General features: G+C 40.9%; 2 protein-coding genes across 5 annotated transcripts; one reads left to right on the top strand and one right to left on the bottom strand.

Moving 5' to 3' along the window:
* Nucleotides 1-6,504: 6,504 nt before the first annotated feature.
* Nucleotides 6,505-30,839, top strand: TRARG1 (trafficking regulator of GLUT4 (SLC2A4) 1). Its single transcript, XM_075196897.1, has 3 exons — nt 6,505-7,351; nt 23,546-23,675; nt 26,474-30,839. Exons 1-3 carry the CDS (start codon nt 6,950-6,952, stop codon nt 26,482-26,484), a joined length of 543 nt encoding a protein of 180 aa, XP_075052998.1. The 5' UTR covers nt 6,505-6,949; the 3' UTR covers nt 26,485-30,839.
* Nucleotides 30,840-69,398: 38,559 nt separating this feature from the next.
* LOC142139358 (Golgi SNAP receptor complex member 1) lies at nt 69,399-140,738 on the bottom strand. Of its 4 annotated transcripts, none has more exons than XM_075196893.1 (9): nt 140,611-140,738; nt 123,600-123,720; nt 120,592-120,679; nt 118,259-118,366; nt 115,952-116,043; nt 109,433-109,507; nt 82,068-82,097; nt 72,762-72,844; nt 69,399-71,403 (listed from the first exon to the last, which is right to left on the bottom strand). In XM_075196893.1, exons 1-9 carry the CDS (start codon nt 140,633-140,635, stop codon nt 71,279-71,281), a joined length of 747 nt encoding a protein of 248 aa, XP_075052994.1. In that variant the 5' UTR covers nt 140,636-140,738; the 3' UTR covers nt 69,399-71,278. The 4 variants fall into 4 exon arrangements, with proteins under 4 accessions (XP_075052994.1, XP_075052995.1, XP_075052993.1 ...); XM_075196894.1 differs by lacking the exon at nt 140,611-140,738 and adding an exon at nt 126,524-126,651 and having other exon boundaries at nt 123,606-123,720; XM_075196892.1 differs by lacking the exon at nt 140,611-140,738 and adding an exon at nt 126,524-126,649.
* Between the last annotated feature and the right edge of the window lie 3,441 nt (nt 140,739-144,179).

The following is a 144,179-nucleotide window of genomic DNA, read 5'->3' as shown; positions in this document are numbered from 1 at the left end:
ATTTAAAATTAAAATGCACATATTTGTCCCTGGAGCCTAGAACTATGTCCAACCTTGTATAAAGTACACATAATTGACATCCCTATAATTGGGGAGAATTGTAATTGTATAACATTTTGGCAATATTGTGGGTAAGACTATCTGTTTATAAGTAAGAAATAAGCGTATTGTGAAAAAAAATATTTATTACTTTATGATAATGAATGGAAGCTCCATCTGTAACATTACAAAAGGGATGAAAATTGGAAAGCAATAAAAAAAAGTTAGTCCCTATGGAAGAGGCACATTCCTAAAAGGTGAAAATTCCATAAAGTGCTTAATATATCTTTTTCTAATTTTTTCTTAAGCAGCACGAATGTTTTGGTAGAAAATACCAGCAAACAAGGAACGGAAGTAAAACGGGACTGCGGACCATTTGTGGCATCCTTTAACTAAAGGTTAATAATAATAATAATAATAATAATAATAATAATAATAATAATAATAAAACATATAATTGAATTCATACATCTATTAATGCCTTCTTACCAAAGCACTGAATGGTGTTTGTTGTGATCGTTAAATGATCATTACATATAGTTCTAAAATAGGTTTAATCTTTGTTTTGTGAAAATGTTCAAAGGCAAGTTATACTAAATATTGGTTATTTTAAATATTTGTGTTTTTATGGCCTTTTTTGCTGAGCACACCAATACTTGTAAAGCTTAGCAATTATTCCTCCTTTTATTTAATAATTTAGCCATTGGGGAAATTGTTCCTTTAGACTGAAGTCTATAGATAACACAGGTCTGCGATGAAAAAGCTTTTTTGACAAATTTATGTGATACTTATAGATTTTCCCAATTTTGCATATTACATCAAGTTTTTCTGCAAAACGTGTATTTATGAAGAAGTAATTTTTTTCATATTCTTTAAAATAATAAATGTATTCTGCCTACATTTATTATAAAACATTGTCTTAAATGAACTCAGTCGGTAGTATAGAACGTTGCAATTCAGTTCTCGTCCTAAACCTCCCACCCCCCCCCCCCCCCTGCCCTGTGCCAGATCAAGTTCCACATGGGTCCGGAGCTGAAATTTACAAAGGGCCTAAACCCCATACTGTCTAAAGAAACATTGCACACACACAAAAACTACAACTACAAGGTAAGCTGGCAAAGGTGGAACCAAATACAACAGATGCAACACAGTTTTGCCCTGTGCCGGTTCATTTTAACCCCTGCCTACCACCACATACACAGTACACACACACACAGTACATATACTTTCATAGATTCTTCAAAAGTTTAAAAGCTGTTTTATTGGCAATGGCAACACATACGCGTCAATACCATTAGCACATTCAGTCTATCTTAAAGAAACATATGAAAATTTGAAACAAAAATTGGAACTGATTGGATATGCAATACACAACTGGTTAATATGTGGAGATCTTAAACTTTTATGCATGGTACTTGGCCAGCAACAAGGTTACACCAAATTCCCATGTTTTCTCTGTGAATGGGATAGCAGAGCTAAAAATTTACATTGGCAAAAAAACAATTGGCCAGCTCAAAAAAGTTTAGAAATTGGAAAAAATAATGTCATCAAATCCAGTTTAGTAGATCCAAATAAAGTTTTACTTCCACCTCTACATATAAAATTAGGACTGATGAAACCATTTGTAAAAGCACTGCCTAAACATGGAGAAACCTTTCAAATATTTTTGCACCAAATCCCCTAACATATCCGATGCTAAACTGAAGGAAGGCATTCTTACAGGTCCTGACATTAGAAAGTTAATAAAAGATGAACATTTCGGGCGTGTAATAAACATTGTGGAGCTTTCAGCGTGGACTTTTTTCAAGCAAGTGATTTCAACATTTTTAGGCAATGTCAAGGATCCAAACTACAAAGAAATTGTCAGGGAAAGTCTTAATAGTTACAGAAACCTTGGCTGCAATATGAGTTTAAATGTAAATTTTTTGAATTCTCATATTGAGCATTTCCTGAATAATCTCGGAGACTACAGTGAAGAACAGGGTGAACGGTTCCACCAAGACAATAAAGATGTAGAAAGAAGATACCAGGGTCGTTGGGACGTCAGCATGATGGCTGACTACTGCTGGATGATACACAGAGGCGACACAGGAAAAACTTATAAGTAAAAAGCGTAAAAACAAAGTTTGAAGACAAAAAAACAAGATATTAACGATTTTTTCAATAATTATGGTTTTGTTTCTATTATTGTTTGGTTTTATTATTTTATTATGTAATTAAGACAAAACACAGTGATATCATCTACACTTCTTTGCATTTCATAATAAATATGTCAAGAACAATTAAACTTCTTGTTTTTTCATAAAAATGTATGTAACCCCCTTATAGGTAAATGTGATGTGGTCATTTTTTTTATATACTATTTCTTGATGTACACAGGCGTATAATTAAAAATAGAAAAGTATTATTAAAAAAGCTTTCAATGCCTTGAATTTTGCAGACCTGTGTAATCTATCTTTATAACTATTGCCTTGAAAAGCCGCAGATCAGCTCTCGCTTACATTAATAAATGAAATTAAGCAGGAAATTAGTATTAGATTGGATGATTGTGTAATACACTATTTCATTTTAGCGCATCTTGAGCTTCACCTTTTCTCAATAACTAAATTCACCCTATCTTAAAGGAATTCTGAAACCTACAAACTGCTTGTCATTATATTCTCCGTCTGAGATTTGCTGCATCTTATAGCAAACTAGCGGTGATCTGATAATACTTATGTTGCCAAAATTGTTAGTGACCAAAAGTTTGACCAGGGCTAAATCTCACAGGTGAAGTAAAATTTGCTCTTTCATACCTACAAATCTGAGGTACTAAATTGTCCATCTATGAATGGCAGACAATGTTGCTGTGAAAGCTTTTTGTGCCAAACAATGAGGGGTTTATTTATTATTGGTGGTGGGTACTACAACGATACAAAATGTACACTGTGCCACTCGTATTTACCATTCCAGGTCTCGTTGGTGAGCTCTGGTGAAACCCCCCCCCCCCCAAACTAACTAATAACTCCTTCGGCAGCCAAACTCTGCTGGTGAATGGAGGATCTAATCCCTGTATGGATATTTCGCATGCGCGGCTAAGGTCATGCAAATAGCGATGGGACGCGGCGATGGATCCACGGCATCTTCTCCTGCAAAGGATTCCCTTGGACTCTATTGAAAAACTAAGCTAATGCCATCTGTAGTGACCAATGTTAAACAGGTTAAGGCATGAGAAGACTCTGATTTCTCCTGCTTTGACCCTTATAAATTAAAAGAAGAGCCGAGATGGCCATTTTCTAGAGAAAAGCAGTTTTCTCCAGATTGTTGGCGCTCTCCCTGATTGTGCTCATTACTCCATATAACTATACTGGAGACGCATTGTTGTTATAGTAAGAGAGCAAAGGCCTCATTCAAATAGCGCAAAATGGCCAGATGAAGATCACTAAATTCACTTCACTCTGCAACAACACTTCAATCTTTGCACTATGCTCTGTGCCTGATGTCCCCTTACACTCAGGATTACTTTGGGCCACAAGTAAGGCAAAACTGAGCAATACTCTAGCATTTAATGGATGGGGCTGCTGTAAAGTAGTAGGATGTTGTACTGTTATGTGACGTTTACACGGTGCGCATTATAAGATGTTTCCCCCTCCCTACAAACACTTATGTGCACTAGATGTGGACAGACCTGCTGGGAGCAGGCGCGCACCTTAATGTGCACTGGGGGGAGCACCGACACCCGCGGTGGGCAGCAGGCGGCCCCCAGCTCCTTACTGCTTTATCATCAGACTGTGTTGCAGCTTGTAACACTTGTTTAAGATGCCTGCTGTTGTGTTGTTACAGATAGATGTCTCTTTGATGAAATGTATTGTTTTTTTACTTATTACGTAGTTTAAGGGTAATGCGCGGCCCATGTGAAGTTCTGAGGTTTATCAGGATGCCAATCAATGACCTAGATGCACCAGTGCAAAACCTAAGCACTGTGCAGTGTGCATCTAATGTGCTTTGTAAAAAAGGTCCTGAGAACATACTTTCCAGGCAGTGTATCACTGTGTATTACAATGCTACGGTTAGAGATGGACCAGCGGTACTTGGGACTCAATAATGAAACATATAAAGCTTTAAACTTTAACAAAATCACCCATTTCCAGAGCCAGCTTTTTCTCCAGCATTCTGCCCAGCAACAGTACTTTGCCGTGTGCTCTGGTAAACTTTAATTTCCTGTCGTAATTAGTTTGTGGAGGCCAGTGCTTGAGTCCTACAAAATAGTGCTGTAACTCTATTTTCTCTGTATGACGTTGTGGGTGGGGCATGATGATATGCTCCACCCCCAACACTGCCCCTAACTGCAACCTATTGAATAACAGTATTAAAAAGAGCAAACTGCATGATGGGAAATATTTATTTTGTTATTATCAAAAATAAATTACAATAATAAACCAGCAACAGTTATAAACCTTTAAAAACGAAAACAAAATAACCAAACCTGATGCAATAAAAATGAGGGCCTGATTCAAGACCAAAAGCAAGTGGCATGCAAGTTGCATTTAAGAAATAGCACGGAACTTGTGCGCAGCTCTGACCATATTAAAATCCAAGCAGGGGTATATTTACTAGACTGCGGGTTTGAAAAAGAGGATATGTTGCCTATAGCAACCAATCTGTCATTTTGCAGAATTACTAAATAAATGATAGCTAAAATCTGATTGGTTGCTATAGGCAACATCTCCACATTTTCAAACCTGCAATTTAGAAAATATACCGCCAGATCTCAAGATATGTGTCGATATTATCCTGGGTGTAAGTACGCTATGCCCAAACAGTACTTGCCATATGTAGAAACACAGAACAGACAGCAGTATAGGCACAAATGCATGTACAATAACAGATAACATCAGAGCACATAAAAAAAGTTTTAACATAAAATAAAAGAAGAACTCTTAACAGTATAATCATTTGTAGAAATACCTATTTCAAATAAATATTTTTTAAAAAAATGTTTTAAACATTACTTACATAAATAAAGATGATTTCAATTCATACTGTATATTCAATTATTACCACTGTAGAAGTCCCAAACTTATTAATTGTTAATTACCCTGGCCCCCACAACACAGGGCCCCAGTGCTTTTCAGTGCGGAGCTGGTACTCTCTACTACTACTAGTTCTCGGGGACCAATACAGTTTTTTTTTGCATCTCCCTATAGAGGCGCTGACCAGCCTGTCTCGTTTTCAATATGGCCGGGGGAATTCTAACTCATGGATCCCCCTGTTTTAGTAGAAACCAGCCGAGGCTCTCTGATGCTGGTCCTGGTTGAGAATTGAGGGGGGCACGCTGTCCGATTTGTTTTTTTCAATTTATTATCTGAACTTTAATTTATTTCAATGAGTCCATTCATTTCACTTAGGTTTCTACCTGTACTGCACTCTCTGGAAATCCCATGGAAAAGAATGGGCCATTTAAACAAAAAGGAAAAGCTCTGCTCATATGTAAAAGAAATGTTGTTTTCTTTTTCATCATTCTCATCACACTGTAGTATTGAGAACCTCAGAACAGTGAAACATTTTTAGTTGTTCCCACGGCGATTTAATAAATTGATCCTTCGTAGATTCCACATGTCCTGGAGAAATTGTTACTTGCAGTGACTTTGTGAAATTGGCGATTTATAGCTTAATTTGTCTTTAATAGATATAATGATTAGCAAATCAACCTGTAAATCAGTGAAAAAGTATTTACAGCATTACTATATAACTCATATATTGCTATCTATAGTCCTATATGTCCCCACCTCACCAGCCTGTGCCCCACATGCCTTCCTCATTACCATTCAGTACCAGACATGCCTTCTCCTCATCTGTCTCTGACATACCCCCTTCCTCACCTGCATGTTATTTGTGTGTGCCCCACATACCCCCTTTTAACCTGCTTGTGCTCCACATATCTTCCCCTAACCTGCAGTCACAGTCTCATGTGTCTGGAGTAGTCATGTGACACAGTGATGTCATGGCAACATCAGAACCTCTTTAACAACATGGAACTGATTCAGTGATTGACAGCAGTGGAGGAAGCAGTTCCTGCACCTGAAATAAGTGGCAGAATAGTGTTCATTCATGTTCCCAAACCAGTCTAGCCCTATAGTCCTGCTGTGTACATTAGTAGATTGTTATAAATGGTGTGGGATCCATAATATTGTTACTATGTCTAAGGAGTTGGAGTGACAGGAAATTTCTAAGGGAATATAAATTGTATATTTCTGTCTGGAAATAGTCTAAGCTGCCTGAAAATACTTAATGACTTGATCAAGTAAGCATCATAACCCTTTAAAAAATTACCATTTAAAATAACATCCGTGGCTGATTTTACTATGACAGCCTCTTCATGAAACATTGCATCTTTTAGGGGAGGAAGCTCAGCAAAAGAATTTCAGGAATAGGACAGAGTGATCAACATTTGCATATAGTTAGTGAGAAGCAAAACAAAGAGCTTCTGTAAATACATGTCTGTAGAGAAGATGTGAGGAGCTGAGGAATTCCACTGCTAACACCCAGGAGAATCCTGTGATGCTGCTTAGCGTGAAAACTGCAATAATCTGATTGTGTCATCAGCCCAGCATCTGAGTTGGTTCGTCCTGAGAGGACGATTCCACTTGAGAAGCCTTTAGCAGAGGCTGGGGCAGGGCAGCAGCAGTCTGCAGCAAATCTACCAAAGAGATAGAGCTTCGCATAGGATCTTACACCACCCAACTCTACTCAGCTCTTGTGTCACTCGCTCACATCTCGTCTTTTTATAAGGAAGAGAAAAGGTTTGCTACTTTGTAAGAGATTCTTTCCTCATTGTCTCCATGGGATTTTAGCAGCTCTGAAAGACAAGTTTACCACTTTTTTTTTTAATACTGCAATAGGCAGTCTTGTGGAGAAGACTATCACTGTCATGGCCATTAACACAGATGCCCAGTATGAGAAGGCACTGGGGGGATCAGGTAACCCTTTACCTGCAGACGCTCATGAGACTGAGAAACTCCTCACTTCTGCTTCCGAGGTAAAAGAAGAGAATGGGATGAAGAAATCTTTCTCAGTGACCATGTCCAGCGACAAGTCCATAGGGGACTTAGACCAGAATGGCCACAGCCTGCCTTACAAGTCAGTGTCTGCAGGACATCTGGAATCAGCCCCTCTCTCCCCTTCCAGAGCCAGCCTTGCCAGGGCTTCCTCTACAGCTACCACCACCGCCCAGGAGCAGGGCAGGCCCACCGACTACCTGGTCCTGGCCATCTTCTCCTGCTTCTGCCCAGTCTGGCCAGTCAACATAGTCGCATTGGTCTTCTCCATCATGGTGAGTAGCGTCCGAGCTGGGAATTGCTGGTATCTTCACTTTGTGGCAGAGTGCAGTGGATTAACTCTTATACAGTTATGCTGGTCTCTTTAAAAGAATTATTTGTATGATACAAATTAGATAAAAAAAAAATATTGCATCTTGCTGCACAGTACAGCCCCACCTTGCAGTTAAAGGGTTAATTAAACATATGATTTTAACGCTCACAGGGCACATATTTTAATTACGAGTGCCAACACTTATGCATACATGACATATGTATATTGTGATTTAATAGATGCAGCTAAACTGCTGACATTCTCATACAATTTATAGTCGTGCTTTGCTGGTAAAGGTTGGGTTTAGCAGTATACCCCCTGTGCTTTGCCTGGGATCATGTGCGCTTACTGTACCACATTACAAACGCTATCTCTTAATGGGGTATGGCAAGATGTAGGCTCCTCCCTGCCGCTTCCCGCATCCAATATCATTTTGACCATCTCAGCAGTTGAATATTGAGCTTGTCCTATTAATCAGACTGAGGAACAGGGAGGGAGAGTCCTTGACAAGCATGGAGAGATTTATGTGTCATTGTTAGCAGCTTTCCACAATGTAACCCTCATGTCACATGGGCAAGAAGTTCGTTATAATGTCAGCATTGTACAACCACTGTTAATATTATACAGCTCTTTCAACTGCTTTCATCTCTAAGGAATAGAGTGATGACTGTGTTAGCCGGTGGGGATACACCCTCGGGGATACAGGGTACTGAAGACAAAGATGTGTCTACCACACTAATGAATATCACACGTAGCCTACGTACAGCAATGTCTATAGACAAATGCTGACATCACTAATAATGAAAGCACCTTAATACTGTATAATGGAATTGCACGTGTTATCCTTCAGTTAATGAGTAAGTTAGGACCCTGTGTGTGATGTGTAAATTGTTAATGATGATTATAAAATAAATATTATTCAGGTGATATTCAGAAATCACACATACATAAATGATTTGAGAGGTAATGCTGAGGTATTGTATTTTATTTGTTTCATTTGCAGATTTATTGTTAGTTTATTGACCTGTCTTTTGTCTAGAAATTGGAAGATGTAGATGGAAATAACCCCACTTAGAAAAAAATTGTATTTAACAGAATTCTGGGTTGTAGAATACATTGAGAGGTCACATACAATTGACTGTTTAACCAGTATAGAGTACAGCCCAGCGCCTGCAGGGCCTATAATGCCCTCATAAAACACTGCTATTGATTCTCAGATAGAGGTGGATCAATAGACAGCTCTGGGATTTACATCAGCCCTGCAGACTTGGTTGAGTTGCATTTTCACATCCATTCATTTGTATTCTAGCGGTGTAGAAAAAAAAAAAAAATTTTTGCATATGTCTCAAAACTTGATCTGATGCAGTGAAAGGAAAGTGTCATGTAGTGTACACACTGACAGCTGCTGCAGTATCTCACACACACACTCTCACTCTTATGTGTCTCCTGTCTGACCCTTTCTCTCTAGCCCTCCCTCATTCTCTCTAGAGAGAGACAAAAGCTACGATGGACAGATGACTAAAGTTAGGAGCTCTCCATGGTTCTACTTGATATAAGTCGTTTTCCTACTGAAACCTTGGCATTATTCCTTATTCTTGCCAGACTAGGCTGGTTTCAGTACTTTGCACACATTTGTCACACTTGTGTCGTATTTTTTGCACATAAATCACTTTGAATTAAATAGAATAACGCAGCACTAGTCGGCGCACCGTCACCCTAGTCTCACACAGGCTATGCATTCTGCACAAAACTGTGGAAGCATGCCAAGGAGCTGCTATTGTCTATGCTGCTGCCTGGCATTCGCCCATGATGCCCGCGGTAAAAGTGGCATACTTGGGTATTTTAAATATTCTACATACTTTTACTACAGAACTGCAAAGAACATAACTGATTGTATATATTTCAGCAGGAAAGTGGTTAGATCAGGGGCACCATCACTGATTATATTGTATCCAGTGTTGTTTTTACATTGGTATAGTTAGCCACATGAGCTGCATGTCCCTAATAGTGTATAACTAAGCACATATAAACTCAGTAAAAGGAGAATGCACTTCTGGAATAAGATGATGATCAAACCATCAGATTCAGCTGTTCATACAGGATAAGATCCTTCATATCACAGTAGAGATTGGCAGCCTTTAGTGAATGCAGTATATGCATGTTCATTACTAACTCCTACATTAAATAAGTACTAAGCCTCAATGCATTTTCTATATATAAAATGCTACTAACATTCTCATTTATTTTTTACAAACTATTTAAGAGCCTATTATAAGTGAAGTTATTTGAGATATGATTTTCATAGGGCAGACATTTTTCTATGCTAACCAGATTCAGTAACAGCATAGAATGGCATGGGGGCCAGCCTATCTAATCCTACACTTACCATTAGGACAAAATCTTACAGGGATATAGATAACAATATCAAATATCATGTTTCTTGTCAATGTGTGGTGCCTTTCATTCATTAATTCATTCATTCATATATATATACAAAACAAAAAGACAGTTGTCAGCGCTTATCCTTTACACTGCATATCATATCACCACATATGTGTGTGTCTAGCAAACTGAAAACATGAGGTATTAGTTCATATTTTGATCAAAACATATAAGCCTGCATCCCAACGTCAAGGGCACCTCATTATATGCAGGGCCTGACAACTGTCTTTTTGTTTTGTATACATATATGGGCATTTATATTGCCACGCAGCTGGTACCATATACAATATGGGATATACCAAGCGCAGGCTTATTGCCAAGCAGCTGGTACCATACATATATAATGTGGGATATACCTAGCGCGGGCTTGTTTTTTCTCTTTTTTTTCCCCTCTGGTTTTATTCATTCATATATATATCTGTCTCTGTGTGTGTGTGTGTGTGTGTGTGTCACATAAACACCTAAAGTGTCTTCTAATTTAATCCTCCTCCCTATTTCACACCATGGAATACTAGTGTGTAGCTACGTACACAAATAGATTCATATGAATTTGTGTTCCTCCCCATCAGAATAGCGTTCACCGATGATCCCTGTGGATACATTTGCATGAAGGGTCATTTATTAATCAGACAGCATTCTTGCATAGTGCATAAGTGCTGTACATATGTGTGCATACAATCATCCATTCCACCTTCCACTTTCTGAAACTCCGTGGAGACATTCTGCATGATCATTTGTGGGATTTCAGTCTCCTCTTTGCAGCATAAAATTCTGAGTTGTGCATTTGTGCTTAGTCTCAGGTGCACTACTGTGGCTGACTCCTTCCGTCAAAAGGAATCACACTTTGTTCCCCCCGCAGTGACCCAACATCTTGACACAGGTGGTGTCACACAATGGCTTTTTCTGCTGAGTTATTTACTGTAGTTCTATTTTTAAAATTTGCTATACTATTGAAATGAATGGGTTTTGCCGAGAGGCTGTCATACAAAGCAGATTTTCTGCTGTACCAGCTGCGGGGCTATGTGCTTTCTAGAAGTCTGTAATTTCTCCTACAACGGTCACAGGAAAGACTAAACTACTGGTGGAAATCTGCTTGGATGCTATGTCCAACTTTTCATGCAATATTTTTCAGCAATAGAAATGCTCTGAAATATTTAAGAGCTGCTTCCCTTAGCTGTTTTTCTGCTGAGTGATTAGGTCTTGCAGGACACCAGTCTGAGTCGTGCACTTATGTAAGGCTGGTGTCTCCTGAGCCCTTGGATTCCAGCTACAAAAGTGTTAGCAGTCAGTGCATTCAATCACTCTCCTGATGACAGGATAAAGTAAAAGGGAAACACTTCTCTCCTGAAAGATGAGAGTCATTAGGCTCGGAAAATGCTGCAAGCAGTGTCTTCTGGTGTCCCTGTAAATAATTGTAAGATAATTACCTAATCTAGGTGTGTTGGAAAATCTCATAATCTGGATAATCTGGATAGAATTTAAAATTATAGATCATCATCATCACCATTTATTTATATGGCGCCACTAATTCCGCAGCGCTGTACAGAGAACTCACTCACATCAGTCCCTGCCCCATTGGGGCTTACAGTCTAAATTCCCTAACATATACACACACAGACTAGGGTCAATTTGTTAGCAGCCAATTAACCTACCAGCATGTTTTTGGAGTGTGGTAGGAAACCGAAGCACCCAGAGGAAACCCACGCAAACACAGGGAGAACATACAAACTCCTACAGATAACGCCATGGTCGGGAATTGAACTCATGAAGAAATATTTTCTTAATACTAATGGTTAAAAACTAATATGATTATGACTATGTGTGCTCTTAAAAAGTACCATGAGAATGCTCACTGGAAGGGCTGCAGAGATGTCATACAATACACCGGTCTTACAGGACTTACCATAGTGTGGGTAGCAGAGGAGTCTTCTAAATATTAATTACAGCAAGAGTTGGTAAAACACAGATATAGTCACTCTGGGCTGTAGTGGACATTAAGGGGGGTATTCAATTGACGGCGTGATCGCCGAAAATCGAGCGCTCGAAAAATATTACCGTTAATACGGTAATTACTCGCTGAATTTCAGCTCGCAGCTCAAGGAGCTGCGAGCTGAAATCCAGCGAGTAAATTACCGTATTAACAGTTTTAGCGCACAGATTACCGTATTAACATTAATATTTTTAGAGCGCTCGATTTTCGGCGATCACGCCGTCAATTGAATACCCCCCTAAAGGTAATATGTATATTTATACAGTGTACCTAGACTACATTAAGCTGTGTTTTCATATAACATGCAGCATAAATTGTTTAATATGGAAATGGTTGTGTTTGTCAAACCGATTTTCCAACCTCCAGAATAGACTAGGATTCAGCAGTATCTATAGCTGTCCCTAATCATTGCCCATCTGATGATAAATGGACCCTTGTACCTCCAAAGAAAGAATAATTTCCCGGAATGATGTAAAGAGTCTCCCTCCCTGCCCTCACTTTCTATAGCGTACAGTTGTCATGTGTCATTTACATGTCTACGTGCATATTGACTCATATTGAGAGATGTAATGAACCATTTCAGCAAAACTCAGGGCTAGATTTACTAAGCTGCGGGTTTGAAAAAGTGGGGATGTTGCCTATAGCAACCAATCAGATTCTAGCTGTCATTTTGTAGAAGGTACTAAATAAATGAAAGCTAGAATCTGATTGGTTGCTATAGGCAACATCCCCACTTTTTCAATCCCGCAGTTTAGTAAATCTAGCCCTTACTCTTTATAGCAGAGAACAGGAGTTTTCAATACCCACCTATTACCGCTGTTTCAGTATCATGAGCAAGAGTGACTGAGAAGGCAACTGACTCAACTGTGTTAAAGTAGGAATATCCCTAATATCATCATCATTTATTTATATAGCGCCACTGATTCCGCAGTGCTGTACAGAGAACTAATTCACATCAGTCCCTGCCCCATTGAAGCTTACAGTCTAAATTCTCTAACATACACACACAGAGACAGAGAGAGAGACTAGGGTCAATTTTGATAGCAGCCAATTAACCTACTAGTATGTTTTTGGAGTGTGGGAGGAAACCGGAGCACCCAGAGGAAACCCACACGGGGAGAACATACAAACTCCACACAGATAAGACCATGGTCGGTAATTGAACTGATGACCCCAGTGCTGTGAGGCAGAACTGCTAGCCACTAAGCCACCGTGCTGCCAATATCCTCAGAGGACCCATTTGTCATAACCACTGATCTATGGTAGAGATATATACTTGCAATCTGCTTTCATTGTATTCCTATTATACATTAGTGCAGTTCACAGTCAATTTACCTGAGATTTCTACACTCTTTCTGTACTGAATATAATCTAACCTAAAAAAACTGAGACCGGTGTATGTGCCTTTGATGATAAAGGACATAATGCACAGGCTAGCTAGTAGGACATAACATAGTTGCAGGATATGGAGAAGAATGCAGGCAGTGAAGGGGTTGATATTACTTGCAAAGACAGCTTGTGTTCTTTGCAAATTAATGCAGTAGAAAAGTGCTGCTGTGTGCTGGCAGCCTTTCCTGTGTCTACAAGTAACTGGCAACAAACAATACATTCAGATTTAGAAGTCAGCTTATTTCAGTGTTCCACAACTAATTGTTATATTATTTGTGGCCAGGAACCTGCCAATACCGTCTCAATGAATTTGCTTATGCTGATGAATCCGAGATTAAATGTTTATTGGTGAACTGGATGGATGTGGGAACACTTAATCTGATTGGTTGCCATCGGTCACAGTACAATGCACCAGTTTAGGATAATGTCCCCCAATGCTTAACTTTGGATTTCTGTAAAGAAACTTTCTTATTTATTTACTAGAACAATGTTAAATTAAAAGAGGAAATTGTTTAATTTCTCACTTATTGCAATTAGTAACATTATATATAGTTAAAAGCATGTGATAATAAATGACAGGATTACTCTCGAGCCCACTGAAAGTAACATTTGGCCCTGGTGAGTCCACTTCTTGGGCTCCACAGGCTGAACACCCTCGGGCGGTATGACTGCAGAGACCACCCTATGAGGGGCGTGACCATTCACCCTTATAGGAAACCATTGGTCCCCAAAGCTTTAATGTGGCTCAGATGTTTAATAATAAGGAAGGTCCTGTCCCATGTACATTGTACCGCCCCATGCTCTCCCGCCAAGTGGTGTGAAACAAGTGGCATTATTACTGATCCAGAAAAATAGATTAACTTATCTGTGCATGATTAAAGAAATCCTGAAAACATGAACTGTTGCTAGCTCTTGAGGACTGTGTTTGAGCACCTCTGATAGGCCCATTTGAATACATGCGTCTAGTTCAGTGTTGGCTAATCTGTGACACTCCAGATGTTGTGAAACTACAAGCCCCAGCATGCTTTGCCAATATATAGCAACTTATTGCTGGAAGGGTATGCTGGGACTTGTAGTTTCACAACACCTGGAGTGTCACAGGTTAGCCAACACTGGTTTAGTTGATATCACATTCCGCCAAATATATCTGCACTATTGGATACACTGCTGCTGAACAGCTGAAGTTGGCCACACGTGGTGAGAGTGAGGCTAGTTGGCCTGTTATGCGGGCGCCAGGAGATTTCAATGTATGGCACAAGTTGCAATCTATTGTTCATCTAAATGATCACATTGTTGATGGAAACCGGGCACTGCTACTAGTATAAACAGGACAGGTACACGTGATTTTAATAGGGTAATAATACTATCCACTATCAGAAATAAAAAAACAAGGGCATTGTGATGGGAAAAAAATTTCAAGAAAATGTCCCAGAGACTATGATTGTCTGTAGAGAATAGGGACAGATGGCAAATAAGCATGTGTGATATACAGAAATCTCCGTGTACGTATTTACATGATGTCAGTAGACATAGGACATTTGCTAACAGCATGACAGCTGCTACATTTTTAATGTTATATATATTTGATGAAAATTGCTGGTTGGTTCATACATGTGGAATAAAAAAAGAGTACATTGTGGTCCTAAATACATTGGAATGAATCAATCGGTCTGATTCAGGTCCACTAAATGCATTTCCTAATTGGGCCTTATTCAGATAAAACTCTACAGACACAAAACATCTTTTGTAGAATCAGACCAATCACTGTGAAGCAAACAAAAATGAGCCAATCACAATGCAGCAGTAACCACCATGTGACTATAATCTTATACAAGCAGCAGGTAGCTAGTGTTACTCTCAGGGCTAGATTTACTAAGCTGCAGGTTTGAAAAAGTTGGGATGTTGCCTATAGCAACCAATCAGGTTCTAGCTTTAATTTATTTAGTACTTTCTACAAAATGACAGCTAGAATCTGATTGGTTGCTATAGGCAACATCCCCACTTTTTCAAGCCCGCAGCTTAGTAAATCTAGCCCTCAGTCTTTATGAACGGAGAAACATTTGTCAATGTCTTAAGTGAATATTAAGTCCTGCACATCTGTGCCTATTAAACATTTTCACTGATATACTAACATGCATTGCTGTCTATAATGCCTAGTCTGTATGCTGTCAGTTTAGACATCTTGCAAGATTTGTCCATAACAGATAACTTTGTAGGTGTAATTTATATTACACAGAGTTTAACAGTTCTTTAATAGCCTAGATTTGCCTTTATACTGAAATAATTACTGCAGTAGGTGTGGTAACAGATTATCAGGATACAGCTTCTTTATAAAGCCATGTAATTACTGGTCTCATAAATGAATGTTTTTCACAGACATAAATATTATAGAATACTATTTATCCTTATAGAGTAGGAAAATTGCTTATCTTATAAATGATAAAAGAAAATCACAGCAATAGGTGCGGTTCCAACTTTCTGTAAAATATGTTATAGAGCAAGAAAATTACCTGTCTTCTAAATATCCCTTTTTTACTAAAATGAATACTGCATCCAATGCGGTTATAGATAATCCATCATCTATCTTTTGGCAGCAGAAATTTTCTGTCCTTTTAACAAGTTTTAAAATTGTCTTTTCTCATGGTAAAATTATCAGATAAGTTTGACTTATTGTGACAGCAACATACTTTAAAAAAAAAAAAAAAGAGGTGAACTACAACCCTCTCTAATGCAGCATTCGTATGATGAACAGGAGAGGGATGATGATGATGATGGACAGATAGGTATTAATGGCAGATAAGAACAAACAATGCTAGTGATATGTCTTTCCTTTACACAGACGTTCAAAAGTTTATGTTCACTCCACAAATATAGCAGTGAGTGTAATTCACTTTTTCAGAATATAGTTTGTGATAACTGCCCCCACCCCATTGCCACTCTTATCTACATCTAGGGGTATATTTACTAAACTGCGGATTTGAAAAAGTAGAGATGTTGCCTATAGCAACGAATCAGATTCTAGCTGTCATTTATTTAGTACATTCTACAAAATGATTGCTAGAATCTAATTGGTTGCTATAGGCAACATCTCCACTTTTTCAAACCCGCAGTTTAGTAAATATACCTAATGTTTCAAACATAGTGGTCGAGTAGTGAAGTATTGGTTGACATGGTCGGAGATTTAGGAGGAGGCGGCATTAAAGAGTAAGTGAGGGTAAACAACTTGAACTGTATTATGGAGGGATTGGGGAGCCAATGGAGGGTTTTGCAGAAAGGCGTAGTGGAAGAGGAAATTTGGAAGAGGAAGATTAGTCAAGGTGCCGCTCTCAGCATTGGGTTCAGGGGGAACAGACATTTGTCAGATAAGCCAGAGAGGAGAAGATTGCAATAATCAAGGAAGGAGATGACAAGAGCATGGATGATGGTCTAGGTGGCAACCAGGGAGAGGAACGGGCAAATAATACATAGAAAAATGTATTTCTCTATTTCAGTGATAAGAGACGTGCAAATCACACTTGCTGCAAAATTTATTTGAGTTAAAATTTTCCATTCATATAAACACTGCAGCAAGTGTGATTTGCATTTATTTTAGTATAAACATTCTATTCAATATAATCAAATTTGACTTACAAACTAGATATTTAGTTAATAAAATGAATTGCTGAAGGGTAAATACATACAAATTGCACATTTAAACAGCAAAAGAATGTTGCCAAACACTTTCCTTAGCTCCCACTCACGTTAGTCACACCGGAGAAAGAAAGATGGCTCTGGTTATTACGGCACCTGACTGGACAGAACATAGAAAATAGTATTTTAACCAACAGATCAATTAATCAATTTCTAAATTTTGTGATCAAAAGGTCACAAATCTAATTTAGAAAGAGGTGATCAAATCTTTATAATATAGCAGACTGTCTGGCAGTGGGAACGACTACCAGTTGGCCTTGTCTCCAAGTGCAATATAAGCTATATCCAGATTTTTTTTCAGCCTATTAGTGGGCAAAAAATGTGCAAATGATGCAAATGATGGCTGTTATACTGGTTTCTAATTCCTCACATGGAGGATATATATGAAGCATCCAGTGTGCAGTGTAAAAGCAGCTCTGACAAATGCACACCTAGATATCCACGAGGCGCATGTGTATATGGATCAAGATGGCGATGTTTGGAGAGGGGGAGGAGTTTGTACAGTCAGATGGCATTACTGGTTCAGTACAGAGTGGGTACATTTTTAGGGCTGTTCCTTGCCATGCATTGGGGCGTATGACTATTAGTACTCTGCAAAAGGATTAGAGTTTTGCTCGAGCACAGAACTGGTGGTCTTCAGCCTCGCCCTGTAGCCCCATGGCGATCTCCAGCAGAGAAGCACTTTCTTCCGAGCAATATAATTACCAGTTTAACACGCACAGTAGCCACATGTAAAGACAGTCCACATGTCCTCTCACTGTATTGATTGCTTTACCCATAAGTGGTCTATTTATTTAACCTACTTTTCATGTCAATTCCCAGAAAACAGTTGTTTTCGGGGAATAGAAGCCAATTGAAGTATCATCATCATCTTCATCAACAGTTATTTTTATAGCACCACTAATTCTGCAGCGCTGTATAGAAAACTCATTCACATCAGTCCCTGCCCCAATGGAACTTACAGTCTAAATTCCCTAACATACACACACACAGACAGACAGAGAGAGAGAGACTATGGTCAATTTTTGATAGCAGCCAAGTGAGGCAGAAGTGCTAACCACTAGGCCACTGTGCTGCCCTATAAGTATGTGCCTAACCTATCAATAGTGCATTGCAGAAGATATCATAGATAATATAGATATCATAGATATCTGCTACTTTGCACTTTATTTCGTAATACATAACAGGCCCTATAGATTTCTATGAGGACTGCGATGTACTGCAATTTAACAATAAATGAAAATGCATTTACACATACGGTACTGTACGCCAGCTCAGGCTGCCATATATTACCGTTTTTGCTATTTTTCAGCACTGTCCAGCTCTGCTCCAAAGAGCAGAGCTTTACAGCGCATGTCCACTGTCACACACCGCACTCTACAACAGTGAAGTACAGGGATGTTTGTGCGCATGCTCCGTCTGAAAACTTTGGGCATGCGCACAAACATCCCTGTACTTCACTGTTGTAGAGTGCAGTGTGTGACAGTGGATGACTGTGGATCACACAGCAGCTTTGGGAACAAAGAGGCAGTGAAAAGGTACGTTTCTAACTTCACAGGAACAGCAGTTTATCGCGACTGCTGTTCCTGGTGAAGTTTTTAATAAATACACACAAACTTTCAATCCTTATCTTTGCAATAAGGATTGAAAGGGATTGTGTTAAAAATGTGGTGGTACATAAATACGCCCCATTATGAGGCTAAAAAATCCTTCAGGTGAAAAACAGAAAAGATTATTTAATTATAGTTTGCTCAAATGTTGCATAATGCGCTTCTGGAGATTTTTCCGTCTCTTTGCCCAGCTAGGGGCACCTATATGTTGCAGAGGGGTCTCCTGAGAATGGAGGGTAAGTGATCAATCTGATCTCCGCTGGGCATCATCCAGATGAACCGCTGCAACATCAAGGAATTTTCAGCTGCGCTTCTTAAAGTCAGTGACTTCCGATAATTTCTCAGATGAGAAAGTGACATCATGGAGAGGCACAAGTCATAGCTGGGGAAGAAACAGAATCTGTGGATGTGAGGATACCACCCTTAGCTGGGATGGCAGTTACCCTCTGTGGAATTCAACTCACTCGGGTAGACCAAAGTATATCCAAAAAGAAGGCTTAATTACTACAGCACAACTCCACAATACATTCACAAGATACAGGGTAATGGTAGCATGTATCCTCCAGCAGCCTCTGGCAGTCAGCACTCCAAAATAATAATCTTAGTCTCTGTCAGGATCTTATCCTCCCGCAGTATCACAACTACCATATAGTTAGACAGTTACCATGTCACCCAGCCTGGGTTACTGGCTCACACAGACCCTGTCCTGGTAGGGTTTCCACCAGCGGCACTATAATGACTGCCCAGAGTCCTTTTTGCTGACTTGGATCCTCCAAGCTAGATTAGCTCCCTTGGGATTCTGCTCTCCTTATATTCTTGGCTGTATACACAGGGAGTAGGGTCAAATGTCTCAATTCTCCCCCTTACAGCAGGGGTCTATCAGTGAACACTTTCACTGTTAAACATACAATCTCTGTTACCTTGATTATACAATGGAATGGCTTGACTCAATTAGCTATTTGGCTGGATGCACTAAACAAAGGGTTACAATATAACATCAAGGAATGACACTTCTCACTTGCGTGAAACAACAAGACATTTGACACATTGTATCGGCAACATTACACACTCTGAGTCTATGATACATTTCGATACAAAAACATGTATATTAATACATATTAATAAATTTCCCAATGCTATTTCAGACAGTATATTACTGTGGAGACACATTGCATATCATCTAGAAGTTCTAACCTAATTACCTCTCAGATTACCTGTTGACCTAGCTAATTAACATGGGCTGCCAGATAGCTATGTCAAGTTATTCAGACATTGTTCTGATTGCAAAGCAGGTCTATGCCACACCTCATAACAATAGGCATTTGAGACAAATGGTAATTACTTTATCTAACACAAGCAAAATGACTTCTTCTGTCCTATTATTTTCACACAATATGGCAATATTCTTTCTATTTCTAACACATACAATATTGCAGGTAATAGCAAGGGCAAAATGTATCTAATAGCATGAAATAATAATACACATAATACACCGATGCCCTCGTGTATATACTTAGACTGGGCCAAGGATTAAAAAGTACATTAAACTGCGAGAAACGGGTGATGAATAAAAAGTTCTCAGTCCAGTAGCACCCTGTTTCCTGACCGTGGATAATCTGGAATTTTAGATTAGTATGCTCATTGGTCATTTCATTGAGCGCAATATGGGTCTAAATAACACAGAATATAATCAATTTCTTAACAGTTATTTTTAATGGTCTAAAAAAAACATTTTACTGAACACATAGAGCGAAAAGAACGTCATAAGGGAATTCCTCTACATTGTCTAATAGCTATGTTCTTTTGAGGAAGAGACTAATTTAAAGACCATTCTATCTTCCCACATAAGTAGTTTGGATAGTAGTGTAAAGGAAGCCTTCAACCAAACATGACATGTTCCTTGGACTGGAATGAGGATTTGTTGGGTTGTATGTAAATTTGTAATTTGCAAAACTTTAGGACACACAATTCATAGTTCATATGACCACTACAACTCTTCATGGAAGTACTAAACAATCTCACCCATATGCATTTAGTATTTAATTACTGACATTAATAATTAAAGATAAAAAAGAAAGCACAAAGTGCAAGTAAAGTCATGTCTTAAAATCTACCAAGTCATAAGATTATGTTGTATATACGTAAACAGTTGCTTAGAGGTGAGGCTCGCTAGCAAATACAAAGATTATGACTTATGTCGTCCTAAACTAACATTCCTAAACTAATATTCATTAAATGAATGAAGGACACTTTCATACACATTCCACAATTGTCTAAATAACCAAAAATTAAACTGATTTAAAAAGAACCCAAAACATTAGAAAGATTAAAATTGGTGATAAAAGTGGGAAAAGCAACAGAAGATACTGATAATACATGGTATTGCATGGCCACATCCAACAATGAAAATAGAACATTATACATGTGTTAATTTTGCCCCTTAATAAATAATGATTGCCCCCATAATGTATATGTCAATGGTGCTTCCTCTTGTGTTCTGAATGGCCAGATAGCTCCCCCAGCAGCAGTTTGAGCAATCTCGCCTCTCACAAACACCTCTTTTGTTTTCGCTGTTTGGATCGCGGTTTTGCTGCAGTTTTGCAAACCCCAGCTTATTAAAGCCGGCTGTTGACTCATCAAACCGCCCTTTAGTAAATCTAGTCCCGAATGATGAAAGTTCCATAAATAGAACTGTGACTTTTGCTTCAGTCTGTTTGCATAGTCAGCTGCAGACAAATCATAATGCTGTTGTATGTAAAGTATATGAACACTGGGCACTATCTAGCACTTACAGAAGGGCACTGACCACTTGAGAATTTTGGAATGAGCAAGAGCAGTTATCATATTGATCAATGATCCCTCATATAAATGTGTTCTTACAAGATGAATTAAGGAGCGCTGACCACAGTTAATCCTCAAGCTGTCACATTATGATATAAGCATAGACTCAAGATGTCAATATTTTTTTCCTACTTTCCTACACTAGGACTGAATGATTTACATTTATGTTTAAATTCACCTGTAAATTGTACCTTCAACAAACTGTGCACCCTATACATTTTGTAAATGCTGATTACTAGTTTACTACCCACCTTATATTACTCTAATCCTACTGAACTAAGGATTTAGTTGTGCAAGTGCTGACCACCATAAGAACGAAACTACCGTCCCTCACACACCAAACACCCACTTACCAGACCCTCACACACTTGACTGTTACAAAAATAAAATAAAAAAAAGATGCACTGATGTTTAATGCAGAACGCTGTCCAGATTCTACTGCTGCCCAGGGGCAAACGCAGGATTTCTACAGGGGAGGTATGCAAGTGTTAGATTTCGGAACAAAAAACTTGACACAATAAGACTACAACAGACAATGTTTTGTGATGATTTGAGTCCTTGTCTATGTATTATGCATTATGCAAATGTTAGAAGTAATGGGCATCCTCTTTCCTTTATTGGTCCAAATGTCAAGGACAAATAATCCGAATAGACAGCCCTAACATGTCCCTTCATCAGACTGCTTCCCTTCATCAGACTGCTCCCCTTTATCACATTGCTCCCCCTTCATCACACTGCTTCCCCTTCATCAAACTGCTCCCCCTGCAGCACACTGCTGCCCCTTAAGTCTGATTCAAATCAGAACGCAACTTGCATGTAAATTGTAGATTAGAAAAGAGCAGGAAACTTGAGCGTAAATTCGACAGTATTGGAATCCAAGAGGATTTTAAGATGCATTTTGATGTGAATCTGGTATGCTCTGCTAAACAATACTTGCTGTCAAAAGGTCACAGCAGAACGCATACAAAAAAACAATTATGTTATAAAATAAGTGAACAACTCTAAAACAGTATAATCTTTAATTAAAATATGGTTGGTTTTTATTTATTTTTTAAAAATGGATTTTGGATTTTTTTTTTTACATTAAATACATAAATCAAGATGTCATATTGTGTACTGTACATACGATGCTTTTTATGGTCTACCTTACTTGCATACACATGTTCTGTACTTGTGAGTGGCATGCATGCGTGTACTCTCAAAGACTATGCCGTGCCAGTCATCACGATCAGTCGGCACTTACACCTGCCCTGCAGCTGGTGTACATGATATGACTGAAGACCAGCAACAAGCATACTGATGAGAAACCCAGGACTTGAATCAGCCGCATCTGTGCCAGTATCTCTTTACTGTACATTGCCTATGTCCGCTCTTTACCACCCCAGTTCCAAGTCGTAGGCAGTAGCAAGTGCCATTTGCGTACGGACATGAATTGCATGCTATTACGTTCATTGGCAGAGCTATTTCACACAAGATACAACACACAAAAGGACTTAAGTTACAACATGAATCACACCCCATGTCTTTTTATAGCCTTGTTGCTATATTTTATTAAATTATTTTCAATACCATTTGTCCAGTCTAAATATTTTAAATTGGATTAACTGTGTCATGTAAGAACATAAAAAGTGATATTTTATTAACCCTTTGACTTTGATAATGAAGCAGTGGTACTTCCATGCCTGAAGGCACCTTCATTACTACTTGCTACGAATGCTTCTTCTGCCATTATCATTCTGACAACTGGGTGGCGCTATGTTATCTATGGTTTTATCTATAGTGATATTTAAATGTTTCGAATTACTTTAATATGTTGGTTTGTATAATCCACCATGCAAGTTTTATCACATATACTGCTTCACGTTCTTGGATTCCATCCTTACTTACTGCTAATGCCCTTGGGTAAAACACAGCTCAGCTCTGCTATGTGCAGTGGGTACAAGTTTGTGTTCGGCCAACAATCTCAGAAACGTCTGTGTAGAAGATATAAAGGCCGAAACAAAGGGAAGCAAGTAAGATAAACATTGCAGTTAGTAAAAGTTGCAACATGGCGCTTACAAAACAATAAACTAAAGACAGCTGAGGCTGAAAAGTGAAAATATAACTCAAATTATAAATAGGATTTAGCTTGTCTTTATGTAATTTCAGATGTAATAATAGAAGTTTCTCTTACGTTTTGTTTCCACATAATTAGTCCCGGAACAGCTTGCAGCAGGGAGACATGGATGGAGCCCGGAGATTAGGACGCTTGGCCAGGCTATTGAGTGTCGTTTCCATATTGCTGGGGATTGTCATCATCGTTCTCTGTGTCCTCAGTCTCACAGGTAAGTCAATTTAGAAATCTGTCAGGGAAAACAAACCGGTCACAAGTTTATTATGTTAATGCAGAGAGTGAATTCTGGTGTTTCATATAAGTAGGCACAAGGGGCAGCATCAGTTAGTGGTACTTGTGTGCCAGGGTCATCGTCAGAATGTCAGTCACTTCTGGGTTGGTAATCTTGTTAAATTACATACTAAAATAAGGATTCAAAATATTGCAAGAAAACGCCCTTTTCTGCTACCAAAACGTATTCACTTTCCCGCCTTGACTACTGCAACCTCCTTCTAGATAGCACTCCCCTCACTCATCTATACCCGCTTCAGTACGACTGATCTTCCTCTCTCACCGCTCCACAGCTGCTGCACCACTCTGCAAATCCTTACACTGGCTCCCTGTGTCCTCAAGGACCCAATTTCATTTATTCACTCATACCTACAATGCTCCCAACAACTCCATCTCTTAATACATCTCAAATCTCATATCAAAATACTCTCCTGCTCCCCCTCCTAAATCTGACTCTGACTTCATCATGTCTCTGGTAACCACCTCTCACTTACAAGACTTTTCATGTGCCACCAGGGCCGGATTAAGGAAATGGAGGCCCCTGGGCTATGGGGGCCTCCATTCCCCCGTGAGGGCCCCCCCCATGATCCGAGCTGCCCGCCCCGCCCCCCTGGCACTTACCTCCTTCTCTGGCGCGAGATCTCCTCAGTAAGGAGACTACAGCGCGCTGGAGAAGGACCGCAGTGAAAGTGCTCAGCAGCACTGATCGCGCCGGGGGCCCCCTCGCCCCTGACCGTTCAATACTGCTGCTGAGCACTTTCAAGGGCCCCCTGCATGTCATAGGCCCCTGGGCTGTAGCCGAGTTAGCCCTGTGTGCCACTACCCACTGATGGAATTCCTCACCACGCTCAATCAGACGATCCCACAGCCGTCAAATATGTAAAAGCTCTCTGAAAATCCTTCTCTTTATTACAGCTTATCCTACTCCCACCTGTATTACTCACCACACTAAATATAATAATAATAATGATAATAATGATAATAATAATAATAATAATAATAATAATAATAATAATAATAAAGAAGAAGAAGAAGATGAATACTCAAATGTCAGTTATCATTATCAACTTGATAATGAGGACCGGCGTTTTAACGCATACATTAAAAATAAATAATTAACCAAAAGAAGAGAGCGCTCAAACAGTGATCTAAGCACCAGCTCTTATAGCTTGGCATGGTTGTCACTAATGCAGGGAGACAAACAACGTGGGCTTCCCCCCGACAAGAAGCACCAGACTATGACAGGCTGGGCTGGTCACACTATAACGGGGAATCCGCAACGTAGGGTATCCTGTCCTAGTGAGACACAGTCCATGCTGTTCAGCACAGGCTGAATTACCTAGTGGTTTCAGGCCTGCAAACATGCTGGAGCCCCCCCTTAGCAAAATATAAATAAAGTGTTAAAGTAAGAAAATAGCACTTTTATATGTATCCCTACTGGTCTCATCGAGCCCTGGCAGCCATAAACTGCTTAGGTATGCTGACGCTTTTAGAGCTACCGGTGCCCATGGCTGCGTGGGCATACTGGTGCTTGCAGATCAGTGTGGTTCACATATTATCCTTCTTATGTACTTTCAACTGCAGCTTATGTGGACATATAGAGTATTTCGTTTTGCACCATTATGCCTGTTTTACCACCTTGCACAAAAGTAAATATGTTAGATCCTGCCCACTGCTACTGTAGGACACCCCATTAAATTAATCTCTTCTCCTGAAATACTGCTCATTCCAGCCTCATTCATGTCTTGAGAAGCAATAAAAGTAACCGGACTTCATTCCATGTGTCACATTTCTACTTTTTAATATTTTTACTACATCTGTAGAATTGCATCTATAGATGAGCTGTGCATTCCACTGAGAGAATGGACCCACACCCATTAACCCACAAGACATGTACCAATCAAATACTTTTGTAGGCAGACAGAGGCTCTGTGGCCACTCACTAAACCAGTAATGCAAATTCTCCACCCCTTGAAACGCATTTATATAGTGTGCCACGGAAAAACGGTATCTCACTTTTGCAAGTGGGTGCAAATAGGTGACGTTCCTGTGCCTAGCCCACATTCACCGAGGAATGCCCTGATCTGTTCCCTGCTTCTCCTACCAGAAGGAGGAATATTCTGCCATCTTGATGTGCTATGCCAAGCACTCATATAAAGAAGCACAAAATAAATATAATAAATATAGTAAATGTAACAACACCAGTGTAAAATTGTTGTGAGCATGCATTTGTTTCTTAAATGTTTCTTTATGTGGGGTGTAGAACAGTTGGAATGTAGGACCTTGACCTGTTCTGATTATATATATCCTTAAAATTTTTATAGAGTTCTTCTTTATAATAATAGAAATTTCTGTGGGTACGAATTAAGAAACTATGGGTTATGGGTTGAAAAATTGGAGATGTTGCCTATAGCAACCAATCAGATTCCAGCTATCATTTATTTAGTACATTCTACAAAATGACAGCTGGAATCTGATAGGTTGCTATAGGCAACATCTCCACTTTTTCCAACCTGCAGTTTAGTAAATATATCCCTATGTTTTGAAAACAAAGGTCAAGGATAAGGTGATCAGACCCACTTCCACTAAAGCTGTTTATTGAATCAAATGTTGTTGAGATGTACTGAATCCAATATAAACTATTCCAATTGCTCTGGAGTGAAAGTAAATTATGAACTAGCTTTATGATTAGTATGGTCATTGCTATGCTCTGATTACTGTTGCTTTTATCCTTTGTAGTTTTCCACTAAGGTACGCAGATGATCTGGAGGGCAGTGGGAGATCTGGAAGCGGCCTGCCTTTCCTTCACACTTTTTATCCTCCTCACTGCAAGAGAACCTTCCACTTTGGAGGCTGGCTGGAGGAAGGAGCAGGCCCCGTTGTTCCCAAGGTCCAAGGGATTGCATGCAGCACTTAAAACGCCCTTGGGAATTGAGAGAGATGCAGGAGTACAGCACACAAGGAGAGGGACTTGCAAAACGGGATACAGAGAGATGCCTTAAGAAACAGAAAAACCTATAGATGGACAATGTGTGGAGGGCATCTGGGGACTGGCATTCAGGTGATGGCACAAATCCTTTTTTTATTTCCAGCTTTTGTATCAAAGGAATGAAAGCTATTGTCTGTATTAAATAATAAAGCTATAAACTGCCATATATAGGGTAGAAATTAGGAAAAATCTTCACGCCGCACCGTGCGGTGTGACCTCCCCCTGTTTTGGATGATGCTGCTTCCTCGCTGACAAAATGGAACAAGACTTTTAATCTCTTTTTTAGTATTTTTGATGGGTTATTTAAAAAATACAACAAACACTGAAACAGAAAAAAAAAACTGTTGAACCATATGCATGGTAGCTTGTCCTTGCCGCTAAAAGCACCTCATCTCCTATCTGCTTCAGGCTGGTGCTGAAATATACGTATGAATCAGGAGGTTACTGACAGAGGTTTGCGTCTCCAAAGAGAACACTGAGTTCTCACTAAGATACAGCCCAGGTATATATAGGACATATATAGTTTTGACATATGTTCGGGCTTTAAAAGTCCAAGCAGACACATAGGTCAATCACATAAGACACATTTCACGAGAACAGAACATATAAGGATATTATTTTTGAAAGGGTCATAATTTATTTTGTTTTTCCATCGTGAGGTGTTCAAGATTTTTTTTGTGCAGCTCATTAGAACACACACCAAGGGGTAAATGTATCAAACTGAGAGTTTTCCTGCGGGTTTGAAAAATCAATCAGATTCTAGCTACCATTTATTTAGTACATTCTACAAAATGACAGCTAGAATCTGATTGGTTGCTATAGGCAACATCTCCACTTTTCAAACCCGCTGGAAAACTCTCAGCTTGATACATTTACTCCCAGGGGTGGAAGTGGGTTGGTATAGGGTGGTAATGCACATATATTCAACAAAAATAAAACAGTTTGTCTGGTTTGAGGGAGAGTGTTGGAGAACAAAAAGACATTTAAGCCCTACCTTATAATTCACTGGGTACGTGGATATGTTGTGCTTTTTTATATGTGTCTTAACTAAGTGTGTATTTCATTACTGCACTAGAAGGCGACTTTTCTTCTTTATCACTTTTTTCTCACTTTAAATTTGCCGGTTATATATGAGAGTTTAATAATGAAATTCAACTTTCAGCTCTGGTATTCAGATGCATGTTTTACCAAAAATGTCTATTATATTCATCTGCTCTGTCTCACTCTGGATGTACAGTATGTTAAATAAGCCACATCTAGCTGTGTCCATCTACATATGTCCACTCTAATATGACACACTTGCACTGTGCTCTATGAGAAAGGTAAGGCAGATGCCCGATCACTAGTTGCTGCAGATATTTGCTGAGAACAAACTTACAAACCATGTATCCCCTTACATACATGCGATTACACAAACTATACTCAAGCACTTGGCCATGTTCACAATTCCAAGGTGTCAGTGGTTATAATATCCTGACATATAGAGGAGCGCAGTGGCGGATTTGTTTCTTCTTTCTAGCGGTGATGTTTATGTGTACGGTTACCATTACCCAATTATATTGGTAAATCAACTTTTCCTGTGTAATTCTTTTTTTAATGGCTCATTGGGGGCAGATTCAGTTCAGTGTAATATGCCGCCCTGGACATCGCCTATTGCTGCCTATTACGATAAGATATGTCCGCCCATTTCGCTGCGCACCTCTATGGGGAGCGAGGAAACATGAGCCGTGATATCAGCCTGAACATCACCTAGATGTGTCTCTGTGACACATGGGAGTATATTTACTAATCTGCGGTTCCGACAAACTGACGGCTGTTGGCACTTTCCTGTCATTTTTTTTAAAACGCCGATCTCATTACAGAGAAAACCTATAGGAAAGTACTGAGAGACGGTGGTTCGTCAGACCCGCAGTTTAGTAAATGTACCCCATACCCCATAGAGTTGAATTAAATCTCTCCCATAAAGTGACACTAAATAATGACAAACAAGAAAATATTCCAAAAAATTGTTTAATTACCTATATTAATAATGCAGCTTTTACAAATATTCAGTTATGAAGCTGCCATTGTAGATATTGTGAGGTGGAACCATTTTCAATGAAATAGCCTTCCCCTAATTTGCAGATTCAGTTTTTAAAAAAAATACATTTAACCAGAAAATAAATAAAATAGGCTATATATTTTATATTAGCAAGAGGAAAACACCGCCCTTAAGGACAGGTCCTTCTAAGCTTTGCCATGCACAACAATTGTTTAGTTCCTTCTCCTTTATTAGATGTCATTGTGAATTAAATCAGGGCGGTAATGATCACTTAGACAGATACACATTTAATCACATTTAATCACAATTGTTGGGTTAAGCTTCACTCTGTATAAAAAAAATACAGGATACATAATTTATAATAAAATATTTTTTACTGAAGAACCACTTAGAAAATATACAACCTGGATAAAGTTAGCACCATGAGTGAAATATTTATACCAAACAGCTTAATGTGTTTTCCTAGTTTACCCACAATGCAACTAGGGCTGAGTAACTCTGGCTTCAACATTTCTGACTTTGTCAATTTTGCGATATACAGTTAGCATTCTTCTTAAATCAAGTTCAACATGGAAATACAAAATAATTTTGCAGGTATATAAAATGGAATTTGCTATAACATCTATGATGGATTATAACACTTCTTAGGGACTCAAGCAGAGTTGATGGATAGTATTTTGTATATCATGTATTCATTGTTCTCTTATATACCGTGAGGCAAGGTGCCAAAGATTGCCAAACAACCACGATTCATGACCTGCACCACTAGTGACTTTCATGCTTCTCAACTTTATGGCATTTAAAATTACAGATAATCCCCTGCAAAATAATTGGTAATATGAAGTGTAGTTCTATATTGTATTATTAATCTGTGGCTACTCTACAACCCTCACAATTGTCTTGTAATTGAATAGTAGGCAACCTTCAACTCATAAGGTAGAGCTAATATATAAGTCGCAACATCCTTGGCCTTCTACTGGATCATGGGTGGTGAGATTTACAAGGTCAGCAACCAGGGCGGGTTACAATAGGAGTATTTGGGGCAGTAGCTTGCAAGTCATCCCTAAATTTCCCCCATTCAATATTGATGGTGAAATTATGAGCTTTACAAGCTAAACTGATTTTGGGATTAGAGTCTTATACATCCCATGTAGGGGTTCTGCATTTCAATGCACTTTTTGCAAAATAATTGTAGGATTAGGCCTACTGTAACTTTGGGGTATTGGGCTTGTTGTTTGCTTTAATAAAAAATGTCAACTCGAAAAAGGTCTGGGGTGCATATTAAAGAATTCTTAGTGCTTCAGAGTGAGGACCAATATCCTCAGCACCACCCACAGCCATTGGTCGTCTTTATCCGCCACTGGTAGCTGAAAGGCTGAAGGTTGCCTACCTCTGCTGTAGTCTCTGTCGAAGCAGTCATTTACCTTGTCATGTCCATGTTGATGTAATACTTTGAAAATTAATTTAATTGTACAATGTTTTTTGTTGTATCATTACTCTGTATAATATATGTTACACTGATCATTGGGAATTTACTTTATGGATTAGCAGGGACACAGAGAGTACAATATACAGATAAGTCACCCCCAGTTATTAGAGGACTTTCAATGGAATGTGGCACACAATAACTCCTATGATTTCTCTCATTAAGAAGATGGTCTTTGCCATTCAGAAGAGACATATAATGAAGACACAGCAGGAATGTCTGCCAAAACGAGGTGCAATGCAGGCAGGGCAGGGTGCCATGATACAAGAAGCTACATGGCTGTGGTCCAACCCTTGCTAAGCAGTGGCATGGCCATTAAACACTTGCATTACACCCTACGATTCTCCTGTCGCATATGCAGCTGACTTCCCTCTGGACATTGAGATCCTTCCTAGAGTCTTATAACACTCAATCAACAAACCGTAGCATGCAGAAATCCCACACTGACTCCCAATTGCCAAACACAAGGGCATGTTACTAGGATTATATATATACATATGGAAATTTAGGGGAGGAGGTGAGGGATTGAATGCATTCCATTTTGTATTTTTTGGCATGAAAGAAATAAAGTTTGACAATGCATGGGCAATCTGTCTACAGTCTGATCTTTTACTTGCATCTAGGGTGACAGCAGTAAGAGCCGGGGCTCAGTCTTTATTTACTAGATATTTCTGCATGATGAATTTTGGCAGCTTTACCAAGGTGAAAATGTTCAACTAGATGGAACACAGTGGAAACCGGCCAAGTTTGCAATATATCAATGGTGAAAATGAACTGAAGCAAGTAGCAGGTTGCGATCACAGAAGGAGACGATTTAGCTAGCTGGGTTTCCTGTGCATTAATCTTTGCACTTCAGGTGGCCAGGCTTGGCAGCTGCTGTGCTATGCAGGGGAGAGGCAAGAAGACAGCCTCCTTTTCAGAGCCTGAATCAAGGAAACTCGTGTTACGAAATCCTGTAATGCTTCATAAAATGTTGCTTAAAATGAAATCATAAATACTTTATTAAATCTAAAAACCTTTGAAATGTAGAAACAACAGGCATCACAATACCCTGTATGTTTTTATTATGGTGGAATAATCCTTTGTAACAAACCACAGTATACAACTTTCAGTTTTATCAGGGATATGACATTTTCCTCTGCATTCAAGAATTGCCTTTCTGGGTTTACATATGTGACATATGACAGCTTTGGCTGATACATTCAATTTTAACATACAGAGGGTTATTCAATAATATGGGAGCATTGTGTAACCATAGTAACCAATTAAAAATTAACTTTGAATAGCATAGTGCAAGTTAGACTAATGAAAACAACTATTTAATTGGCTGCTGTGGGTAAGTGCACATTTGCCTTTACTGCATGTTAGTAAATATCTCCCTTGCCCCATTGGGAAAGAAGAGGAATAATTTATACACATTTGTGGTTATTGTGGATGTGAAAGGGTTTATAAAATGTTTTTTACATGTCAATTTGAGCCCAGGCTTCATTTATAGATTGTTTGAACATTAAAATGTCAGGAGTCAAATATAATGTACACAGGAATTGTATGTACATATGAGCATGACAGCTCATTTTTCACCGAATACACTCTATCCAGCTATTTGTTTTAGAATAAAGTCAAACATGTATTGCATTTAGGGTATTCCCAGAAGACAGCTGTCACAATAATGGAGACACATGACTCATTCTTTCTGCTTATTGTCAGTATAAGGTAACTCTAAGGAATAGAATTCATTGTTGTCACAGTTCTATTATGGAGAGAAATCCCTGGTCTCTCTCTCTTTCTCACTTTGTCTGTCTCTCTTTCTATCTCTCTCTTTGTCTCTCTCTCTCTCTCTCTCTCTCTATGCATAGAGAGATATACAGTATTATACTGTATACATGTAGTATCATCACTGCAACACTGGAATTTCTGATAAATATTAAAATAGGTGAAGTTATGTTTAAGGATTCATTGAATCTGGTGTAAATTCCTTTTAAACAAATGATAATGCTACTGCTCTAAAAGTATGTACAGACCGTCTATTAGAGAACCGTGTTCCACTTAAACACACATTAGAATTATTAGAAGGTCTGTCGATATTCTCTATCAGAAGGAGTAGATAGTTGCTGAACCAATTAAAACTGCAATAATCCATTCTTGTCCCACAACTACATTGTAATTTGCAAACACTTGCGTACCTTGCAGTAGGTAGCCATTGTAGTGGTTATCAATGATCCCTTGATCTGTGAGCACTGCTAGAACTTTGACCATTTTGTGATGGGCAGAAATCTATCTGGTCACAGCATAATTAAACAATCTGGGTTTCCAAAGTGCCCCTTAGAACTGTTCATGAAAAGTATACTGAATAATGTTCGTATTATGGACTGGTGTTTTGGTAGGTGAAGACGAAATATTTACAGATGAAGAAAATTGCTGACACAGAACGTCCCTCAATCTGTTTGCGTGGTCTCAACACTAAACTAAGAAATCTTTTTATTCAGAAACAAATATAATTTCTAGGGCCTGATTACGGGATCAGGCCACCCTAGGCTAACATGCTTATAGCGCCCTCTCACCATCCATGCCAGGCTAATAAGCAGTAGGTTAAACCAAACTCGTCCTTAATTGAAAATCTGCTTTGCTTCATGCCCCCCACCAATGTTTTTCTTCCAATGTTTTCGAAACACGGCTCCACTTGGCTTTTTAAAAGGGTCACAGCATCTTTGTCACTCAATTTTGTTTCATTAAAATCAGAACTGTATGACAGAATGAAGGCATGAGCCAGCACTACTGAGGGGGAAGGCGTGATGGTGGAGGGGAGATTGTCACACCTGCGCCTGTCACCATCCTTGTCTTCCCTACAAGCTTATCCACAAGCGCCCGCCCAAGGATGATTCACTGTCTTCAGCCTTTACTATGGGAATACATCAAGATTAAAACCTTACTACATTTTTGCTTTCATATTTGTGTGGTTTTACTTTGGGGAACAAATATTTTCTTATATTCAAAAATAAAGTTTAGTTTATAGCTCTCCCTGTCACACTTTTGCACCCCCAAATATCTTGCGGCTCCCCCCCCAAAACCCTCACACCCTAGGCTGCAGCCTAGTCAGTCTATCCGATAATCAGACTCTGAGCCATTCTATTTGGTTCCCAAGAAGAAGTGGAGGTCTTAGTATTGGGCAGTAGTATATCGCTTTATAAGAGTACTATTAATGTGTTAGTATTAATGTGTTTATTTAACATATATTGATTGTAATAACAAAGTTTTTTTACTTTTAGGTCTCAGACATCATATTTGTATCAATATAGTAATGTTCAACAATGGTTGGTCAATATGATTACATTGTCTAACCATTGTACTGTGTGTGGGCTCACATTATATCTGATCAATATCGGATCCGATGGGATTGAATTTGATCAGATATGATGGGAAAAAAGTAAAAAGGTACTGCCTGTCCTTGAATGTGGGGGGATATTATATGACCCCAAAATGCAGGGCAACATACTGCATTGTGCTGGATATAAACTACTATTCATTTTTATACGGTTTTATACAGATGTTAGATGTTCATCCCAAACAGCTAAACAGCAACATGTGTGATAGCCTTAATTGTCCATGTCTGCCTGACTGTTCCCACCTATGTTATACACCTCTCTTGTTTATTCCTATTGTTTGTTTCCTATCTATATGTTTCCTCTCTTCTTCTTTTTCTCCAACCCCTTCTCTCCTTACAATATTATTATCTCTGACATCCCACTTACTGTCTGTCACCTTCATGTAATAATAGCCTCTCTCCAACAGTCCATAATGTATTGCCCTGGTCCTTATATCTTTTCTTTCAACTTAATTATTTTCGCTCTTCTAGTATGCCTCATATCTGGGATATATATTATTATATCAGTCACTTTCCTGTCCTTCTCTTTCTGTGTTAATTCTCTTTTTCCTCCACTTGTCTATTTACCCAAATCTCCCAAATCTTTTTTCTTTTCTGCTGGTCTCCAACTCCCGATTCTCTTGTCCTTTTCCAGACTTTCTTTTCCTTTCTGTCTTCTAACTTCTTTGTTCTCTATCACCCCACAGACATTTCCATCTCAAAACAAAGTAGCAATACTAATGTCCCAATATATTGGGATGACAAAAATATATATTGGGGTGACAAAATTTCACCCATGCAGTGGTTTTAACGCTCCCACAATGCCCTTACGGCGCTGGTCGTGGACATGGAGGAGAAGCATCCGGCAGATTCTTACTATGATGTTACACCAAGTGCCACGTTCCCACTCCGAGGAGCAAAGAATACTACTGCTCCCACCTCCTGCCTGCTAAGGTAAGAAGGAGCCGGGGTGAGGGTGCACCTCCTATGAGGGGGTGGAGTGCACAGAAATCCCATTTATGAGGTCACTAGGTTACTCAGTGAATGTAGAAGTGCACTCTGAATACTGTACTAGTACCATGTTGTAGAACATCGTATCCCAGTGAATGTAGAAGTGCTCTCTGAGTGCTGTAGTAGTACCATGTTATAGAACATGATTTCCCAGTGACAGAAGTGCACTCTGAATGCTTTAGTAGAACTACGTTGTTTACTAGTAAATGTTGACGTGCTCTCTGAGTGCTGTAGTAGTACCAAGTTGTAGAACATTGTTTCCCAGTGAATGTAGAAGTGCTCTCTGAGTGCTGTAGTAGTACCATGTTATAGAACATGATTTCCCAGTGACAGAAGTGCACTCTGAATGCTTTAGTAGAACTACGTTGTTTACTAGTAAATGTTGACGTGCTCTCTGAGTGCTGTAGTAGTACCAAGTTGTAGAACATTGTTTCCCAGTGAATGTAGAAGTGCTCTCTGAATGCTGTAGTAGTACCATGTTGTAGAACATCGTATCCCAGTGAATGTAGAAGTGCTCTCTGAGTGCTGTAGTAGTACCATGTTATAGAACATGATTTCCCAGTGAACAGAAGTGCACTCTGAATGCTTTAGTAGAACTACGTTGTTTACTAGTAAATGTTGACGTGCTCTCTGAGTGCTGTAGTAGTACCAAGTTGTAGAACATTGTTTCCCAGTGAATGTAGAAGTGCTCTCTGAGTGCTGTAGTAGTACCATGTTGTAGAACATGGTTTTCTAGAGAATGTAGACGTTAGGAGAGGATACCTGGATTATCTGGACCAATTCTACCCACTTCACGCTGGCTGTCCACCCATGGGTGCCTTACTATGCCACTAGAATATTATATACACACAGTAAATAAATGCCAGGCAGGTTTACCACATCATCTGTCCCTTACCCCACTTGCTTAAGGAGTTACAGTCACAGCTGTTCTGACCCATGGATCTTCAGATATAGTCCGCTGGTAGAGAACGGCAACTCAAAAACCAGCCACCCTGCAGCTTCCAACTATCAATCCTCAGAATGCCCCCCCTCCCCCCTGGCTCCTTACATCTAGGATCAAATTTCCACAGTGTTTTCCCCTCCCTGGGCAAACCCCTGGGTCTCTCCTTCTGAAACATTGGTGAGTGCTTGACTAGGGGGTTGGAGGGGGAGTGGAGATGAGCTGTTTTCCACAGGAATTCCCCTGCTGGGAAGCAGACAGAATGTCTAGACTAGTCTTGTGGAGGACAATGGATACTAATTGGTCTTCCTCCTCACCACTATCCGACAACCTGATCCTTACCCATAACCCACCTGGCTTCACTTTAAGGACAATGAATAACAGCTTCACTGCAATATCAACAAGATACAATAAACAATATGCATATTTACAATGAGCTACAATGTCCCCTTATCCACCTGTAATTGGAAACTGCAGTTGTTCTTTGGTAAGTTGGGGAACAAAAAACAGGGCTATTAAAAGTACATTTTGTGAGAATAGAGAGACAGGCTGGTTAAGGTGATATTAAACTCATGTAATCACAGACTTGCTCTCTGAATACTGTAATAGTACGACGTTGTAGAACATAGTTATCCAGTGAATGTAGTAGTGCTCTCTGAATGTTGTAGTAGTACCATGTTGTAGTACACTGTATTTGGATGCTCTACAGGAACTTATGCGCTAATAGTATCCAGCATGTTAGAGCAGATAGAGGATAACAAGGCATTCAGGATTTGTCTAGCTCTTCGTCAGGGAATAACTGAATAAGACGTTTGTACAACACTGTTCTACAATAGAACCCTTGGTTTCAAATTTTAGCATCCAGCAAGAATATAAAGGAACAAGCTTTTCCCTATAGAGAAAGATATCTGTTCACAGAGGGGGACAGAAGTGGCACATATTGGGGACCCGTGATCTCAGTGGAGTGGTGGATATTATTGCTAGAACTCATATAATTAATTAATTCATTATAATGAAAAATTTGATAAAGGTGGTTACATTATAACTCATCTGTTGTTTACAAACAGAGCAAAATTATTATACTAAACTTAATTTTGTTAGACAATGAGATAAAACATTTTTCAAACATTTTTCAAAAGAGAGAAACATTGTCAGGGGGCCCATAATTCTTCCGGACAGCTCTAACTGTTCAGACCACTTTGAACATTTGAAGATATAAAATTGTTTACCTAAATAGAACATACTATTACAAAACACATTTTGGTATATAATAAACTTGAATTTTGGATTCTCTGAAAAATGAAAATGCAATTTAATAATTATTATTATTATTATGATGCAACAAGAACACAATGCACAAATAAAGGGAATACATTTATTTAATTAACATTTACACAATTCTGATTGATTTAGTAAGTGTTGACATAAACATAATACTCTTTCCATATGTTGGACTACCTGAAAGTTCTCTTTTAATTAAAGAATGTTTTTTTGAGATAACAAAAGAGACAATGTAAGACATTGCGTATTTGGATCCAAATGTCCGATGCAAGGATCCTTGAAAATACAATCATTACCATGAGTTTGCATACCACCCAACATTTGTTCCACTGATAGCATAGCCACGGCACGGTGGGGGCTTGGCCACGCAGGGTATGGGCATGGTCACAACCTAGTGGCGTGACTTGCGCATTAGAAGCACTAAGCTGCCCTGTTCTGTCATCCAAACCCCTTCATTGCTGTGCGCACGGCCAGAGCCGTAACTTAAAATTCTAGTGCCTGGGGAGATAATGTCAAATGCCGCCCCCCTAGCCCTCAATTTTAACCAAATGAACCTAAAATATTCCTACAGGGTTGCGCCCTGGGCAGTCGCCCCTATCGCAAAGCACTAGTTATGGCCCTGCGCACTGCACCCGTTTATCACTGCTCTGCCATGCAGAGCAGCAGTAGATAGGATCTCCTACAAACCTTCCTACCTATCTGGACAAAGATGGGGATGGCGAGACAGAGCCCCAAATTGGGACTGTCCCACCTAAATCCGCAGGGATGGGAGGTATGATGAAATACATAGAACAGGTGCTGTAATCTTGTTTGTTGCATTAGATTATAAAATAATAATGCAAAAAATCAAGCCAAGCAAGACATTTAGATGCACACTACAGTGGTAATTTCATATGAACCTTTATTAGATATACAGTGTTCAGGCATAAAAGATAATCACTTACAGATATGCAGCGATCTTACAATGAGGTTGACAATCCATATACATGTAAATTCATTTTTTTTATTTTTTGAATGGGCTATTACTGCCACTAGGAAGTGTCTCCTGGGGAAATATTACCTGGAAATTTTATTATACGTTTTGAAACTAGTATAAGGTAAACTGTTTCAGGAAATAATCTTTTAGTTTTACAGTAATGCTGATTGGTTGTGCAGGAAATCTGCCTTATCCAAACCTGTGACTTAATTTGAGCATAAAAACAGCCCTGTGAGTAATGTCAGTGTTTGAGACTGCAACGTTTGCAAAATGTTTTAATAGTAAGTTATCCTAGCAAAATACCACCATAGACTAAAGCTGGTACACAACACACTACAGAAAATTACTGCAGATGCAAATTCTGTAACGATTTTTACCAACGACTGAAAGTCCAGATGAGCATGCAGATTTATGTGTACACACCAGAGCCGGATTTACAATAGGGCTAAAGGAGCTACAGCCCAGGGGCCTCAGGCAGCTGGGGGGCCTGCCAGCATTCATCAGGTCGGGGCGTCCTGGCTCCGACTGTCACCTGTTCAAGGAGAATGGCAGGCAGCTAACAGCAAATGTTATGCTGTTAGCTGCCTGCTGTCATTGTAGCACTTACGCGGCGCACAGTAATCTCTTTACTGAGGAGATCATAGTCTCACTCTCACGAGATCTCAGTAAGGAGATTACTGCGAGTCGCGTAAGTGTTACAGGGAGTGGAACAACGGAAGGGGGTAAGCTCACGAGGGGTGGGGGAGCTCATGGCTGGGGGGGCCTCATGGGGGGAGCCTTCACAGTACCCTTAGCCCGGGGGCCTCCCTTCCCTTAATCCGGCCCTGGTACACACCTACACGATTTACCTTCAGATCTGTGCTCTTCATCTGTCAAAACCATCTGCTGAAAAGATTGTGACTCTGTAAACTCCATAGAGATCTGCCTACACTGCTGGTCATGAGTGCGTACACACTTCCACATTTGCAGACATCTTTCCATCATTGATAGAGATTTTTAGTTTGGTTATAAAATCAAACCAAACGATATGATGTGCTTTGGAACTTGATCGTGGGAGCGTACACACTAATGCTTTATCAGACCTAACAGTTGTTTATCATGTGATTGGCCCAATAATTGGTTGAAAAACCTGTAGTGTGTAGCCAGATGTTAGAACTAATGGAAGTAAATACTATTACTATTCAGCCCAGTGCTCAGTGATCAAACCAGACTTGGTCACTAACAAGGATTGGCCTGCACTATCATAGGATATAGTGCTGGAGCTGCTCTTATTATATCTCCCTATAGGGAAAGCAGATAGTGCTTTAATAAAATCAAATAAGAAAATAAAATATGTAAGAAAAGAAAGAAAAAACGAACAAACCAATATTAAAACACAATCTAACCCATTTCGCGCCACTGTGTCTTATTGCTTCCTTCAAAACATGGAAAAAAAGGAAGGGTAAGTGGAAGAAGGAGCAGCTAAGAGCAAAGCTGTAGTTAGTGGTTGAACGCATCCCGGGGGGGGGGGGGGGCAAAGAGGAGGACAGGAAATTAGCAAAAATCCAGTATGTGGAGAGAAAAGGCACAAGAAAGATACCTCTAATCAAGTTGTCGAAGTAGATACCATTCAGTTGATTCAAACCAGTTTGTATAGTTACATCTAATGACTCCAGATATAGACCCCATTTCTTATGGAACATTTCCAACTCTTTTTCAACATCAGGAAGGGTGCCCCTTCCATCTAGGTATAGTGTGTACAGTAAGTCAGTTTTCAATCTGGTGAGGGGAGGTGGAGACGAGGATGTCCACTGCTGCAAGATCAATTGTTTGGCAACAGTAACAATCACTGTTAATATAGGGTACAAAGCATCGGACGGTAGGTTAGTTTTCCAAAGATAAAAATTGCCAATATATTTTTGGTAATGTGGATGCGAAAAGCTGTGTTGATATAGTGATAACTTTGTTCCAAAATTTTGTGATCTTTCGAAAATTCAACGAGTTATGCATAAAATCCGCCTGCAGCGTCTTATAGGCCCTGTTAAATGTCTTAAAGTGGACCTCTTGGAGCCTAGAAGAGGTGAGAAATTTCCATGTAGATTCAAAGTGTTTTAAAAAGGGGTCAGGGCAGGTCAAACTTGAGATATCCCTTTACCAGACACTCTGTGTTCTAACCCAGACCACAGTCACATAAGCACGTATGAGGTCTGCATATAAATAATGTATCTGAAATGTGTTGGATCTGAGAAAGTCAAGCAGAGAATCTAATGTATCAGAGACCTTCAGCATGAAGCCAGTAGCAAGTAATGACAAAATAGAGTGACACAATTGTAGGAACATGTAGAAATGAGAGCTAGGAATGTCAAACTTCTCCTGGAGCTGTTGAAAACTATATACTGTATATTACCTTTTATGGCAGTTATGCTCTTGCTTTTCCAGGCTAGGAAAGTTACATTACTTGGAATGAATTCCATGTTCACCCAAATCGATATGAACTTAGAATATCTATAGGATCTGTCGAGCTTTCCAATAATTTGAGTCCAAGCTTTATATGTGTTACGACTAACGGTATTATCATCAACCTGTAGAACCAGGTAGAGAGCTCTTCACCTCTAGCAGCCGCCTTTCCCGCAGAGCTCATTATGCTCACAGGTACTCAGATGCCCCTAGGACTTATACTCGCGGTAGGGCAGGTGTATGAACGTACCGTACCATAAAGTAACGGGGTGTAGAGTCTAGCGTGGTCAAAAGACAGGCCAAGGTCTGGGTCCGGAGCAGGTATCGTGGTCAAGGTCAGTCAAGAGGTCAGGACTGGCAGCAGACAGGGATAATCTAGGAACGCAGCAAGGGTCAGGGCAACAGGCAAGAATCAAATCCAAAAGAATAAAGCCAAAGGTCATACACGGGAAGTCCAATAGAAATACAGGTTCAAGCACAGCAGCAGGCTAAGACACAGTAAACTGGAACTATAACCGGCATAGAGGCTAAGCTCTCCATGCCTTATATACAGACACTGACCAATGACAGAGAGGACCAGCATAATAATCAGTCCCAGGAGCTGATTAATTAATACAACTACTAGTGCATGCGCCCGGCTGCCCCTAATGCCGGGATGTGGCGCTATCACACACAGCGTCCCGACTGTTGTCTAGGCAATGGCCGGGGCAAAACAGGAAGTGATTTCCCGGTCATCATGGAGACGGCCGGGACAGTTCCTGTGGGCACGGAGAGTCGCGGTGGCCTAAGGCACCGTCGCGACTTGTGACAATATGTGATTGCTTTCATCTGTTGTTTCTGGCAAGACATCATAATTCAACACTGCCAAAGCAGTAGATGAGGTAGCACTTGGGACCAGGTTAACAAACTCAGAGAGCCCAGGGCCCATACATGCAAGTTCCAATCAGGGTTCACAGAAGAGAAGCGCTTGAACTAATTGGGCCAATCAGCTTAGTGGTTGCTGTTAACTGCAGCTACACCTGGATCCAATGAATGGTGATAGTAGCAGGAGATGGGGGTGGGAAGAAACTCTGCCTTTGCCCTATATTGTGAATAGCAGAAGAGCTGGACAATGTACTGGCAATGGCGGGTGAGTTGTACTGTATACTGGACACTATTCCTGTATATCACTGCATCTCCCACATCGTCCAGTTTATAATACAGCCCCGGATACATTGTTAGTATCTAGTACTACTGACAATAATGGAGAGGGATGGACAATAAACTGAAAATGGTAGGGACCTGTGTTATATACTACCACGGGGGACGCACTGTATACTGGAGAGTAGCTATTGTATTATAGGTTGGCTGCATTATACACTTATAATTTGAGACCTATACTATACTAGTGGGTAGATATTTTTTTTGGGGGGGAAAGGGGGGGGGCTGATCAGTAGGCCCTGTTAATTTTTTGCATTGGGGCACATGGGTGTCTAAATACACCACTGGGTTAAACTTAATTAATTTATAAGTTCCCTAACTGATCCCTTATGTCTTATATATATCAATGTCATTGTGGATAATGGCCAAGTGAACAGAACACTGTACTAAAGAGTTCTACAATGCTTCACTGTTTAAAGTGTGTATGTGTTCATCTATCAATGTATCACAACATTCCATACATGCTTCAGAAAGCTGAATTTAAAATACATATATGACACTTATCAAATCAAAAGCATGGACTCTTTCACTTTAATTATTTCAAAGATTTGGAAGATTTACCTATGGATGTAGTGGACAAAAAGAAATGGAGATACCAATATAAAGTCAATTAATAGGCCTTAGGACTAACAGAAGCAAGTAGTACAGTCTCTATGTACTTTGGCTTTCTCTACAGTCGAGTTCTTGTCAGACTGTTTATGATGAAACACAGGTTGAAGCTCGCAATCAATTGATCTGCAGTTACGTGTTTTACCTTGCACTAAGAATTAATGCACAGCTTTCATAATCGTGGTGTATGCATTTCTGCCTACTATTACCTGTTTCTGATGGTGTTTTTCCCTTGGAGTTTCATGCTGAGATCACCTGAGACAGCAACAGTCTCCCCTTTTTAAGTCACTGAGATCTCCTCTTGCAGCCATGGCAGACATAGTTAATTGGCAACAGTGACAGACCAACATTGTTATGACCCTGACAATGCTGGGGTGCTATTTACTTCATTAACATATGAGCTACACCTGTGTGGGAGCCCTTGCTTTCAATATGCTTGGTGTCTCTCATTTTTTGTTGTCCTTTTATTTATTTACTGCCCTATAAAGTGAGATATATGGATGAATGTTTGTTGTGCAAAGCCCAATGCCCTGCAAACACAGGGCTAAATAAACATGGGGAGTTGGGTGTTATACATTACCTATTAATGTTTGGACAACTGTGCAGAGCAGAGTGGGTAAATAATAATAATAACATGGACTGTAGGATATCTGATGAAAAGGAATCCAGCTGCAGTGTTACCTGCAGGTAACTCGGAGCTGTACAGGGCGGCAGCCTGGCAAACAACGCAAGTGACCGTATCTCACCATGTTGTATATGAAAGGGAAAGAATGAAGCAGCCAGCGCTTTGGCCTAATGAATAATTAATCAAGCAGACTGATGTGTTGATGAATAATACATGGGTGGGAAATGGCACTTGGTTCTCCTTCCTCCATCCAAGCATCATCCATTTACCCAGTACAGGACTGGAACATATTTAATTTGTTTTTCATGACTATCCTATTTGGAAGTGCATTGTACTGTTACTGTATATTGCTATATATATGTGCATGATTCACAGCCAAATGTACATAGATTGTATATTTATTACATCACTGAATAGATATAGGATGCAAGCTGGTAAAATCCTTATAGGGTACAACATATTGTGTCATGTATATGAGAATGCAACGTAAAAGTAGGGGAATTTAAAGGGTTTGGATTCTCCCACCCCTTCTCAACCACAGTCCATAAATGCGGAATGTCTGTTTAAAATATGTAGACACAAAAAGCTGCTACAAGTTATAACAAGTTGAGCTTTGTTTCATATAGAGTGTGTTTGACACCTTAATCTTCCTGCATCAGTTTAACATCACAACACAAATCTGTTGGGGGACTCTGCTCCTTACACTATTCCCACTAACACCTGGGGGAGGGCTGGCAATTCTTATCCTGGGGGGCAAGACTCGAGTCAGTGGCCTATTTTAAAAGAGAAAAATTGCAGGTGGCATTGTGACCCAACCCAAGGTAGCCCACTATGGGACCGGAAGATGCCCCCCTGGCCCCCAGCCCAGCCTGCCCCTGCTAACACCACTAATACAATCATATAAATGGGCAGGTTACACAAGTTCAGCACACATGTTACATGAACTGTGCTGCTGTGAGCATTCGGATGATGTGATTGGCTACAGGTTGTTCTATGCTGCCCACTGCAAAACCGGATACATAATGCATGAGAATGTCGTACATATTGGATGCAATAAGGTGTTTTGATGTCAGCCAAAATCTACTGACATCTAGCATTTTACTGACACATGACTATACTATGTTATTATTATCCTTTATTTCTAAAGTGCCAATTTATAAGGCTGCACTGTACTTTGAGGAGATCATAACTCAAATAAATGACATAAAACAGGAAGTAAAGGTGGTCCTGCCCAAACAAGCTTACAATTTAAGAGGTGTGGGCAACCATTGATACATAAGGTTGTCAAAGTCGTATAATTGGATGAACGAAAGTATATTGGTTTAATATTGGTTTGCCGTGCGTATTGCGAAGCTTACGCCACGTGTTACGTGACGTGGTGCGTTCGCACGGTAAAATACGCACGCACACACTCGCATTACAACAGTTAGTTATTTATATAATTTCATATTGGTTCTGTTACACTGTAATTCAGGAGCAGATAGTATTCAGTTTATTATTATTCTATATATATATATATATATATATATATATATATATATAGATATATATATATATAGATATATATATATATGTTGATTATGTGTACATTGTAGTGTTATTAAAGGTTTAGGTAATAGGAAAGGTGTCATGCCTGATATCATATTGAAGCCCTAATCATCAGCAGCTGTCCGGTGCAGTCGGCGAAGAGATCGCACATTGCATACTTTAGTTATTGATATTAGAGAGTAAAACCTTTGTATGATACTGGCTATGAAAAGGAGCAGACCCCCTGGAGAGAAGACCCCCACCTTTGGATTCCTTAGATTGAATCAACCTATTACCTGTCTGGCCTGGACCCACCCAACGTCTGGACCTATAGAAACAATCTACGTCATCTCTATTGTTCACAATGAAACACTGACTCTATATATATTAGCTGCATCTCACTGGGGCCTCAGTCAACTCTGACACAATATTCTATACAGAATATTGTCCATCGGGTCCCGTGGTTGCGCAGCGTGCGCAAGCGATTGCAGCGGTATGTATGTATTATCTTTTGGTATTGGCTGTGCTGTACTGTACTTTATCATGATATAATAATGTATTGAATTGTTGACCATTTACATCTGTTAAAAATAAATCACTTTGTGCTTTGGACACACATTCAATTGATTGGGCAATGCTTATTTTAAAACGATAGAATTACTTTAACAAGGTAATAAGGGAACAATTGTACCTGGTGGTAGCAAGTGTAAAACATAAGCATTATCAGCCAGCAGTATTAAATAAGTTACTGGTGACCAGCATTTCTGTGCAGCTACCGATGGTGTGGTATGGTTGGAATGAGGAGACATGAAAGATTAAACAGTCTTTGCAGAAATCTTAAGACAGTTAGCCAATGGAAGCCGCTGTCCTTCTATTAACTGAACTGCCTTGCTTTGCTGGTCAAGGAGAAGGCTTTAAATTTTGTGCTGCGTGGACACCCCTGTAGTTATTTGCCAACTTGGAGAAGCTGTGGATCTAGTGGGCGTCATGCTCATTGCTGGACACTGAGCCTGGACACTTGTTCCGCATGTTCACAGAAGATGTGGCAGCAGCTGCTGCACCAGGACTACTATGGAGTTCACCAAAGGAGTAAAAGAGGTGGCAACAGCAAAGACAGTAGAACTGTCTGGATAAAGCACCAACCTGAGAGGGTATCCTAGTAGAACCCTGTTCAATCTGATTAAAATGCCATAATAGATGCAGCACAAACATTTTACACACTAATTAAATAAATGATTTAGCCGTCGCATATTCCATAAAATACAATAAGGTAAAAACGTTTTAATGCAAAAACAAATTTCATGCGATGGAAGAGAAAGGCATTTCAGCATGAGGAGGATCATATATTCAGAACATGATCTCATGAGTCACCTACTCAAGTGGTTTGCAGTTCAGTATTGTGTTACTGTACAATGCAATGAGCTGCTGCCACATTCAGCTTTCCCACTAGAAAATTCAATTGCCTATAGGGAATCCCTTCACAATGGGAAATGATAGTAAACGTGGTCTGCATACATCTGCAGTCAGCACAAAGCCAAGCCCAGAGATGGCGATGCTGACATGCAATAACAGTCCCTGGTTCAGCTTGCTGCATATATGAGCTTCTCCCTCCTCTCCTCCTCCTGCATCTCCCTAACACAAATACAATATTGTGGAAATATCACACAAAGGCACAATTATGGTGATACCAATGTATTATAAAGAAAAACATTCTAATTTATCAAATTTCCGAAAGAGGTATGTAGGGTTTTATGTCATTACACATTTGGGACATATTATTATGCTCAGTAAAGGTCACAAAATGCCATTTATGAATTACAAAATATGGCGCCACACAAAACATTTAATTTTGCACACAAGTGCATAGTTGCCATCTATGAGTCACTAGTCTACATTTATGTTTTTATTTCATTTGTAGATATTAACTTACCCATTTGGAAAGTTCAAAATGTTTTCCACTGAAAAGTATAAATTAACACTCTCAATCTCATTTAAGTATGTTGGGTTCTAACTGTCAAAACGGGACAAAGTCCCAGTTTGTTCAGCATGTTCATGACATAGTCCTCACTAAGTGTGCGACAGTCCCACAAAATCAGGACTGATCCACCAGAATCTGTACTGTTGACAGACAATGATGCACTGTTATACCTGTTCTTGCAGCTTTGACTACCTGGTGCTGCTGCAGGTGCTTTAAGCTTAGTTACTGCTTGGTAGGATACTGGAATGTTGGGTCCCTGTTTGGAAAAGAGACAGTTACTATTCACCAGCTGGAAAGCAAAGCAACTAGTGAACACTCTAGACCTCTCTCTTCCCAAGCAGTCCGAACATTAAATCAATAGCACCCATGTTTATTGGTTTCCTTCCTGAAATTAAATGAATAGCCTTTACATTTAATAAATGGGCTTAATTCTTCCCAACCAGCTGGACATCATCATCATCATTTATTTATATAGCGTCACTAATTCTGCAGCGTTGTACAGAGGATATTTGTCATTCACATCAGTCCCTGTCCCATTGGAGTATACAGTCTAAATTCCCTAACACACACACACACACACACACACACACACACACACACACACACACACACACACACACACTGAAGGAGAAGCTATCGTAAGCTGAGGGAGAACTTGTTACACGTGTAGGGGGTAGTGGGAGAGGCTATGACACTAGGGGAGAGACAGTAACAGGCTGTCATATGCAAAAAGGGGTAAACAGAGACAGAGGCAGAGGCTTTCACATGAAGAGTGGGAAGAGTGAGACAGATAGACAGACTGTCAAATGCCCATGAGAGGCAAGGGAAGACAGAGGAAGAGGCGGTCACACATGTGGAAGGGAGGAGAGGGACACAGAGGGAGAGGTTGTCACACACAGCAGGGGAGGGGGATACAAAGGGAAAGGTTGTCACACACAGCACTGGAGGGGGATACAGAGGGAGAGACTGTCACACACAGCTTGGAGAGGGAGATAGAGAGGGAGAGGCTGCCACACACACTGGGAGGGGGATACAGGGGGAGAGCCTCTCACACACAGTTGGGGGAGTGAGATACAGAGGAAACGGCTGCCATATGCAGAGGAGATAGGTGGAGACAGATTGATTTGTGATCTTAATGCCGACGGCATTATCGCTGTTGTTAAGGAGGTGAGGTAAGTATGCGCCCACGTACAATGTATAATCCTTTCTAAAATACATTGTACATGGGTGCATACTTACCTCACCCCCTTAACAACAGCGATAATGATACACATAGAATGACTATACTAACCACGGCATTCTCCAGAGGGACCCCAGCTGTTGTCCAGGGTAAAGGCAATACTGTGTGATGAATGTATGATGCATTCAGGTTTACCAGATGCTGTGATAAACCAAACATGGGTGATTTCTGAAGGGGTCAAACACGGTCAGAAACCTTCCACCATTTAAAAAAAAAAATTACTTGTTGGAGCCAAGGTCCAAGGCAGATCTCATCCTGGTCCCCACTTTCACTTTGGTGGTCAGAATGGTTGGTCTTTGAATGTATAACAGGTAACGCCAGGTATCAAAATCTGGGTAGGTATGGGTTGGCCAGAACAGGCCTCTGCTCTGCTCTTTTGCCTCAGGCCCAACAAGAGGGGTATAGCAGGGTCTGAATCCGCAGACCTCGAGTGGTCTTGTGGGCACAAGCGTTAGCGGGCTCAGCGTGACACCACAGATGTTCAGGTCGTGTCTGGGAAGAGAACAGAGCAACTGGTAACAGCCAACCTCTGCCAAGACACAGCAACAGCGAAATGACGGATGACTAAGGGGAGATTGGCCAGTAAAGTCCTATATACCTGTATGGTCCTGCATCCCCCACCTCCCCTTACCTCAGGGCCCCATAGTCGCTGCACCAACTATAATTACATCCCTGCAGGTAACTAACCTGGTTGGCATGTTTTTCACAAGCAGAATAACAACGTTGTCCCTTGCTTTATATTTTAGTTTTGGATAAATCACCTTGTTTGTCAGAAAGAGTAATAGAACTCTCTCAGGGCCAGTTTTTTGTAAATACACCATATTCCAATACCTGACCCCAATAGCCATCATTATCATTTATTTATATAGCGCCACTGATTCCGCAGCGCTGTACAGAGAACTCATTCACATCAGTCCCGGACTCATTGGAGCTTACAGTCTAAACACACACACACACACACACACACACACACGTCAATATGTTAGCAGCCAATTAACCTACCAGTATGTTTTTGAAGTGTGGGAGGAAACCGGAGCACCCGGAGGAAACCCATGCAAACACGGGAAGAACATACAAACTCCACACAGATAAGGTCATGGTTGGGAATTGAACTCATGACCTCAGCGCTGTAAGGCAGAAGTGCTAAGCACTTAGCCACCGTGCTGCCACTTTCAGACATCCGTGGATACTCTGAACACGGATAACAGGTCCAAAAACTCTACATGCAATCTATATTGAAAATGTAATAAAGATGTTAGATAAATAAATCAAGCAGTTATTATAATATGTTTCTTTCCTACGTAGAGGAGAAAGGCTTCAGAGTTTGGATTGCTCTTTTATACTCTTAAAAACCACAGCTTTATAGCCCTCACTCTCACGTCCACTCATGTGTATATGAAGTATTTACATTTGCTTTGCTCGAATGCACAATTAAAGAACACAAATTGTACTATGGCTAAATAACGTCAGGTAGAGATGTTCCTGGTAAAGGTTCCAAATCTCAGAAGAGCTTTCAAAAGCTCTAGATGTCTTTCCTTGGGACAAAGCTTGGCAATGCACAGGATATTTAATTGTACAGTGAACCTGCAGCTGCTGCTGGTAATATCTCCATTAGAATGATTGCTATTGACTGTTTGTAAGTACAGTCATTTGATAGAGTTGCTCAAAAATAAGCTGATTTTTATCCTAATGGTCTCTCTCTACTGCAACAATCAGATCAGGTTAGCTGAAGAGAAAGCTCTGATATTATCTCCAGAGAACAATGTCCTGTCAGTGATTTACTGAGAAGATGTGTGCAGACTGCTGTCCTCGACACACTTAAAGTGACAATACCCTCAAAGACTGCAAATTTATGAACCATTAATGCCAATCTGCTATCATGCCAGATCTTTTGTACAAAGGTCATTTCTTGATAATGTCACACAAGCATTCTGCCATGTTGTATTACATTTCTTGACACCTGGTGACATTTTCTAAATCTAATGGCTCTAGATTAGTATCATTAGTGGCTTCTATACAAAATCAATAAATAAATATAACAGAAACAGGGGAATAACATTCCCAATGCAGAATACCAGTGTTGTGCAAGGGCCACTGTCTCTCCTAGCTTCACCATTAAACGTACACCCACGCTCCATTCATACAACACCAAACACTGCACGCACCAATTAAATATTAATCATATGATACAGTTGTCTAAGCTATACATATATGACTCTTGTCCTCAGGAGCTGTTCAATATGGTTGCTTTCGGACGACATACAAGATGGGGGTCACCTCTGCTTCTCTCTTTCTTATGGGCCCCCTACATTGGCCCTACCGCTTGCATGGATTGCTATGGCCATAATTATGCTCTCTAGACTTTATTTAACTATTATACAAAAATAAAGTGAAAATAAGGATCATTGTCCCTAGTGTGTGGCCCTCCATCACTCAGAGAAAAGGAGCAGGTACCCATGGCAACCAATTGTCAAATAAAACACTTATACTCAGGCTTTAGTCTACAGAAGTGAACAGTCTATAGGGTATTTGCATCTATTTTGCTGGAAAACACAATAAAAGAACACAAACTGCTCGATTTGACGTTCACTTTTGTTTTGTGTGAACTAAAAATAGAAAAATGAGAAAAAGAGCGTGATTGGCTGCTGTTGGTTCCAGCAGGTTTATTTCTTTCCAACCAATTTTCATTGACTCATTTTGTTATTCTGAAGACCTGGATCAGAAAAAGCCTTTTACCATAATCTAGTCCCTCATCCCTGATACCACTCGCTTCACTTAACCTGGGTACACACTACAGGGTTTTTGTCCAATAATCGGCTCAACCAGCTGACATACGACTGCTTGTTCGAAAGTCGGGTCAGTGTGTGTAGTGACACAATGGTCGAAAGTTTGCCGAAATGGACGATTGTCGCCTCATTTGGTTGGTCGTATCGTTCAATATTTTCGTTCCAATCTGCTTTCTGTTGTGTAGTGTATAATTTTCCGAACGATTCACGACAGTGAGTACGAAATTACAACCATTGCTCACGACATCATGGCTGTAAAAAGTTGCTAACGGGACGGCCGCTCTTCCCTTTATAATCTAAAACAAGGCTAATGTGTATGCAGTTGATGGACCGAGCGATCGGACCATCGATCGGATGTAAAACCGATCGGCATAAAAAGTTGGTGGAAAATTCTGTAGTGTGTACCCAGCTTTACTTGCCACTACTCCGGCTGCTTTCAATTACATAATGTATGGTCCCATTTCTAAACAATGTTATTCCTACATAATATAAGTCTCTTACAACTTCAGATATCATAAAGACAACCACCCTACCCTTCCCCCTTTCACCACTTTCCAAACTGCAGCCCTACTCAGGGGCGGATCTAGATTTTTTTTTTACCCCAGGCGATATAGGGGGGGGGGGGGGGGGGGGGGGGGCATTTAGGCCCCGCCCCCTTTCTAACTTCTAAGGCTGCCGGTGGCTGTGTATGTGCAGGTCCGTTCGGCAGTGATAATGTGCTGTCCCGCTGCTCTGATTGTGTTTAAAACACAATCAGAGCAGCCGGGCAGCACATTATCACTGCCGAACGGACCTGCACAGTGTGCAGCCGCCGGCAACAAGCCCCTGCTAGGGAGGGCGATCGCCCCGATCGCCCCCCCCTGGATCCGCCACTGGCCCTACTATTGTTGTACATTCTTTCTCCCCAGAATCTTTTGTTGTAATTTAATTTGTTTTCTAAAATCTCAGATCCTATTCAATTGCAACCAAAGTTTTTGCCTGTTGTATCCAAAAAATATTATGTTATAAATGTTAAATAAAAGGTAAAAATAAATAAATAAAAATAGTCTTTTAGTAGCTATAAGGCTGGGACAGTGCTGCTCTGTGACAATCTATCATTATGGTGCATGGAATATAAATTTCGGAGGGCATGGTGCATTCAAGTGATGGATTAAATGTTCCTGTGCATGTAGATGACAAGATCCGGGTATTTTCATCTCTCTGTATTCATATTAGATCTGATTGTTGGACAGAGGCATGTGGGAGAGCGGAGCTGCCAGTATAACTAAAGAGTATGACCCAGTAACAGGAGCCAGTGAAGAAAGGAGCTTTTTTATTTCTACTGGTATTACCAAACCACATACATGACAAGTGAGCAGCAGATCCTAAGAGCCCATTATTAAATGTATTTTAAACTGTACTTGTCAATCATTCAGTTGTTAGTGAGTTTAGGACAAACGTTCTGCCATTCTCATCTTACTCAAACAATATGATCGAAGATGGAGTATATATAGTTATACCATCAATCACATTTGGTATGATAATAAAGTAACTGAAGGTAAGGGGGAGGGTTCAGCCATTTTCTTTTGGTCTTTTGCAACTGCTTTGTTTAATAACTTGATTGATCTAGACCCACACAGCTTGCACACTGACTGTGGGGGTAATGTTAGAGGTACAATAAAGTGTAAAATCCAGCAGTGGAGAATCACAATGTGGATATTTGGGTGGTAGTCCATTTGTCAGACCTTCCTCATGTCAGCTTAGTGTCGTCATTCATCATCATCATCAGCTATTTATATAGCGCCACTAATTCCGCAGCGCTGTACAGAGAACTCACTCACATCAGTCTCTGCCCCCATTGGAGCTTACAGTCTAAATTCCCTAACACACACACACACATACACAGACACACAAAGGTCAATTTGATAGCAGCCAATTAACCTACCAGTATGCTTTTTGGAGCGTGGGAGGAAACCAGAGCACCCGGAGGAAACCCACACAAATACAGAGAGAACATACAAACTCCACACAGATAAGGTCATGGTCGGGAATCGAACTCATGACCCCAGTGTTGTGAGGCAGAAGTGCTAACCACTAAGCCACCGTGCTCATTATAACCTTGACAAGAGATGACAGGCTTGCTATATAGGGTGCGGTACGTATTTTCATCAACAATAATGCTGACAAAAGGTACAGCGATGTGAAACTTCCGATGAATATCAAAGCGACAAGGAGGAAATAAAGACTTACTATAAACTAGACATACCACATTCCGCACACGCTTTATGGCCGGCACATGTAAATTGCAACGCCACTTCCAATGGACAAAGTGAGATTGCTGGGTTTAAAGCGGCAATGGTCAGACCCTCCGCCTGTATAATGTAATCCAGGTGGAAGTGACATAATTGTGACTAGAGAGATTTCACACAGTCGCAATTTGCATGTGGCGGCCATAAAGCGTGTGGAGAATGTGGTATGTCCGTTATACAGTAAGTCTATATATCTTCCTTGTTGCTTTGATAGTCATCGGAATTTTCACATCGCTGTAACTTATTTACATGAGTTCTCCGCTCCACCACAATATTGGGTTGCAGATGATAAAGTAAATATATACAGCTCCTGCTTCCTACAGCAGAGTTCTTAAACAGTTATTATGGATATGTTACTAGGACAGCCACATGTAAAATGTTTCTTAGAACAAATCCATTCTCTCAGAAGTATGTTTCACTCACCCCTCGGGGGCATTATCTCTGGGCTCTCAGCCGCTTCAATACACACAATGCTGCACCTTCCTGAGATAATTCAGCATATTTCCCCCTGATTGAGCACACCTCTCTATCATACAGTTATATACTGCGGTAATTTATATTATTTTCGACTTAGAATATTTCACTCATATTCTGTCTGTCATAATGTACTTTGGAGCTCATGGCAGCAGGCCACGGCACCGCTCCACAGATTGCCGTGGGTCCTGTGACCTTCTCCCCTCTGCCCTGGTTCCCCGGCTGTCACTCTCTCACCACCTCTGTTGTGATCAGCTTATCCAAGCCCTATGTGGCTAAGCAATGGTTCCTTGTATCTCTCTGGGTCCAAGTGCCAGAGCAACATATTAAGTCATGGGTTGGTGTGTACACAGGGCTGTGAGCACTATTCTGCATTGCATATCTCTGAAGGTATCAGCAGTATGTTTGCCAAGGTAAGTAGCTGGGAAGGACCTTATTGTGCAGTATATGGCTAGCAAAAGAAAGTGGGCTCTTACTTCAATACATAGCTGGCAATTGGGGTAAATGCCTGGTGTAATCTGGTGATATCTTTGTGCATCAATATTTCTGGCAACTCTTTCTAATGTATGGCTGATAATAGTTAGTATTTCCATGCAACACATGGCTGGCAATGAGAGTGATCTCTGTGCTATATGTTGTATTTATATATAGATGAATATATACTGTAATAAGGTTATGTATGTGAAATATATGGCTTGAAATGGTAGGTTATCTGGTTATCACTATGCCAGAAGGCTGGCAATGAAGAAAGGAGGTGTGAGGACACTGGGGTTGGAACTGAAGCTCACTGGATACCCGGTCCTGTAGGTTCATAGGTCACACAGGTAAGGATACAGGAAAGAGATAATAATCCCTTTTATTAAACAAAGTGCACACACTTAGTAAAATACAACAGTGACCCCTAGGGAGAAACGTGTTCCCCCGCCAAAATTAACAAGTGTCAGAATACCACCAGTGCAAGTAAATTCTCCAACAAAGTCCCAGCAGGTTACCTCTCCAGCACAGGGTCCTTGCAGGCACAAAGTCCTGGCAATACCAGTCCACAGAACATATTTCAAGTGGGCCAGAGGTTCTGGTCTGTAGGTAAGTCCATGTACCTTGAGGATCCCTGCTGCTCGGCCAACCCTCCACCAGCTTAGTGGGACCCTGGGTATTAGTCTCCCGGCCAATGCAGGCTCACTAATTTCCTAGAATCTACGAGTGTCTCCCGATGAGTGGTGACAGAATCAGTCCTGGAGGTGCACCTCGCTCTGTCTGAAGAAGCTTCTGTTCAAGCATTCCTTTCTGGCACTGAGAGAATAAATTTACTGTCAGTCAGTCCAAGTCCTTGCTCTCTCAAGATTCTCCACAACACCTCTCTCTTCCTGGGCATCCCTTTTTTTCCCTTCTCAAAAGACATATGCCCCTGGGCCTTCCCTGGGTCAACCCCCTGCTCATTGTCCACTTGTGATTGGTGGTGTGAAAAATGTGGGTGGTAACAGGGGTGGAGGTAGAGCATGACATTAGTGGTCTCCCACCTGCTGTGTCTGTGCCATTCAGTCTGAGTTGAAGAGTTACTGGAACAATGGTTAGCATTTAGGGAGAGTCCACCTCCTGATTTTAGATAGAGTCCTGACCCTGCTGTTTTTAACCCCTTTCATCCTTTTTTGATGCCACAGGGTCCACAGCTGTCACACTCTCTGTGAGCTGCTTCCCCCCTCCGTCTCTGGACACCACAGGAATAACAGATCTGGCTACCGGGTACCATTTAATAACAGAGTGGGCTCCTGTTTAAAAGAGACCTTCATCAGAGCTGTAACTTAAAATTTCACCACCTGAGGCGAAACTACTGCCCCCCTAGACCTCAATTTTAACTAAAACTTTTCATAAACTGCACCCCCCTTTAGCGTTGAGCCCTGGGTGGTTGCCCCTCTCGCATAGCCATAGTTACAGTCCTGCCTTCCATCTTTACAGAGATTCCATAAACATTACACGTATGTCTGCTTCAAATCTTACAGTTGTCACCCGCACACTCTGAGACAGCTGGTAGATAACAATTTAAGAGATAAGGTCTCTTAAACCAAAGGTTCTGACACGTTTCATCCATGCTTGGACATTTTCAAAGTTATCCAAAAGTCTGTGAACTATGTATATATATATACACCCCATAATCCTTGAAAGCTCTGGTTGAATGATATGTGGGAACTGGGGCTAGACAAAAATGTAGATTTAACAAAGAGCCTGAATCCTTTTTAGAGAATGGGCCAGACTAAGTGGTGGGAAACTTGTCCAAGCCCAATGCAACCAAGAGTCTTTCAAATCATACACCGTCAATGACTCCCAAATTTAAAGTTTTGAATATAGGATTGAATTCTACATAACCTGCTAACCCCAACTCTTTCGATCCAATTGTATTTTGTGTGCAAGGAACTAAAGAAAGGCATAGGAGGAATCCCAATTATTAGATATGATAAATATATATAAGTCTCTCAGTATTTGAGTCACTATGGAAAGAGGGACATATAGAGAATGACTGAACTCCATCTTTGACTTTGGCAGCTCACAGTGAAACAAGGGAAATAAGATGAGCAATATTACTTGCAAACACTTGGGATGGCCATGGGGACCAGTTTTGCTCTGAATTTGTATATGGACTAGTTCGAACAGTTCTGCCTCTGTGGCTGGTTTATTTTTATAATTTGGGATGGGGGTTTAAAGCTAGCACAGGATTTTATTCCTCTTCTAACTAAAATAACTTTCACTTGAAATTCACTATGGTAAGAATACCAGCTAATAATTGCATATTCTGAAGCCACTTATTATTTAGGACTATGGATTATGGGTGTTAGGATTCTGCCTTTGTTATCTGATTCTGTTGGTTTCCCTGTGTGTGAGCGGTTTGCTTTCAATTAGTTTGCGTTGCAATGCAGGTGTGCTACATGCATGTGTTAGGATTCTGTTGATGATGTCACTTCTGCTGTATTTCCTGGTGTATGAGAGCTCTCAGCTTTCAGTTAGGCTGAGCTGCGCTGCAGGTGTGTTACCTATGTTATCCTGAATGCCTGCGCTATTTAAGGCCTGTCCTGACACTCCATCTTTGATAGTGTTATCATTTTGCATCTAGTGTCAATATCCTGGTTCCTGTGCTGTATTATACTGGTTCTGATCATTGGCCATGTCTGACTATGATTCTGGTTCTGATCCCTGGTTACTTCGGACTACGATTCTGGACCTGATTCCTGGCTTTGCTAGACCATTCGTGTTCTTGTTACCTGCCTGGCTGCCAAATACTCAAGCCAGAGGTACCATTACCATTTATACAACCTGTTCTGTTTGCTGACGTCTGGTGATACATCTCTCTGGTGCTCAGATACTCCACATCCCTTCCAGCCTGTATCCTGACCATCAGTTGGGCAGCTCCACTAAATCCAAGTGTAAGAATTTGCATTGACTTTGTACTGCTTCAAGTGCTATTGTGGCTGGCTGTTCTGAGGGACTCTAGGTCTGTCTCAGAATACATTGATTCTCTAGACTTTGTTATACACTGCTGATAAGTATACTGTAATATTCTGCTGTACCACATCTGCTGATCTCCTGCTCTGACATTGGGACGTTCTTTATCCTGCATTTCTGCTTGTTGATAGCAGTGTCATCTGCATATGACTCTGAACCTGATAAATCTGCATATGATCCTGTGAAGGAGCGATCGCTCCTGGAATGTCCCCCAGCAATGATGTCTTTAGTAAGATGTCTATAGTAAGAGTATAAGCTTTAGCTATACTATGCTTATACTCTTACTATAATTTCTGTGCCTAACTCCTATACTCTTACTGTAATCGTTGTGCCTAACTAGCACCTATAATTTTACTGTAATCTCTGCCTAACTAGCTCCTATACTCTTACTGTAATCTCTGCCTAACTAGCTCCTACAGTCTTACTGTAATCTCTGTGCCTAACTAGCTCCTATACTCTTACTGTAATCTCTGTGCCTAACTAGCTCCTACAGTTTTACTGTAATCTCTGTGCCTAACTAGCTCTTATACTCTTACTGTAATCTCTGTGCCTAACTCCTATACTCTTTTTGTAACCTCTGTGCCTAACTAGCTCTTATACTCTTACTGTATCTCTGTGCCTAACTAGCTCTTATACTCTTACTGTAATCTCTGTGCCTAACTAGCTCCTATACTCTTACTGTAATCTATGTGCCTAACTAGCTCTTATACTCTTACTGTAATCTCTGTGCCTAACTTCTATACTCTTTATGTAATCTCTGTGCCTAACTAGCTCCTATACTCTTACTGTATCTCTGTGCCTAACTAGCTCCTACAGTTTTACTGTAATCTCTGTGCCTAACTAGCTCTTATACTCTTACTGTAATCTCTGTGCCTAACTCCTATACTCTTTTTGTAATCTCTGTGCCTAACTAGCTCTTATACTCTTACTGTATCTCTGTGCCTAACTAGCTCTTATACTCTTACTGTAATCTCTGTGCCTAACTAGCTCCTACAGTCTTACTGTAATCTCTGTGCCTAACTAGCTCCTATACTCTTACTGTATTTCTGTGCCTAACTAGCTCCTACAGTTTTACTGTAATCTCTGTGCCTAACTAGCTCTTATACTCTTACTGTAATCTCTGTGCCTAACTCCTATACTCTTTTTGTAATCTCTGTGCCTAACTAGCTTTTATACTCTTACTGTATCTCTGTGCCTAACTAGCTCTTATACTCTTACTGTAATCTCTGTGCCTAACTAGCTCCTACAGTCTTACTGTAATCTCTGTGCCTAACTAGCTCCTATACTCTTACTGTATCTCTGTGCCTAACTAGCTTATACTCTTACTGTAATCTCTGTGCCTAACTAGCTCCTACAGTTTTACTGTAATCTCTGTGCCTAACTAGCTCTTATACTCTTACTGTAATCTCTGTGCCTAACTCCTATACTCTTTTTGTAATCTCTGTGCCTAACTAGCTCTTATACTCTTACTGTATCTCTGTGCCTAACTAGCTCTTATACTCTTACTGTATCTCTGTGCCTAACTAGCTCCTATACTCTTACTGTAATCTCTGTGCCTAACTAGCTCTTATACTCTTACTGTATCTCTGTGCCTAACTAGCTCTTATACTCTTACTGTAATCTCTGTGCCTAACTAGCTCCTAGTTTTACTGTAATCTCTGTGCCTAACTAGCTCTTATACTCTTACTGTATCTCTGTGCCTAACTAGCTCTTATACTCTTACTGTAATCTCTGTGCCTAACTCCTATACTCTTTTTGTAATCTCTGTGCCTAACTAGCTCTTATACTCTTACTGTATCTCTGTGCCTAACTAGCTCTTATACTCTTACTGTAATCTCTGTGCCTAACTCCTATACTCTTTTTGTAATCTCTGTGCCTAACTAGCTCTTATACTCTTACTGTATCTCTGTGCCTAACTAGCTCTTATACTCTTACTGTATCTCTGTGCCTAACTAGCTCCTATACTCTTACTGTAATCTCTGTGCCTAACTAGCTCTTATACTCTTACTGTATCTCTGTGCCTAACTAGCTCTTATACTCTTACTGTAATCTCTGTGCCTAACTAGCTCCTAGTTTTACTGTAATCTCTGTGCCTAACTAGCTCTTATACTCTTACTGTATCTCTGTGCCTAACTAGCTCTTATACTCTTACTGTAATCTCTGTGCCTAACTCCTATACTCTTTTTGTAATCTCTGTGCCTAACTAGCTCTTATACTCTTACTGTATCTCTGTGCCTAACTAGCTCTTATACTCTTACTGTAATCTCTGTGCCTAACTCCTATACTCTTTTTGTAATCTCTGTGCCTAACTAGCTCTTATACTCTTACTGTATCTCTGTGCCTAACTAGCTCTTATACTCTTACTGTAATCTCTGTGCCTAACTAGCTCCTATACTCTTACTGTAATCTATGTGCCTAACTAGCTCTTATACTCTTACTGTAATCTCTGTGCCTAACTAGCTCCTATACTCTTACTGTAATCTATGTGCCTAACTAGCTCTTATACTCTTACTGTAATCTCTGTGCCTAACTCCTATACTCTTTATGTAATCTCTGTGCCTAACTAGCTCCTATACTCTTACTGTATCTCTGTGCCTAACTAGCTCCTACAGTTTTACTGTAATCTCTGTGCCTAACTAGCTCTTATACTCTTACTGTAATCTCTGTGCCTAACTCCTATACTCTTTTTGTAATCTCTGTGCCTAACTAGCTCCTATACTCTTACTGTAATCTATGTGCCTAACTAGCTCTTATACTCTTACTGTAATCTCTGTGCCTAACTCCTATACTCTTACTGTAATCTCTGTGCCTAACTCCTATACTCTTACTGTAATCTCTGTGCCTAACTCCTATACTCTTACTGTAATCTCCGTGCCTAACTAGCTCCTATACTCTTACTGTAATCTCTGTGCCTAACTAGCTTTTATACTCTTACTGTAACCTCTGTGCCTAACTAGCTCTTATACTCTTACTGTAACCTCTGTGCCTTACTAGTTTCTATACTCAATGTAATCTCTGTGCCTAACTCCTATACTCTTACTGTAATCTTTGCCTAACTAGCTCCTATACTCTTACTGTAATCTCTGCCTAACTAGTTTCTATACTCTTACTGTAATCTCTGTGCCTAACTCCTATACTCTTCCTATAATCTATGTACCTAACTCCTATACTCTTACTGTAATCTCTGTGCCTAACTCCTATTCTCTTACTATAATCTATGTACCTAACTCCTATACTCTTACTGTAATCTCTGTGCCTAACTTCTATACTTTTACTGTAATCTATATGCCTAACTAGCTCCTAGGGGCATATTTACTAAACTGCGAGTTTGAGAAAGTGGAGATGTTGAATATAGTAACTAATCAGATTCTATTATTTTGTAGAATGTACTAAACAATTGACAGCTAGAATCTGATTGGTTGCTATAGGCAAAATCTCCACTTTTTTAAACCTGCAGTTTAGTAAATATACCCCCTGTATTCCTATACTCTTACTCTATACTGTAACTACACTTGCTATAATTCCATTGTATTTAAAACTATACAGCTTTATACCTAATTATACTGTTTGCTACTGAACCCGGATAACCCTGAAATACCACATTGTACTGAATTACTCTATATTATCCATACTGTTTACTGCTTAATAAATCTATAACCCTGTAATAACTACACTGTACCTGCGGTATACTACTGAACTACTGTCTATTATCTATAGTGTTACTGCTTTTAAATTTATAACCCTGTAGAAAACTATATACTGCTTAACCCTGCAATACCCAACTATACAAAGACTGCAATAATTATATTATATTTTGCATTAACCTCACTTTAATGTGCCATATACTATGTAATAACTTTACTGTAATAATGCAACATACTTTCTCTACCTTACTCTACCTTAATCCTCTGAACCAAATCTTGCTAAACCCTATAACCAAACTATAATTTCCTGTCTTCTATCTTACTTTCTCTTCTTCCACCTTTGTATGTCCTCCATCTTGTTTTATGTTGTCTTTGTCCTCCTCCATTCAGTCTGTCCTCCATCTTGTTTTATGTTGTCTTTGTTCTCCTCCATCTTGTTTTATGTTGTCTTTGTCCTCCTTCATGCGGTCTGTCCTGCATCTTGTTTTATGTTGTCTTTGTGCTCCATGCGGTCTGTCCTCCATCTTGTTTTGTGTTGTCTTTGTCCTCCTCCATGTGGTCTGTCCTCCATCTTGTTTTATGTTGTCTTTGTCCTCTTCTATGCGGTCCAAGGTGTCATGGGTAACAAATTGTTAAATATTGATGAAAAATGTAATAAAAGATTGCAATTGGTATAATCTATAATTAATGAGATTGGTTATTAAATAGTCATTAGCATAGTTTATGATCGGACCCTCAGTGCTAACAGAGAGCAAGAACAGACTCTCTAGCAAGGCACCCTCTTGCAGATCCTCCATCGTATACAGCCTGTCATTTTAAGTCACACACCTCGTCATTTCTACTGCTAACCTAACAATGGGGACACCTCTGCAATGTCAGAGCTAGACAGCCTGGTTCATTGTAATTTTGATAATCATTACCGTCATTTGGATCTCAGTTTAAAGCAATGCCACAAAATTAACATACTTTAGATTATCTGTGGGACAGATATATTACCAGAAGCAACCGCATAAGGACGTTCTTATTGTCCTTTTGACAAGTGTCCTGTTTTAGTGTATTTTACTATATATTTTTTAATTATGAAGATTCAGTTATTATGCAGTGATGTTAAATTATATGCAAAGATGTTAATCTAGGAAAATGTATTTACAATGTATAAATGAAAGGTCTATTCAGCAGTTTATTATTATATACAAACTACCTTTGTAAGATGATGTCTGCAATACTCTGCATATAATTAGCTATTTATTTTACCTTGATGTAATATTAGACTATTGTGGTGCATACATTTAGTTAAGCCCAGTATGGGTTAACTTTAGAGTTGATTGATTTTGCTAGCACCCTTGGGACATGCATTAGTGTCACACCTAGGTGCAATAACTTATATAGATTATATTGTATAGTATTGCATTGAATTAGCTTATTTGTATTTTTGTATGGATGAAATTTATTTATAAATTGTAAAAAAAACTTTTCGCTTTGATTTTTTTTTTTTTTTTAACTGGGTGCCAAAACCACTTATGTTTTTTGTATTGTTTTTTTATTAATGGTAAATTAGCACATCGAGGTACCAATCCATGACAGCTAAGATAGGATTCATTGCTGCAAGATACCATCTTATGAATCTCAAATTCAGAAAAGAAAAAACAACTTACTGCTAATGCAACTTCTATTTCTGGGAAAAATCCTATTAAAAAGTTTTAATTAATTAAGAAAAAGAAAACATATTTCCATTATCATTTCCTGAAATGTTTTTGATTAGTTTTCTACCTATTTTGGAACTGGTCCATTTTCTCTTCCAGTATCCTTCAGAACATAGCCTTTGTTTTTATTAAAATATGAATGTGATGTCACTGTGGCTATGCTCACTGCTCAGCATGGGATATGTGAAATCACACAAAGAACACTACTCAACAAATGTTAAAATATTCTCTGCATCTGAATATGTGCTTTTGCCTAATTTAGAGATGCTGAAATCACTGGAAAAATGAGATTATCTTTATAACGTCACATTTATTAGATATACATGAATAAAAGCCGTAATAACTAAATAAATGATGATGATAGCTATATCTGAAAAATGTAAGATAAGTGAAAATTTCAATTAATCTCTATAGAATGTAAATATTCTCATCATATTAATTTAAAAAAATACTAATAAAGATACAGAAACACTTAAAAACTGCAGAAACTAAACTTCAGAAACTCAAACAATCCAAATTAGCCACAATGTAGTTGTTAATAAAAGATAAAATGGAAGGTCTCTTTGCTGACGATTTCCGTTTGTACAGTGTCTCAATAATCTCTCTAAAAAGGAACCAGCAGAAGTCCTCCAACATTGCAGGGTCCCAGCGTCCTTGGTAGTGATGCTCCATTGTCAGAATGTCTTGGTGAAAACATTCCCCGTTCATCACTTACACTACCCAGGTTGTCAAGGAAAAAGCCTAAATAGGAACGTAAGAAGTGAATTATAAGTGACATTCTACAACCCATATTCTTGTAGTTGCCCAATAGACACGTAGTTGTCCTCTCTTCAGTTCCCTAAGAATCCACACACAGCAGCCTGAAGGAGGACCAAGCAGCACTCAATTTCCATCAATTTGGCGATATTTAATTTTCTAACAGTTTCCTTATTCGGTGGCCTACAAATATGTCGCCTTTTAGCTTTGGTTCGCTTAACTTCGGGAAACTGTTCCTTCACATAACTTAAAGCCTGGCCTTCTTTATCCAGAGCTTTCACAAAATTCTTCATTAGGCCCAAATTAATGTGAAGTGGAGGTAAAATGATTTTACGAGGCTCAACCAATGTAGTGTAGTTGACGTTTTTCTCTACAGCAACAAAGGTTTCTCTCTCTGGCCACTTCTTAGTGTCTCTGTTGTCCCATAAACACAGAAAACAGCAGTACTTTGTGAACCCACCTTTTACACCTATCAGCAGTGCAACTACCTTTAAGTCACAACAGAGATTCCATCCATGATCCTCATACTTTCATAAGTTTCTTTCATGTCCACTGCATAGGGCAGAGGCACTGAAGGGAGTTTGTTCCCATTACGGAGTAACACTATTTTACGGATATTCTTTGAGGAATCAATAAACAGTCGCCACTCACTAGTATTGTGCTGAATACCAAACTTAGTCATTAAAAAGTTATCAGTACACACACATTGACAATCACTGACTGTGATTAAATATTTTACTTTTTGAATTTCAAAGTATCTCAAAAACCGTATGTGTTCTCAAATTTATGATGGTAAACTTGGATTCCACACACAAAATTACATAACAATTTATATATATCATGGCAGATACAAAATGGTTGTTGAGTAGTGGAATTAAATGAAGTTGTAGTTGTCAATGATTGCACAAGACTCATTAGCTGACTCAACAATTTCCGCACAAGGAGTGGATGGAGTGCCAGTATCAGGATAGCAGATTGAGTTCATCCAATTCCCTCATTCATAGTAATACAATATCATTTGGTATGATCCACAATCTGTCTTTCCACGTGTTCTGATTAAAGCAATTCAACTAAATACATCTTCCCCAGTGGTGGTGGGTAGTGTTGGTTATGTTTCACCATCTTGGTACAGATCGCTAATAGTTTGGGAAAGGGAGTTGGTGGGAGGAAGACACTAAGGGGTATATTTACTAAACTGCGGGTTTGAAAAAGTGTAGATGTTGCCTATAGCAACCAGAATCCAGCTGTCATTTTGCAGAATGCACTACATAACTAGAAGCTGATTGGTTGCTAAAGGCAACATCTCCACTTTTTCAAACCTGCAGTTTAGTAAATATACCCCCTAAGGGTCAATTAGATTATGAAACTACAGTATTCTACTATTAAGTATTGTAGTACAACACAAAAAAGCTTATTTTGCACAATTTCACTTTTGATTTATGAGGCTTTTCAAACCTTTAGAAATAAGGCATGGGATAAAAGCTCCCCGAGATGCAGCGACAAGTTTAATTCTTGGACTATGTTTAGAGTGAGGCCTGTGTGGACTGTTTTTAATTAAGAATAGTAATAGAAGTAGACATCTTTCCCTTTTTCCAAAATGTCCTTTTATAAATGAATTCCCTAAATCAGGAATTCTCTGCACTACGATGTCACTCAAGAAATGGCCCTTCCATAAAAAGCGCTATATATGGTCAGGAACCCCTCCAGCCAGTACACCACCCGGAGCCTGCTCTGACAGTCTGGTGTTCACTGGAGCCCCTAGTGGTGGGGACAGACTTGGCTGCAGACTACAGAGGGTCGTGTGATGTGTACCAGCTGCGGGGAACCCAGGAGCAGAGGGTAATGGCAGACAGCAAATCCAAAGAACAGGCCAAGGTCAGGGGTCACTTGCTAGGAAGAATTGTCAGAAAACACGCCTGGGGTCGAGGTCACGAGCAAATCAGCATAAACGAAGGTATAAGCCAAACGGTCAGGGGCACAGGCAAAAGACAAATCCAGAGGACAGGCAGGGGTCATACACAGTAATCAGAGATCCAAAGGCTTAACACCAGGAATACAGCAGCAGGCAGCAACACAGTTAACTGGAAGCTATAACCGGAAGGGAGGCTAAGCCCTCCCTGCCTTAAATACAGCCATAGACCAATAAGAGCCTAGCTCTCTAATTACTCAAGCTGTCTCCATGATTAAATAAATTAGCCCGCAGGCTTGCACCATAATTGCGCACGCGCCCGGCTGCCCATAGTGCCGGGACGCGGCGCTAATCAGAAAAAGCGTCCGGCCGTTGCTACGGCAACGGTCGGCTGGCCCCCGGAAGTTACGTCCCGGTCGTCATAGCGACGGCCGGGACGCAGGTAGGAGAGTCGCGGCGGCTGGGCACCGCCGTAGCTTATAACATATACAAAAATAAATAAATAGGATATTACTGGGCGCTGATTTTAAAAATAGAATAAACAATTATTTATATTAAAATAGCATTAATTCGTGGCTACCACTTTATTACCAAGGGAAAGAAATTATGCAGCTCCCTTTAAGAATTGTTCTGTAACCAAATCTTGATACAAAATAGATTGAATAATGGAAGTGCAAAATAACTTCTCAGGAATAATATTAAAATGTTTTATTAAAACATATACATTTAATATAACCATAAAACAGAATATAAGATTCTTATATGGAACATGGGAGAGTCAAGCAGTTGTTAAATTCAAAGGCTCAAATGATAACAAAAAATATCTACAAGTCTTACATTATAGAGCTCGATGGTGCACATCAGAAAGAACTGTATAAAGATCTATTACCGCGGTAATTAGTTGAATGCAACTTGAAGTTCTTTGAACTTTTCAATGACCAGATAAAGATTTTTATTCTGTGCCATATAAATTATTCTATCCCAAACATATTAATATAGCTGCAGAACTACAAGTCCCTCTTGAAACTGTTTGCATACAACGGCCTCCTATAATAGCGAGATTCTCAGTGCCTGTCTTAACAGATGGAGATAGTCGTCCCACACTCTGCCCTCTAGTTAGATTGTACTCACTGAAATGGTTGCTCTATTACCCAGCTGTGTGGATGACGTTCCTTCGATGTTCATAGCAAAAGAAGATAGTGACTTACCACACCTAAGAGAGGAGTGTGTTAAATCGCTACCTTCTTTTACTATTAAGATCAGTAACCTTCAATTAAACATTGATTGTTAAATTAGAAAATCAGAAGCTTACATCATGTTTTGAATATATTTTGTCTGACCTGATGTCTGAGTGTACATTGCACCTCCAAGAGGGAAAGAAGCCAGGCAGTGAAAGGAGACTGGTAGAAAAGTAAAAATAATTTTATTATAACTAAAATAAAATCTTAAAAAATAAAATGTTTTAAGATTACTTTCATTTTACAAGAAAAGTGCTAAACAGATTGCAGACTGAATTAAAAGTTAAACAATGTATGTTAAAGAAAAATTAGACATTGTCTTATATCTTCATAAGGGATGAAAAGATTACTCATTCATTGGTGCCAATACATGGCCCAGTTTACCTGTAAATGGATGATTGTAAAATGTGTGTATTTAAATATAATAGCAGATTTATAGTGAAACGAAACACTGGCTCTGAACAGATCTTTCTTAAATGGGAGCTGTAAACTAGTTCCATTAATCTATAGCACTGTGGTGCACAGCCAGATGACCAGGGGGCAGCCCTGCTGCCCAGGCTAATATTCCTTATTTTACTAATGATTCAGATGTCACAGAATGAGCACAGTGCACTCACACGGTCTATATCAGTGACACCTCAGGAACCACATCAACCTTTAAAATGGCTGCACAATACCCTTACTATCAGCACCTCCACATTACTAATCCCAGAATGCCCCAACATGCCACTCAGACCTCCCACTTACTATAAAATGGCCCTGCATACCACTCAGACCTCCAAATAACTATAAAATGGCCCTGCATACCACTCAGAACTCCCACTTACTATAAAATGGCCCCGCATACTACTCAGACCTCCCACTTACTATAAAATGGCCCCACATGTCACTCCGACCTCCCACTTACTATAAAATGGCCCCGCATACTACTCAGACCTCTCACTTACTATAAAATGGCCCCGCATACTACTCAGACCTCCCACTTACTATAAAATGGCCCCGCATACCACTCAGACCTCCCACTTACTATAAAATGGCCCCGCATACCACTCAGACCTCCCACTTACTATAAAATGGCCCTGCATACTACTCAGTCCTCCCACTTACTATAAAATGGCCCCACATGTCACTCCGACCTCCCACTTACTATAAAATGGCTCCGCATACCACTCCGACCTCCCACTTACTATAAAATGGCCCCGCATACTACTCAGTCCTCCCACTTACTATAAAATGGCCCCGCATACTACTCAGTCCTCCCACTTACTATAAAATGGCCCCGCATGTCACTCCGACCTCCCACTTACTATAAAATGGCCCCACATGTCATTCCGACCTACCAATGTGAAACAAGCCGGCGTGCAGAAGCATAAGCACGACATACAGAGAGTGAGACACAGTAGGAGGAGGCATAGAGACCACGCAGATGACTGACAGGTGGAGAAGAAAGGGGTAGACAGGAAAACAAGAGAATAGAGGGCCGACACCTAATTTTATTGATGGCAGTCTATATATTACATCAGAAGCTGGTAGAGGAAGGAAAACATGTGGTGCAGAGTACATTGTACCCCATCCTCCTTTGGTGTGCTACATGTCCTCCCAGCGTTCTGTAAATGACACGTGATGTAGAAGCTGACTGGTACCAATAAACTTTAGGAGTGTTGCCTTCACTGTCTATGTAACAAGTTAGTCCATGACAAGATCACAAGAACTTTCAACATGATTTACTAACCAGCCATAGGTGACCTTTTTGTTGGGCAATTCATATATTGGCGGATGGACCTCATAATGTGATCTGATGCTTATCCACGCAGGTATTGTGTGGTTCCTTTCTCAGACCTGGTATAGCTCTGAAAAATACTATATTGGCCACCAGCACTATAGCAGCTGCGCTGCTTGTGTCAGACACTGAATTATTACAGAACTGGAAAGGGACTGTGGACTAAGCAATGACTATATGTAAAAGATCTTTTACATCCTTCATAACACACCCATATTCTCTATGATAAAGGAAAACTATAGTCACCACCATTACAACACACACTTCAATCTGCTGGATATTACTTCAGGTATAATTAAAATGAAAATGAGAAGCAGAAACATGTATAATACTAATTTATTAAATTACATAACAAAGCTTTCTTCTTTATTACAGACAGAAATTGCACATTAGGTGCAGAAATGAGAAAATAATTACAAGAGCAATAAAATATAATTAGTTTCAATGAGCTATTTGTAAAGCAAAATAAGAAAGTGCCATTAGAAGGAAAGGGTTATATACAGCTGGGCGCTTTGGGTTTGGATATCCGTTAAGGTCAAGACTTTACACCGGGGTTGTTGAATAAATAAGGGTCCTCACATTCTCAAGGAGAGCACACATACAGATGACAGAGCAGACTTGTGTCTGGATACCCGTGGATACCCAATTTATCTGAATTGGGAGTTTTGCTTCCATATAAAGAGGTTCTCCATCTAAAACCTGTTTTCATATGTAGTGTGAGTGAGTCATTATGTCATAATTAAAATATATATATTATATATATATTATATATATATATATATATATATATATATATATATATATATATATATACACACATATATACACACACACACACAGATATGGGAAACCAGTTAGAGAGTTCTGAAGACTCGAAAGAAAGGAGAAAACAAAAGGAGAAAACAAAAAAAGAAAGAAAAAATGATTGCTGCTGCTCTGATGCTATAGACACAAACATGATCACAGAGGAGAACCTTCTCCTAGTCACTTTGAGGAGCACTGCAACATAATTTAATGAGAAGTGAAATGCCAGGGGATGGGTGGAGAAAGACAGGGGTAAAGTGGCAAGTATTCCAAATAAAATTATACATGTATACATTTAGTAGGCGAGTTAGTGGAGATGTATTTCTACTAGAAGTCTATATAAACATTACCATTATGGATTGTAATTTGTAAGGGTCCATAATCACAGTTGTCTGGACCTCCGAATAATGATCACTAACAGAACACCCAGTGCTCATAGTACAGACTTCAAATGCAGCTTGATACATTTTTGGTCCATTCGGTACTTGAAGTCAGTACAGTGAGTAGTGTGATCTAGTATCATTAATCAGAGGTCTATTTATTCTATTCACAGGGCATGAGTAGCTGCATGACTGCCTGTGATTATGCCCACTGACTTTCATAAAGGCTCATTCCTTCCAATGACTTTACTATACACTACTAAAATACATGAATACTGCAAAGCCTGAAGTGCACCGAATACACATACAATAAACAGGATTCTTTGTGAAGTTTTGGGTCTGCTAAGTATACAAATACACAGTCCTAACCTGATAGTAGATCTGTAGACAAACAGTGAGGACATAAAGTAAATGTTTGGATAAGGAAGGCAAAAGGACAAAAAAAACATACAATGTAGATATAGGAACTGGGGGAAGGATTTGAAATGATATAAAAGACCAGCAGCCAGTGGTGGGTGCCACAGCAAGGTGAAATAAATGGTTTATATGCTGGAATGATGAGTGCTTCATCAATTCATTCCAATATCTCTCTGGGCCAGTATTCAAGTGGCCCTGCACAGCAACAGCAGCTCTCTCCACCATGACCTGTGGAAGCCAGCTCCCTATAGGGTTTTCTTTTTCCTTCTAAATGCCCCATATATTACATATAAAAGATTGTTTTGGACTGAGAACCCCTTCAAACAATCCACTTCTCATGGGTTGACATCATTATTTTTGGAAGAAGCTAGCCCGTTAAATTAGAACACATACAGAATGAATTTCTCTTTGACTATATCCCAGCTGGGATTCAATGAAATAAAGCTGTAACCTGCAGACCGTGGAAGCAGTAAGAATGCAGACTACCACTTAAGTGACCACTGCGTTCTCATTATTGGTTCAGCTTGAGGTGGCTTTCCGTAGTAGAATAGGTAAGAAGCGGGCAATGTGCACTAACAGTCTTTATGAATTTTAATTCCCATGGTTGGCAGTCAGGCACTACATGTAGTAGTTTAGAAGTAAATGCAATAATCACTGACTGTCTACCTATCATGAGTGAAAGCCAAATTGTAATGGCAGAACGTCTCCACATCAATTAGGCAATAACGTTCCAGGCATTATGTAAAAAGCTCACTTTAAAACAATGAGCGGGAATTAAAGTGTCTTGTTATAATAACAGGGTAAACATGAAGCTAGAAGAAAATTCAACTAAAAAACTACATCTAATCTTGATCTTGCTGTAGCTTGGTGACAGTGTTATTAGCGTTGATACCAAATATCAATGGTAGGTATTAGAAATTAGCATATCATCCCAATGACAAAACAGGAAGTGCATTGTAAAGCACAGCTAATAAAAATAGATTTCTCCTGCATCCCAATTTGATTTTTTTACAGCTCTGTAGAAAGCTCTTAAAAATTTCCCTTGTTCTCAACAGAAATAATCTGCAGTTTAGTATCTGTGTGCAACAATGAAACGCGCACACAACTAACCGGGTATTGGCTCTGTTGGATCATTCTATGGCCCAAGTGTGTATTTTTTTTACAGAAAATGTGTATGTCCAGTCAGGCTTGAAAATCAATAATTATCTAGAGGAAAAATAAAATAAACAAATAACTTAAGATTACGTTTTCCATACTCTGTACACATACTGGAAGCGTTGGTTTTGTGCAGCAACTGTGCACATACCCGACACATCACTGTGTGTCTGACAAAGGGCCTTGAACAGGTATAGAACCTTCAATGTTAGACAGCACTTCAACCAAATCGCAAAGTGAGTTTGTTACCTTTACTATCAGCTGAAAATATTTTATTAGTATTTGTCTTTAAGCTGGACCCGATTGGTAACTGTAGCCAAAAAACACAATGGTATTTGCTTCTTTGTCTCAAACTCAAATGAAATGCAAAGGGCTGACATTTGTTTCTAACATGGCAATTGCTAAAATTCTAGATATATACTGTTCATTTTTTCTTATATAAAGCTCTGCCAAACACAAAATGTGTGTAAATAGTGGAAATCTGTTGCAACACATTATCTCTGCCTTTGACACATGCATTAAAGGAGAACTAAACCAAAACAAACAAGTGGATGGAGTATGGAAACAAAAATGTATATGACGAGGTTCCCATACCATGACATAACTTTGGCCAACCCCTCCCCTACACACCATGTAGGCAGCCATTGTGTGTCTTCAGCATCAGTTAGGTTAATTCAAATCGTGTTGATCTGTGAATGTTACTTGTAGCTTTCAGAAAGGTTTAGTGGTCCTTTAAAAGGTGCCATTTCAAGGCTTCCGATCACAGACATCTATAAACCCTTCCACTATTCTTCAAATACAGTATGGACACAGAGAAGGGTTAGAGGACACAGTATGTACAGCTACTGGTCAGCACATAGATACTGCCAGCACTAAAGATTGCCAATATAAAATGTAAATTATTTCTTTAGTACCCCGCTCCCTTATGTACAGGTGGTGTGTGAAGAACGACATGTCACTGATCTCTTCATTCCGATGTTGCTGCTCCTCTGGTTTGCGGCACAGTCTGTGTCAGTTGTCAATGGAAAGCATAGAGCAGCAGCAAGATAGTGCAAATGCCGATTACAGAGCCCAGGATGAGAGAATCTCGGCGCTTCCTCAGGTTAATCCTCTGGATAAGACTGTTAACTGCCGGAAAACGATCTGGGAGACTTAATTAAGGACAGTAACGAGCAGCATCATAGCACAATATAACAATCTGGAGATATATGTGTGGGACTGTTATTACACCACATGGAACATTACTACTACACAATGCTGTATAATCACACTTTACAGTAAATTATCATACAGAAACTCTACAGACAGCACTTCAACCATGTCAGGCACAGTGGTTCTTAACACATTCATAGCCACAGAATGTTTGACCTTTTCATTATCAAAACTATTTTTAACAATTAATACTCTGTACCAGTTTCTGGGAAGAACTTCTATATGGTGGCACAATGCAGAGCGGAATAAAAAATATATAATATATATAGAAATATATATAATATATATATATATATTAGTTTTACTGTGTAGGTAAATTGAGCACTAATTGAGAAATACACATTCATATTACACACAATGCTGTCTTGTGAATAACATTATGGGTTCCTCCAGTATGGGTCAGGATGTGGAGGTTCCTCTTTATATGATGCGCACCAGTCTGTGCGAGAAGGAGAAGCATAGATTGCTCAAGTTGACCCTGGCCACTTTGAAGGACTGCCAAAAAACCTTGATGATGGAATGACAGCTTGATGGGGAACTGGGGGCTCCTGAATGCAAAAGCTGGGCATGAATAGTATGAAGACACACTGCCCCCTTGGCACAACTTGTTAGTATGGTGGCCTCTATGATTTTGGTTTTATATCTGTGCATTTGGAAGTTGGTTTTCATAGCAATATAATATGTGCTATACCGTCAGCAATTTCAGTCTGTGAACAGGCATTCCTGGAGGGTTGAAATAGTTGGTATGTAGTAGTCTTCATCACTTATTGCCCTGTCCATCAACATGTCCTATAGTGATTTGTTCCAAGCTTCAATATCTCTCTTGTAACATGGTACAATACCCCAGATGATGATGACATAATCCTGCAGAATTTTGTCCAGAGCTATCCCTTCCTGTTACAGACTAGGTTCTCACTACACCCTAAGCTTAGTGGCAATCTGAAAGCAGAGAGCGCAGTCCCTTCTCCGCAGCAGTGATGTTACTGCATTTCTTCTGTGATCTGATTTTTGTGAGTAAGAGATTGATCAAAAATGTTTTGTTTCCTGTCAAAATTAACATATGAATACTTTGCTGCCTGGAACCTAGGCTCTTATCAAGCAGTTTTCCTGTCAACTGAGACCTAAAAAGCTAACGGTTCACAAAACGTCACCTTCCCAGGGTTAAACATTTTGCACACTCATACATCCACTCCGATCAGTGTGTGTGTGTGTGTGTGTGTGTGTGTGTGTGTGTGTGTGTGTGTGTGTGTGTGTGTGTGTGTGGACACGCAGTGCCGTAATAAGGATACTGGCCAGGGTATTCATCCGGCTCTGTATGGATTTCAAAAATCCCCTCTGTGACGTCATGTTTTCTTTCGTAGCCATTGCAATACTACAAAAATACAGAAAGCATTTTATTTATACATGTAGTTTTAGAAATGTATGGAATCTATAATAACTAAGAAACAATATATATAACACGGAAAAACTCTCATGGAGACGTGACGTTTAGGAATTTATTAGTAATTAGCAGTGAGGACAAATAAAATAGACAGTGCTTGATTGGTGCAATATTCAATGTAGCTATTCTTCAAAATCACATGACTTTACAATGTACTATGCATGTTGCATTACTAGCATTGCCAATGGACAGTTATGTTTTATGAACTAGCTAGATAGATAAAAATTGTTTTTTGTTTTTTTTAGTAAAGAAGACTGTGATGAGACACGCTGGCTGTTGATAGTATGGTGGTGGTTAGTAGTGTTGAGATTTACCATCTCTGTGGTTCCAGGGATGGTAAATCCTGTAAAGGACAAGGGTCCATGAGACCACAGCCCGTAATACAAAAGTGCAAAATGAAAGTACAAACTGCCTTCAACAACATTTCAACACTCCACACAACGGTGTTTTAGAGTGTTTTTATATATTTTTACCACCCACGTCTCTCTTCTTCCACCCTTCCCCTTTCTACATTCAAACCTCCTTGTGTCTCTTCTCATCTCTGTACTTGGTGCACTGACCAGCACTCACTACAGGAACCATCATACAGATTGCACTGTGATTGGTTAGAGCTGACAATCCCATACAAGGCAAGCAGGGGGCTATGGATGTCCCATAAGACAAGGTCGCTCAGCAGCGTACTCTATATTAGTGTACACTTCTGATGGGGTAGGGTATACTAGTCAGGGTTCTAACACCTATGGCACACAAGTGTTTTCTGATGCGTTTTTATACAGTGATGTCTGCACATGCAAAGTTCAAAAAAGTGTGTACACAGATATCAGGGAGGTTAAAAAACAAACACACAATTAAATTGGGGATTACAAAATGTCTAAGAAAAGAAAAATGAGAGCTTGATTTTCATAACTAAGCGATAACATCTGAACATAACTGATAATAAATATTTGCATATTTTTTCTAAATATTCTCCTTGAAGCACTTATTGTAAAAAAGGTGTATATTCTCCTTTATTAGTCAGTCAAAACATCAGATTTACCTTCCAGCACAGTAATGCACCAAGTAGATGTAAAGTAAAGTAATATAGAAGGAATAATTAACTGTGCACAACTGTTATTTGTATTCCATGACATAGATAAGCGCTTCTTGATGACTGCTACAGGAAACTAAGAACGTAAGTATAATGATATAGTTGTTTCCAACTTGCAGCACACAGCTTAAGGCCATGCCAGGGCATTCTAATTAGATGCTGCCATGTAAAGGACTTGCACTAACTGCAGCCAGATTCTTCCACTATAATAAATGACCTAAATCAAATGTGTTCTTAACTCCTCTCACTGGCCAGCAGTTATTCTCGCAGCAAATCTCTGCAGTGTCCCCAGACTCATTACAGCAGTTATCATTCTAGCTGAACAGGTCTGCCCAGCTCCGATTCAGAGTGCTGCTGGGTTATGTAAAGAGCACCCCAGAGACACAATTATAAAACCTCATTAGGAATATATCCTGGGAGTGAGTGCTTTTAACATCTGAAAACAGAGCTCAATAAGTAACGCAGGCAAATGTGTGTAGCTTTCAAGCCTGTACATTAGGGAAGAAGATCGCTTTACATTCTGTAAGAAAAAAAAAAAAAGTTTAACTTTACATCAAAAAGGAAATACTGAAGAAAGGGATGTGCTTTGTGCAGGCTGGGAAAGTAACAACATTGGATGGCATACCTAATAAGCAAAGGCTTAGATAGGAAGAATTCCCAACAGTCAGCAGCATTGAGCAACTCGAGTACAAATCATGTCTGACCATTTAGCATCCTCATTACCTTGCCGTTTGGGAATCATTGAACTTTTTAAAGAAAATTAAAACTTTTATCACAGATTTTCTGTATCGTTCTTCTGTAATGGTTGCTAACGATCAATTAGAGGATGTGATCAGTGTGATGTGATGTTTGATCAGTGAGATGAAAAGGTCTTTGTTGACCAACGAGTGAGTAATGTAACTGTGAGTAACTGTGGCTGCCAAATCTGTCCAGTTTAACCACACGTGACTAAGAGGCCAGATCTGTCCCTGTTTGGACATTTTAAGACAGATTAATTATAGGAAGACAACTTTATTTAAATGTGACATAAATGTACAATTGTCAGAAACCTACTCATTCCATTGCAATATAAATCTATATTGATAGATTAATTGAGTGTGCTTCTGTGGGTGCTACTGCCACCACTGCTACTGGGCTACAAGCCTCCAGATGAAATACAAAACACACACTGAAAACTAATGAAGTTGTAAAGACATTTTCTTAAAGTGGGACACAAGTCTATGCAGACTCAAATCACGCCTTGTCCACAGTTATAATAACATAACTCTGAAGTGTACCCATCACCTACTCACACAGTATGGTCTGAACCAAGATTCATGAGAATGCTGCCTATAAATTCACTAGGAACAAGTGACATAGTAGATATGAGGCACAAAATGCCACATGCCTCAGTGATGTTACTTGCTCCTAATGACATAGCAGAGGTATGAGGCACAAAATTCCACATGCCTCAGTGATGTTCCAAGTGGCAGAGATAGGAGGCACAAAATGGCCGTCTACATTGTGAAGATAACTGTAGAGCTGTTGGTATTAGCATTTACTATCAGACTTACATAGAAATCATTTTAAAACTATGGTTACTCTGCAGAACAAATGGTAGTATTATCTCTAACTAATCTTTGCTATTTTTCGTATTAGAGCAAAAAATAAACACTGAAATATATTTAAAAAAAAGCCACCCCAAGACTCTCTCTCTAGTAACAATCAATTACTAGGACTCCACGTCACTAACTTCCCAGTCATGGTGACTGTATCTACCGGCTATACTAATGTAATGTGAAGTACTATGCAAGATGCTTTTAGACCTATAAATCATTTATGCTACTAGTAGAACATCCACCTATTTAGGAGACTCGAGAAGGAGACACTCCTTGTGACTAGAAATGAACAGCTGTACAAGACAATTTAAGTTTCTATGTTAGGAATGCTGTACAAATATGTAGGTGGTTTTATACAGATCACTGAAATCCAATATGTCTTCCAATATTCACTATAAGGTAGAGGGGTGTATTTTTTATGTCACACAAGTTTTCCATCAAGTGATGACAAGAGAATTTATGTTTTTGTCACAAGCGAAAAATGTTTAGATCAAACATTAAAGAAATATGAGTCATAATTTTAATGTGGCAATAAAATAAAAAATAAAAACCTACATAAAATTAGTATGCATGTTAATGGAACAATTCCTATTTATCTCAGCTAGAAGTCTACAAAGTCTTTTTTTTTTTTTTTTTTTTAAAATCAGAAAATGTTTTTCTTCTCTTTTTCCCCTCAACATAAAAGCCTATAACATTAGACTATAACAATTAAAACTAAACCCACGCAGGGGTAATAGCAGATGTTTCTTGACAATGTATGCATGAATTTATAACACTTTCATCAGCAAATATGAGCAGGTTAGAATCCAACTTCAGATATATTTGAGGAATATACAAACATATCAGTAGTTGACATGCAATACAGGAATAGTCTCCCTGTACGACCTGCCCACACCTGGCATACAATGAGGCATCAAAATAATAATAATAGTAATAATAAAAATAGTGGCTGGGTGCCTGCCCCGAATATAATCCTCTCGAGAGGTCCACTTCCCTCTATAACATAAGGAGATATTCTCCATCTATACCAGGATCTTCTCATACTTGTCGATCAAATTTCTGCTAGTATACATGAATCGATCATGGCCTACTGTGTCATTAACCAGATCTATCCAATCCTTCAAGGCCGGACCCTCCGGGGTCATCCACTTCCTTGCAATGACCACCTTTGCCAACATAAGTATAGTAATGAGTAGTCTCATAAGCTTATGAGTATTCTTAGTCAGACCCAGACCGGATATGCAGAGTCTAGGTGTGATGGCGGATACTCCCACTCCCAATCGTATTATACAGGCACCCACCTCCCTCCAAAAGGAAGACACCAATGGGCATTTCCAGAGCATGTGCCAAAAGTCCCCACTCACACTCGGGACACAGGAGAAACTGTCCCCCCACTAAATTTAGAAAGTCGAAGGGGAGTATAATACGCTCTATGTAGAAGGAAAATCTGGACGTGACGAAATCTGGCAGAAGTAGCAACCTGACACAGACTGTTCAAAAAAGTATCCCAGGTTTTATCGTTAATTTCCCCCAGATCAACTTCCCATAGGTGTCGCAGTTCCGGCATGCCGTCCACACCAGCCCTTTCCAGCAGAATTGAATATATGAACGAAATTTGGTGCCCCGAGCCCAACCGCAACAGTTGCACCCGTAGAGGATCTGCACTGAGACTCAGGACGGCCCCCCGAAACTGCGAGGTTATAGCATGCCTTGGTTGCAAATACCTGAAGAAATGACTCCTAGGCAGCTCATATAGTCCCCGTAGCTGTTCAAAGGAGCATAATATCCCATCCACATACAACTGCCCAATATACAAAAATTACAGGTATGCCAGGTCCCAGCCCCCCCGTCATCTTCACAAGTTCACCAAAGTCCAGATTATCTGAAAGAGGGGTGCACGGGTCATAAGCTGACTCATCCACAATCTGAACAGAGATCTGCCACACTCTCAAGGTCTGAGTCACCAAGGGGGGGATGACCACCAGACTTCCTACCAGCCAAAAGTAACTGCGTCCATCAATGTCTAGACCCTGTCATAGAAACTAGGAGGTCATGAAGGTCCGAGCCCAACCGAGATTGCAGCCATGCGCCAATATGTGCCAACTGGGAGGCAAAATAATAGAGCCGCAGATTCAGTAGAGCCAAATCCCCTGACCTCCGAAAGTGACACAGAGTAGTGAACTTGACATGGGCTCTCCTGTCCGCCCATACCAATGAGGATATGAGACAATCAATAGAGCAGAATATACTATGAGGAATGTAGATTTGGGACTGCTGAAGCACATACAAAAATTTTGGCTGAAGGATCATTTTAACCAAGTTAATTCTACCCGTGACCGCCAATGGCAAATGTCTCCACGCCTGAAACCTGCCTTTAAGATAATTGAAAAACAGGGATACTCTGCACTCTCCAAACACATAATTAATGCTGTACCAAGTACTGTTCTATATTAAAAACAGGGAATGTTAGTTCCACATATTGCAATATATGTTAAGCTGACCAACTCACGCCAAAGTCTTCACATTCTGGTCAGTCCTAACATGTTTAAATGCTATGCTATTTTATCTGGGCTTAAGGCTTACCTGCACACAGCTTTTAAAGGCAAGTCTTTCCCTAGCACTAGCAGCCATGGGAGACCTGGGACTCACCTGACAAGTTGGAATTAATGAATGTAAAGAATGGGGTGCAAGAGTCATGGGACTTACATTGTATAAACAAAAACAGACATAGATCCTCTGCACTCACCGTGTACAGACCCCCTCTTGCACCCCAGTCTGTATACAGTTAGCTCGTGATACAAAAGAAGGCCACAGACAAAGCACCCAGGCCACAGCTGGATACACAGCCAATGTTCAAAGGTCACAGAGGAGAATACAGCCAATGCAGTAATAAATCAGGAGATATGTATACAGTATAGACAGCACCTGCATACTGGGGATTCAGAGAGGGAGGGACCTCAAACAAAGTCTAATGAGACAATATACTCTCTCCACTGTGGCAGAGAAGGGAACCTATATGATAGCAACAACAGATTCAGACAGTCGGCGAGGCTAAAGGAGCTGTACCTTCAGCTATAGAGATCTGTACACAGGCCTGACCTCCGCAAACACTCAGCCCCAAAATGTCGTTGCAGTTCACTCCATGGCGAGAACGCTCAGGTGTAGATGTCCTGCGTGCAGCCAGCAGCCAGATGCCTGTTCTCCACGCACCCAGAAAAAGCCAAGAAGGGCAGGTAAGTATATATCCACAACGGCTCAAAAGCTCTCGACTTCAGCAGAGAGAGGAGTCGCCGATTTCTTGTCACCACAAGTGCAGCCTCAGCCGAGCACAGACGTCAGCAGCAGCCACCCTGACCCGCCAGCACGATCGCAACTTTGACCGGAGGGAGCAGAGGCAACTTCACTGCAGAACCAGACCAGGTTTGAGAGACTAACAGTACATCAGGATAGCTGGGCTGGGGAGCTCCGGTACACACGTCCTACTCCATGCTCCACCAGGCCACGCCCGTCTACAAAGTCTTTTAGTTGAGATACATAGCACATATGGATTGCAAGTTGTAAGGGTCCATACGCACCTTTGTATGGATCACAGAATAGTGATCAGTTGATCAGCAACAGGATCAGACTGTCTGTTTTAATGGTACCAACTCCAAATGTTGGTTGGTGACTATGGTCCTCATACGAATATATTATCAGTAAAGTGAGGTCTGTTTACTCTGAATTCATCACATGTTGGTGAACATGCATGGGCAGCTGCACAACTGTCTGCGATTATGTACTTTAATGCAATTAACCTGTTGACTTTCATGAAGGCCAATTTTTCTTTGCTGTTATAGTACTGAATTAAAGGTCACTGTCTGTTGCTAACAAGGGATAATAATATTATAATAGATTTGCAAGGCACCACAGTGCTCCAAGTAAATGCTGACATGAAAACAAAGGAAAAGGAGGGCCTTGCTCATGAGAGAGCTTACATTCTAATTGGAAGAGGCCACAGATGAAACGAGGGGTGAATGTAACTCAGAGTGGAGATTGAGACAGTTGAGAGGTTGTATTAGTGTGATTAAGGGAAGTGCTAATAAAGAGAAGGGTTTTTGGAGAGCATACTAGGGAATTCCATAAGCAGGCAGTAACATGGGAGAAGTCTTATAGGTGGGAGGGAGGGTTAGTTAGCAGAGATGAAGTGCAGGTCAGAGGTAGATTTAAGAAAATATAATAAATATATATATATATATATATATATATATATATATATATATATATATATATATATATATATATATATATATCTCTCTATATCTAACTGTGAAGCGGTGGTGTTGTTGAGGGTTTTGTAGGTAAAGGGGAGTAATTTGCAAATTTTTATGGCTCTGTGTTTTCTCCAAAATCCAATTCAAAGTGATGCAGCAGTGAAAGAGGAAGATCAATCTTCCAGAGGCACATAAGACTGATTGAATAGAGGATAGATGGTGAGGGGAATGCCAGATAGCAGGAAGTTGCAGTAGTCAAGGTGGGAGGTGATGAGAGAATGGATAAGAGATTTGGTAGTGTCTTGGGTAAGAAAAAGGTGTATTTTGGCTATATTTATAGAAGACTGGGTGAATATTAGAGATTTGAAGCATATCTGTCTGGTAATTGAAAGGATGAATTTATAGTGGAGGAAATCAAAATAGGAATGAGATTTCCTGCAGTACACTACTAATAAACACAAATACTGATGTGTACCCCAATAAATTGGCAATAAAACAGCAGACCCAAAACTTGATAAATAATACTTAGGGGCGTATTCAATTGTCGGCGGAAACGAAGAAAATCCCGCGGTCCGCGCACGATTACCGTTATTACGGTAATCGTGCACGGAAAACCCGTTAATACGGTAATTTACTCGCTGGATTTTAGCTCGCAGCTCCCTGAGCTGCGAGCTGAAATCCAGCTACAAATTACCGTATTAACTGTAGTTGTTTTTCCGCGGCGCGGAATATGCCCCTAAGTGTTCAAATGTACAGTCCTAAATAGATTTGGGGGATAACAAAAATTATATATCGATCCATGTGATGTCACTAGTGCTCAGCATAGGCTACTTCGCCGGTCTGAGAAGGCCAAGGGAGGATTACTATTAAGAGCTCTATATAAATAGTATTTTTGCTAATTACTATTTTTAAGAATACATACACACACAAACATGAAAGAGCTATAAAATTTAAACCGCAAAGAGCTATAATTATTTGCTGCAACAAAAAGTATATTGTCTGTATCAGTGTTTTCTACCTTTTCTATCTATCTCCAGCACCCCTCCCACTTCTCTCCCCTACAGGCACTTCAAGTTGTGCCATGGCAGAACCTACAAAAAAGACCATACTTACAGGAATCGGGAACCTGGAACACCCGTAAAGGCAGCAACTACCTCCAAAACACACCTACATACGACAAGCGCAGACGGCCACGTTAAACCACCTAAAAGGGGCCCCTATCATATCTATATTTTTTTTTCATTAGAGGTATTTCACATATTCATATAGGCTTGTTCCTGTCAACATTAGTACTTCATTCCGATTACCATGGAAACCTATCACATTCTTCTACTTTACCCTCTTTGAAGACAGCATTCTATTGGGCAGAATCAATTCTGCTCGAGGTGCGGCGATGTGTCTCCAGAAGAGTCAGCGGAGAAACATCACCTCAATGTTTTGACTCAAATCTCCGCTTTTTACTTGCACCCCATAGAAGTGTGAGAAAAAAAAATGAGCGGAGATTGCTTGCCATAATGGCCAGCAATATGTGAAGCTGGGCATAGAGGCGATGTCCAGCGGCACCTCGCGACCAACTGAATCTCCCCCTATGTAGTCTTGTTATGTTCACTGTTTATATGTTGCTATGATAACAAAGACCATAGCACTCACATCTGACGCGATACATAGCCAGCTGAACAATGTTCTTTTGTTCAGCAATTCACAAGGGAGACCTCTAGATAAAAGGATTATTCCTGAAACACGGAAGGTCTTTTTTCCTCCAATTAGATCCTGCCTTATTGGAATGCTGTACTGCTTTGTTTGTGGTATGTAATTCAATATCTATTAAAATGTATTAGTCCACACGCATTTACAATATTGTGTGCATGTGGTGATTTTGCCATTTGTCATGTACATAAACATTTGCATTTAATGTGCATTAAAATACCGTGTATGCTGTATGACCATCTGTGGGTGTTCTTCTATAATTATTAACTATACTACATTAGGATAAACAACAACTTGTTCCTGAAATATAACTCAGCAAGCATGCCAGCAGTTATTTGCCTAAGTGCTAGACAGTATTCTAAAGATAATGAAGAAATGTACTTAAAAAATGATTAGAATTTTAACTTTTGCTTGCATTTAAATATCCATACCGAAGATAGGCGATTATTACACACAGGGAGTCCTTCGTAAGCAAAATTTTATATTCATGCTAAAAAAAAAATTGTACTTACCTTATAGTTTCTTCTATGAGACGATCGGAACTATAGAAAAGAAAAAAAACAGAGATAAGGAAAGTATGAAAAGATAAGGAAAGTAAGAAGTATGAACTGTCCAAATATAATTAGAAGATATACATAATAGCTTTATCCTGAAAATATCCTGTCACCTCATCAGTTAAACTGTTAAATTGCTGTGCGCATGCCCAGAAATGGACTATATGAGCTCAAAAATTAATTGCATTTGCTTGCGTTCACTGGCAAAGCACACTTTTGACAGCCTAAAATTTACTGGACAGAACAGGGAGGGAAGGGGCGTTTGCATGTACTCAATGTACAGTAGGGCGCGCCAAGCCCGAGCGAACTCAGCAGCACTCGATTCATGCTTTGATCACCCCTAAGGTACATGTGTTTCAGTTGCACCAGATACAGGACAGGTGTAAGTGCCGAGTGATAATGATGACAGTCACGTATTACTGCTAGATCATGTATTTCCAATCAGGAGCACCTATAAAAATGCATTTAATGCACAGTAGAAATTCATAACATCCTGATAAATTAATTCCATACTGATAAATGTTTTTTCATTTATTATTAACAGGTGACTATTCAAAATTATATAACCCATTTCCCTGCTAACTGGGAAGATAAGTTATTTTATTTTTTATCAGGGGGCTTCCATCACTTTTGGGAATCGATAAGAATTTGTTAAATTTATCCTCAAACTTGCTCATAGATAAGTATAATTTTGTAAGATGTGAGTGTGGCCATAGTCTCAGAAATATTGGAGAATAAGTCTGTGCCGTGATCTGAAGGCTGTATAAGTACAAAGACCTTCCCGGAGAGATGCAGCGAGCCAGATGTTTCTTCTGACAGTAAACAATGTGCTAATCTCTGCACCTCACTGCTTGCCAGATGCCCATGTCACCATTAATCACACATATAAGCAAACTGAATCCATTTCAGACTTAAGCAATTTGTTAGATATTAAATACAAGTCAGATAAGACAGTTCAACCAACACTTTTTTTTTTTTTTTTAAATAAATTACAGTGCAGTGATTTTTAATGAGAAGTATATTAAGGGCTTTATTTCGTAAGCAACTCATGTCAGTAGCAACTAGTAGGAGTACAATTGTTTTCTATACTTAAATGTTTTCTAGTGGGAACCATTGAACCCAACATGAAAACAATATGGAGGGAACAACAGTTTTGTCGTCTTGATAATTATCAGCATTGGTGTATTAATGCTGGGATATTTTGCTCAGTCTCGCACACTGTCTGCTAAACTATTCATACTCATAATATACTTTCATATCTTTGTCTGTTGTATACATTTGGAGCTGAATGCATGTTCTATAGGTAGAGATCCCCTCCCCCAAATAATATTAGTTTACCCGAGAACACCACCACACAGATTATTCCTTGATTCATGGGCTGTTTATTACTATGAATCAGTTCTATTTTTTTACAAAAATATAAACCAGAATGTATAGTACAGAATGAATGCAACAAATATTTGTTGTTGTAGAATACTGACCACTAGTTACTGGTTATCACTGAGGTCTTAGACTTTCCCTTCCCAAAGTCACACTAAACGCTCCCTGCACTGATTGACAGGTTAAGATCAATATTATGCATCCAATAGTATTTATCCAATATGATCTTCTGGTTGTTAAGATCCAGTCTAGGTACATAATTATTGCTAATATTCACCAAACAAACACTTCCTTTTATTATTATTTTTTACACCCCCTTCTATATAATTTATTTGAACAACAGAATATACTTTGATAATATTCTACGACTTGGGGTGCATTCACAGCATGCTAGAGGATGGATGGCTGAACCTATAGCTCTGCCTAATGTCTACCGTAAAAACCTGCTAATTAGTACACAGTTGTACACATTGGTAGCAGGACAATGATAAAGCTGCAGAGACTTCAAGGCAATAACACGGTTACTGTTGATCACTTTATAATAGAGATTATTAGGCTCGGTTCCCCGAGAACCAAACACACAAACTTAGCAGATCCGTGTACCCTCGGCTCAGTACTTTAGCGCGCACTCGGAATTGAAAACGAGGCAAAACGACATTGCGTCAGTCAGATCTCGTGAGTTTTGGATTCTATAAGTCCCGCCCTCCATGGCGATCCAGTGCCATTTCACAGAGGGACACAGAAGGGGTAGCACGGTTCTTGGCAGTCTCTAGTACAGTTGGGTAGCGTCATAGGTAGAAAAGAAAGAGGAGGGGTAGCAATGTTCTTCAAAGTCTCCAGTGACATTCAGGAGAGCTCCATTGCGAACTGTCATTGCTGAAATACAAATAATAGGTCTGGCAGGCTTGGACTTCTAAATCTGCAGTCACACTATACGGTGTTATATAGGTAAAACACAAAGAGAAGAGCTCCGTTGCGAATTGTCATTGCTGAAATAGAAATAGGGCTGGCAGGCTTGGTCTTCTAAATCTGCAGTTACATTTTACTATACCATAGCTCACTCAAAAACAGGAGAGGTGGCAGGATTCAGTACTGAAACAGAAATTGTAATAATAGGGCTGTCAGTGTTCTTAAAAGTCTCCAGTGACATTCTACTGTGCCATAGCTCATACAGAAACAGAAGGGGTGGCATTGTTCTTTCACTCTCCAGTCTCAGTCATGATGATACTAATCCCTCTACCTCATGTGCTAAAGCCTTTGTTCAACTGCATAGTGGTTTTAAGTCAGGGAAACAAAAATGTAAATAAAAAGCTTGTAACATTTTAAAGAAAAAAACACCTCTAATAAAGGTGAAAATTTACTGTAGAAAAACATAAAATTGCCAACATGCCATTCTACCCAAAATATTACCAAGCATACCAGCATCAGCTAGCTCCCTTCTCTAAGCTAGATCTCAGCACCTGCAATCTACACTGTCATCATATTCACCCTAATCAGTGTGTACATCATCCTCAAACAATACTAATTCATCCCCGATGGAATTCATCATCACAGAAGCATGTGTACTTTGATGTAATTGCCGGTAATGCCCTTCCTCATGGAATTTTCAGTTCATTTTACAGAAGAGCTGTCACGATTTTTGGGCAATTCTTTTAGACCAGACCAAATGTCAAAATGTTGTGCAGACTCATCTGCATCAACACTGGGTGTCTTGGGAAAACTACATTTTTTCCAAGCAGCATTTTCCAGAGAAACTGAAGGAGGAGACGTCATTGTGTCATGTATTACTTGAGCTGTCAGCTTGCTGACCAGGAGCTCATTGCATCTCTTGAGATCTGGGTCAGTTGGAAAGAAAAAGAAGACATAGCTCTTAAACCTTGGATCAAGCACAGTTTCCAAAATGTAACGATCAGATTTCGAGATGTTGATAACTCTTGGATCCTGGCGAAGCGAATAAAGTACTTAATCTACAAGTCCAACATAATTAGCAGAATTGCTTTGTTTCATTTCCTCCTTTAATTTCTCTTGCTGCTTTTCAAAAAGACTAATTAGGGGAATCACTTGACTCAAGCTAACAGTGTCTGCACTCTCTTCACAGGTGACTACTTCGAGTGGTTTCAGCACCTTGCACAACACGGAAAGTATTCTCCACTGCGCTGCACTAAAGTACATTCCCCCTAAATTCTATTCTTCTTGCAGCTGCTGCATTCTCCTACATGTTGTTACAGAATTTCGAAACTGACCCTATATATTTCGGGACACAGACAGCATCTCCTGCATGTCATTGTCATTTTTTAAAAAGTTCTGTACCACCAAGTTGATTGTATGAGCAAAACAGGGAATGTGATGGAATTTCCCCTGCTGTAATGCTCTAATAATATTGGTGTGTGGCGTTATCAAAAATCACATATCCTCAGGAGAGTCCAAGCAGGATAAGCCATTTTGCAATGACATCCTTTAGTTTGTCAAACAGGTTGTCAGCGGCATTACCTCTGACCTGCGCCTTGTCTCATCTCTGATAACCACCTCTCACTCCCATCTTCAAAACTTCTCCCGTGCTACTCCCCACTTATGGAATTCCCTACCATGCTAAATCAGACTTTCCAACGGCCTTCAAATCTTTAGATGCCCTTTGAAAACCACCTATTTTTTTTTTTATAGAGGTGATCTTATTCTTGATAACCATATTCACACTAACGCACCCTCACAACTATCCCAATCTCCACTCTGAGCCACACTCGCTCCTCTTGTTTCAGCTGTGCCCTCTTCCCTTTAGAATGTAAGCTCTCTAATGAGCAGGGCCCGCCATACCCTTTGTTTTCATGTCTCCATCCATTTTGTCTGCCTTGCCTGACGTATGTCTTGTTTTATGTATGTCCTTGTCTTCCTTACTGTAAGGCGCTGTGGAGCACTGTGGTGCCTTACAAATCTACGATAACAATAATATTCCTCTTCGTGAAGCAGATGATACAAAGTAGCCTGCCTCTGAAAAATGTGACGTACTTGGGTACATGTTGCTGCCCGTGCTGGTGAAGGCGAATCACCAACCCAGTGGGCTGTCACATTCATATAATCTTTAGTTTGCCCAGTTCCGCTTGTCCACATATCTGTGGTTAATTGTACAGTGATCAGAATGGCGTTTTGTAGCCCAATAAATTACATTTTTACGAACCTTCTGGTAGAGGTGAGGAATAGCTTTTCTAGCTAGTAAAATGGTGTTGTTATGGAATTTGGTAACGGGGACAGAAGACCTCAAGTAACTGTCTAAAACCAGCTGCATTAATAGTGGATATTGGATGCAGATCCAATACTAACAGTCGCCATGGCATCTTTGATCCGCTTTGCGACTGGGTGACAGCTTTCATACTTGCTTCCTCTTGCAAATGATTGTTTAACAGTCAATTGTTGTAAACTACTAGTAGTCTTCTTCTTGGTCTGCTTCTGGGTTGAAGATCCACCCCCCAGCAGCAAGAGCAGCAGCAGTGGGCCTAACGCTCAAGGATTCTTCTGAGGAGTTCAGGAAAGGGGAGGAGTCATCTCGCCTTAGAAACCTGGATGCAGGACTAACTGTAAATTACTTGTGAGGATAGTGTTGGTGGTGTAGATTGCAGGTGCTGGGATCTAGCTGAGAGAAGGGAGGTAGCTGATGCTGGACTGTTTGTTGTTATTTGTTAGCATAAGTTTCTGATTTTCACAAAAGTTTTCCATGAACTCGCTTCATATGGTATAACATGGATGAGGTTCCTAGATGGTTAAGGTCCCTACCTCTACTGACTGTGGCTTTACAATGCTACAAATGGCTAGACAACTTGTCAGGATTTGTGTAAAAATAATTCCACACATAAGAGGTGGACTTTTTGGTCTTATGCCCAGGCATGACAATGGCCTTCTTCTTATCACTGCGAGAACTGCAGTCTTTGTTTAAAAAAGTGTATGAAAATAATTTTGTGACCTGCGATGTCGTCAAAACTGACTGCAAATGACTTGAAATTAGTGTTATTGAGGTTAATAATAATGTAGGGAGGAAGAAAAAAAAAAAAAGCAAAATTATGTGATTTTAGCAACAAAAACAAAACAAATAAAAAAAAAAAACAACAAAAAAAAAAGGGATTTTAGGGGGAAAAAAAGAAAGGGATCCAAGATCAAAACACGCAATGGCGGTTTTGCCAAAACCAAAACACGGGAGTCAGTGCACATCTCTACTTTATAACAAGGTATGGAGTACAGACCCAGGCAATGATGGAGGCAGGCAGAACATAAATGCCTTTAACCCCTTTCAATTTCAGCTGTAGGTGCAACCAGGCACCCTTTCTATAGTGCAGTTCTCTCTATCAGGGGATGCAGACAGCTGCTCATACACAGAGTATGAAACAGGAAAAGTGAATGTGATACGGTTAAATTGTCAGTGTTGAGCACAGAGTTGGATTACCCATATGGCAAAAGTCCTTTCAAATTACCACTGAAAGTGTTTCACAGAGATTAATGTAGACCTATTGCAGCTCAGGAAGAATCCTGCTAAATTACAGGAGGTAATGGATTCCTCATCGTTCTGAATTACACAGGTCGAGAAGTAGAAAATGACATTACAGGAAGAGAAAATCAAACAGGTATATGCAGGAGGACATGGAAAATAGAGATAAGCACCAAAACATGAGTCAGTGGAATACTAAATTATATTCCTGAAGCAGATTTAAGAGGTTTTGTTTGATCTGTTTGTCTCATTCTCCCCAATCCCAAATGAGAACAAATGGGAAACCAGGAGAATGGCCTGAACATATGGGAACGCTATAGACAAGGACGCAGTTTTCCATCTGCATTATTACAAAAGTAAAGAGGGCTTACAGGACAAATCATCAATGATCTCTCTCCATTAACAATGGTCAAGAGAGGGCCCTCCGCCAGGTCACAATGGTGCAGAGAGAACTAGGTACTGTACAAGGAGACAAAAATAGTGAAGGGTGGTTGACAAATCAATATAAGTGAAAGGTAAGAATACGTAAAACGGCCTTCAGGGCCTTCCGTTCCAGGATTAAAATCTTTGAACGAGCATACAGGCAGCCCAAGAATCAACAGAATTTTTACTGGGACTCCAAGACTTTGCACCAGCATGGATTTCCCATTAGCATGAAGTAAGGACAGCCCCAAGTCAGAATGGATTGTGGAATCTTTTGTTCTCCTGTACCCCAGAAAGAATGGTCTTCAGAAAGACCCAAAATATTTCTATAGTGCCCTGTTTTGTAATGTTTATAACAGCTAATTGAAAGGCTGGGAAAGATCCCAGTTTTAAACCAAATTGGAGTTCAAGTTAAGAGAGTGTGTGTGTGTGTGTGTGTGTGTGTGTGTGTGTGTGTGTGTGTGTGTGTGTGTGTGTGTGTGTGTGTGTGTAAACTCATTCAAACTTTGCCTCCAATACCACCTCTATGCTGATGACTCGCAAATCTATCTTTACTCCCCTGACTTATCTCCCGCTGTCCTAATCCATGTGTCTAGCCGTCTCTCTGCTGTAACTACCTGAATGCCACAGAGCTTCCTGAAACTCAACATCTCCAAATCAGAGTTCATCATCTTTCCGCCTGCCAATGTTGCTGTCACTCCCAATATCTCCCTCTTGGTTGACAACATAACTTTCACCCAAGCCCGCTGACTTGGAGTCACCCTTGATTCAGCCCTCAGCTTTACCCCTTATATCCAGCCCCTCACCAAATCCTGCCACTTCTGCCTCCGTAACATTACAAAAATCCATCCCTTCCTCTCTCTAGAAGCAACCAAAATCCTGGTCCATTCACTCATCATTTTTAGTCTCGATTATTGCAATCTCCTTTTCACTGGTCTTCCTCGCTCTCGCACTACTGATCTTCAATCCATACAAAATTCTGAGGCTAGGCTCATCTTCCTCTCCCTCTTCTCCTCTGCGTAAATCCCTTCATTAGCTCCTTATCAGTTTCAGAATATAGTTCAAGCTAATTACTTTCACTTACATAGCCCTTTCCAACACTTCTCCCTCTTACATCTCGAGGTACATACCTACCCGGACACTCCCCTCAGCCCTCCTCAATTCACCCCTCATTACCTCCTCCATTGCTCGCCTCAAAGACTTCTGCCGTGCTGCCCCTAATCTTTGGAACGCTCTACCCCATCTGACTCGACTCTCCCCCAAACCTTCAATCCTTCAAATGCTCACTCAAAACTTACCTTTTCAAGCTCGCCTATCTTACCACCTCCTAACCATTATATCCATCACATCTTCTTTCTTGTCTGCCATCTAAATTTTTACTCCTAGTTGGTCCTACTGTCTCTCACCCCTCCCTTTAGAATGCAAGCCCTTACGGGCAGGGTCCTCTATACCTATTGTCCCACGTCTGTCTCCTATCCCTCGTACGTCCCATCACGTCTTTTGCTGCCCTTTGTGTGAGTCCCCATAGCATTACTCACACTCATCTGTGCTGCTGACTTGTATTACCTGATCTATTTGTTACTTGCTTCTGTATTCGGCGCTACCGAATCTGTGGTGCCTTATAAATAAATAAATAATAATAATAACATGGCCAAGGTTTGTGACAAATGCCGCCCAATTTGGCATTAGGTGAAAAGAAGAAAGTTGGGGTGGCAATTTTGATTAAGAGAAGCTGGACTCTTAAGTATTAAAATGTCATGTACTCATTTAAAATCAATATTTAGGGGGGAAATTAATTGCAAAAAAATCTGGTTGAGGTGCCTTCGGAACGGCCAAGAGAAACCTCATGCGTATTACAGAAGTAACGCTCATATTTGCTTGCACCCCATAGAGGTGCGAGCTAAAATGAGCGTTACTTTTACAGCTGCACCGATAAAAACTCACGTACACGATGATCTAAGGAACATCGCGGCCAATTGGATATGTAATTAAGTTATGTGGACATTGGATATGTAATTAAAAGGTATACCTTTGGGTTTATGGAATTTATATAATGTGCACCAGGACTCCTTTCAAAGGAAATGGTGCAATTAGATTCATAAGAACTTCCTACAGTAGTAGGTGGCAATTTTAAAGCTCAAGGGCTGTATGATGCCTGAGAATAAGACATCCGAGGGCATATTATTAACCTTTGGCTAGGTTACATTCTAACTTTGATTAGCTGGTCTGATCGTGGCCCTATTGAGGGATATTTTGTAATTGTTCAGAAACCTAACATGCGATATCAAAAGGAGGCTGAATGAGTTTTTCTTCAAACCAAGCAGTGAAGAAAGGGGCAATAAAACTCAAACTCTTAAGCAAAATGGTTACGCACATGATTGGGATTTTTTTTTTTACACAAAACTATTATAATGGTCTATATATGTTGCAAAGTCAGATACTGAATACGAATTCAGGCTCCAAACTAGGGAGCGAAATTAATGCTGACAATATAGCAACAGCCTATGGATGTCTCTCCCAATTTATTTTGCTGTGGGTTACAGAATAGTTAAGGTGTACACATCCTTATTTTCCACACCACAGCTTTTTCATCACGGGTGTGGAGATCTTTTAGAGGGCGGTTTTTCCCAGCAAGTGCCCCATTTCTCTCATTTACAACCTTGTCGTCTAGCTTAGATGGAATGCCAAATAATCATGGATTGAGAAAATTACATTTTTATTTTACAGACTTATTGGATCCCATCGCTCTAAAGTTTGCTTATGCTCCCAGTTTTGAAAAATAAATTTAAGGTGTCAACATCAGCACGTTGCAGGTTCTTACGCTCATTCTCTTCTACTGCAAAAAATGACAACGTTTAAAGCACCATGTATGGTTGGCTCATCTCAAAAGGGATGATTTCAGATGTATATAGACTACCTATTACAATCTCTAAGTGGGTTAAACTCCGGTATATGGAATACTGGGAGAAAACAGAGTATTTCAATTACTAGAAACAGCTGGTCAAAACTATGGGAAAATATTACCTTAAATAAATCTAATCCATGTGTTCCTTGTATAAGTGGTATTTAACCGCGGTACAGCTACACTCCTAACCTCAACAGATATTAATAAGAAAGAACAATTTGTTTCATTAGTTCCCAATATACACAATGATTCATGACGTCTAATTACCCAAACAAGCAGGAACCAAAATTATGACTTCCTATAACGGTTTAAACTCTGTGTTGGTCAACAGCAGGTAGGTCTCTCCTAGGACATTAGCTATGCGAAAGCCCTTTGCAAGCAGTGAAAGTAAGCAGGCAAAAGGCATTACTGAAAGTCATTAACAATAACCGCAATGGTTCCAGCCATGCCAGGAACAAATCTAATGGATTCTCTTACTCCTCTAAAGTAAAGGAATTAACATATGCAACAGCAGCATTAGGAACGCATTGCCTCTCATAAACTGCACTTAACCTACGGGTGATGAGGCATTTTCCGAAACAATCCACCCAAGTCATCAGAATCATGCACAATGAATGAAGTCTTTTATTGCAAGCAACACAGTTAAAGTTTAAAGACGTAGAATGGTAAACAAAGACCAAGCTCATCAAGCTTTTCATTTCTACAAATAACAAAACGCTATTTTTTTCCATTAATCAAAAAAGCTTATTAACCAGTAACTAACATAACTCCTGTTTTGCCTAGAGCTACCAGTAAAGAACAGGTCATTGTTTAGCACCATAAATGCCTTAAGCTACCCATGCACACAATGATTGGACGACCAAATTGGTTTGGTTTAAACAGCCCATGATCAGAATGAAGAGTGACAGAATATCTGCATTTGGTCATCAGCATAACGCACTTACTAGACCCACGTGATCTGGCTGTGAAGACTGAGTGCAGAGAGGTGGGATCAATATAAATTGGTCAGTCTGCATTTGGTGAAGTTGGACACAGAAGTATTTGCTTAGTACTTAGGCTGAGACACAAACTGCCTCAGTGACATTTTATAAGAACTACAGTAACTGTTAAAACAGGTTTGCAGTGCTGTGTAAGAGATTAGTTAGCTAGAGGAAGAAGGTGTTTTCACACCAAAAGCAAGGATGTTATATAACACCTATAACTTGTTTTCCATAGATAAAACAGACTAGTCACATGGTCACAGTTCAGTAATACTGAAGAGCCCATTCTGAGTGTTCTGAAGGACTAGTATGAACCCAACAAGCCATGGAAAAGCGGGAACCCTCCTTGCGGATAGCAGATGCCATGGATCATATCAACATTATCTGCTTAACCCTACATAGCAATAATAGTGACTTCATTGGGCCCTAATGCAGTAAATATAATCAAAACTATAAATATTTTTGCAACCGAGTACATTGCAAAGCTGAAATACACTTTGTTTTACAGATTAATCTTAATCATATTTACTGTAATTAATGACAGTTACAAAAAAAAAAGAAAAAAACTGGAGACTCCTGGCTATAATAAGTGCAAACACTGTATTGCGGTCATCTGCACAGATGAATGCAATTTCTAAAGACTCGCACTCCGAGAAAGCTGCACATTCAATCATGATCCCCTGGTCTGTGCTATATTCACCAGAAGAACATGGCATCTATAGTCCTCAAATAGTGACTGATAAATGACAAACAACTGGTAATATATATATATATATATATATATATATATATATATATATATATATATATATATATATATATATAATTTTACACACATAAAACTGAAATGCTTCCTCCGATATCCTTACCCTGTTGCAATAATGCAATTTAGCAATTAAAAGCATTAAATGGAAAGCAGCGAGGTTTAAACTTTAATGGAAGGAGTACATTTAACCCTCATTTCCACAACCGACACATAAATGGACAAACACTTAGGAGCGAGGAAGAGCTAATTTGATTTCTGGTAAAATTCAACACATATTCTAAACTGCTAGCAGCACTGCTCTATTATGGAACATATCCAAATATAAAAGAAATCAACAAGAAAAGGGATGAAAGACTAGAGTGATGGGTCAGTGCTTCACAGGGGCCCACCTGAAGCAGATGGACGCAGCTTGGCATTAGTGTATAGTGTATTAGTGTTGGCCTGTACATTAGCAATGCAGCATTTACTCAAGTAATAATTGCTGTGTGTGACCTGGGAAAAGCAAAATATATCTGCAAAGAGACTAAAATGGTAAAAATGTGATCTAAGATACCAAGACGCTGTAAGGCCTAATAGTAACATTTCTGAATTATCTTTGTGATCCATTTAGAGTTATCTTTAATCCTCAATATATTATGCTAAAAAAAGTTCAAAACATTACACTTGCTGTCTTCATCGGAGAAACCAATGTGAAATTAATATGGTATGACAATTGTGTGTCATCATCAGGGGCTCTTACATACACAAAAACACTGAAGCTGTGAGTCTGCCTTTTGCAACAAAGATTTGTGCTTGAAAAAGATTTCTGAGCATATCAGGAGACTGGCAAGAGATCAGGAAGCCATTACATTAAACCGCAGTCAGGCAGGTGTGCAAATAGATAAGGCGTCTAACATGGAGGTTACAAAAAACTACAACTTAACAGGCAGCGATATGAATGAAACTCCTCTATCGCCTATTTTCCAATGCCAGTGGTCACAAGGAAACACTGAACAAGAGAGGTGTGCATAGAGGCCTCACAATATTCACCAGCCAGGTGAGCTGGATGGTGTCCGGATCCCTTCCTCCCCTGACATTCATCGTTAAAAAAACTCAACTTTTCATCAAAGCCTACCCCATCCTTTCCACCTGCGCACCCCTGTCCCTTACCTTCTGTCTGGCCTCTACACCCGCCTTATTGAATCTTATGCACTGTACATTTCACTTTTGCTCCAGTGCACATGTTTGCTTCATGCTGGCTTGGGTCCAGCATGTCCTTTTCCTTGTCCTGTATTACGGTTTATTCTCCTCCGCTTTGTACGGTGCTGCAGACCTTCGTGGTGCCTTACTAATACACAATAATAACGATAAAACTTAGTAAAGGCATCAACTAATCTCCCATTATCCATGGTAATATATTCATAGATTGCACAGATGAAAGCTAAGCAAATGGTCTGGTTTCTCTTAGTTGTGCTAAGATATGCAAATATGCAGAGAAATAAGTTTCTATTCGCAGAAATAAATGTCCACATTTTACCAAGAAAAATCAAGTGAAATAAACGCAAAGGCGTAATATCTCTAACAAAACAGAAGCAGAATGTGAGTAAGATGTGAAGATGTAAGTAAGGGGGCAGCCAAGCAATTATCAATGTCTATTTTAGGGATATAATCTAATTATTAAAGTCTACATTTCTGGTCCATGTTTACACATATCCGAGATTGCCTTTTTAGAACGAGATCTGATTCTTTGTGCAGCAAAATCTTTGGGTGAAGAGGTTAGAACGCACGCGGCCACAGGAAAATTGCTTCAGCTTGCATCAAATGGCTAATTTCTAAGAGAGGCAGAAGAGATTGAAGCCTGAAGAAATCATGCTCGCTCTCATTTGTCTGCAGTACTGGAATCTCGAGGATAAAACAAATGCTTGGGAAAGATAAAAGGACTGGACCTATACGCATCTGTTTAAAGCAAACATGTTCATAATTAGGCAGAAACGCTCTTTCCCCTGAGCTTTAAGCTTCATTAGCATGGGTTTGGAGATGACTTGCAGCAGTAATATAGTTTTATTATTCCTCTTCGTCAGTCAAGTAAAAAAAAACATTTTGAATGCAAAAGCATACAACATGCTGATTAGTAAATATTTAACGTGCTATGTGGCTTCAAGACCATCTTTCTATAGAGAAGAGAGAGACAGGCATTGTCAATTTATTTTCTTTCACCAATATATTCCTATTTCATGTATATAAGCACTCTACAACTAGATTACTACATACATATTGAACATTAGAGATATCTCCAGCTCTGGAAAAGCCTACAAATCACACAGCTGTACAGAGAGGAGTCAATGAACCCGTGCTAGAAATGTAACAACTTTTCTTCATATATGTTTAACAAAGATTCTGGCGTGGCCGAGTTACACAGATCAAGGCACCGCGGTGATTAATTGGTGCACTTTGCTGCTTTGAGCTATATTATCATCAGCAACTATTTATACAGCTCCACTAATTCCGCAACATTATACAGAGAGCTCACGCCCATCAGTCCCTGCCCCACTGGCGCTTAGGGGCATATTCAATTGTCGGCGGAAACGCTGAAAATCCCGCAGTTAATACGGTAATTTACTCGCTGGATTTCAGCTCGCAGCAAGATTTTACCGTATTAACTGTAATAGTTTTGATGCCGCGGGACTTTTTAACAATTCAATACGCCCCTTACAGTCTAAATTCCCCAACACACACACAGACTAGGGTCAATTTGATAGCAGCCAATTAATCTACTAGTATGTTTTTAGATTGTGGGAGGAAACCGGAACACTGGAAGAAACCCACATAGACACGGGGAGACAACACAAACTCCACACAGATAATGCCATGATCAGGAACTGAATTCATGATCCCAGCGTTGTGGGGCAAAAGTGCTAACCACTAAGCCGCCGTGTAGCCATTATAAGTACATGTCCTGACATTTTGAACTGCCCAGATGAGGCCAAACAGTGCAATATACAGCAAATTAGGTAAAATGGCCTAATTGGGAGACTAAATCTACACTTCAGTGGCCAGTTTAACCATTTTCCAAAAGGATTAACCGCAAAACAATACTAGTAGCCATAATACTCATATAAATAATGACTAGGATTCCCAGAAGTCCAAAGCTTTTAAAAGCATAAAGATAAAACGTTTCCTGGTTTATAAAGGAGAACTAATAAGAGAGACAGAATTTCATAGATGGAAGTTTGAGCTTCAGACAAACATGCATCTATAGAACATGAATGGAGATGCAAATCTAAATCCATCTATATACTATACACATGTATAGCAATCCCTCCTGACCCTAAGTATAAGAACAAAATGGATCCAAATAATGACCAGACCTCCTGCTATGTGACACATGTACATTCCTCAGATTCTCCTGGGACACATTGAAAGAAAATTCTGAAATTTGATGCTTCCAAAACAGGGGCTTATGTGTCCAGAGCACAAACCAGTCAGTGTTATCGAAACAGAGAAGCCCCAAATGTCAGAATCACTAAAATTCAAAGTATTCTTGGCATACAAGCCCTGCTGTTTTGATACTTGAGGGATACTGAAAATACTTTTATATCAAATTGGTTGGACATCTCTTAACATGTGAATGATGCAACGCTACAGTAAGCAGAGGGGTGGTAATATAAGAGGAATGTGTTGATTTTTCAATGTGTGCCTGAAAACGGAAATGACCAAGCGTGGAAAGCTCCTAACAAAGGAGAGCGACAGACTTCTTTCTCTGTGTTAGCTTCTAGCTGCTGTATGTAGGGAAGCCTGCTGAGCCCCGCCACCCTGACCACAATCTTATTACAAAGAGTAATGCAAAATACTGCTGTTATAGGTTCCCAGAAATTATGTCATCAGCAAAGAAACTTCCTATTTCCCCAACTCGATCTGTGAAAACTGCAAGAAATCAGCAGGGAAAGTGCTGCAAGATTGATCTTCCTGTCTCACCGCTCCACATCTACTGCACCACTTTGAAAATCTCTACACTGGCTCCCTGTGTCATCCAGAATCAAATTCAAATTACTCACCCTTACCTACAAAGCCCTCAAAAACACTACCCCTGCATACATCAAATCTCATATCAAAATACTCTCCCCCTCCCACCCTCTTAGATCTACCTCTGACCTGCGCCTTGTCTCGTCTCTCTGGTAACCACCTCTCACTCCCACCTACAAGACTTCTCCCGTGCTGCTCCCCACTTAATGAATTCCCTACCACGCTCAATCAGACTTTCCCACAGCCTTTAAATCATTAGATTTAAAGGCTGTAAGGATTGTATTTTTTCTACCTTGTAGGTCCCCGTTTTATATATGTATGTTTTCCCTGCTGTAGCACCTTACAAAATCTACGATAATAGTAATAATAATGGAAGCTACATGACCCGAGTGGCTCTCTTTTCTTGATGACCTCTCCTGTCTATAGCTAAAAACATAATAGAATACATGGCTATTGTACTTTTGAAATCTTGTGTCTATAGGGGGGCAATTCAATTCGGCCACGTAAGTGTAGGAACAACGCGGCTCGAATACTATTACTTTTAATACTGTAATAGTGCACACTATTACCATAGTAACGGTAATAGTGCGCAGGCCACGTTATCGGCCCCTATAGGTGTACAAAGACAGAGCTGTAATTTGCAAGGCAGAGGTGCATTAAATTACTAATGTAAAACCCAACATTCCGTTTAAAACAGTGCTCATATAATGGTATTTGGATAGTTAGTTGCTGCTTTTGAAGTTGAAATATATATACATACACAGTAGTGGCCAAAAATAATAGCACTACTGCACTTTAGAATTCTAAACATAAGTTGGAATTAACAGTCTCTGGTCCACACAATTATTTATCTGGCAGAAACTTTGTTTTTGATTAATTTAATACTATATATGCTTTTAAATCACAAAATGAAAAGAAAATTACATTGACAAAATGGTGCGGGCTGATGGTGGCGTAATGGTGAGGAGAATGTCTTCTTGGCACATGTTAGGCCCCTTAATACCAATTGAGCATTGTTTAAAAGCCACAGCCTACGACAGTATTTTTGCTGACCACTATTGCCACATCCTACCCATCTTCTAATGGCTACTTAGCAGGAAAATGCGTCATGTCACAAAGCACGCTTCATCTCAAGCTGGTTCTACGAACAGGACAATGAGTTTAGTGTACTCCAATGGCCTCCAAAGACTCAAGATCTCAGTACCAATAGAGCAAGTTTGGGATGTGGTGGTATACCTAATAAAGTGGCCACTGAGTGTACATATAAATATTTGCTGTAAAAGCAATAGGGATTAAACTTTTTATTGAGAAGCTTATTAAAAACACCAAGCAGATACCCATTTAAGTACAAGCTTAACAAATGACTGATGCTCCAAAGATACCATTCAGAGTGTCAAGGAACAACTACAGTTCTGAAAATGCCATTCAGGGAACTAGAATACATGATATCAGAGAATAGCTGATCATGAGACCTCTATTGCGGCACGCCACTAACTGTCGTAGTTGGGGCTGTCTGCAACGTGCACATGACAGTTGAGTCTTTCAGCAAGAGACTGCTTTCATGTGATTTAATATGTTTTCAATCATATTATATCTTAAAAAAGCAGCTTGAAATAAAAACGGTTATCTAGTCCAAGATTAAATCAGATGGTTTGATTATTAGTGAATGAGAGTGGAGAGCGAGCACAAATTATATATAATTTGGAACAATCTCCCTGCCGATTTCCATCAAAAACTGTGTGCAAGTGTACCTAGCAGAATTTGAAGGCAAAGGGTGGTCACACCGGTGGTTGTCAGCGTACCCCAACACTTACCACGACATGATGATTCCGAAGTGCTCCTTATAGACGGCGACTACTGTTGAAAGCGACTTTAACCAATCACGAACAAGTAATAAGCCGTCTTCCCTTCATGACGTCATTCACCATGGCTACGGGATTATCGCTGTTCTTAATGGAGTAATGTAAGTATGTGCCTATGTACAATGTAGTTTACAAAGTCTTCTACATTGTACATAGGCACATACTTACATTACACAACTAACAGCAGCAATAATCCCGTCTTCATGGTGAATGACGTCATGAAGGGGAGCCTGCTTATTATTGCTTCGTGATTGGTTGAAGTCGCTTTCAACAGTAGTCATCATACGTGATGATCGGTAAGAAGCCCTTCGGAATCATCATGTCGTGGTAAGTGTTGTCGGGGTATTCAGCATCGATATGCCTTACCCCACCCGGTCACACCAAATACTGATTTTAATTTAGATTTCTCCTCTGTTCACTCACTTTGCATTTTGTTAATTGTTAAAAATAAACTATTAACACTTCTATCTTTGAAAGCATTCGGACACCCCTGGACAGATTGTGATGAAACCAATGGTTTTAGGGGGGGGACAGAACTCTGACCCAGGGAGCCTGTTCTGGGCCTTAAATTGGATGGATTTAGATGACATCTTAGCTGCTAATTTTTTTTAAACTATCGACAGTTACATCCAACTCATTGATAACTTCATTACTTCAAGATTTAAACCCAGACAACTAGGGCACTTCAGCTAGTAGATAAATATATGTAATAAAGTCAACTTGCTGCAAAAGTAAAAAAAGAAACAGAATCATAACACTAAAATAAACCCAGAATGTAGGAAAAATATGACTAAAGAGGATTGAGTGTGGAACATTTGTTTCTGTCATAGTTTTATTATATTATATACACACACACACATATACACGCATGTTTGTTTTATTGATTTCCCTGCATTACGGAGAAAGGCTGTCTTATTATGTAATGGCTCACAAATATATAGCGAAATGCCTTACTTGCAGTCTAATTCATAGGACCCAAGCTATCTTGCCTGTGGTACTATATCTTTATTTCAGTCACTACTGCAGACCTGATTATCTTTCAATTGAACTACAGCCTGCCACTGCCCTGAATATCTTTATTTTCCTTCAAGGCAATGTCAGCAAAAAGTCCTATCACATTTCAATCTCGCACAATCTTAAAGTCATGACTTTGACTGATCCTTTGAATACAGGTTTTTCAATTGGACAATTCATCAATTTCAAAGAGCACAATATTAACTAAAAATTGAACAGCAACTTATGTAAATCGAATTAACTGATCTGGTCGTCAATCATGTGAGGTGCTGTGACAAGACACCACTACATTATTAAACTTTGTAAAGCATCCGAGGTAAATTGTTTAGATCCTGTAAAAATTATACATTTTACCAAATACAGAAGAGCCCTTTGCAGTGTATTCTAAGGATCAAACCTAAGGATCAAACCAACACAAGAAATGACAAAGAATTTGTGGCAACATCATTAGGAGTGTGATGAAAATCAAAATATTTAATGCAAATATAATGGTAAAACCAACCGTTATTTCATTTCACTCAAAACAACTGTTTCTATACACTGGGCTCAGGCTAGATGTAGGACTACCAATCCAGAGTCGAGACTCAGCTTTAGCAGACCAAACTTTTGGGTGTATCACAAGTTGGAAGCGAGACTGCATAGTCCTGCAGCCCCCAGAAGCCTACAAACATCTCATGTGCAAAAGATGTTTCAACAGCACAAAACTTCCACATCAGTACTTTTCTCATGTTTAGTGAATACCCATTTTGCATCAGTCTCTACTAGTGCTCCCCCAAAGCAGCCACCAGAGGAGATGCACCTCTCATATTATTTGCAGCATGCTTAGAAGGACCTGCTTTAGAGAACAGGAAAGTATACTTGGAGCAGTGTGTTTTACAGAGCAAAACTAGCCAGAGGAACATATGACTCTGTACATGTCACTAGCTGGATGTAGTATATTCTCCCTCTTCACCCACAAAGCCTCATTTCAGACCCAGTGGGAGGTGGATTTGCACTGGGAATTCATCCACAGCACCGTATTTCCTTATTTGGAGAGCAGCCTTTAGGCGTATAATATGAGTCACCAGCCAAGTAAGGGTCTCAAGATTAAGTGCCATTGTTATTACACTCTAGAACACTCTTACAATTCCAAAAAAGTTAGCATTCACCGAATTGTAAATTGTTGGCTTTTTGTCTTCCACATCTTGTGGTCATGTCCAGGTAGGATTTTGGAAGGGGGTGGCACCTCTACTGTCTTGCGTTTCCCAGGGAGAAGGGACATCTTAACCACTTCACTGCCTGCGGGGTTGTTACCAACCCCTTCTCCACATATTTCCGAGAGCCTCCTGTTCTCTACTCCTGGTCACCAGGAAAATATTAGTTGCGGTTTTAAAAAACAAAAACACTTTGGGACAAACCACTTGGAAAGACTCATGAACCAAATCAAGCATTCAGTATGATTTTGCAATTATTTGGAATCCCTGGATGACCTCTCCATACTCACAGCTCCCCACTAGAGCTGTGCAAGCTGAGCCTGCCATGTCACTGTTACAGTGTGTGTGTTGCTAACTTATTGTATGTTTCCTTTTACTTCCTATTGATAACTTATATGTGACATGTGTATGAACCTACATCCTAGATATGTTCTACTTATTAAAGAAAACAAAATGTCACCAAATTACCAGTCAGCAGACATACTTTATTCCTTGTATTATGATTCGAAAATCATTTTTAAAACGTCAGCTCTGGAAACTGTCCACACTTCTTTAGTAAGCAGAGTTTGATCATTTCTCTCCATTATAAACTGTTCTGTATTATAAATCATGCACATAGGCTTGACGTATATAAAGATAATATATGGCAAGGAAACTGAATATAAATTTATGTAATATAAATTGACAACTGGTTGGTGAGATGTAAATGAGCTGTGCAAATTAGGCTATTCATCTTTAAAGCTGCATAGCAGTAGGCACATTTATTAATTGAAAATTCACATGTATTCTCAACTATTAGATATTTTACAGATACTTAACAGAATATCTAAAATGTAATTTTCTGCTAGATCACTAGGTAATTAGTCCAATACCAGTAAATATTAACATGGATAATGGAGATATTTACATCACCGTCTTACTACTAAATTATACTTTCAAACTAATAAAGGCAACAATTGAACCCTACATTTTAGCAAGGACAATTTAGACATAGGCAGAAATTCTGCCTGCATTCAGAGGGCAAGTTTGTATCCCCTATAAAGCTAGTGCTACTTTCTGCACCAGTGCATTTTAGCCTAGGGAGCTTGACATTTATACATTGTGTTATCCTGTCTATAGCAGGCAAAGTGAGCACGGAGGTCCTGTTATACAGAGGCTAGTTTGCTCTACAAACTCTGCAGGGAATGGTAAACCATACGGGTTCCCATGTGGTAGGAAAGGAGTGCTTACACAGCCTGCTACATACAGATGTACAAGCCCTGACTTTGCAGGTGCAGAAAGCACAAGTGTTCCATTTACATAAAGTAGTATCTAAGTGTATGGCTCTACTATCACATTCTAATCACTTGCAGACGCAGGACAAACACTGCTACTATGTGAGGCAGCTACAACTGCCTATAAAATGTTTAGGAGCAATATACTAATTTACAAATGTAACTCTTTCATGAACAGGGCAAGGATATACCGCTGACAAGAGTAACTGCCACCCTGTCTTTCTCATTCGGTAGTTTATTTAGTGTTCCCTCATACCAACAGCAACCTGCCATTACTGACCAGTCGTGCTGGTGTTCTCGGACACCAGATGCTCACCAGCTGCAAGTTGCAGGAGAGTAGACATTGACACCACCAGGCTCCTTTCACCTGCAACCGATTAGTTCTGGATCTTGTGTATAGTTGCTGACTGGCTGGTTCCTTGTGACCGCTCACTTTGGATGAGGACTGCTAGGTAGCAGCAGTGTGTTGGCACAGGGGCTGGGTAAAAGGTTTGTGTGTAGCGCTTATTTGTCAGGTACAGGAATACAGCAGGCAATAGGCAGCTTCTTGCAAGCATAATCTTGTTTATTGCTCTTGGAATCTTTACAAAAGGACTGTACAACACCAGAAGTACAGTACAGAATATACTTTGGCGCTACACTCCACTTTATACACAGTTTTTACACACGTTGGCAGGGGTGCAATCCAGCCCCTTGCCTCTTTAACCAATCCTGACAATCACACAGCTTTTGCTAAATCAGCCAGCAGAAATTGACACTTTAACATGGTTTCCAGTTGCAGTTGCTTGTGTTACCCCCCCTGTTCACACACTGTCTCTCTGAGGGGTGCTCAGCCTCCTCTCCACCGTTGGCGTCACTAAGTCTGGGCTGGGAGATTTTATCTTCAAATCTCCCACCCAAAATACTCAAAAGACATCTGCTCCGTGGTCTGGCTCCCATCCCCAAGCCGAAATCAGCTGCAGGCTTCCTGCTGCTGCTGCCCTCTGGGCTCCAGTGTGGCGATCTGCCTGCTGGGACTCTTAGGAGGCACAGCACCTCCTGGTTTCATTTGAATCTTGGAGGCACCATTGCAAGCCTTCCAGCTGCCACTGTATTGCAGCTGCCAGTGAGGGCTAGTGTGGCAGCCAAGTGCAAAGGGAACCGGAGTGGCAGCCAAGTGCAAAGGGAACCGGAGTGGCAGCCAAGTGCAAAGGGAACCGGAGTGGCAGCCAAGTGCAAAGGGAACCGGAGTGGCAGCCAAGTGCAAAGGGAACCGGAGTGGCAGCCAAGTGCAAAGGGAACCGGAGTGGCAGCCAAGTGCAAAGGGAACCGGAGTGGCAGCCAAGTGCAAAGGGAACCGGAGTGGCAGCCAAGTGCAAAGGGAACCGGAGTGGCAGCCAAGTGCAAAGGGAACCGGAGTGGCAGCCAAGTGCAAAGGGAACCGGAGTGGCAGCCAAGTGCAAAGGGAACCGGAGTGGCAGCCAAGTGCAAAGGGAACCGGAGTGGCAGCCAAGTGCAAAGGGAACCGGAGTGGCAGCCAAGTGCAAAGGGAACCGGAGTGGCAGCCAAGTGCAAAGGGAACCGGAGTGGCAGCCAAGTGCAAAGGGAACCGGAGTGGCAGCCAAGTGCAAAGGGAACCGGAGTGGCAGCCAAGTGCAAAGGGAACCGGAGTGGCAGCCAAGTGCAAAGGGAACCGGAGTGGCAGCCAAGTGCAAAGGGAACCGGAGTGGCAGCCAAGTGCAAAGGGAACCGGAGTGGCAGCCAAGTGCAAAGGGAACCGGAGTGGCAGCCAAGTGCAAAGGGAACCGGAGTGGCAGCCAAGTGCAAAGGGAACCGGAGTGGCAGCCAAGTGCAAAGGGAACCGGAGTGGCAGCCAAGTGCAAAGGGAACCGGAGTGGCAGCCAAGTGCAAAGGGAACCGGAGTGGCAGCCAAGTGCAAAGGGAACCGGAGTGGCAGCCAAGTGCAAAGGGAACCGGAGTGGCAGCCAAGTGCAAAGGGAACCGGAGTGGCAGCCAAGTGCAAAGGGAACCGGAGTGGCAGCCAAGTGCAAAGGGAACCGGAGTGGCAGCCAAGTGCAAAGGGAACCGGAGTGGCAGCCAAGTGCAAAGGGAACCGGAGTGGCAGCCAAGTGCAAAGGGAACCGGAGTGGCAGCCAAGTGCAAAGGGAACCGGAGTGGCAGCCAAGTGCAAAGGGAACCGGAGTGGCAGCCAAGTGCAAAGGGAACCGGAGTGGCAGCCAAGTGCAAAGGGAACCGGAGTGGCAGCCAAGTGCAAAGGGAACCGGAGTGGCAGCCAAGTGCAAAGGGAACCGGAGTGGCAGCCAAGTGCAAAGGGAACCGGAGTGGCAGCCAAGTGCAAAGGGAACCGGAGTGGCAGCCAAGTGCAAAGGGAACCGGAGTGGCAGCCAAGTGCAAAGGGAACCGGAGTGGCAGCCAAGTGCAAAGGGAACCGGAGTGGCAGCCAAGTGCAAAGGGAACCGGAGTGGCAGCCAAGTGCAAAGGGAACCGGAGTGGCAGCCAAGTGCAAAGGGAACCGGAGTGGCAGCCAAGTGCAAAGGGAACCGGAGTGGCAGCCAAGTGCAAAGGGAACCGGAGTGGCAGCCAAGTGCAAAGGGAACCGGAGTGGCAGCCAAGTGCAAAGGGAACCGGAGTGGCAGCCAAGTGCAAAGGGAACCGGAGTGGCAGCCAAGTGCAAAGGGAACCGGAGTGGCAGCCAAGTGCAAAGGGAACCGGAGTGGCAGCCAAGTGCAAAGGGAACCGGAGTGGCAGCCAAGTGCAAAGGGAACCGGAGTGGCAGCCAAGTGCAAAGGGAACCGGAGTGGCAGCCAAGTGCAAAGGGAACCGGAGTGGCAGCCAAGTGCAAAGGGAACCGGAGTGGCAGCCAAGTGCAAAGGGAACCGGAGTGGCAGCCAAGTGCAAAGGGAACCGGAGTGGCAGCCAAGTGCAAAGGGAACCGGAGTGGCAGCCAAGTGCAAAGGGAACCGGAGTGGCAGCCAAGTGCAAAGGGAACCGGAGTGGCAGCCAAGTGCAAAGGGAACCGGAGTGGCAGCCAAGTGCAAAGGGAACCGGAGTGGCAGCCAAGTGCAAAGGGAACCGGAGTGGCAGCCAAGTGCAAAGGGAACCGGAGTGGCAGCCAAGTGCAAAGGGAACCGGAGTGGCAGCCAAGTGCAAAGGGAACCGGAGTGGCAGCCAAGTGCAAAGGGAACCGGAGTGGCAGCCAAGTGCAAAGGGAACCGGAGTGGCAGCCAAGTGCAAAGGGAACCGGAGTGGCAGCCAAGTGCAAAGGGAACCGGAGTGGCAGCCAAGTGCAAAGGGAACCGGAGTGGCAGCCAAGTGCAAAGGGAACCGGAGTGGCAGCCAAGTGCAAAGGGAACCGGAGTGGCAGCCAAGTGCAAAGGGAACCGGAGTGGCAGCCAAGTGCAAAGGGAACCGGAGTGGCAGCCAAGTGCAAAGGGAACCGGAGTGGCAGCCAAGTGCAAAGGGAACCGGAGTGGCAGCCAAGTGCAAAGGGAACCGGAGTGGCAGCCAAGTGCAAAGGGAACCGGAGTGGCAGCCAAGTGCAAAGGGAACCGGAGTGGCAGCCAAGTGCAAAGGGAACCGGAGTGGCAGCCAAGTGCAAAGGGAACCGGAGTGGCAGCCAAGTGCAAAGGGAACCGGAGTGGCAGCCAAGTGCAAAGGGAACCGGAGTGGCAGCCAAGTGCAAAGGGAACCGGAGTGGCAGCCAAGTGCAAAGGGAACCGGAGTGGCAGCCAAGTGCAAAGGGAACCGGAGTGGCAGCCAAGTGCAAAGGGAACCGGAGTGGCAGCCAAGTGCAAAGGGAACCGGAGTGGCAGCCAAGTGCAAAGGGAACCGGAGTGGCAGCCAAGTGCAAAGGGAACCGGAGTGGCAGCCAAGTGCAAAGGGAACCGGAGTGGCAGCCAAGTGCAAAGGGAACCGGAGTGGCAGCCAAGTGCAAAGGGAACCGGAGTGGCAGCCAAGTGCAAAGGGAACCGGAGTGGCAGCCAAGTGCAAAGGGAACCGGAGTGGCAGCCAAGTGCAAAGGGAACCGGAGTGGCAGCCAAGTGCAAAGGGAACCGGAGTGGCAGCCAAGTGCAAAGGGAACCGGAGTGGCAGCCAAGTGCAAAGGGAACCGGAGTGGCAGCTAAGTGCAAAGGGAACCGGAGTGGCAGCCAAGTGCAAAGGGAACCGGAGTGGCAGCCAAGTGCAAAGGGAACCGGAGTGGCAGCCAAGTGCAAAGGGAACCGGAGTGGCAGCCAAGTGCAAAGGGAACCGGAGTGGCAGCACACCACTACTGGATCACAAAATGTCAGGGCTCAACTTTTTAGGCAATGCTGGGCCACACATCAAATACATATTTCCTTTATGATAAAACATTTTTTATTTTTATTTATTTTCTACACCTGGAGTTGAGCACCGGGATTGAACCTGTTCGGCAGTGGGGTGCCAGACATGAACTCTTGTGGCTATTTTGTACACGTGGGAGGACCATTCTATAACATTTACCTACTTTGTATCCCACACAAACCAATGTGGAATTCACTAGAGTTGACAAACATTTCACTAACAAATTTAAGTAAATATATTTTTATTTTAGTTTCATCATACAAAAAAAAAGAAATAGTAAAATGCATAAAAATACCTTTTTTCCCGCAATTATCTTCATAATTACACTTACATTTTTTTAAATTAATATTGTATATCACCAGAGGACAGTGTTGCCATATGGGCTATGTGTAATTTCCGTAAGGTATGATGCATAAGCTCAGCTCTGACCTAATGCCTGCATTGAAAAGAATCAAGATAGAGGACACAACCATATATTTTCCTTAGTAAAACGATGGTATAAAGTCTCATTGGGGAAGTACGCCATTTCTTATGATCCACTTCAGCTACTTCAAATTAACAATCTGCATTTTAATTACCTGGAAATGCTTTCAGAGCATTCCTGGCTGAATTGTGAAACTGCTGAATTTATGTTGTGTAGAAGACAGCACAGTGGCCTAGTGGTTAGCACTTCTGCCTCACAGCACTGGGGTCATGAGTTCGATTCCCGACCATGGCCTTATCTGTGTGGAGTTTGTATGTTCTCCCTGTGTTTGCGTGGGTTTCCTCTGGGTGCTCCGGTTTCCTCCCACACTCCAAAAACATACTAGTAGGTTAATTGGCTGCTATCAAAAATTGACCCTAGTCTCTGTCTGTCTATCTCCCTCTTTGTCTGTCTGTCTGTGTCTGTGTGAGTGTGTGTCTATATTAGGGAATTTAGACTGTAAGCTCCAATGGGGCAGGGACTGATGTGAGTGAGTTCTCTGTACAGCGCTGCGGAATTAGTGGCGCTATATAAATAAATGATGATGATGATGATGACATTGAGAAGTCAATATTATGACAAATACACACTGCCCCCTGGAGTTAGAAGTACAAAATTGCACTTATTTAACAAGTCAAACAAGGATCTAACAGTGCTGTCAGTGTATTCTGAATTTAAACGGCATAAGTCTAGGTAAACATACAAAAAAGAAAAAAAAAAAAGAAAATTACACTCGCTTACCTGTACAATGCATCACTCTCAAATTAAAATTATTTATCCCCACTAGGACATCATAACATAGGAGCAATGTCATAGTGGAAATGGCTTCTCCACACTAAGAGACATTTCCTAAGTGCTGTGCATTTTGGAGGCAGGTGCTCTTCTAGATGTCACCCACACTGGAAGCGGGTTGTCACAGACTTTTGGCCAGGAATCACTTCTGAATAAAGCTTTCTGTTAAAGAATGCAATGTTCAGTACAGAGACAGACTTCTGCATACATGAGGGAATCCCCAATGATGTCATCCGTGGGTGTTCTCCTACTGTAGGGAGAGCCCAGGGTCTAATAAGGGACAGTCTGCCAAAATACTGAACTTTTCTAATGAGTTAACTTGCTGCAACATGACCGCAGATGTGTATAGATGATCGTAAACTAATAAAATTATGTCTCAACTGGCGATGACTATGGGGGGGGGGGGGTGGAGTATAAAGAAAAACAACACTCACACAAACATTTAGCTAGATACATTATATGACCCACACAAGCAGAATGAATTTCTAACACACACATTTGGTATCATAATAAACATTATCAGCTACAGAATACATTTAGGGTTACATGTGAGAAGTTACACCATACATGTGAAACCAGGCAAATTGTATTTTTTCCCTATTTATGTCCAATTTTGCCATTGCTCTATAAAGGACAAAGTAACCCTTACTAATGAACATAAAGTACAGTTATTGCCTGATTAACCATCCCCTAGTATTGGAATTTGTGCTCGTCATGAAGGTAATCATTAAGGGGTTAAACCACTAGTAATGCACCACAAATATCATCAGACACCAAAGAGCAGGGAATGGAGCCTTCCTTCAAGAATCCCATAGCAATGCCTGCTCCCTCCTTCCCACTTTGTAGTATTAAGGATTTCATTGAGTATATGTTTACAGATTAATGGATTGTCCAGTAAACTTCAGCTTTTCTGTCCAATGAGGTAAGGTGGACGCTTGCTATAATAACTGTCCTTACACTGTACTCAAGTACATTATATTAGAAAACCATTAGTGAATATTGCATGAATATGACCATTTCTCAACGTTCTCTAAAAACAAAGCACATTTTAATACAGGGATGCCTAAGAAAAGACAAAATATGAGATTCTGTCTATGTACAGTAAAACAAAGACCAATACTCTGCATTTTACACTGCTTATTTTATGGGGAATATGTCAAAGAAACACAATTGATAATATGCGGCTACTCCAATACAGTGATATGGTTTTACATTAAGTACATTAAAGAGGCTGCACATTTGTGATGACCTATTTCTTTCAAGGAAGCGCCTTATCGTGTAATGCATTCTATTCTTAAACCTGCTGAAAGTGTGTTTTGCTGTAAAGCATGAACTCTGCATGCCTAGCTGCTGGATCAGCCTATTGAGCATTAGATCATTATCAGGAGCAATTAGGCCCTAGAAAGCCAAAATCCATACAGTACATATTAACCCCTTCTGTTTCAGTGCTGACAACAAGAGTGCTTCCATCTTACCTTCGGAGGTGCTCATGCTCTTTCAAGAACAACTCTGTTCGCCTGTTGTTAACACCAGAGCCTGTTTTGTAAGATCTATCAAGGGGAAAAAAAGTTTATAATCATGTATCTGCGAGACGGACATACAGCAGTTTAACACTATTTATTGCAACAAGGCAGATAAAGATGTAAAATAGAGTTTAAGTTGCCAAAATGTTCACATTCAAAATGTTGCAGTGTCCTTTACTTTAGCCTGTGTATGTACTGAATGTTTAATCACAGTTATGTATAGTGGTCTGCTATTGTATCCCTTCTAGAGAATTTCACAGCATTGTCTTCATTTTGAAGTGGTCACTTTCTATCCTCTACTAACAAGCAATAGCAGCATGTCATCAATTACTATTCAGCGATATACCGATCATCCACAACATTTAAACCACCAGCCTAATATTGGTTAGGTTCCCCTCATGCTGCCAAAACAGCTCTGACACACTAAGGCATGGACTCCACAAGACCTCTGAAAGTATCCTGTTGTATCTGGCACCAAGACGTTAGCAGCAGATCCTTTAAGCCCTGTAAGTTGCGAGGTGGGGCCTCCATGGCTTGTTTTTCCAGCACATCCCATAGATACTTTATCGAGATCTGGAGACCAAGTCAACACCTTGAACTCTATTTGTCATGTTCCTCAAACCATTTCTAAACATTTTTTTGCTGTGTGACAGGACACGCTATCCTGCTGAAAGTAGCCACTGCTGTTGTCATGAAGAGGTGTACTTGGTCTGCAAGAATGTTTAGGTAGGTGGTATGTGTCATATTAACATCCACATGAATGCCAGGGCCGAAGCTGCACACTGCCGCCCAGAGCATCACACTGCCACCGGTGGCTTGACTTCTTTCCATAGTACATCCAGGTGCCATCTTTTCCCCAGGTAAATGACGCACACGGCCCTGGCCGTCAACATACTTTAAAAGAAAACGCGATTCACCTTTCATTGTTCCATTGTCCAGTTATGGTGCTCACTGTAGGCATTTTGGCAGTGGATAAGGGTCAGAATGGGCACCGATCTGTGACTTCACAAGTTGTGATGCATTGTGTGTTCTGACACCTTTCTATCATAGCCAGCATTAACTTTTCAGCAATTTGTGCTACAGTAGCTCTTCTGTGGGATTGGACCAGAAGCGCATAGGGAGCGCCCATCAATGAGCCATTGGCGCCCATGACCCTGTCGCCGGTTCACAGGTTGTCCTTTCCTGGACCACTTTTGGTAGATACTAATCACTGCATCTGAGGAACACCCCACAAGACCTGCTATTTTGAACATGTTCTAGCCATCACTCTTTAGCCCTTGCCAAGGTCGCTCAGATCCTTACGCTTGCCCATTTACCCTGCTTCAAACAAATCAACTTCAAGAACTGACTGTTCACTTGCTGACTAACATATCCCACCCCTGGATAGGTCTCATTGTAACAAGATAATAATTTTCAATCAATCATTGCAACTGTCAGTGGTTTTAATGTTGTGGCTGATTGGTGTATATTTACAATGGTGGAAATATTATATATAGAGTGCTTTTTCACTTTTCTACTGCACAAAATATGCAATGGAAGGATGTATTTTGTGAGTGTCACTTTCAATTTCTTCAGACTAGTGCTGCCTTCCTGGTATAAGAAGAAATTGTTATAAGACATTGCTATAAATCTCTGCTCAGGGTATGAAGCCACAGCACTGGGACAAGTCCCAGCCTATGCATTACACAGAGGAGACTGTGCCTGGTGATTTACATGGTTACAAAACTCTTTGGTGACTAGCAGTACCAATAACTTACAACAGGGATACATTATGCCATAAAGGTTCCAAATAAACAAAAGCGAAAACTGCTTAACTAAGACCTGTGAATACCGGGCAAAAAAAAAAAAAAAAAGAGATCTCTACACAAGAAATATCTCAGTTTTCATTGTGCACAATAGACCTTATGATACGGACAAACATCTCTCAGTCATCTGATGTAATTTGGATATTTTCATTTCTCATACACTATACACAGTGTTTCATGAATCATACTCATGTTCTCAGCTGCATGACTACAGTTATAGAGTTACTAGACATTCCTTCCCCTTTACAAATATTCTGTAACTACAAGTTAGTAGCAAAAGTCACCTGATCAAGAAAAAAAGGAATAAAACTGATACACACAGTTGTTCTAACAGAATTCACTCTGTGACAAAGAAGATGACGCAAGCAGTTATGTTCTTCTATTGATCAGCAAATGTTTAAGTCTGAGGAAGTCCAGTGTTCTCCCCAGCACCTATTTCCCAGGTGCTTCACCCAGCTCTAGGAGCCCAACAGAGTCCTTTTATGATAAAACAAAACATTGTTTCTCCAGTTTTAACAGGCACTATGTGAGCACTACAGCCAGCAGTGTGTGTTAGGCCACTGTCCACTAGTCTGACCAATCCTGGCAGGAGTGGGCAATAACCTCCAACATTATTCAATATTATTGCAAAGTATTACACGGCTGACAAAATTCAGTCCAATCTGACCTATGGTTGTTTGCACGGTCACTGGTGCTGTCTGCAGAGGAAAGGAGACATGTAGAAGGTGGGGAGAGGTCACAGCAGATGGACAGGATTTCAGATAAGTGCCCACAGGGGAGAGAAGTGTGCAGATCTGCAGAAAATTGTAAGCATGAGGTGTTCTTGTGCAATTACTCAACATATAGAAAAGGTGTGATGGGGGCGAGAGAATTCTGTACAGGGTTTGGTGCATGTGCAGGAATAATGTTAATGTGTGGTGAACTTTAACCAACGCTAAACTTTCATATATGCTGTAAATTGAATGTAAATTAAGGTCACCCCTACTTGCACATGTTATGTAATGTTGTATCCTGGTCCTGATTTGTAACCAGAGTGGTTTTAGCACCATGTATTGGTTTTCAGCAGATAGAAGAAAAAAAAAAATCTCACTTGCAAATTTTCACAACCAAATATTAATATAAATTAATGCAATACATTAAATACTATATGCAAACAAGTGTTCTTGGCATAGAAAATAGTAATGTACATACTTCTCTGTGAACATAATGGTTTTGATATAGGATATAATTATTGGTTGTCAATTGTAAAGAGTGTGTGAGACCAGTTCGACAATCACCGCTTTAAGGGGAACCAGCAGGTCTAATAACTGTTGTGTAGGCGGCATGTATTGTATGGCTCACACTGCAACCTATTGTAGTGGTAGAGCACGCTAATGCATAAGAAACAGTGGCCTGTTCTTAACACCACATCTAATGTTTTAGATTTTACACCACAATGATGGGAATGATACCGTTGACTAGTATTTGCTCTATTTTTAATTAGCTTTCTATGTGTTTATGAGTGACAAAACAAAACAAAAAAGAGCAGTCACATCAATAGAAAGGATTCCCCAAAATTAGGAACCAACTGTGAAAAGTGCTTTGGCTTCTCATCTCCTGGTATAGCTTCCAAATAATAAAATGAAAACATTAAATAAATAATTTGCCACATAAACAAACAGAAGCATGAAAGACTGAAACTCTTTCACCAACCCCAAACACTTAGGATCCTTAGCTCCTAGTCCCAAACATGTAGATAGTGCACATAAACAATAACAAACCTATGAATATAGTTCTATACTGTACACTGACTGCACCCTCACTCTCCCACCTTGTACCATCTTCTCCAGTATCAATCTGCCACCATCACATGGCTAAATCAGTGTCACGTTCCAACATCTAGACACCGGCACACTGCTTCCGCTTATTCCATTCACTGTCATTTAGCCATTAGGTGACATATGTGACTAGAAAAGACAGGAGGCGAAGCACCGGGTAGAAACACCAAGTGGAAGGTGTTTAGTAACTGAAAATGATGGTGACACGGCTGGAGAAACTGTTCCAGGATGGAGCAGCATTTCTTCCTGACACAGGTTCAGAAAGGAAGGGTGGGGGGGGGGAAGGCTTGACTTGACCTGAGGAGCCAAAGTAAGTAGCCCACTGAATAATTCGGTGGGGAAGGTTAGATGTTCTGTGGGAGGATGGGGAAATGGCGGACAGAATGGTTATTTGTGAAGTTTATGTATAAACTCTATAACCAGAAGCGCTGAAATCACTTTAGGTTTTCTTCTATTTAAATATAATTTATGACACAAAACTTCATGACTACCTAATATAATACAGTCAGAAATTAAATGGATCACATACAACCCTTTACAACCAGCTATTTATAAAATTGTCCCAAAAAAACCCCTAAATAATTATCTCCCTACTATTACAACAATATAAAACATTCTCTCCAAATACATTGGTGTAAACTAAATCCAAATCAGACTTGGGGGTATATTTACTAAACTGCGGGTTTGAAAAAGTGGAGATGTTGCCTATAGCAACCAATCAGATTCTAGCTGTCATTTTGTAGAATGCACTAAATAAATGAAAGCTAGAATCTGATTGGTTGCCATAGGCAACATCTCCCCTTTTTCAAACTCGCCGTTTAGTAAATCTAGCCCCTGGTGTCTTTTTAAAGATGTATCTAGAGATGTCAGATTGACCCCTAGCTAATATTACAAACCACTGACTGTTGCACTTATACATTGCTCTTTAGGGATGATAGGCTATATTACATTTGCAGAGAAGTCCTTTATCAAAGTCCTCGCTGCACTAACAGCGACACCTACACACATTATGAATGCAAACTACCAATATGGCTGCTTCACATGACTGACAGCAGAAACAACACAACAAAATGGGACGTTACCCATGTCTAGAAGATCGACTTGTATAGTGAGCCATTGGGCCACCTGCTGTCCATAATTGGAATAGCAATCTAGTATGTTTGATTCCTTTCTTAAAGTGTCTGTACTGCATGACTGTTACCAGCGGCAGCCCAGAAAGTGTTCAATACTACCCTTGCCAAAAACAGTTTTTCCCCATCAAGTGTATTTTCTCCAACAAGCTGCCACATTATCAGCAAAGATCAATAGTTGAGCTTCCCAATGACTAGAACTGCTGATGTTTTTAAATTCCTTTCCCTGGCAACCACAGAGTAACACAGACAAAAAAAAAAAAAATAACCAGGGGGACAGATATACTCATAAGATGAGAACAGCCTGCAGAATACGTAAGCGTTCATCTGCTGATTATTTGTCAGGTTTATTGCTTTTGTGACTCGTTTGCTTTTTTATTATAGCAATCATCATTGAAAAAATATATACAACTCCTATTTACTGCAGATTCAGCAGTTTTAACTTATTAATTGGATTGTTTTAGTTACCACATACTGTCCAAAAATAATTACATCATAAACTACAAGGACTTCCAATGTTCCTCCATACATTTCTGCAGAAAACTGCCTGTTGCCCCCTCACCTCCCACTTGGTCCAGATGGCGGCCCCAGCCCTAGGGGATGTAAAAATGTATTAAAGGGAATGTTTTTTTATTTTAAAGTGTATATATTTAATGTATGGGCGCTATTGCGCCGCTGACCATACTGTTTCATACTGTTCCTGTAAATTTATTATGAGATTTTGGAGGCAACTTGGTTCTGTAACTTTTCTGAAGAAATGAAATCTCATGCTAATTAAGCTTTTTAGCACATGTTTCTAGCCTGAATGCACAGCAGGGGGTCATTATCCTTTTATCCTGTGTGTCATGTTAAAGAGAAATTGGAGCAATCTGAATGATGAAACAGCAAGTAATTTGGGAAATCACATATTGATGTAAATTTTGTGACATTTTTGTGAAATTTAAATTGTGTTAAATCCAAGTTTAGAGAACATATTGCATCGTGATGCTAAACTTTGAATGCAATATCTCAGACTTTGTATTTCAACTGGTGTATATACTATCTGTACTTTTGGATGATCACTAGTACCTCTAACTAGTGTGTAATGGTCCTTATAAGGACCCTTTTTGAGCAATAAACATCACTGCTTCAAAAACCTGCTTTGATGCCTATGTACCTGCTGTAATTCCTGTGATCTTACAGATCAGATCACCCTATTCTGTTGCCTGGCTGCTCTGAGATTGGGGACACAGAGTCTAGTAATAACACTCTACCTGCTACCCTGCAGCTCTGGCCATTATGACAGACCAGGGGGAACCATCCACAGCAACCCTGATCTGAAGGAAGAGGTCAGGGATATCAGCCCTAGTGCCCTAGAAGCAAGTGTGTAGAAAGAAGCAGTTCCAGGTGCTGCCGGGTGATCCTGGCGGCTGCAGCAGAGTCTCACTATAGTTTTTAGAGGAGGCACATTTGGGTTAAGAAGAGGGATAGTGGAAAGGCAGGCTCCAGTAACACAACAGAATGGCATAGGTGGTCCATTCTATCACACTGCTGTTCATAGAAGAAATAAAATATTTAGACTTATGTTATCAATAGAATACAAAGTACGTGAGTTCTTTTATTATATGTATCTATATAGAGATCAGCTGCATAACAGCAGCAGCTGTAAATGACTAATAGGACAGCAGTACTCACCACTAACCAATCATCTGCAGATATTCTCTAACATCATTGACTTACTCAATATCCTTTCGCACAGATCCCAAGAGGTCTTCTCGTTCTCGAATTGCCTGGAAATTGGCTTTTGTTTTGTGAAATTCATGTGTGTAATCCTGTAAGACAACATTCACACATCTATTAATAAATGGGCAGCATTACTAGTTATTAGCAAGCTAACATAACAGATACCAGTGACCTGATTAATATGTAATAAAGCATAAAAGATATACAGCAATCTTATTGCATACTAGGGCTACCACAGAACTAAAGCAACTATCTATTACTATATTGTAATACACCTGATTATTACATAGAATCAAGACAGAGATGCACCATTTAAGGCTTCGGTGGTCGGCAACAGGTCAGCTTTTTGTATTTTAGATCTCAAATTAGTCATTGAAGCAATGAAATTTTATTGCATCATCTGTTGTCTGTTCTCAGCTTCCTAATACAGTTATTATCAGAAGAGCAGAAATGTGTTTCCCTGTACGCATGTCCATTCCCTTCCATTCTCTAGCATCTCTTGGCTAATTCGCCTGTCATCCACTGTTTGTCACTCCTCTCGATAAAGGAGGAACCTGTGTGTGTCACAAGCACTGAATTTCACATGTGGATAAACCTATTGTAGACACCCTGAGTATTTAGTTTTATATATAGTCCAGATGTGACTGCAGATGTACTGGTGCTATGTTTTATTAGTAAGATGCCACACAGTGCAGCAGAAAACGCATCCGATATTTATCATGAACTCCTAAATTATTCTAAGCCGCTAAGGAAGCTGAACATATAAACACCACAATATGGCTTATATTCATAAATCAAGCACAACAATATATCTGATTGAACAGTGTTAAACCTGAAGAGCAATACTGCCCAATAGGCCATAACCGGTGAACATTTCCAAATGTATTCAACAAGAAAATATTTGTCCTATAACAGCAGCAAATGATCGGAATAATAATGAATGTAAATGCTGATATATACTGAAAATATTCCAGTTATTTCTAACCCATATGAAAAATCACTAAGCTTAAAGAGCAAATGTCACCTATACAAAATGTAAGGAGCCACTCTGTGGGCTGAATCAATACACAAGTAGCTAGGAATCATAGGAACTGAAACGCATCATAACCACTAATCATGAGTCACTTCTTCCTAGTGAAATGATAGGTTGCATCCTAATGGTTTACTCATAACTGCCTCCAATGTGCAGAAGTGCTGTTAGGACAGTTTCTCATTGCCCAGACACCCCCACCCCACCATCACCTATGCTTGAAACACTTAAGAGTTATGTCTCCTTACGGAATATCGCTGCCATCATTCATGTACCTAGATCGCTGTATTAAGGTCTGTTACTCACAATGCTCATGGAGCATGGCTCTCTTTGTAGTACCGCCATGCTCAGAGAAGATAGATGGGGTGGCAAGAGACATGGAGGTTCACACTTCCCTCTCCCTGAATACAGACGCAATGCCAGCAAAATGGCTAGGTACCACCCTATCTGTGATGCTGAGGTTGAGGAGGAGTTAATCACTGCTATCCATTAACCTCCACCTCATCAACAATTACTTAGCGTTTCTAAAGCACACCCTGTGTGCTGGTCACATCCACTTGTGTCATTAGCCACAGGAGGTAGATGCGGTCACAACTCCGACAGTGAAAATGTCAGCAGGCTAAATGCCGACACTTCCAATCTAGGGACAGCTTGAAAATGTGGACAGTGTGATTGTCAACATTGTGAATGACAGGTTAACTTCCGGCATTTCCAGTGTCTCAATTAAGTACCAGACCCACAGGAGGATGCTCGCTCCAGGTGCCATGGCTCCTTGCTACACACCACTGGGCGAGCTGGATAATTGGCTGCTAGGATCAAGCTTCCCATCTGAAAGCAAGATGTCAGGAATCACTTTGCTGTTGCTGTCGATTGTGCCAGGGACATCGGCGAGAAGTGGGCAGTCTCCTTGCCTTAGTCACACACAAAACACGGTGCATAGTGCCATCTAAAGCTGTGTACCCCTGTTATGTGTACAGCTGTTATATGCCTCTGTGCACAGGGATAGCAGGTTTGTCTTCTCCAGATTCAAATATTGGGACACCCCCCCTTTAAAATCATGCGTTTGTCCCTGCTGTGAGTAGGACACAGGTACTCTAACAGATCATTAATCTATTTGCTCAGTTTCCGATTCCATTTGTTCACTAACAAATCAAATACACAATTCATGCATTGAAGCATAATGTGTACTAAATTACTAACAGTAACAAAAAATCACAACACCAAACAATGATATAAATGGGTCATTAAAACACAAAATAATCCACACAAATTACCTGCAGTATATCTCGATGTCTCTGTAATGTGTGCATTAGTGCAGCATTTACAGAGGTCACGCCAGCTGTACTGCTGTATTCAGCCATTTTGTCATTGACCCCGGTAAGCTGTAACAATAAAGTCTCAAGTAACTAAAGGCACATAAAGATGTATATAGACAAACATCACATTTTCACAGAACTACATAGAATTGGGCAGAAGATAGTGTTAAATTTCACGTAAAATACAGCGATATATAGGAGGACTACGATAACCAATCTCTTAGGTAATTGATTGTGGTTTCCATGATTTAGGATAAACTGACCCTCTGTGCCAATTATGCCACCCCCCAAATGAGAAGGAAGCAGCAGAGCACTGAATACATTGGAGCGCTGCTCAAGTTCCTCACTGTTTTTGAGCTGGGTCATTCCACATCAGATCACCCAAAAAACATGAAATGTCCACCACCCTTCTCAGATTTTTTTTTAAATCTTTTTAGTTAAGAGAGGATGTCAAAACAACTATTTCTGCCAAATACCTCAACTGTCTGACAATTAGTTGATTAAATATTGATTTTTCAATTTATTAAATAATTTACTAATCGCGGCTTCTTTATCCAGTTTATTTGTAGTACCGCGGGTGTTTATTAAGGAATCACCACCAAATTTGGACCCCTAAGGTAACTCTTCCTCCCGAATCCAAAAATCCAAACCAAATGACTTTATCTGCCTCATGTTTTTCGTTACGGCAAAAACGCACGTTTTTCGAATATAATTAAAAACACTAGGTGCAATTGACATTAGGGATCCCATTTTTGGGGGGCTGTTTTAAAAAGGTATAAATTACTACCACAAAAAAAAATCAGCCGGGTACTCTGCTTTATAGTGGAGAAAAAAAATAATGAAGTTGTCTAGATATTTGGCAGAAATAGTTGTTTTGACATCCTCTCTTAACTAAAAAAAAATTTCATAAAAATCTGAGATGGGTGGTGGACAACCCTGGTTGAACGGACATGGAATGACCCAGCTCTGATTGTTTGACCATTCTGGCACGAAAAAAACAGTTTCATACTTTTCTAACTGTTATTTTTACATAAATATCCCGTTATGTAGTAGTTTAGTTCTCCCAAACATGTGCTTTTAATCAAAGTATTAGGGAATTATATAGGCAGACACAAGGATTTCTGTTATCTCTTAACTTTTATTATTCATGTTTTTAAAAAACAAAATGAAAAATTGTAAAACTAGGAGAGCACTTTAAGGGTCTTCAGAGCACAGGCCTGCTCTATTTTTTTATTTTATTTATAAATCAAATGCAGACTGGATTTATTAGTAACTACAATAGCAGTAAATGACCACATAAATCTGAATGGAATGATACAACTATTCCAAGAAAGCACCTAGACCATCAGGCATGGAGGAAATCCCTAATGACATCACTGCAGTGCTATCATATTGTACAAACAGCATTTAGGTGTCAATAACAAGGTGTCTAGCACGAGCGAGATCCCCTCACCTCCATAATGATGTTTAAAAATGCAATAACATAAGCGTTTTTGTGTCTAAGCTCACATATCAGCACGGTGTAACATTAGAGGCAACTTGGGAAGTATACACAGAGTTCTATACAAAGGCCAGGAAATGTAGATTGTAACTAACAGTCTAGTCCATGTGCTGGGGCACGAAGCTGCACACATAACACTCCATTAGTAATGACATGAATATATTATTTATTAAATCTTTATTTGTAAAGAATCACCATACAAACCAGCACTTTACAGATCAGGTTTAATCATACACATTAGTCCCTGCCCCAGTGGACCTTATAAGCACACACACATTAAACTACCAGTATGTATTGGGCTTTTACGTAATGTGGGAGGAAATCAGAGCACTCAAAGGAAACCAACGCAAACGCTGGAGATCATAAAACTCATGGATACCCATGGTCCCAGTGCTAACCACTGTGCCACCATACACACCCTAATGTGAAAATAGGTGACATATATATATATATATACACACACACTCGCTGGCAGATACCTGTCAGTGAGTAATTACATGGCAGCCCAGCAAAACCAAGCAGAAACGTATCAGCTATACGAGAAAAGACAAGGTAATATGAAAAGGTGGCACAGCAACAAAATAATTTAGTACTTGCTGGAATAACTTGTGGCTAGTTCCAGTGTTGTGCCCAGGAACCATTTCATTTGGTTCCCAAGAATCTGATGAGCAGAAAGCAGCGTTCAAAACGTTGATTACCCCATTGCAAAAGCCATGAATTCCAGGTAGTGATGTATGCTCCCCTACCCAAAAAGAGCCATACAATACGCACAAGTAATGGATTTAAATACCTTTGCCAGAAGCTGTTCAATCTCAAAAGCCATAGTTTCAAACATGTGATCCTGACTTGATCCATTTAGAAGTGGCGTCGTATCAGAACTGGGGGGAAAGTAGCATAATTATGTAAGATGCTTAACAAAAGGAATGTTTTAGACTGGGGAGATTTATCAAAAGGGTGGAGGTGTTGCACACAGCAACCAATCATTTTCTAGAATATACTAGACAAATGATATCTAGAATCGTATTGTTTGCAATTGGCAATACCTCCTCTTTATGTGGTTTGCTCAAATCTATTCTATGGTGTCACTACAGCCTCCCACAAACTGACTAACGTTAGCATATAACTAACAAAAACCACATGTGAAAAGAACCAGTCAATTTTTACAGTTCTCATTTTTTTCTGCACCACCTGCTCAAGATAGAGCATAGAAAAACAACATGCTCCTGTGCAGAAGTCACAGATCCCTTCATTGTGAGGAAAATTAACTGTTAAATAAACTCTCAGGCTGAGTTGGGGCATTTGTGTCCAACATAAGCAATTTTCGATGTTCTTGGTTGAAAGGTGCATAGAAAAACTCTTAATTTATCTTCTTTGTTTTACATGTATATAAGGCACAAAGTGAAAATCAATTTATCATAAAAGCAGCAGGCACTCTTTAAATCATTTCACTTGGGGAAAATTAAGTTGCATGTAACATACAGAAAAGAAATCATGATTTTTAGAATTATCGAGGTATATTACTTTTCTGGGCGAATCCAATTATCTCATGGGGGTTACACACCTGATGTATCTTAATGGACAAGGGATAAGTGGACTCAACTGGTTGATTCACAGACAGGGACAGGGCCCTGAATGTCACAGCAACTCATAAGACTGCAGTCTGAGCTTTTTGACCTGTATTAGGTTAGTTTAGGAGACTGTCCTAAAGATGTAGAAGGAGCTAGTTGTTTAATGCAGTGGGAAGGTAATTCTTTATATATTAACAGAGCTGCAATGGAATGTCAGGTTGGCATTGAACAATTTATTTTACCTTCACTGTTCATTTCTACATTTTAATTTTGAGGTTTAGTGGCCCTTTACAGAATGATTAAGCCTGATCCCAAATTATGTTCCTGTTATAAAAGAGTAATAGTATTTATATCTAAATATGTGCTCAACATTTTCATGACCATACTAGACCTGAAGATATTTCAGATAAGACAATGATTGAGGAGAAAGCAGATTCGAGTTTGGGGAAAAGCCACAAAGAACTAAGGCAGCAGGCTGTTCATTATACCCTCAAAGGCAAGTAGTAATTCATTTTCTTTATTTAATATGCGTCTGCACATATCGTAATCATTTAGGACATTGAGTGCTGTGGTAAAGAAAATGCAGCAAAAGTGGTTACAAAAAAAACGTTTCATTCAATTTTTAGTTTTAAAACACAAATGCACGCCTGAAATGAATGTACAGGGCTACATATGCTGGGACTACCGACTAGCACTGACAGCCTGCATCTAACACAGAGCTCCTCAGATCTGGATCAGAGGTTAAAAGGACAAGATGGGCCTGACAGACCTCATCTTCCCATCGCTCACTCTGAAACATTCCAACTGGAGTATATATTTATGGACTCCTAAGTTTGCTATTTGGACCCTTTCCCTATGGAGTACAAAATGGTGTATGGGACACTTCCTGGCATCCATCCCCCTCTCATCATAATCAAAGAAAGTGAACAGCTCCTTCAACATCACAAATGCTTGTAAGGGGTTAAAAGAAGGCGTTGTTCTTCATCAACAGGGATTAGGAACCTCATTAACCAGTTCAGACCACCATTGTTCTCCCCTGGGCTTTAACAGACAGTTAGGCACCAGGTCAGCACAGGAGGGAAGCACAGAGAGAATCCCTGCCCATCCCTCAAACACCTCCCAGCATCGCTGACCTGTTGATAACCCTGGATGGAGGGATTCCCAGTGTGGTAAATTGGGACCCCTTAAAAATGCCTACAGGGTAGACTTCAGGTTGTTCCAGGGTTCCTTGAGCTTGGTGTAGAACAGGCCTGTCCAACCTGTGGCCCTCCAGGTGTTGTGGAACTACAAGTCCCAGCATGCCCTTCCAGCTATCAACTGGTTGTCTACGGCAAAGCATGCTGGGGCTTGTAGTTTCACAAACACCCGGAGGGCCGCAGGTTGGACAGGCCTGGTGTAGAATTTTGTCTCTCACCAGCTGCATCACGATTCCTGTATCTGATCCTGCATTTAACCCACAAGTACCCTACTTGCTGCCACGAATCTCTGCTCCATCCTGAGTTGCTTGTGGATCTGTTCACCTGGTGTACCTGCTGGAACTGGGAGACTGGGGTTCAGATACCTATCACGCTGATAAGAGTGCACTGGCTAAGCAGCCGGGACCATTAGGTGCGAAAGACAGGATTTCCAGCTCTGTCAGGAGAAACGTATCTATAGCTTGGTCTGGGAAATTGTATCTCTCAGTGTGGCCGGCAGCAGCGTACTTACAGCTGAAATGGAAGCAATGTATTTAAAGCAGGGCTGGGCAAAACATAATCACAGCCTGGCAACAGAGAAACGGGTTTATTGTTTGGATGCAGGAAGTGTGCATATAGCTTGGTCAGGACACCTAACTCCACAATTTGGCCAGAAGGCAATTTGTTTTAGCTTAACTGGGACTCTGCATCCTCTATTCAAAAGACAGGAAATACAGCTTGGGTGGATCCAGGGATATCCTCAGTTTGCTGGTGTACCACCGTTGGATTACCTTAGGAATACATCAGGACCACCTACCTGGATCACCTACTGGACTAAAGCCCTAACACCCTGTTATCATCACACCTTATATATTTGTGAAGACAAGAAAAGACATTTGGGATTTTTACGGAGCAAGATACTCATGGTTCCAATTAAAACAAGCAAGTTATGTTCTGAATCAAAGAATATTAACAGCTTGTAGAATTATCTGAAGTTCTTAGAGAAAAAGAAAAGAGATAAAGAAACCAATAAAAAAACAAAAATCAGATAGTACCTATACCTGTCGCGTCTTCCCTCTCTGGAGTTGCTGTGGGTGTAACTTGTGCAGAGTTTGCTAAAGGAAACTAATTTGAGGTCTAGCTCGTTTTCCAGTTGCCTGGCCTGCTTCCTCAGGTCTGTTGAACAAAAAAAAAAGTGGAAGTCACGACTTATGTGTTAAACAAATCAAGTCATTTAAATCAGTTCCCATGACACAGTGAAATAACAGTAGACTTTGCCATTTTCAATAGTGCCTAATTTATTTGCCACCTTTTTATATTTCAGAGATTTTATGCACAAAATAAAAAAAACTGGCTTCTGTGCAGCAGTGGTCATTTTATGTGTAGGCGCACCACGGTTTGGTTTTTTTGCTTGCTTTTATTCAAATGTAGTTGCAGCATTGTTCACCCATTGACAGTACTGAAATTAGAGAAAACATGTCATCAGTATATTAGAGACACAAGTGTACTGCAGTTTCTATGTGTTCTGCCCACCTAGGACAACATGAAGTAAAACTGCAGATTGGATCTGTCACCTTGAGTCCTTATCTCCGAATACAATTAAGATTATCAGAGCTTCCATGATTTTCAGTGACAGTCTCAAGACCTTAAATTTAACAGCTTTTGGACACGGCTATCCACTGAGTGGTGACTTATTATTGCTCTGCAACATTACCTTCTACAACACTGCTTCCAGATGTCATTAAAGACATACCAGGAACCATGGCTATCCTGAGGATACACGGTGGAGGGAGAAGTATTGGCCAAAGTTCTAAAAGAAGCAGATATTTGTGGAGACTAGGGAACAGCATGGAAGGCAAAATAGCATGTGTCTCAGGGGAAAGATCAGCACCAAAATGCTACATGGGTTCAGGTATAAAGAAGATAGTGTTGTCCCTTAGTGAAAAAACACCTTTAAAGAATTGTTCATGGTAAATGTTATACATGAAAATTCCAAACCATTGCCCAATATTATTTCCTTGTTTTGGTATTGGTAGCTGATTTTATCCCATATTCTTTTAAATTAAAATGCATTAAAGTAAAACTATTTAAAAAACAGTACAATTGGATAGAGACGTCTTTACAAAAGGAGATTAGAGTAAAACAATTCTTTGACACATGGGAGAGTTTTATAGTTCTTTTACCTCACATTATACGAACACAACTTTGGAACAGTTTCCATATTACTGAATGGTTTGAGTTAAGAATGGTCTCTGCAGATCCTCCAATCAACCTGTCTATACCTACTGATAGTTAAGTCCTGTTTAAAGGGGAATGTTTGGAATAAATGGATATGGGATGTTGACGACTCATTGGATTGTAAGAGAATTGTGAAAACATAAATGTATTTTAGAATGCATTCAATTGTACTTGTCATATTTTTTACCTCAATAAAAAATTGAAAAGGAAAAGAAAAAACACAAAACAAAAAAAAAAAAAAACAGCACAATTTATTACAATGATCATGTCAAGTGGTTATGTCCTATTTTTATATGTATGAATTCCAGTATGTCTGTCTGGAGTGCTCACAGTACAATAAGTTTGGATTCATCTGCCAAACTGCAATGTGTCACTGGAAATTGTTGTTGAAATTTGAAAAGTACAGAACATACATATTCAGCAGAATCTACTATATAAACCACTGTAGCATTTGTTCTAGATTTATCTCCCCCTATCCTTTGTCAACAGTGAAGTTTAGTGACACTGTATGAAGAGGAGAGGGATGATGCGACTGATTCAATGTGATGTTGAGCACCATATAAAGATATTTTTTGTACACAAAGACTGATTTTCTGATTATCTTTAATGGGAAATATTGCATTTAATCAAATGTAAGTGGACAGAAAACATATATGTTTAAAATTTACAGTACACTTTTATGTCCAGTTATTAGTAAACACTGAGATCCCAGTTTTGTCTGTTCAGGATCCTAAACAGTGATTACATGACGTATTTCACCATATTTCTGGACCAATCTTGGACTACTGTGTATTACCTATTACATGTTCTTCTACCAACACTTCCGTGATGACATAATATTTGTTAATAGTTGTTCAGTCATGTCTTCTTTCTGTAAAATGTATTTTTATTAAACAGAAATAGGACATTACAAAACAACTTCTGAAAGTAGGTAGATCATCATGTTCTATTTTACAGTAAAGATGACTCCTGAATTTTTCCAACAGGCAAGTATGTGCAAACACAATAAGTTAACCTTTACAACTACAGTGCTTCAAAAAAAAAAAAAACCCTCACAAAACTGCTTCTTGCTGCTTGCAACTTCAGGAGTTAGGTGGAATGTGATGCCATAATATAAATTACAAACATATTGCAAGTGAAAGGGTTAGTTAGTTCAGCGACAATTCAAATATACCAGGCCAGTCAGGCAGCTTTTATACAGGAAACAGTACACCTACCTGGGTGATCTTATTTATTCTAACAGTGTTTTCCATATTTAAACTAACTACTGCCCGCTTGTGACAATATAATCTCCAGATTATCACACCACATCCTATGGATTATAAATGATGTAATATCCCACAATGTGACAGGGCTGCATATGGGTCCAGATGATCGGAACAGAGTGATTCTTTCACATTTATACATAAAATAATTGACTGCATCACACAATCTGATGATAACATACAAAATATAGAAGATAGTTATTTTATATAGATCAGATATGGGAATTGAAGAGATAAACAAGATACTGCACAAATGTGCAGAACAACTCCAGTTTGTACTTGTCTTATTTTCCCATAACCACATACATAACAGTCTCTACATGGTAAACAGTCATCTTCTCCATTTTAATACAAAGAGGTTAGCTGTCACTCCTACTGAGACCACCGAGCAGCTGGAGCACAGCAGTGACACGGCAGCTGTCTGCCTATGATGTCCGCCTCTCCCGGGACAGCCTGTCACAGGAGCCGTTTCTCACCTTCCCAGTAGTTACTGCTTCCCGCCGCCATCTTTGTCGTCCAACGTCACCCAGTCCGGCGAGTCAGTGATAGAGAGGAGACTGAGAAAGGCTAGTAAGCCGCTATGACGAGCCTAAGATATTTGGACTGAAGGGCTGTAAAACAGCGACACCTGCCGGATAAAATACATTACTGCCGTTTAGTTCCCAGTGTGCAAGATTAGCGTCTTGTTTCACGATCAAGCTTCATAGTTGCAAACAGCCCAGGAACGATAATCGGTGTGTACTGCGTCGGATAGATGAAAACTTTAACTTGTTAAAGCAATACATTCATATGCACAACGGCATAAAATATCAAACAAACAGACTTGGAGGTACTTTTCAGTATAAGGCTTTAACACAATAATGCATACAGATTATATGAGTTTCTTAACTGTTTTTAACATTCAGAAGTTAAAAGAGAATTTTATTTTATGTTCTGTATGTTCATTTAGTAGTATACGAGACAAACATATATTTGTGTTGTGTTAAGTAGGCGAACCAGGAAATGATAGGTATAAAAAAATGTTTTTGTACCAGTTCTGTCATGATGATGTTTATAAACATCCACAGGATGAGACATATTTCTTATTGGAAGTTTATAAGTATCCATAATAATTGGAGAACCATCAATGGCAACCTGGTAGCTACTCAAGGAGACATGAACTGTTCTATTTCCTGGCACCCCCATTTCTGTACACAAGTGCTCAAAATTAATGATTTGTAGAGTTAATGCAGAATCCAAAGGCACTTGTGCATTAGTATGGGAAGTTCATAATCATTAAGCTCCCTGCAAAGAGTCAGCTGGACAGACATGTTTCTATAATGGGAGCTTTGCAATGTCCCACAACTGCTGTTTGTGGAGCAGAGGAAGGCTCAAGGGTCTTCAGACAAGCTTATAATATTCCTTAACCACCCTCTTAACCTCACTACATTACCCTATTACCATCCGTTACACAATTTCACACAAGACAATTACTCCATGACCAACATTGTTGTGTGAGAGGATCATTTAGCTTATGAGTCACTTTTACCTTTGCACTGGGGCTGGACCAAAATGGAAAATGTAGACTTAACCTCATGTATCAAGCTCCCATTGTCCCATAGATTGTAAGCTTGCGAGCAGGGCCTTCTCACCTCTGTTTTACCCAGTTTGTTTATTAGTTTACTGTGTTTGGCCCCAATTGTAAAGCGCTACGGAATATGTTGGCGCTATATAAATAAATGCTGATGATGATGATGGATCTAGGAAGCAGACCTGTGGGAGTTCTTCAGAAATTTTTTGGGGACTGGGATAAGTCCAGCTACCTAGGTTAGAAGAGCAGGAGGAAGCGGAGAGTGGTGTCATATCTGACCGCTAGCAGCTATACCGTCTGTGGTTATGTAGTTCCCCTCCTCTTTCCAAGCAATAAGAGTCTCCTGCAGCATAAGGCTTTTCTTGGTTTTCATGTTGCAGGTATGCCTGCTGGAATCATAGGCCTGCTGGAAATAGTGGAGACAGTCACAAGAGCAGGAGAGGCATCTTCTGGAAGAATGGCATCTGGAGTAATGACAAGTTGTGAGGCAGCATTGGAGACTGTGTGGGCCGGTATTCAGGAAAACAGTTGGAGATTATTTCCAGGCTGTTTGGGTCTGGAGTCACTTCTAGTGCACATGCAATGGCTGGGTCTGGTGGTGTGATCCAAGCTGCACCGCATGGGCCAGATGAGTGTACAGTGGTCTTTGTGATAGTCAATAGGGTGCAGACAATGGATCCTCCTTGTGGCCAGAGGAGCAGCCAAGTAATGTTTGGTTAGAAGCAAATGGAGGCAGAGTGATAGATACCCCACAAGGTGATCCTAGGGGGAATTCACCCCACTTCAAATCCTCCTCTAGTGACACAGTCAAGGCTAAAGGAGGCAAAGCAGGGCACAGGTCATACCACAGGGAGTACATATCAACAACCCCCCTCCCCCATACACACACATACAGATAAAGCTGACAAAAACAAGATTGGGGCTCAGAATGAAAGCAGCTGATATACTAGTGACATTCAGTGAACATGGTTGTGGTGCCAGGGGAAGGCAACATTGAAATGTCTGGTCTCCAACAAGGCCCCTGTAGGCATCAGGATCCCATAAGGTACTTCCCTCTGGTTCCACCAGAAGAGCTGCTACACCCTCATTTGATTTGACATATATGTTGTCCCCGTGTTTGCGTGGGCTTCCTCCGAGTGCTCCGGTTTCCTCCCACAATCCAAAAACACACTAGTATGTTAATTGGCTGCTATCAAATTGACCCTAGTGTGTCTTTGTGTATGTTAGGGAATTTAGACTGTAAGTTCTATTGTGGCAGATACTGCTGTGAGTTCTCTGAACAGCGCTGTGGAATTAGTGGCGCTATATAAATAAATAAATGATGATGATGACCAGCATTACACATATTGAGTTCTTAGGAGTCCTGCCAGTAATATAAATTCTGCTATGTCATGGTTGTGCTCAGTTAATGGGAACAAGGTGTGGGGCAGCCAGTTTTCACTGACAGGGCTGGACATTTGTTCATTGGTTGCAAGTCTTTGCCACACTGGCTAGCATTATTGGGGAAAAGCCCCCCCAGAAATGCTCCTCACTTTTTAAATTTTTAAATACGTTCATACCAAATTATCATCTATGTTGGGTAAATATTTTCCACCCTCTTGACTGGCACTCAAAACACTGGGTGGCTGACCCAGGGTAGGGCTGCCTATTGGGCCAGTGAAAGATGGGCCTCTTGTGTCACTTCTAACACATGTGAAGGTGGAGGTCAGTGGGAGGAGGTCAGTCCTGAGGTGCTAGGGGACCTGAAGCTAGTGAGGGTGAAAAAGATGGCGCTATGGCTTGACCAATATTCTAACAAGGCTAGAAGAGAGGTTTTCATAAGGTTTTCTGATAACTGTAGGGGGAGTTAGAGAATGCAGGGGAGGAAAAGAATGCATTCTCAGCTCAGAGGTAAGTATTACCATTGTCCCTGAAAAGTGTTTGGCTCTAAAACATAATAGCATTCACTGAGAGATTTGTGTTGGCTGTCACTGTTTGACCATCATCATCATTTATCTGTGAAGTGCCACAGAACTCTGCAGCAACAGATGATAATTTGTATCTACAAGTATTGAGATGTATGTTGGTGCCGTTTTGTTGATGGCCTTGCATGTAAGTAGAAGTATTTTATATAAGATTGGAAAAACAGGCAACCAATGTAGAGAGTGACAGATTGGATCAGTAGTGGAAGAACGATTTGCAAGGAGAATCAGTCTAGCCACTGACAAAATAGATTGTAGGGTTGTGAGTCTGATTCTGTGAAGTTTTTGCAGTGTCTCGTGTGAGATATGTGCTATTGTGGAAATGTTTTTTAGATGTATGTAACATGATTTAGATGTAGAGTAGATGCGAAGAACACAGTATAGTTCTCACTCAATTATTACACCTAGGCAGCAGGCTTGCGGGGTGGGATTTACTGTCATGTTGTCAACAGAAATAGAAATGTCAGGTAGGTTGGTGGGTGGGAATATTATTACCGGTAACTCTGCTTTTGAAAGATTGAGTTTGAGTTGACGAGAGGACATCCAAGATGAAATGGCAGAAAGACAGTCAGTAATATGTACCGACACAGATGGTGAGAGATCAGGAGAGGATAGATCTAGTCTGGGGGAGACGTATGTGGGGGCAGACGTGTGTTTTCTACACTAAGTGTTTTTCTCACAAAGTGTTTAGAAAATACAGTTCAACAAGACAGTTGAACAAACATTGAACAAAAATTGAAGGCCTCTTGAACTAATCTACATCTGCAGCATCTTTACTTTGCTACTTCTGAATGCACAGGACATTACAACTAGGTAATTCTTTTTAATTCCTGCATTTGTTGCTATTTTCCTTCAAAATACTAATGTTTGCCAAAAAAAATTCTTGCTTTCCCTTCACAGCATTATCTTTAGAACTATATCCTCCTTCACCCTTCCTGCAACACACACCTCTGTCCACATTGACCCTTCATTACTGTAACATTTATATAGCAATGTAAGTAATGAATATGGAGTACTTGCCTTACTCTACATTAGCACTGGCCGGCCGGTGGTGCGGAGTCTAAAGAACCTCCTGGTGTTCGCCAAGAACCGCCGCAAGGCGGGATGGGCTTTGCTGCGGAGGATCGCAGGTCGCGGTCTACTGATCTGCCTCTAGAGGTAAGGGTTTAGGAGGTAGCCCACGATAACACTGGAACTGGAAGGTAGGATCAGGATAGCCGATGTCTGGTACACTTGGCGTGGAGATAATTCGTAGTCAGCAGGCCGGGGTCTGGTACACTTGGAGTGGAGGTAATACGTAGTCAGCAAGCCGGGGTCTGGTACACTTGGAGTGGAGATAATACATAGTCAGCAAGCCGGGGTCTGGTACACTTGGAGTGAAGATAATACGTAGTCAGCAAGCCTGGGTCTGGTACACTTGAAGTGAAGATAATAGGTAGTCAGCAAGCCGGGGTCTGGTACACGAGGAGTTAATGACTGAAAAGCCTGTAAGGAGCTGGTACACGGGAGACACACGAGAAGCACCTAGTCAGGGTACATAGGAAGTTGCTCTGACGCTGTCCAGGCGTCAGAGCAGGACTTTAGTAGTCTACAGATTTGAATTCCCCACCCTGACTGTCATGTGACAGCGCCGCCGCGACCCGGAAGGAAGAGAGGATCGCGGCGCTGGAGCGAGAACAGGTGAGTTGTAACAATTACTTCACTCACCTCTAGTTAACACTCATGAACTGTTTTCCTATTTAAATAGTTATAACAGCCTCACTCTGTCGCCAGAAACTAAAAGGACACACATCTTACAATCATCTTTCTTATCTTTCTTCCTCCCTGCTTCTATTAGCTGGTGATATATTACCTAATCCAGGTCCCCCATACTTCTCCCACACGCATATATCTGAACGCTACCGAAATCCAGCGAACTTCAAACGCATCACCTGTCTCCCATCTCTTCCAAAGTCCTTTAAATATGCCCTTTGGAATGCACTCTCTGTTTGTAACAAACTTACCTCCGTACATGACCTCTTTCTCTCAGACAACCTCAACCTTATGGCAATAACAGAAACATGGGTCACGCAATCAGACACTGCCTCACCTGCAGCCCTTTCACATGGAGTGTGGGTGAAATGGATACCACCGAGACCTGGAGGCAGACAAGGAGGGGGGGGTTGGACTACTTCTTTTTCCACAGTGTACATTCACAGTTCTACCAAACGTCCCATCACTCACGTTCACATCTTTTGAAGTACATACTCTTAGGATTTTTACTCAATTCTCTATCCGTGTTGCTGTGATCTATCGCCCCCCTGGACCACACCAACAATTTCTTGAACACTTCTCTGAATGGCTCCCTCACAGAAAGTGTCTTGAAGACCTAGGGATTGTAGCGTTTGTATGAGAAGAGAGTGGTCAACAGTGTCAAATGCAGCAGAGAGATCCAGAATTAGAAGTGACTAATGACCTTTAGATTTAGCAGTGATCAAATCATTGACAACCTTAGTCAATGCTGTCTCTGTAGAGTGTTTGGGATAAAAGCCTGACTGAAGAGGATCCAATAGATTGTGTTAGGAAAGAAAGCGCATGAGGCAAATGTAGGCAATTCTCTTGAGAAGCTTGGAGGGGCATGGGAGCTGAGAGATGAGCCGGTAATTTAAGAGAGTGTTTGGGTCAGAATTTAGTTTTTTTAGAGTAGTAGTAATCACTGTGTGCTCAACAATGTTAGATTGATAACAGTGGAGAGAGATTACAGATTTTAGTTAGAGTTCAGTTGAGTACAGGAGACAGGGATCGACCAATTTGTGAAGGTATAGGATCAAGAGGACAGGTGATAGAGTAGGAAACTAAGAAGAGAGTAGTTACTTCATCTTCATTTGTGGGATCAAATGAAGAGAAAGGGTCAGAGGGTGCGGAGAAGGAATTCAGCTGGTTGTCTGTCAGGCAAGATGATACCATGTTAAGTTGGATCTTGTCCTTGAATTAGGAAGACCTTGGATACGGATAGTAGTCAGAGAGTTTGGGGTGGAGGGTTGAGAAGAGATTTAAATGTGTTAAAAAGGCATTTGGGGTTAGAAGCTGAGATGAGAGATTGGAAGCATTTCATTCAGTACTGGTAAGTTTCTGTATATATAATTATACAACCAAAAACCGTACTTCTGCTGTAGCTGTGTCTATCCTTGTATCTCTCCACATATAACCACCCAATAACAAATGTCTTACATAATTGCACAATGATGTAAAATTGTAACAATTACATTTCATACTGAGCAAATACTGTGGTATTCTTACGCTAGTTGCTTACAAAGCCAAATCATATAATTTTCAGTTTTAATGATAATTTAGCCACCAGAGACATGGTTTTATTAGAGCCTACATTGTTTTGGCAGAGAAAGCAAAATAACTGCTCAATCAGTTTAATGAAAGCAAATATGCAAAGTAAGGTTATCCATGCAGAACACCATATGGCAATATGTTTTAATGAAATTTCATAGGAAAGTAAACTATACTTACAGTGACTATAAATGGTATAAACTCCCATTGGCCTTTTTCACATTTTGCTGTGGTACAACATGGGAGCACGTTGAATATATTTGAAATTTATTCCCACTAATCAACACACAGTACTCAAAAATGTGGCAACAAATATTTAATCCAACCATTTGTCCAATTAATCATGAACAAAAAACTGAAAAAAGTGATTGCATTAGTATGAACCCCCAAAAATACTTGGTAGAACCTACTTTGGCAGCAATTAAGGAGTTTAATTGGGTAAGTCTCTATCAGTGTTGCACATCTAGAATTGCACTGGAATTTTAGCCCATTCTTCTTGGCAAAATTGCTTACACTAATTTGGATGGAGGTTGGACGGTGATCATTGTAACTTGTAAATGGTGACACAGACGTTAAATTGGATTGACATCTGGGTGTATATTTACTAAACTGTGGAGATGTTGTCTATAACAACCAACCAGATTCTAGCTGTCATTTTGTAGAATGCACTAAATAAATGAAAGCTAGAATCTGATTGGTTGCTATAGGTAACATCTCTACTTTTTCATAGTCGCAGTTTACTATATATAGTCCCTGGGCTTTGACTAGGCCACTTCAGTATATTAACATTTTTGGTGGTAAACTACTCTACTGTAGCAATAGAGTAAGCAGTGTAGTGTCCTTGAAACCGAGGTAAATAAATGACATGTTCAAAATATGAGATTAGGAAATCAAACAACATTCTACAGAAAGCAAATGGAGATTGCAGCTGCAAAGACAATAAAAATCTCTGCACTGAAAAGTAGAAATACAAAAGTTATCCATTGATGGACAATAAGGCTGCAAAGACAAACAAATATCAAATGGCAGCATAAGACCAATACATGATGTAAAATGATGAACATGATGTGAAATTGGATGATGAAAAGCATACAGAATTGGGTTAACTCAGAGGAGTAGAGTTATTAAATCTTCTAAAAATTAAAAGTGGAAGTGTTACCCATAGCAACCAATCAGTTTCTACCTATAATGCTCTAGAATGTACTATATAAATGATAGCTAGAATATAATTGGTTGCTATGGTCAACACTGGAACTTTTCATTTTTAGCAGGTTTGATAAATCTACCACAGATAAGAATACAGAAAATATCATATATAAAAGCTTTAATGTCAACTGCTCAATGAGCCGAGGAAGAATACTTAGGCCTCAGTTTATGTGACAGGCAGTTAGAGTTAGATTTACTCCCAGATGACTTTTGTGTAATAGTGTACAATTTGTCTTCAAACAGTAGGGTCTTTGTAATGGGAGGTTGGCTAGACTATTTTTTGACTGAGCATCTGCCACCCAGGGGTGCAACCAGCCACCCCTGCAGAGGCTATTGCTCTTGCAGGAACAGCAATGATATCAAAAAAATGCTTCCCACAAAAACTCTCGGCCTTCCTGCATAACTTCAATGCTTCTCACCATGTATTGTCTGCTAGGTTCTTCTTGGACATCTGTATGAAGTGTCTCTTGCCATAATCTAAGGACTCTTGTCACCGATACCATAGCTAAATCAGATTTCAAAGTAGTTCCAGAAGTATGAAGTTCCTTAAACAACTCTCCATCTTCTTATCCATGGGATCTCTGCAGAGACCCCCATTTTCAATATGAACAGTAGTTCTGTATGATATACAAGCCACATGTGCGTCTACTTTTGGGGCCATGCTCCACTTCTGAGCCTCCTCATCACTAAATGGTTACATACATTCTAACCTGTTTATTTTAGTGGCGCTTATCCACCTCTGCCAATTGTTTTTATTAAATCTGTTCCTTCACCAACTGATGTACAGGGAAAACTCTAACTTTTTTTTCTATTACAGTCTTTAAAAAGGGATTTATGAGGCTCTGTGGAAGCCAGTTCCTGAACGATTCCCATAGATTTGTAAATATGCTTAGTGGGATTTTCACATTGTCCAGATTAAACATCCTAGATGACTCTTTAATGTCACCAAATGCACCACTGGAGGAATGCAAAATTTATGCTTGTCTGGGACCTTGCTCTCTTTACCACTGCATGGCACATATATCTTCCTAAGTCACAAAATCTTCTCTCATCCACGCTGTAAGGGCCGAGAACTGCATTTTGTGCAAAGGACTCCTTAACTTCATCCACTAAAGGCTTATCACAGGTGCCACAAACTGTATGCGTCTTGCTGTCCTTCTTTTCCACAGGCTCTACCAGAGTACTGAAGAGAAATGAAGTAATAATAAAAACCACACACGCAGCACCCCTATCTTAGGGGGCTAAGCTATTGCTGGTGCCCTTCTGTTTGGGGTATGACTTGGAGCAGTTCTGAGCCTCTTACTAGCCCGGTCTCCATCTTGATTCCCGTTGGGCTATAATGCTGTGCGTGTGCAGACCATCACTGTCCAAAAAATGGCACCAAATTCAAAACTGCTACACCATATCTGTTCCTGGAGGTAGCAGACTAGTGTTCCCAAGATAGCCCGCCCTGCCCTCAGCCTGCAGCATAGACTGGTCAGGACCCCAGAGAAGGTAAGCCCCTACTACAGAAAATAACAGTTCACTATCTGCCCTACCTATTTTAGAGACAGAAAAAGAAATAGGGGAGAGGAGGAGCTACCTTACATACCATCCCGGGTGTGTTATTTAACTTTCTCTACCTAAACTTGAAAGGGAACCTACCCACGGTTATGGCTGCCGTCGAGCGTTGAAGAGGAAAAAGTATTGGAGCTCAGACTTACTAATGGACTTTCCATGCCAAGAAAATGTGGTGTAAAATGTGTATGACTGAGATTATTCACCTAGCTAATGGGATAAATCTGGTTTAAAAAGATGTATGACATATATGCACATGTATTGCTCTATGTTGGGAATGGTTTGCATTCAGTGTGAGGAATTCAGTCTCATGAGTAACATGACCTGCGCACTATTACTGTTACTATGGTAATAGTGTGCATTATTACCGTTAGTACAGTAATATCAATGCTGATTTTTGCTTGCAGCTCTGAGAGCCGCCAGCAGAAATCCGAGTTAAAATTACTGTACTAACGGTAATAGTGTGCGGGCCGTGTTACTCTCACGAGTAATGCGATCAATTGAATTCCCCCCAGTGTGTAGATGTGTGGTTGCAGGGCAGCGGTTGTATGCTGGGAAGTGAAGTGTTCATTGTAGACTTGTTGAGTTGAGTAGCGCTGGGAACTCGGGGGGAGGTTGGTTAGAATTGGGAGCCGAGTAGCAGACGAGATTGTGTGTGCTTTGCTGAGCTTGCTGGAGTGCTGGTGATACAGCGGCTGTGCAGAGGGCATGTCTTGGTGACATGGCCTCTTAAGTTGGGGCACTGACTGTAGCCATCATTGAGCATAGGGGTGTGTGCAGCATGTGTAAGGGTGTTGGGTGTTGAAGAGGTATATTTACTAAACTGCGAATTTGAAAAAGTAAAGATGTTGCCTATAGCAGCCAATCAGATTCTAGCTGTCATTTATTAAGTACATTCTACAAAATGACAGCTAGAATCTGATTGGTTGCTATAGGCAGCATCTCCACATTTTCAAACCCGCAGTTTAGTAAATATACCCCTAAGACTTTAATCAGCATAGCACTGTGTATCAGAGACTGTATTGATAAATGGTATGTTCATATATACTGTAAGCAGCCAGTATGCTATGGTGCTGGTAAACATTATAACCTGAGAGGAAGTGTCCACTATTATAATGTGGAGTTCTAGAAGTGCAATAAAAGTTTGTTTTGAAGAATCTGCTGTTATTACTTCTATAGTCTCAAGCAAAAAATCACAGGTGTGACGGACTGGTTATCTTTATCAGGCATATATAGATCTAGATCTATATGTATGTCCCTGTGTTGCTTCTCTCTGAGTAGTTTTTTTTCTCTTACTTTTTGGAAACATAGATAAATTACCCAGAGACATATAATTAGTTAAAACAGACAAGTGTTTGCTGCACAATAAATACTCCTTAACTTCTTATCAGGCACTATTTAGCGTACATGGTAAATGGTCACTCTGCATCATTAGTCCCCATTAGTAGTAGATGAGAGTAAAAAACAAATTATGGATAAGGCAAGAGTTGCTATAGATGATCAATAACCTCATTTATGCGTCAGCAGATTTTTGAACAGCAGCACATTATTCAAGAATTCTCATGCTGAAAAGTGGTGATTGCTTTTCATTCGGGAATAAATCAGTTTTAGAAACTGGGATTTTTCTTTTTGCTGAATTCTTGAAATTTGCCTGTATTTCATCCGGTATATGCAGATAAATCACTACGTGTATCTGGACTGCCCATATCACTGTGCACTGGTTTACTCTCCAACCTGAATGTATACTGAACAATTTTTGCACTAAACTAGTTTACATTTTAGTAAAGTAGTATATCATGGTTTTCTATGGCATTCATGGCACTGCCCACTCTTCTCCTCAGGTTCTCCTTCTACCTCTCTATCCGCATCTTCAGTGTTTCCACCCCTCTTTTTTGGTGGCCCTCAAAGATCGTTGGCCTTCTACACTTCTTTCTCAAGACCACTGCCCTAGTTGAATTCATTCACTACTTCGTTCTCACTATTACCTCTACACTGTAGACCAGTGGTTCCCAAACTTTTGCAGTTCGCGGCACCCTTAGAGTCTCCAAATTTTTTCAAGGCACCCCTTCAAAATAATTACTGAACAGTCCCGTTTTAGAGGTAGTTGGGTCAAAAAGTTGTAATAAGTATTTAGGTCACGACAGAAATACTTATTTAGTTGTATGCAAAAATGCCCCTCTGCATCCAGGCACACTGCCCCCTCTGCATCCAGGCACACTGCCCCCTCTGCAACCAGGCACACTGCCCCCTCTGCAACCAGGCACACTGCCCCCTCTGCATCCAGGCACACTGCCCTCTCACGTTGCCCCCTCTTCCCTCTGTCACGCTGGCCCCCTCTTCTGCCCTCTGTCACGCTGGCCCCCTCATCTGCCCTCTGTCATGCTGGCCCCCTCCTCTGCCCTCTGTCCCCCTCCACTGTGCTCCTGATCTGCCCTGTCCTCCTCCTCTGCCCTCTGTCCTCCTGGTCTGCCAACTGTCTCCCTCCTCCTCTGCCCTCTGTCCCCCTCCTCCTCTGCCGTCGGTCTGCAATCTGTCCCCATCCTACTCTGCCCCCCTCCTCCTCTGCCCTCTGTCCCCCTCCTCCTCTGCCTGCCATCTGTCCCCCTCCTCCTCTGCCCTCTCTCCCCCTCCCCTGCCCTCTCTCCCCCTCCACTGTCCTCCTGATCTGCCCTCTGTCCTCCTCCTCTGCCCTCTGTCCTCCAGGTTTGCCCTCTGTCCTCCTCCTCTGCTCTCGTCCTCCTGGTCTGCCATCTGTCTCCCTCCTTCTCTGCCCTCTGTCCTCCTCCTCCTCTGCCCTCTGTCTACCATCTGTCCCCCTCCTCCTCTGCCCTTGGTTTGCCATCTGTCCCCCTCCTCCTGTGCCCTCGGTCTGCCATCTGTCCCCCTCCTCCTCTGCCCTCGGTCTGCCATCTGTCCCCCTCCTCCTCTGCCCTCGGTCTGCCATCTGTCCCCCTCCTCCTCTGCCCTCGGTCTGCCATCTGTCCCCCTCCTCCTCTGCCCTCGGTCTGCCATCTGTCCCCCTCCTCCTCTGCCCTCTGTCCCCCTCTGCCCTCGGTCTGCCATCTAGCCCCCTCCTCCTCTGCCACCTTCTGCCCTCGGTCTGCCATCTGTCCCCCTCCTCCTCTGCCCTTGGTCTGCCATCTGTCCCCCTCCTCCTCTGCCCTCGGTCTGCCATCTGTCCCCCTCCTCCTCTGCCCCCCTCTGCCCTCGGTCTGCCATCTGTCCCCCTCCTCCTCTGCCACCCTCTGCCCTCGGTCTGCCATCTGTCCCCCTCCTCCTCTGCCACCCTCTGCCCTCAGTCTGCCATCTGTCCCCCTCCTCCTCTGCCCTCTGTCCCCCTCTGCCCTCGGTCTGCCATCTGTCCCCCTCCTCCTTTGCCCTCTGTCACCCTCTGCCCTCGGTCTGCCATCTGTCCCCCTCCTCCTCTGCCCTCTGTCCCCCTCTGCCTGCCATCTGTCCCCCTCCTCCTCTGCCCTCGGTCTGCCATCTGTCCCCCTCCTCCTCTGCCCCGCGCCAGGCAAAAAAGAAAAAAGAAAGAAAACAGAAACTTACCAATCCGCGCGGCGCCGGGACCCAGCAGCCTCCTCTCTCCCGCAGCTGTCACTGAATGACGTCAGTAACAGCTGCGGGAGAGAGGAGTCTGCTGGGTCCCGGCGCCGCGCGGATTGGTAAATTTTTGTTTTCTTTCTTTTTTTTTTTGGGCTGGCCCGCGGCACCCCAGTGACACTTTGGGAACCGCCGCTGTAGACACTTAGATCTAGCTTTCCTCTCCTGACCTTTCTCCACGTCTTAACCTGTGTATCAAGCTGATGTTCGGCTTAGCTCATCTTCCTCTCTCCAACACAATAGTTCCCACGACATATCCCTCGCGGTTTACATCACTCTCTCCCTGGTTTCCCATTCACGCTACTTGGGTGTTATTCTCAGCTCTGCTCTTAGTTTCTCTCATCACATCAAGGCCTCCTCTCAGCCCTGCTGCCTCCTCCTCCGCAATATTGCAAAAATCCACTGCTAGTTCCCTACCCGACTACTGTACCCTTCTCCTTATTGGTCTTCCTTTCTCTCGCCTATCCACCAGTCTATCCATTATGACCAATGCGGCCAGACTAATCATTCTTTCCTGTTGCTCATCTGCTGAACCCTCCAGGAAACCACTCTACTGGCTTTCCACTGCCTTCCAAATCAAATTCAAGCTCCTCACCCTCACCTATAAAGCCCTCCAGAAAGCCTCCCCTCCCTACATCACTGACCTTATCTCAAGATATGCCCCTGCTCGATCCCTACGCTCCGCCATTGACCTGCGCCTCTCCTCCGCACCTATCACGTCCTCCCACTCCAGGCTCCAAGACTTGGCCCTAGCTGCCCCCACCACCACAGGAACTCCAAAAGCTTGCTCAACAAGATTATTCCCCAAATATCTCAAATATTTCAAACACTCCTTCAAACCTACCTCTTCTGTGTACTTCTACCACTGCCCTCCATCTAGAATGTTAGCTCTCACAGGTAGGGTTCTCTCCACCATTTGTCTAAATTCTATTGGTCCTGTCTGTATGTCCGTTACACAGTAAGCTGCATGTGGTATGCTGTATTGTGCTATTTCGTGTATTAGCTACATGTATTGTTGTACTGAGTTTATTCTAATTTGTGCATAAGTATTATCGATTTATGTATTTATATATTATTACTGTATGTATTTTGTTTTGATTGATGTACCCTTGCTGTATGGTGCTGCGGAATTTGGTGACTTATAAATAAATGATGCCGATGACTGAAACCTGCGGCAGATTAACACTGTTTTCACCAGAACATGCATAGTGACACTGGAAAAAGTTATCAGATACACATGGCAGACATTATAATATGCTACTGGCTGGATTACTTCCTGCTTGCTTCTGATCTTTATTTGGTGTTAATCACTTTTATTGCTCATTGGGTATATGCCAATTACCTTTGAACAGGGCCGGACTGGCCATCCGGCACTTCTGGCAAATGCCAGAAGGGCCGATAGCTGAATGGGCTGGTGCAGGGAGCAGCCGAAGCAGGGGTAGGTTTGGCCACTACTTTCTTCCAGATCCCGACAGCTTCCAAGTTAGGGCACGCCTCCTCACAACAGACGTCAAACAGGAACAGGAAACTGTTTGTGCGTTTCACTGTGGAACACATGTCAGAGCTCTGATCGTTTTCACATTTCTCAGTACAAGAAAACCAAACAAAAAAACCCAGAAGAAAGGTGTGTGAAAATAAAATTCCCCCTTAAGGATAGCTGTATAACGGCAGGCTTCTACACTGGGCAACAACGGCACCTAGTTGAGATGGAACCAAAATTTCCTACTACTGTTTCCCTCCAGACCGCAATTAAGGATACACCTGTTATACACAGCCGAAAAATGAGGGAAACTGCTGGAGCTGTTTGTCGGCAGTAATCTCAGTTACTACAGGAGTGAGTCTTTATGTGATTTTATCCCCTCCAGAGGGTGGAAATATTATACCAGCAAGAAGAAATGTATTCCATCTCTCCTGGAACTGCTATGGGACATTCAGACTACTTAAAGTACTTGTGGCTTTATTTTTCATCAGGATTTGTTCCACCCAAATGGATTCAGAGTTTTTATCCTGTATATATTAACCTTAATGTTGCTGCATCATTTTGAAGCCTTCTGTTCATGATATAAAAATTTTGTACTTCAGTGAGGTTGTGTTTATGTTTTTATTTATATTAGCTTCATTTTATGTTTTAATATTTTATTGTGTTTAATACATTTTTATGTCATTATTATTCTTATGGTTACATCATTCAGCTATTTGGTTGTTATCCTTAAGGGGGAATTTTATTTCCACAGCGCTTTCTTCTGCTTTTTGTTTGTGTTTGGTTTTCATGTATAGGGCCATGCAACAGGCCTGAGAATAGCAGCAGTGTTAATATTTATCTGGGGTATTTATCTGATCCATGTTGGCTCTTATTTATAATATATATTTTTTATTATTTTTTGTTATATTGTGTACTATAGCCTTGTATAGTAGCGCAGAAGTGTGTCCTTTCTATACAGCTACAAGGACTGTGGGAGATTTGAAAAAAGCAGAACATTGGTTCCCGACAGTGGTGACCGTATAATTGGTGGTAGTGCTGCAGTGTGGCGGTGGCATGGTGGTAATGTTGTAGTGTTTTGGGGTTTAGTATTGTTAATAAGTGGGAGAGGGTATTGCTGTAATGTGGGGGTATTGCTGTAATGTGGGTGGGTGTTGATGTAGTATAAGTGTGTGTGTGTCAGGGGGGGGTATTTATTGCTGTAATTTGGGTACTAATAATGTATTGACATAGTATTTATTGTTGTAATGGAGGTGCTAACAATGTAATGTTGGTGGTCATTAGGAGAAATAGTCCTATTTGTTACATGTGGTTTAATTTTGGAGCTGGTTGGGGGGCCTTCAGCCCCGGGGGGCCAACGTCTTGGGGGGCCCCTGCGCCTTCAGCCCCAGGGGGCCAACATCTTGGGGGGCCCTGCGCCTTCAGCCCCGGGGGGCCAATGTCTTGGGGGACCCCTGCGCCTTCAGCCACGAGGTGCCAGCATCTAGGGGGGCCCCTGCGCCTTCACCCACGAGGTGCCAGCATCTAGGGGGGCCCCTGCGCCTTCACCCACGAGGGGCCAGCATCTAGGGGGGGCCCTGCGCCTTCACCCACGAGGGGCCAACGTATTGTGGGGACACTGCGCCTTCAGCCCCGGGGAGCCCCTATGCCTTCAACCCCGAGGGGCCAATTTCATGTCCTGTTACTGCACTGACGGAGGATTTAATTTTCACCATGGACATAATGTTGAAGCATTTTCTCATGACATACCTCTGAGACTGGTTTCTCAGCTTTGGGTGATAATACCAAGTACAGGAATAGCATATATATATTTGTACTCCATTCCTCCACTATCCTCAATGGAGCCTATTCGTGACTTCCCTTTCACATTAGTACAGATAAGGGGCCCGAATCATGTTCGGATGTACGCCCTTTGCGTGGCATATCTTGCATGAAATAGCTCTGCGCGTACTCAAAAACATACCTTACGCCAATTAACGCAATTGCATGCACTTCATGTCCAAATACAAACGACACTTATGACTTAAATCAGGCCCTAGGTCGGCGGTTCCCAAACTGTGGGAGCCGCGGTGCTGTCACTGGGGTGCCGCGGGCCAGCCATAAAAAAAAAAGAACACAGAAACTTACCAATCCGTCAGGCGCCAGGACCCAGCAGCCTCCTCTCTCCCGCAGCTGTCACTGAATATCGACGTCAGTAACAAGCTGCGGGAGAGAAGAGGTTGCTGGGTCCCGGCACCCGACGCATTGGTAAGTTTCAGTGTTCTTTTTCTTTTGGCTGGCGCGGGGCAGAGTGAGAGGGATTGCAACAGCGGGGCAGAGGAGGGGGACAGAGAGCAGAGGATGGTGACAGCGGGCAGAGGAGGGGGACAGCGGGGCAGAGGAGGGGGACAGCGGGGCAGTGGAGGGGGACACAGTGTGAGAGAGGGCAGCGGAGGGGGACACAGCGTGAGAGAGGGCAGCGGAGGGGGACACAGCGTGAGAGAGGGCAGCGGAGGTGGACACAGCGTGAGAGAGGGCAGCGGAGGGGGACACAGCGTGAGAGAGGGCAGCGGAGGGGGACACAGCGTGAGAGAGGGCAGCGGAGGGGGACACAGCGTGAGAGAGGGCAGCGGAGGGGGACACAGCGTGAGAGAGGGCAGCGGAGGGACACACACCGTGAGAGAGGGCAGCGGAGGGGGACACAGCGTGAGAGAGGGCAGCGGAGGGGGACACAGTGTGAGAGAGGGCAGCGGAGGGGGACACAGCGTGAGAGAGGGCAGCGGAGGGGGACACAGCGTGAGAGAGGGCAGAGGAGGGGGACACAGCGTGAGAGAGGGCAGAGGAGGGGGACACAGCGTGAGAGAGGGCAGAGGAGGAAGACAGCGTGAGGGACAGTGGAGGGGGACACAGCGTGAGAGGGACAGTGGAGGGGGACACAGCGTGAGAGGGCAGAGGAGGAGGACAGCGTGTAAGAGGGCAGAGGAGGGGACAGCGTGTGAGAGGGCAGAGGAGGGGGGACAGCGTGGCAGTGGAGGGGGGACAGAGGGCAGAGGGGGCAGTGTGAGAGAGGGCAGTGTGTCTGGATGCAGAGGGGGTATTTTTGCATACAACTAAATAAGTATTTCTGTCCTGACCTAAATACTTATTACAATTTTTTGACCCAAATACTTCTAAAACAGGACTGCTCATTAATTATTTTGGAGGGGTGCCTTGAAACAATTTGGAGACTCTAAGGGTGCCGCGAACTGCAAAGGTTTGGGAACCACTGCCCTAGGTGTTTTAATAAGTTTACTGAATACATATTAGTATAACACGTTCGCTTCTTTTGCTTAAATGAATGCAATATATTGCATTAACATTTTCAATTAAAAGGAAATTTACTTTGATACATTATTTTTCTTTTTTTTTACATCAATATTTTTATTCAGTATTTTCAAAAGTATATGAGGTAC

The sequence above is a fragment of the Mixophyes fleayi genome, chromosome 2, assembly GCF_038048845.1.
Source record: "Mixophyes fleayi isolate aMixFle1 chromosome 2, aMixFle1.hap1, whole genome shotgun sequence".
NCBI lineage: Eukaryota > Metazoa > Chordata > Amphibia > Anura > Limnodynastidae > Mixophyes > Mixophyes fleayi.
This window is presented reverse-complemented; position numbering and strand designations above follow the sequence as displayed.

What these genes read in the sequence shown, in the direction of transcription:
- LOC142139358 (XM_075196892.1), bottom strand. Translation starts at nt 126,554, where the DNA reads ATGGCGGCGGGAAGCAGTAACTACTGGGAAG. An exon ending in TTGAACAGCTTCTGGCAAAG is followed by an intron (nt 118,367 to 120,591) that starts GTATTTAAATCC and finishes TTATTGTTACAG; the next exon opens with CTTACCGGGGTCAATGACAA. An exon ending in TCTGTGCGAAAGGATATTGA is followed by an intron (nt 109,508 to 115,951) that starts GTAAGTCAATGA and finishes TCCCCTTGATAG; the next exon opens with ATCTTACAAAACAGGCTCTG.
- TRARG1 (XM_075196897.1), top strand. Translation starts at nt 6,950, where the DNA reads ATGGCCATTAACACAGATGCCCAGTATGAGAAGGCACTGGGGGGATCA. An exon ending in CATTGGTCTTCTCCATCATG is followed by an intron (nt 7,352 to 23,545) that starts GTGAGTAGCGTC and finishes CCACATAATTAG; the next exon opens with TCCCGGAACAGCTTGCAGCA.